Source organism: Camarhynchus parvulus, chromosome 1 (genome assembly GCF_901933205.1).
Source record: "Camarhynchus parvulus chromosome 1, STF_HiC, whole genome shotgun sequence".
Classification (NCBI taxonomy): domain Eukaryota; kingdom Metazoa; phylum Chordata; class Aves; order Passeriformes; family Thraupidae; genus Camarhynchus; species Camarhynchus parvulus.
Window position 1 is genome coordinate 104,795,317 of NC_044571.1, and position 144,179 is coordinate 104,939,495.

Sequence of the window (144,179 nt, forward strand, 5' to 3'; positions counted from 1 at the left end):
AACTACTTCTTAGGATGCACCTGTATAATGAATTTCCATGGGAATAGGCTGGTATGAATTTTTCCTTGCTATGTTTAGGGGGTCTTCCAGAGATCAGGTTAAGATTAAAACAAATCTTGTCTTGAACACCAGGAGCGAAGTGAAATTTTAACCAAGAATCAGGAGTTTAGGGGTCAGGCCTCTCCTTTTGTTGGTATATCTGTCACCCTCCTGCTTGTACCTGTACATGGGGGCTGCAGCAGCATACAGCCTTTGTGATAGCCTTAAGAGTGGGCCAAATATTGCCTGCAGCTCTTGATCCATCAGTAAAACACATGCCAACCACAGCATATCACACCTAAAATCTCCTACCTGACCGGTCTCTGCTGAGTTTGTGAAGTTGTAGGAGAAAACAAGGTAAATTTATTTCAAATATATGAGCGGTGATGACGTTTTTGACTAACACAGGCTGTGGGTCTAATTGACCTTGGCAGCATGAAAGGGTCATTTCTTGACATGGCTGAACTGTTCTAGAACAATTTATCCAGCATGCTGGGTACAAACAGTCTTTTCTTCAGTATCAGGCATGCATGTCTTATCTTTCTACCTATTCTTTTTTTAAAGAATCTTAGCTATTGTGAAACAGGCAAGGAAAAATGTGTTCTCTATTTATATTGTTTGTTCTCCTCAGCCTCTACTATTCTATCTTGGACAATAACATTTCATGAATACCTATTTTTGCACTTTTTTTTTGCTTGGATTTTAAAGGAGACTTTTTTTCTTCTCCAGCACTGCAGAACAGGGTCTCAGGGCATTTTTTTTGTGATGCTGACATTGATGGGCCCTTTCCAGTGGATTGAACTGATTTTAATCAACATCTAATATTGTCTTGTGAATGTAAGGAAAGAAAGAAAAAAAAATTTGGTTGTCTTAAAACAGCAATTCTTGAAATAAAGTGCAAACAAGTAATAATACCTAGTAAGAACACTCCCTTCTGCTTTGTTTTTCAAGGAAAATTTTGCCTTAATACTGGGAAGAGAAGAGGTGTTTTTGGGAGTCCAGAATGAAGAATCTAGTTCAGCTCTGCTTTCTCTCTGTGTGGGAGTCTGCAGTTTGATTTGGGGTTTGGGGAGTGTTGTGGTGGGGTTTCTTGCAATAGAAGGGACAAAAGGTCATGTCAGGTCTTGGTTCAAGATGAAAATCAGTGTTTTCTTCTCTGTGGATTACCAGTGATAGCCTCTAGAACAGCTTTACTGAATTAGCCATGTCCCAGTGTAGACAGTGACAAATTCAAGTGTGTTTATATGCAAGGTTTTCTTTTTCCAAAGGAAATGTTGTGAAGGCACTGCAGATGAAAAATATCTCAGGGGAAGAAAAACATAGTTATGAATTTGAAGGGAGAGAATTAAATTCTTATCCTCTCCAAGCCGTTCTCCATTGCCCTGGCAATTCTGTTGTTGGTTTGGCTTGGGCTTTTTCCCTTCCATTTCACTGTTTCACAGATGGTTCAGGGTAATTCAGAAGCATATTTTTATTTATTTTATTTCATGTAGCGACCATCAAACATTACAGTACAAGAGCTTTTACATCTCTATTGCTTCTTGTTTTCCTGAGAAATATTTTTGTCCTTGTCATTAATTTAAAATTTTGCATTATTCTGTGTTTCCCTCAGAGAAGTAGAAGATATAAATGTTGTAGACAACATCTTAACCATGACATTTTAGGCCCTAATCTAAGGATGTGTAGTGCTAATTTTAATAACAATTTTGGTGGAAGACATCTAATTCCAGTGTAGAGCATGAATTTTAGAAGAAATATACCTGTACAGTCCTATTAGGATGTCCTTGTTTGAAAATCTGGAAAGTAAAGCATAATGCAATTGAAATCAGTGATGTTATGAATAATGTAGGCCATCCATTGTCCTTTGTAAAAAGCTGCACTTGCTTCTCCAGCCTACCTGGATGCATCCCTGTTATGTGACCCCCATGCCAATGAGAACTGTGGAATACCAAGGAGACCACAGGGGATTATGATTTCTTGGAGTGTTCAGCCAAAATCACACCAGCATGCCGCTGTGTCCTCTCAGTGAGGAGCTGCTTCTTCATGGGCTGTAACTCTCCTCTCTGCAGGTGGAGGGGCACAGGGCTCATGCCTGCCTCTGCCTCGCTTCCCATGGCTGGGTGTTGGAACCCCACACCCCCAAAGAGAAATCTGCGTGTTTCTGAGCACAGGGTTTGGCTCACAGATTTGCCACAAGGCTGCATCCCTTTATTGTTTCCCAATTAAAAAGCCTCTTTGGCTGAGCTCCTGAAAAGATTTATGCACATGCTTGATTCTCTACCCTGAGCCTAATCTCACTGGTTTCAGTGGGACCACAGGCAGTGTATGTGTGTAGATCATTGTGGCACTCATTTCTGAAAATCAGTGTAAATAGAAAATAGATTTTAATGTGTGTCTGGTTATTCAGCCTTCTCATTTAAGGGGAGAAGGGACAATAAGAATTTTCTCTTGATAACGGAGTGTCGCAGATATCTTTTATGAAAAATCCTTTCCTTAGGATTTTTCCTCCTGAGAAGCTGAGAGGCCTCAGGAACAAAATGTAAACAATGGTTATCTGCTGCTGTGGAATGCAACAGGGGGAGCTTTGATTGGCCCATGTTGGTTGTTTCTAATTAATGGCCAATCACAGCCCAGCTGGCTTGGACAGAGAGTCTGAGCCACAAACCTTTGTTATCATTCCTTCTTATTCTGTTCTTAGCTAGCCTTCTGAAGAAATCCTTTCTTCTATTCTTTTAGTATAGTTTTAATGTAATATATATCATAAAATAATAAATCAAGCCTTCTGAAACATGGAGTCAGATCCTGGTCTCAACCTGAGACCCCTGTGACCACCGTCACAATGGAGCTTGAAAATCCTGCAGTCAGGCATTATTGCAAAACTGGTATTGGAAGCTGGTTTTAAATTCTGCTGCAAAATAAAGTTGATAATAAAAGTTTGTAGATCTTCTCAGTGACTAGCAGTAGACACTCAACAAAAAGAGTTTATTTTGGTGAGAACTACTGGCTTTCTCACTGAGCCTATTCTAATTTTACTGTGCCCTTGTATCTGGTCACGTAAGATCAGATCTTTAGATTCTTTAGAGAAAGTAATCTTTCCAGTAATCAAAGATCCAAGAGGGTAATGTGGGATTAGAGCAAATATGGCACGGCACTTCTTTCTGCAGGATGTGCTTCCCTGACTAGGATACTTTCTCATGATGTTCTTTGCAGCTTGGGATGCTGTCTGAACACTTCAGCCATTTAATAAGAGACATTAATTTTTTTTTGTGTTAATATTTTCATCTCTTGGATAATAATTTTTTCCCCTCCCTTAACTAAGGTTCTGTATCTTGCAAAGAGCCAGAGGCTGGATTTTAGCAAAGAGCAGACTCATCAGGCTTGAGCAGGTCAGCCAACCTTGGTGAGAGCCTCCTTGGAGGGAAAGAGAAAGATCTCAGAAGGGGAAACACAAACTGATCCAAGCTGCATGTGAGTGGGAGGTTACACAGGGGTTTGAAGTATACCTGAGGATGATGGGGTTAGGCTTCAGTGGGGACATAAATGTTGTTGTTTTCTAATTATTTAGGGAGAAGAAGAGAACAGCTATCTCCATGGTGCAAGTGGGCTGGGTAGTAAAACTGAGACAGAGAACTGAAAACCAAATGCCCCATGTTCCTCTGGACTACATCCCTGCTTTTCTCAGCATCACTTCACAGTTGGTCTTTCAATCCTCTTATTCAGGACTAGTAGAGAATAAGATCAAGGCAGGGAGTTATCCAGTCGAGGAGAGGGGTGTTGATCTCAGTCTTGGTTACTGAAGGCTTCTGCTGTTGTGGTGTAATCCTTTGCTGGAATGAGACAAACTCTGTTACTTAATTGGGCAAAGCTCCCGCTGACTTGTGCTTGATTACCAGCCCTGGGACCTGGCTCTGTGCAGCTCTGATGAGAGATGCCTCAGCATTTCAGCTCAGCCTGCCAGTGCTGATCCCCCCAGCTGCTGCTTCCCAGAGCTCCCCAGCTCCTGGTGCTGTGCACTGTTTGAGGGGGGAAGTTTCTCTTTGAGCAGCTGCAAAATGTTGGTATTGTGCATGCTGAAAGGCAAAGCTATCAGCTGCAGGAGGGAATGAGGGTTAGGCAAATGGCAGAGCAGAATTCTCTCACCTTTTCTCCTTTCCAGCCCATCTGTGATGCCCTTGCCAAAAAAAGTTTTAGGGTTGACTTCTTTCTCTCTCTTTCTCTCTCTCTTTTGTTTTTGTTTTGTTTGGTTGTTTTCTTTTGTGTTTTGTTTTTTGTTTCAGTGTGATTGGGTTGCTTTTGTGGTTGCCCTTGGGGATCTGTGCAGTGCAAAGGCCAATGGTATTTGGCATTAGTTAAGATCTTCTATAGGTCTGTCTTGATGGTACCGGAAGATATGGACTTCTTAAGGGCTTGCTTGCTTGTTTGTTTGTTTGAATGGAGCCAGCAGACCTGCTTGCAAGCTGCTTTCAGCATCTTGGGAATTTAGAGACCACCCATAGCGCCTCTTGCAGGTCTGTGGCAAAGCACTCTCTCCTCTAAGCAACAGCAGGATTAGAAAAGCACTGGGCAGGGCACACGCACGTGGGGCTGCCTAAAATTTTCTTCTTCAGACAGATTGTGAGGTTTCACCTGATGCTCGTTGTATGTGGCTTTCTAATGGATGCACCCAGTTTGAAAATCTGCATGTCAGGCATGTGCAGCCATTCTGTACTTGCTGCAGTGCTGCTGCTGTGTGCTCCTACCATGTGCAGGAAGTCACTTCATGTAGAAAATAGTCTGGTCAGTACAGTTTTTTGGTCTTTTAAAACCAAATATGTGGCTGTACTTGTCTCATGGGCACTGGCCATGTTTTATTGCGCATAAACTCAAAGAACACCATTCATCCCTTCAAAAAATAAACAGTCAAACTGTAAAGACTGTGCACAGGGCTGTTCTTAAACCACCTCCGATGCCCTATCAGTCTCTGAATTAAGAACAAACAAACAAACAGAAGGCCTGCAGGTGTTTAACAAAACAGGGACAATTAATGAATTGGGTGTGAAGCTGCATTGTGATTTTTATGAAAGATTTTGGGAAGGGCGTTAAACTAATGGAATCCATAACATTTGGCACAGGGTTTACTGGTTTTAATTTCACATTCTTCATACATTCTTAACTGTCTCATGGACATCTAATAAACAGAAGAAACTTTCTGTGTAGCATTTTCACAGTATCTTCACTTTGTTGTGGAAATATGAAATGGTTAAGCACGGAAATGTTAACTATATATAATTTTGTTTCTATTACAGAATTATTAATGATATGGCAGATGTAGTGTTTGCATATTCTACTTTGTCATTAAAGCCTTGCTGTGTATCTCCTTGATGGTAACTCCTTTTAAGCTGAGCAGTAACGTGGCTTGAATGAAGACTTTAGAGTTTAGCAAGTGAGGAATACACAGGCTTGGGATTCAGAGGAGCTGATGCTCTGTCAGCTCTTCTGTGTTGGTGGTGATGTGCTCCTGTCATGTTCACTCTCTGTGCTTGAGAATTGCCTTTTGAGAAGCAACAGCATCATGCTGGCTGAAATTGCTCTGGGGTCAATATCTTTATCCTTCTTCGGGGAAGGAACGTGGATCCTGCCATCTTCTCTATGGATCACAAAGTATTTCCATTCCTTTTGTTTTAAACTGTAATTCCTATTGTTTGTTCAGGTTCTCTCCAGTCCAGAAAGTGGTAATGAATAGGGAATTAGATGAGCTGTATAAAAGGCTGGGCACTAATTCATGGGGCAGAAGTAGATATAAACAATTGGATTTCTAAGTGCACCTATCTAGTTGGTTTTCTAGGCAGAGGGGGAATATCACTAGGGAAATAATGCTGAAAAAAACACTGATATTGTGGCCTAATTATCTGAATTTCTGGAGTCTGAAGAGTGATTTATGAGAAAAGTAAGGAATACTTCTCCTTTGTTTTAAATTGGTGTCCCCAAATATGCAGCTGTTGTACACACAGAGCCAAGAAAAACAGATGTGGGAAGAAGAAACTGGAGAACATAAGAGCATACAATAAAATAGATTATCCCATGCCCAGAAACCCACATTTCTCCCATATATGATGGATATATAGCTTACACCAATACATAAAGACAGTGTAAAGAGAAAGGGAGGGACAGGTGAATTACAGCAGTGCAGTCCCTGGTACTCTGTAGCTTTTATGGGGCTGCTATGCCTGGCTGCAGAGGGATTCTCTTTTACTGCATCCACTTCATGTTCCACTTTCCTGCTACTTTGTTATTGATGTTTTTGGTTAATTGTGGTTTTAATTGATGGAGGCCATACGTGGGGAAAGGAGCTTCTGGAGCATCTTGGTGTCATTGTCACAGCTCCTTGTCAGTACCTTGCTGCAGTAAATCTGCCCCTACTCTTCTGGCAGTGCAGCTCTAGCAGCTGAGCTGATTGATCACATGTAGGCTCACACCAGTCTTTGAGAAAGCAAATCAATTTACATTTCTCAGGGAGTGCACTCTTTTATTATTCTGCTTAACTTTTACCAGTAGCTGAAATGACTCTGAGCTCTAATGATATTAATCCTATTTTACATATTGTATCTAGTCTTTGATACACAGGACATCCCTAACAACTAATGGATTCAAGGGCTGTCCCTATGTAATTAATTCCTCTCTCTATGTTTTTAGGCTGGTGGAATAATGGAAAAGTATTTAATTAAGGATATTTGTGAACCTTCCCTGAGGCTGATTCATGCATAAAACTTAGAAATGACATGCTGCCCAGCTAGTAACTTTTCAACAGGATCCCTTCATTTCAGCAAAGAGACCTCGTTTTGAGGTAGTAATTGTCTTTTTCAGATATTTGGCCAAATCAAATACTGGTGCAGATCAGCATTGCCTGTAACAGATTAATGCCATTCCCACAGCCTAAGGCTTTAACTGACTGTACACATAAAGGCAACCTTGTCACAAATGAATAGGAAAGTTACACTTGATTCCATGTGACTGGTTGGTTGTTTGGTTGGTTGTTTTCTAGAATTTAAACCACTTGATGAAATCTTAAAATGTGTGTGTGGCATTGGTTTTTTGTTGTGTGGGGATTTTTTTATATTAAATTCTATTAAATCTTCATGTTATCTGTGTTGAGAGACTTATTGCAGTGACATGCTGGAAGAGAGGTAGAAACAAAACTCTGTCATTTCCAAAACTTAAAATAAAATAATGTTTTTACCTGATTTACCTTGTTCATACACAAGGTTTTGCTTAAGAGAAAAAAACCAAACCCAAACAAGAAAAAACATACAAACAAACACCAACCCCCCAAAGCAGAGTACAGGGAAAATATTACAGCTCAGTGGGAGGCATAATACAGATTTGCTTCATGTAGTAATGCCTTTGATTTTTTTTTTCTCTTTCATGTGTGCTGCTATCATTTATAATGCTAGTATTTGTTTGCATGTCTCTAACTATGGTGTTTACTCCCAGGAATTGTTTTGTGATGGCTGATTGCCCCAAATAAAGGATGGTTAGATAACCTCATGTTTAGCTAAAAGAGCTTGGGTTTTTTTTTCAACAGACAAAATACAATTATTGTTAGAAAACAAAAATCAAATACAGTTGTTCACCCAGTAACCTGCAGAGGGAATAAAAAGAAATGTGACTTTCTGTAATAATTTGTAGCCCAATATTCACAATTTTGTTGAGAAATGTGATTCATTTATTGAACTGCAAACTAAAATTTTAGAAGCATACACTTCTGCTTGTTTTTTCCTACTTACAATGTATTCAGAGACCCAGTAAAAATATTAATTAGAGGGTAAACACCTAATAATGGTTTCCATTTTACACACCAAAAATCTTGACTCAGAATAAAAATTTGGGCAGGTTTAGGGAAACATGTTGGCAAATGAAAAGTGACACCTGCCAGAGATGTGACTACCGTCATGATTTTGATGCATATTCCACAATCATTCCCTCTGATGTCCTATATGTACAGCAAAGATTGTTCTAAGCCAAATCCCTGATAAAAACACACATAGAGACAGTTGGAGGCATAAAATCCAAGTAGAGATTTTGTTGTTGGACCCTTCTCTAATTTCATCAGGTATATGTGCTTTCATTGCCAATTTGTTAAATTACTGTGTCACCCCAGTTACTTTTATATTCCAAAGTTGGTATTTTATATAAAAAAAGCAGGGCTGATACAGTGCAAAATGCATCTTTCTGTTTGCCTGAGATTCTGCAATTTTTGGGATCTCACAACTGTAGGAAAAAAAGAGTAGTGCCATAATGAGCAGAAGTTATGAAATCTGATTTCCTGTAGCTTTGTGCTAAATGTCTGAATCTTCTTGTGTCCAATAAATTAACATAGAAAATTTCCCTCTGCAGGAAAGGGAGGGGCATTATCTTTCCCCTGCCCTACCATCTATACATGAACAGAACTTGATCAGACAGTATTTTTATAACTGCACAATGAGGTTGTGTCAAAACCTCATTGAAACTGCCCTGGAAAACTGGAAGTTATTTGGAAGGTAGACAAATGGATAGGAGCACCTGTGCAGGCAGTTGTATGAAGTGACTTCCTTGGGAATGTGGACTGATAATAAAACCTGACTTGCTTAATTCCAGCTGCTCTGCCTATGCTGGAGCAGATAACCTGTGCCTCTGTTTGTCACGGAGGGAGGAAGAGAGAGCAGCCCCTTTATCACCACACTTGATTTGCTGCAGCTCAGAAGTGTTGTTCAGCTTCCAGGAGATCTCTGAATGGATTTCATTCTGCAGTGGTATCAGCTGGAGGGTGATGGATTTGGTTGTGCTCTTTTTCTTCCCTATTGTGTAAGAGTTGTGGAGATTTCAGAAAAAAAAAGTTTCTTTTACAGCATTAGCTGAAAGGGCAGGGGAGAAAAATAAAAATCAACAGCATGTCCCCTCTCAATGCTTTTCATCCACCCACCAGTAAAATCCAGGGAAGCTGATTTGCTGTGTTTCGATTTTGGCAATGTATTTTTTTCCCCAAGTTGTTAAGCTTTCATTGTTGTTTATATTGCTTTAGAAATGGGAAATTACATTTTGAAACGTCAATGTATGCACAGAGTGGAAAATTTGTGAATTTAAAAATATTCCACAGCTTCAAGGGTAGTCAAAATGCTGCCTTCCTAGGGTGGATGTGTTGTTCCTTTGAATCCATATTTTCTGATGCCTGCTGGGGTTCTATAGCTCATCTGGTCAGAGCCTGGTGCTAATAATGCCAGGGTGATGGGTTTGATCCCTGTGTGGGCCATTCACTTAAGAGTTGGGTTTGATGATCTTTTTGGGTCCCTTCCAGTCAGAATATTCTGTAATCCTAATTATAAATAAATGCATATCTGTAAATATTTGCCTGTTCCAGTATTCAGGCTTGGCCAGCCCCTCTCTGAGGAGCACCTGTTGGGAAGCCTAGAGAGAAGGGTGTATCAGGATGGTTTTCCCTTCCTCTCCTTTTCCCCCTTTGTTTTCATTCTTTTTCCTCTAAAGGAACATCTGAGGCTCACAGGACTGGGGATATTTGAATAAATGAGCAAGGCTGACATCACTAAATTTTATATTGACTACCTACATAAACCTAAACTTCTAGAGTACTTAACAATCAGCTAAGCTAAACAGATTGCCCAGAGTAGCTGTAGGTTGTTTGAAATAGCTTTTTGTCCATCATTTATACACTCAGACAAATTTTTTATGTGGAGTTGGCACTGCAAAAATCAGTTTAAATTAAAAACAAACAGCAAAACAACACCAGTCTCACAGTAAATAATTTCATCCCCCCATGTACTTATCTGTACAATGTATATTTCTTCTCCCTACATATCACACTGGCTACAAATACAAATGCTAGGAGGGTAAAGTTTCATGTCAAACCTTTACACTTGATGACATGGCCCAAGTGAGATCTTCTGAGATGAAAAGCATTTGTGTGTGAGGCCTGATCCATTTGCTCTGGCTGGTTATTCAGCAGTTAGACTTGAGGAAGGAAGAAGCTGTTTATGGACAAAAGAAAAGAGAGATTTATACTTAGTCTTTCCTCTGGGGCCAGAGCTCTGTGTGTGCCCTGACAGGACTGATAAAGCTGGAATTTCTTTGGCAGTACATGGGAGCTGATGAGGCCCTTCAGAGGCATCCTGGGTTCTCCCTCTGCCACCACCCCTCTTGCCCCTCCACTGCTGTGGAGGAGGGAGATGCCCACCCAGCTGAGTTTCTTCATCTCTCTTTAATGCTATCCTGCTGGTTTGGTCAGCTGACTTGTCCCCCTGCTTGGATTAATTTCTGCTATATGACTGAAAAGCTGGCTATGAAATCTTTCAGGGTCTAGCTTTTGTTTTTCCTGTTTAGAGCAGCCTCTCAGGTAGCTCTTTGTCCTGGTGGTTCTGACTCATGGCACCTCTGGATCCTGCTCCTGTCTCTGCTCCACAGGGCTGGGGATCAGCCAACAACCCTTCAGAGACAGACAGGGACTCTCTGAGAGTTCTCATGATGAATAATCTGTGTCTGATGCCTCTGATGGCCTCAGGCAACTCTGGTTGCTTCTGGGTCTTAGAGCTGCTTAAAGATCTTTGCTGCAGCCTCTGGGCCCTGCGTTAGACAGCATTTCATCCCCTACAAAGCTGCCATTTATTCAGATCTGTGGAGCTATGACAGACTGAGGCAGGCCTGTCTTGCTCTAGGCTAGGGGGATTGGTGGTGTCTGACCAGCAGACACCTTGCTTGGTTGCAGCTGAACGTTTTTACTGCAGCAGCTTTTTGGGAATTGTCCATGGGCAGCGGCAGCTGCTTCTGTCTTGTTGTTCCAGAGAGTGAAAACTGCTGGTGTGGCAGGACAGCATTCCTGTGTCAGTGAGGAGCTCCTCTGGAGCTGTTTCAGACTCTGTAGATGGCTTGCTGGAAGGAGCTGGCTCAGGAGCAGTTGTCCCAAGCTGGCTGTGGCACCCAGAGGCGTCCTGATGGATGCTTTGTGCAGCACTGCGTCCGTGGGGCTGAGCTGGTCACCCCCACCACCTGCCATGGGCGGGGCCAGGAGGACACCACCCCACCACCAGTGATCTTAGAGGTTTAAGCAGCAGCAGTTAGCTCTGGAGGATGAGGTACCACCAAGGTTCTCATCTGGTTGGTTTTGTTTACTTCTAATGCTCAAGTACTAGAGATGGGAATCACCAGGATCTGGTCACCTCTACCCATTTTTTTTCAGCAGATGTGTCAGTATCAGTCTTCCAACAGGACTTTTGGTATATAGCCCATTAAGATTCAGTAGCAGAATTACAATTATTACCTGTTTCTGTATAAGCAAGTCAGGCTCCAGAGCAATTAAAATTGTAACATTCCATATAAAAAAACATAGCACACTCTTCAAGATAAAAGATTATATACACTGTTCATAAAAATAGCATGTTCTTGGTAGACTTCACTCTGAAATTCAACCAAGGAAATCCAATCTTATTTCCTCAGAAAAAGACAGCTCACTTCAGATGGATTTGTGGGAGTGGGAGGTGCCTAAGCATCCCCTGTAATAACTTCCTTACTGGATCTAAGCCTTGCAAATGTTTTCCACTCCATTCCTGTCTTGTCTTCAGTCCTGTAAGACCTTTATGCTTCACCCAGTTAAAACCTTTCCAGGCCTCATGTGTGGCAGGAGTTCTTAACCAAAACCATGCTTTAGGCTCACAGGCTATATAGTATCTGTGCGTCAACTTCAGCTACATGAGTGTCTTTCCCTTTAGGTTATCCTAGGCAGCAGGGAAAGGTTCCCTAAAACGGGATCTTGATGATAAAAATATTTAAAACAAAAACAAGAAAGAAATGCAGAAAATTTGCATGAAGAGTACAGCACTCGAGCTGTCCTAGTTAATGACCTCTGTGAGAAGCTTATCAAGCAAACACTGAAGAGTCTTTGAACTTGCCCTTAACACAGGCATTGATATTGGGCTCATCAGTGCTGCAGAATTACAGTATACTCCAGGGAATTGTTTATCACTGCAATCCTCAAAAACAGGATGACTGGCATGGTTAGAGGCAAACACCAGACATTTTGTCCTGGCAAGGGCTCGGCTTTCAAACACTTGAGATGATGAAAGCTGGATTCTGTCTTCCTTTATGGATGTTATCCTGCCTGCTATCATCTTTAAGCATCTGGGAAATAGCATTGCATTTAGATGGACTAACTCAGGATTTCTAAATAAAATAAAAATAATTTCCTGCATTTATCGGAATTTTTAAATTTTTTATTTCCTCTCAGAATTTGTGGTTGCACATGTGAGGTACATCCAAACGGGTGTACCTTGTGTCTTGGTTTCTACCACCTTGGGGCCTCTTTGGCTCTAGGCTTTTGTGATTCCTTTATTGAAGTGGTCATTTCAATAGACAAAGCACTGAACTTTGAGTTGGGTTTGTTAGAACTTAACAACATCACTGTATTTTTCTCTGTAACTGTAGGAAGAATACTTGTAAACTGCTCTTATAAATTGCTTTTGTTTTCAGAACTTTCTGAAATTAATTCACTGACCACTGATCCTTCTACATCTGGAGTGCAGCCATGTTGACAAACAAATTTTTCAAGGCAAAACACTGTCACACTTGCTGTTCACACTTAGGTGCATGAGATGTTGTTGCTGTAAATGTTGTGGCTGGGCTATTATAACATGGACCTGGAAGGACAAGGAGAAGCTCATTACAAGAGGTGACATCAGGAGGAGCAGTGCCCTCCTCTCTGAAAATTGAGAATTTTATGATCTCCCTCCTCCTGTGTGATTAGTCACTGGGAGAGCAGCTGTTCACCATGTACTGGGCAGCCTTCCAGCAGTGTGACATTATTGACATGCCCCAGTCATCACCCATTTCTGCCTACACTTCTGGCTTACAAGCTTGAAGTGCTCCTTTCATCAGCTTTTGGGTCCACAGGAGGCTGGGGCCTGTGTGAAAGTGAGATGAGGGTACCTCTAGAACAAACAGGACTCCTCGTTTCACACGTCCTTACTGCGGTTCTCTTCTTTCACTGGGATTACACTTGAGTTAGTAAAGCCAACAAGGGGCTCTGTCACAGAAATCTTTTATGAAAAATCCTTTCCTTAAGATTTTTTCTCCTGAGAAGCTGAGAGGCCTCAGGAACAAAATGTAAACAATGATTATCTGCTGCTGTGGAATGCAACAGGTGGAGCTGTGATTGGTCTCATGCGGTTGTTTCTAATTAATGGCCAATCACAGTGAGCTGGCTCGGACTCTCTGTCTGAGCCACAAGCGTTTGTTATCATTCTTTCTTTTTCTATTCTTAGCTAGCTTTCTGATGAAATCCTTTCTTCTATTCTTTTAGTATAGTTTTAATATAATATATATCATAAAATAATAAATCAAGCCTTCTGAAACATGGAGTCAGATCCTCGTCTCTTCCCTCCTCCTTGGATCCCCGTGAACACCATCACAGGGCTCCCTCAACCTGGGGATCAAGTTGCCCTGTAAAAGTTTGGGGTTTTTTTAATTCAGCAATTCTGGGTTAAATAATCTTCAGCAACTAAAATAAAACTCATGTCTTTTTTTCCAAGGAGGTGGGTTTCTAAGGGCTTGGATGCTGCTGAGCAACTGAAGGAGGGATTCCACAGATAATCTTAATTTTTTTTGTATGGTGTCCTGAAATTTTATCTGTCATCCCTTCCCCCTCCGAGGGGGACATCATTTCATCTTAGTGGAAGGGCTTTTGGAAGGGTTACAAAAATATCTCTTACACTCACTGCAATGTGACTGATTCACTTGGAAATAAAACCTATGCTAGGAAAGCATAAGAAACAGATGAGCTATGGCTGTCCCAGATTTTGGATATGCTCTTTGGTCTCTCTTTGCACTTCAAAAGCATTATGTAATTTTCAGAATTAATCAATGAGTTACGCTTATATGGAGAAAACTAAAACAGAAAGGTTAGTTGCTTGAGAGCAAAACCAAAAAAAGAGCAAAAATCCTTTTCTTCTTAGTCCCACAGAGGAGACATATTTGATAGTGTTGTGACTTTTTCTTCTCCTTCAGACATGAGTGGAGCTGGCTCCCTTTGGGCAGGGTGGCAGTGCTCAGAGCCTGAATGACCCCCAGGGCCATGAACCACTGGCAGGGGAGGAGCAACTTCATGGCCTTGTGGGGAAAATGGAAATAAACATTGTACCCCAACTGCAGGTTGTTCTTTAGTGGCTCCCTTGAAAAATAAGGATGAATAAAACAGCATCCAGCGGCATATTTAGGGTTTGGGTTATCTTGTTTTTCAGCATCAGTAGCTGCTCCTGAGAGCTCCAGTATCAACTGGACAATCAGTGCTGAGAGAAAGGAGCTTTATGTTTCCTTCAGTATTAAAGGACAAGAGCTACCTGCCTTGCTGGCAAATGTGATTAATTGTCACTTGTCTGGAGGAGAGGAGTTATGGCCTGCTGGCTTTTCAGACTGCCTTGTCTGCCTTGCCTCTCCTACAAGGCTGTGGAAAGGAGTGGAGGGGAGGATACTGGAGAATTTGTCAGCATGATGCTGATATACAGTGAAGTGCATGAGCATAAATATACTTCTCCTTTTTGAACTGATCTGCATCCTCAAATAAGCAGATTACAATAAAGCATGGGGTAAATAGCTTAATTTTTTTCACAGAGAAGAGCAGTCATGAAAAGCAGATCAGCTTCCAAAACTGCTCCTTTGCCAAATGCAACATTTCTATATATACACAAGTGTGGTCCAGCACTGACATCCTAACAGCAGTAGAATAAAATTGTGTTTTAATGCCCATGCTTATTCCTTGTTCCCTCAATAACTGCTTAAGCCATGACTCTGCTGATAAGCATTCATAAGGTTTTGTTTAGAAAAATTATTTTCTATGTTGTCCCTGCAAGAGAGTCTGGGCAAAGTGATTCTTGAAACAGTAGGACTTCCATTTTGCTGAAAATCTCAACTTTTTTTTTTTTTCATTTAAAACTCCTGTAAAAGTATTGTGTTGAGGAAAAAAAAGGAAGAAAAAGAAAAAAGAAAGTAGTGAGTTTTTGTTACTTATTTGAGAAGTGGAAGGAAGACCCATTGAAAGATTCTCATCTTCGTCATCATTTGAAATTCTTATTTTTGCTGCCTATTTAAGCACAGAAAAGTCACAATTTTTATAACTAGAAGGTATCTGGATTATGCCCCAAGAGGTCAAAAATATAGTCCTAGCTGTGTTATGGGTTTATGTCCAGATAAGGGTGATGATCATTCTCATGGTTTTATTTGGGGGGTTGTGGAAGACAGGACTGTAGTGAAGCATTGAAAAAACAGAGCTGGGCTTCCCATCGGGTCTTCCCCTCTCCAAACTTTTCTCCTGCTCTTCATTTTTACGTTATGATTGTTTTCTTTTTCTGTGTGTCCTTCTTAGCCTGCTCTCCTGACAGCCCAGCTGGTACTGTTCATAATTGGCAGGCCATTCAGGGCTTAGACAAAAATAGCTGTAAATTAAAACACGACTGACTGACCACTCTCTCCCCTGCCTTGCACCTTCTGTAGATACTTCTATGTGTGGAAAATGAGTGGGAAATTATATCACTTTGTTCTGGTGAGATTTTATGCATGCTTTGCTGGGATGTAAAGGAGCACAGACTGGTACTGTACAGACACAGAGCCACTAATTTACATTAAGGCTTGTGTGCTAGTTCTTCCTTTGGTTCACACTTTCCACTTTTCATGCATTTCATTAATTTTAATTATTTATAATATTAATAATAAATCAGTCTTCCTTCAACTCTATCTCAAGGGATCCCTATCATGAAAGTTAAAAATTAGGTATATTATTACTGTATCTGCTAAGCATTAGGAGCCAGATTATTCTAGATAGTGATATCTGGAGAGTATGCTGATAATTTTAGATAGTCATTCACCTAGATAGTGAATTGGAATTAAAAGAGGGGTGGAGGGTGTCAAGCTATTACAAGCTCTGTAATAGCACCTCTGGAAACCTCAATGGTGATTTAATAATGAAAAAAAAGACTCTAAAAGCATTTAAAAAAAATAAAAATCCAAAGCTTACAATGGTCCGTACCTGTAACAAGACTGATTAATAAAACAGTTTTGAAATGCTAATTCTTAAGATGAAAGGCTAATAATTAGTCTGTGTAATTATTAACCAACTTTCAGGACTGACCTGACAGCTGTTTCCTGTGTTTTGGAAAGGATGATGGGCAGAGGGAGAAGGCTGCCACAGTGATCCACCCATCCTCACTGACAGACACACACTGGGAGGTGCAAAGCCCTCAACTGGCGCTGCAGCTCAGGCAGAAGGAAGGCAGGCAGGTAAGCAGGTTCATATAGAGTGAATGGGAGACATGCTTAGGTTTGACTTCATCTAATTCACCTTCTCCACTGAAAAACAAGGACCTCTGGGAAGTTTTTGGCATGGTTTTGGCATCTGTTTTGTTGTCTGTGAGAGGCTTAGAGCCTGTACCTTGCTAAAGGGGCAATTCTTCTTGTAGCAGGAGTCTGTGTCCAATGTTCTGGTCTAGCACCAAATGGGGTCACAGCTCTCCTAAGTCTACAGGCTGGTAGAGCTTTTGGAGTAATGGCTTTCCTTAGAGCAGGCATCCAATTTCTTCTAAATCCTTTTAGGTCCAGTTGACCCAGGAGAAGAAATTTTTAGCAGGAGTTTTCTGTTCCTTCCCCATCCAGTCATTGTACAAACAAGACCTCAGCCTCTATGAGTAAATTACTGTGTTTGGTTTAAATGTCTTTGGGTTTCTTCAAGTTCAAGATGTGCAGCCAGACTTGTTTTAATTGTCCCTTCTCCTCTCCCATGAACTTTTGCTCAGAAAAGACTTTCTGGGATGAGTTTTGACTAGCTTCTGACTTTGCATATACTTTTTTTCCTACGTGCTTTCTGGCATATTTGTTATGTTCACGGGGTAATTGCTGCTCTGTACCACATGGAGACCTTGATCTGCCACTGAAGCAAATACAGTTCCTGTGTTGAAGGCAGAAGCTTCCTTTTGAAAGTTGTCACAAAGCTCCTGCTCTTGTAGAAGATCATAAATTTCAAAGCCATCAGGAAAGCTGTCAGAGGGATCAGGCTGAGTATTGCCCTAAGGCACATGGATATCTGTTTAATTTTTTCCCTTTTTTAATTAGTTAATACAGACTAAAGCTTCTCAGGACTTGGAACGTTAGGAGTATCTTCGAAGTGGATTTGTTGGCAGGGGCTGGAATGCAGGATCAAAAATGCATAATGGGTTCTTTACTGCATGGCCCAGCCTTAGAGAACTGGGTCTCATCTCACAGTGCAGAAGTCAATGGTGATTTTTTGATTTTTTTTGTGTAATCTATTGTGAACACCTGTCAGAGCTCTGCTGTGACTGGTTTCATTGAGCAGTGCTTAATGCCTTGGTGACTGACCTATCCTAACCTTGAAAGCATACATGCTATGTTTGGGTTATTTTGAACCAAAAGCCCATTTTAGGATGTAGTTAGCTTCACCCACTTTCCTTGTTGCAGAAGAGGACAGAATTTGAAAATGTGTTGATTTTAAATGGAAAAAGAGAGGTTTTATGTGTTGTAATTTTTTTCACGTAGAGGAGTGCGTGCAAGTGGAGAATATGAGTGTTGTGGGACTGAAAGAAAGGGTGGAGGAGGAATTAGTGTTTTGAAGGGTGCTGTTGTAAAGCTGATGACTGACTTTTCAGCTTTTTTTCCTCTCTGATCCTGGGGGAACTGACCTAGGTTCTCCATAGGGTAAACTAGAAAAGAACCTGAAGAGCTGTCCCAGAGGAATGGGGGGAGGGATGTGTGAAAATGGATGGGCAGAGGAGTTGGAGGGAAATGAGTTCCTCATTACCACTCTTCTGACTTTTATACCTATTTTAATGGGTTGCTCTTGGTCCTGGTGAGCCTGCTGTGTTGATGCTTTTGCCTTTGCCTTCATGGTAGGATGCTTGCTGAAACAAGGATGAGAGATGGGAAAAATATGTTCATGTTGTTTGGTAGCGGGTGAATGCCTGAAGTGATTCCAGGTGAACCACCTTCTAGACTGCTGCCACACCTGAACTAATTATCTTCACAGAGATATTTTTATTTACTGTGAGGAAGTCCCCAGAAGTTGTGCTGTCTGTGTAGGAAGAAGAGTTTAAATCATTCTTGTAACCCCTTTCTCACATTCATTTTCTGTTGGAATTGTTGTTGTCTGTATTTCCCAGGTAGTATTGAGAGCAAACTGATAATTGTAGCTTTGGTAAGCTGTTGGTATGATCACTTTTTTCCTAGGTTAAATGATTTATGATGTTTTACCACAGTCTTATAAACAGGAAAAGCCAGCCTAAAGACTGAAGAGAGATACTAATTAGAGAATGATAGAAATACAAATTTAAAGCAGCCACAGTAAGGCAGAGAATTTAAACAAAAGAGCGAGCGTCCCTTTTATTACAACCTAAGCCTTAATTACACATCCTAAGTCCTCTATTACATCCTAAGTTTAATTGCAGAAAACAGGGGATGGGAAAACTAGCCCTTCACAGCCATATTTGGCAGGAGCTCCTGAATAAGATTTACCATTAGAGGAGAAAGTAGGAAGTGAGCCTTCATGAGGAGTACCTGAGAGACATCAGGATGCTCCAACTTGGCCAAGAGGAGATGAGGAGAGCCTGGAGCTTCTGCCACCATGGAATGGGACAGAATTAAGTTGGTGAGTGCAGGCTGGATGCCCCCTGAAGTAGTTAAGGGAGAAGGTGATGGTCAAATATGACCTGGACATGTACTTTATTGTTTTGTCATTTACAAAAAATGTTTAGCTCCACATTGGTGGTGTGAATTTCTCACAGGATGGCTTAACAAGACTCCCAAATTGTTTATCAGCCACCATGAATGGTGTTTTTGTGAGCAAATGTTCAAAGAGTTGTTATTTTGTGGGATTGGCAGCATCAGTTGTAGATCTTGCAGAAGGAACATATTTAGTAAATTGTGGAAGTATACAGCATGCAGCTCCTTGGCCTCTCAGTATTTAATGAAAATCAAACCTCTCAGCAAGGTTTCTCTATTAGGTGTGTGGACCCTCTTCTGCAGCCTTGCTTCGTTTCATTTCTCCCCACCCTCCCCAGAGTGGTCCCTGAGGAGGGACGTGCCCTGCTTCAGTGTCTGTACAGGGCTATGGGCAGCCCTGCAAGCTGGCTTCTCTTCCAGGGAATCCTGTACTTCATATGTTTTCCTAGTTTAGTTTTCTTTGTTTCCAAATACACTGGATGGTCTAGCTGGTCTAAATTGAGTGTGTTCATTAAGTCTGAATAATGAAAGCATCTCTTTTTCTTCTTGGCTTGGTACGGACAATGCAAAAAAGCCATAACCTAGATAATCATGGAGGCTTGAACTCCCCCAATTCATTTACTAAAAGTAGATTCCTAAAAGAATCAAGAGTTAGAAAGGGGTTTTTTTGGTTTGGGTTCTTGTGTGCGTGTGTGGCTTCTGAGACAGAGTTGCCTTTAAATTAAAAATAGGTGGAATTTTTTTTCTAACAAAGAAAAATGCGCTTATTTATCCACCTTTGGTTTATATTTTGAATTCTTGCTTCAAATAATGGGAGTCCTGCAGAATTTCTGAATAAAATATTAAGTATTTTGCATAAGAGTATTTTCTAATTGCATTCTGTAACCTGAAGTTAAACACTCAGAAAGCTGATAGATGGGCAGTCTGTATTAAAGACTTAATATGTGTCCAGAATATCTTAATATTTCCATGCTTAATGTTATCTACCTATATTATCTCTGTAGGCATAAAATTGTCATCTGTTTTCCCTTTCCCACAGAAGAAGTGACACACAGAGACAATTAATATATCTCTTCCCACTTGTTTTTAAAAGTTCATGCAAAAATAATATGGCAGTGTCATATTAGGAGCTAAACTTCACTGTTAGTCTTAGATCACATTCCTCTTCCCTCAGCTGAAGTGACTCCAAAGGGGACTTTGAAAGCTTCATTCCATGAGCAAACTCTTCCTGTGGATGTTTTCCCTCTGTTGTTCCAATGTAATTCTGGTAGGTGTTGTTTATGGGCTCCTTTAGTAGCAGCTTATGTGAAGCATGGAATTCCTCAGGGAGAGAGCAGTTAGTGAGAGACTCACAAAAACAGTGTGTGTGTCTATCTCCATTTTAAGTTCTGTGGGTTGTTGTTAGCTCCATTCCTAGCTGACAGAGGCACTAGGTAATTCTCCATGCTACTCCATTACCAACTCTGTTTGTGGTCTTTCTTCCCAGCATCTGACCAGGAAAACAGTTTGTCTCCATTGCTGCTGTTTATTCATGGACATTCAGAGGGTACAGTTGGATCTTTTACCCATACAGAACTAGTTAGGACTTGGGGTTATTGTAGATAAAGAAAACGATAAATTCTTCTGCGCTTATATTATACAGTTTTCACATCTGTAATGTAAAATACATCAGCAGCTGTGGCACTGCAAAACCTGGGCTGTTTTCTTCTTCTGCCTTTTTTCTGTTTAATGCATAGGTTTGCCCTCAGTATGGGATTTCTTTGTCAAAAACACTGGGGTGAAGAGCCACGCAGCCCTCACCTTGTGGAAGAGCTTTAGAGCAAGCTGCTGCCCTGTTCTCCTGGACTGGGGACACAAAGCTGTGTGCCTGACACCTTTGAGAAACGAGAGTATGTCTCCGCATCTCTACCTCCTTTGCATAATCTGTGATATCTGAATTAAGTTTCATGACATATTAACACTTTGAAGCTGAGTTAATATACTGTGTTGTATATAATACATTATGTATGACTTGGGCATCAATTGTGCTGGAGCATCAGCAGCCACAGACTTGGAAATGTCTCTTTCTGTGACAGAAATCCTAAATAATACTGAAACCAAGTTCTGTTGGCATGATTCTATTTTGTATTCCTTGTCCCATTACAGCATCTCTTGCTTGCAAAACCACTCCTGTTCAAGGCATCTAGATTCCTCTCCTCCATGTACTTGTCACAGAGTCCCCGTTCCACGTCTTTGGTATTACAGATATTCCCATGGTGTTGCACAGTTAATTTTAATTTGTAACATCAGAAGTGCTAGGATTATGTTAGCTTTGCTGAGCCTGGGCACTATGATGTGAAGAGGAACAATGATGAGCATTAACATTTATAATAACGATGTGCTGCGAAGAGTAAGAAACAGAAAGAAGACAAACCCCACTGTGTTTTTCTCTGCTTGCATAATCACATATCGTGCTCCCAAACTGAGCTAAGAGTTTATTTTGTAGAAGTTGTCTTGTGAGCTATTTGTCAGACTACCCTGGTCTGACATTGGATACAGTATATACATATATATATAGGCAAATATGCAGTCACAGATCTATTGCTCTTAATATAACTCATCTTAAGCCTGATTACTTTTGTTTCAAAATTAGACTCTCAGAACATATTAATTATGGACATATCCCCAGACAACATGGCTGTCCATGGGGGATTCCTGCCCTTAACTCTGATTAGTGTTAAAAGGAGCTACCCATGTAAACTCCTAGAGGACCAAAAGAGAAATAATGTTCTGCTAGCTGTGGCTTTTTTGTTTAGGGTATAGAACAATGCTAAAATGTTCCAGGAGGGGATTGGTAGAGTGACTGATAGTGCCAGTCTGAAACCTTTCCTCTCTTTACATAAATACTGTAAATATTCCTATATACAGGAGCATGTAGGGACAGAACAAGGGGGAACAGGTTCAAATTGAAAGAGCAGGTTTAGAATAGGTTAGATATTAGGGGAAAAATCTTTACTGTGAGGGTGCTGAGGCCCTGGAACAGATTTCCAGAGAAGGTTGGGATTCCCCATCCTCGGAATTGTCCAAGGCCAGGTTGGATGGGGCTCTGAGCAACCTGGGATAGTGGAAGGTGCCCCTGCCCATGGCATGGGGGCTGGAATGAGATGATCTTTAAGGTCCCTTCCAACTTAGGTCATTCTGTGGTGAATTCTGGAACTGATAAAAGCACATGACAGTACTATAGACAATACTGCATATTTTAAAGTTTATATATAATGTGATAGTCCTTTTTTGTTTGGTTGGGGTTTTGTTGTTGTCGTTTTGGTTTTCTAATGTGAATCAGACATTAGGGAATGCCTTTTATTTTTTTTCTCTGGAAGCACTGGACTGAGGAATGCTCCTATTATATAAATAATGTCTACGTGACCTGATGTTGTATGCCCTAATTATCCACTTGTCATAATTGTACCACCTTGAATTTCTTGGGAAAAGAGTAATCTCATTGGAATTAGCAACAGGAACAATTTTCAGACGGAGGGGGTGGCTTGTGCTAGATGCTAGATAAAGTTAGAGATTACTGGGTTTGTGTTGTCTGAGACTTCTGGGCTCTAGTGGAAACTAGGCATACAATAATTAAAATAGCTTCTTAGTGATGGAGAATTTACTGCATCTTTTGACAATTCATCTCAGTAGCTAATTATACTTAAAACGTGCTTTTTATCTTCAGATTGAATTTGCAAATATTGGATTCTGTTGTGTGTCTGCCCACTAATTTAGAGTCTTATGAAATATCTTCTTCTTGTCTAGTCCCTTAAAGATTATAATCTTCTCTTTGAAGCAAAATACATTCAGTTCAGTGTCTCACTGGAAGGAGTCTCTTTTTTTTTTCTTTCCCGGAACAAAATCATTCTTGTCGCTCTTCTCAGCTCTCTTTCCGAGCTTATTTATTTTTATTTATTTATTTAAATTAAAGGTATCGTAGTTTCCCAGAGGCTTTCCTGCTGTGTTCCCAGAGACATTATGGTTTCCTGTGCACGTCTGCAGCTGTCCCTAGCTAAGCAAATGGCACAGACCTTCGTGCCTGCCCTCGTGGGGAGGGGCCTGACACCCCTGGGCTGATGGAAAGAGCAGGCAGGTGCCATCCAGAATCCAGCCTAAAGGGTTTTATTGTCTAACACCATTCAGAAGCTGCACCCAGGAATAAAGCAGGATCTCTTCCAAAGATTGTGTCTATTCTTAGCAGCAGCTAAATCTTATGATCATGATGGTAGGCCCGTGTGACTGGAGGGCCGTGTTCCAGGGCGGAGGTGAGGAGGAATGCATCATGCCTGCCTCATCTTGGGGGGGCTCCTCAAGGAGGAGAAAGCCACAGCTTGCTGGCTATACAGAGGGACATAATAAGGTGTAACACAGTTGTAGTTGTGCCAGCTGCTCTGCAGGTCGTAGCAGGGCAAAAGCACTCGTACCCAAAATGTAGTAACAGAATAAAAGTAATTGTGTCAATTTCTGTCAGTCCGCTCTCTGCAAAGTATGCAAGTCAAACTCTGGGACTGGATGAATGATGATGCTGACAAAGCAGTGCCCTGAAGGTGTGTGTGTGTGGTGTAAAAAATACATCCAAATGAGAAAAGTCATGGAATTCTCTTAGGGAACAGCAGGAGCTGACCATCCTCACCCGATCCCTTCCAAGTCCAGCTAGCCCAGCTCATGCAAGTGAATGCTTTTGTATCACTTCACATCGTTTATTCTTTACCCACCTGACTTGCTAGACTAGTTGGAAATTTCCTTTTTTGTATCATACTGTTAATGAAAATGAAGGAAAACTGGGTCAGGTGTGTGTGAGGGTGTCTCCCCCATCACGTGGAAGAGAAACAAAAAAGAAAGAGAAAAAAGCTCACCAGAGAGGCATGGAAGGAAATTCATGTTGAAAAGATGGTAGTGATGAAAAATAGGAAAAGTGTGACTGGGACCTCTCTGTCTGTGGATAATTTATTTCTAACAAGATGTAACAAATATTATACTTCCAAGTATTTGTTTTATTCCAGTTGCAGATGAAGAATTGTTCAGTGCACCTTTACTTGCTTAATCTTCTTCTGCTGCTCCATATTTTTATGACAACACAGATATAATGGAGCATTACCAGGATCTTCCAGTACTTTTCTGTCACTTAGTTTTGTTACAGTAAATGCATACAGGCATCTTGATCTTTTACTGTTGGTACAGAAATGATAAAAGCATCTTAGGTGGCCTCTTTCTTGAGCTTTTCATTTGATGTTTAGGTAGGTTTCTGTTCCTGATCAAAGATTTATTTTAGTGAAGGACAGGACACAAATGTCTTCTCTTCAAATTTGCTGGGCTGTGTGAGTTAGCATATTTTATGATGAAATACACAGAAACCAAGCACTGACACTGCTCCAAAGTAAAACTGGTAGCAAAAAGCTGTGCAACTATAAAACTCATGACACTGTCATAAAGTATGGCTTTTTAGTGTGGATAGGCTGACACTTTTCTACTATTTCATCTTTTTAGCTGATTTATTAAGTAAGGTTGAATGTCGCTGTGGGCTGAATTACTGTAGGAATAATCTCAAAAAGTGATCTCTGCAAAGACAGGTCTCAGAACATTGCCTGATTTCTGTATTTAGCTCTGGTTATTAGAACTGATCACTCAGAACAGAGCACACAGCAAATATCCGCAGTATTCAGAAGGTGCATAAAGTCTGAAATTGTGTTTTTTTTTTTTTAGCTCTTTAACATTTAATGTAATCCTATCAAGGTGGGTGGTGGGTTTTATTTTCTGGGCATAGGAAAGTGGGGAAAAAACCCTCACACCACGCTCTAAAGCCTCATTAACAAAGAACTTTACTCAAGGAGGAGATGTTAATAAGTAATGAAACAAAGGCTCTTTTATGGAGATTAAATGTCCATGTGTCGAAGTACAAAGTTCGTGTTGCAAAGTGCAGCTGTTCCCCTGCTCACAGCCCCAGAGCCTGGGCTCAAAGTCTGCCAGTTCTCCTGCCATGGAGCTGACCGGGGCAAGGTCCAGCAGAGGTTCAGAGGTCAGTGGCTGGGGCCTTGCTGGCCCCGTGGCCCTGCTGTCTGTCACGCTCAGGATAAGCAATTTAAGATTATAACTACAACCAACAAAAACTTCCCCTTCCCTTTTCTGTCATGTCAGATTTCATTAAAGAGGGAACTTTTTGGAAGGAGTCGCTGGAGTGTTTAAAAATAATGTGCTGCATAATGGGGTGACCTCACCAAACCCCTGCGAAGGAGCAGGGTTGGAAAATGATGCTTGTGGGAAGTGGTGCCCGTGTGCGTTCTCCTTCCTCCTGAGATGTATTTAAATGAGGAAAAATGAACAGCTAATTCTATATATCCAAAGAGATGAAACAGCTCTTTTAAAAAAAGAAACGAGAAAGAAAAAAAGCCAGTCCCTGTGTTCCCTTTGTGCCACGGTAACGGTGTTCCACACCACGGGGGTGAAGAGAACTTAATGCGTCTGGATATCCTGCTTTCAAATCCTCCTTTTTCGCCTCCTTCAGAGGCTTTTTCGAAGCTAACCCCAACTTTCTTATTCATAAGGGCTGAAAACCCACCTGTGCAGCTTTTTTGATTAGCTGTGGTCATATCAAAGGCTGCTGTACCCAAGCACAGACCCTAAGTGGGAACGGAGACTGACAGCTGAGAGCAAAGGCTGGTACAAACACCCTTGGAGGAATTTATATTCCAGGCAGTGCTGTAGCTGTATTACAGATAGAGAAAAGTTTTCTATCTGTTGCCACATCCTTTATCATGGAAAGGATGATAAACCATGGGTGGTAAACCAAGTCATCAGTGCTCAGTGCCCACAGCATGCTGCAGGTCTGAGCAGGCTGCTGTCATCTCACCTCACTGAAAGGAACATGCATGTTCAGAAAGCTTTCTCAGACATCAGAAGTCTGCCCCCGTTGTATCATGGCTGCTTATGTCTGGGTTCAATAAATTTAATTATAGAAAGCCACAATTAAAACCAGGATTCATGGAAGGATTGAAGTAGCCAAAAACGTGAGCTCTGGACCAAAAGGTTTGTGTGCTTAGAAACAATGAATTTTTCTTTCCTGCAAACATTCATGAGTCCACCAAACACCAGAGGAGCCTTCCTTCCTCTGGTGGGTTAGTTCTGTGCTTTTCTTATTACTTCAAGTCTGACCTTCTCCTTCTAAGCAATATATTTAAGAAACTAACAAGGACCCGGCAGTGAACACTCCAGACCACAGCTGTGAGGACTTGGAAGAGAGCATGAGGTACTCAGTGCTTAAAAAGAAGTGGCGGGGAAAAAAGGTCAGCTGAGCTCCACAGATCCAAAATAATGTGTTATAATGGCTGAGCTCTTCCTGGGAGAATGCTGAGAAATAGAAATAACAGGAACTGCACCTGTGATGTTTCATTTCTGTCCTGGGCAATGGAAACTCAGGAATATTGGGGAATTTTTTTTCTGCTACTCTTTGTTGTCTGCATGCAACCACTGAAGCGAGCAGACCAAGTCATTGAGCCATTGTTGGAAGTAGTGACTGTGGCAGAGCACATCCAAAATCCGTTCATTTGGTCTGCACTGATGCAAATCCCTGACACAGCAGCAATGGTGAGTAACATTTTATGTGGCTCCCACTGCTGAAGTTCCACCTGAGTCTCTGGCCTCTCTTTGCTAGGCTGATTATCCCTGACCTTGGAATCTCTGTTTCCTATGAAACTCTGACTGTCATTACCCTCCCCAGCACTTCTGACAACTGAAAATACACAAAAGGTGGGGAGAAGATGATAAAGTTAACAGCTATAAAATGTGTGCATTGCTTGTTGCACTGATAAAAGTCCTACAGGTGATAGAGCTCTTCTGGGTGGTGGCTACAGATTTGAGCCTTGGTTTACCTCATCTGAAAAGATGAACTCTGTCAGGCCATTACTACTGTATGGAGTGGGATTCCTTCATTCTTTTCTCTTGTCATTGACCACATATTATTAATAATATATTTGCAGGGGAAGGTGTAATGGGAGGAAGGAGGAGAGTGCCTGTAGCCCCATGGTTAGTGAGGTTTCATGGGCCAGGGCGGTAGGCTGAAGTTCAGGTGCATAGTCCAAATCAAGCAAAACAGGAGCTGGGACTGGGTTTGCCAGGTAGCAGCTGTGCTGGTTGTTGGCTCCACTGAAGTAGATAGGTGAGTGTCTGCATCTCCCTCTTGCCTTCCCCTCACCCCATTTTCATCATAGTCTTGCGTGCCTCTGTCACCTGGCTTCAGTTAGAAAGAGAAGAATAAACAGGAAAATTACTTGCAGGTCAATTCTTGTTTTCAGTTTTCTGCTTCTTTACTTTGTCTCTCTTTTTTCCCCCCTTTTTTGTTTTATTTTAAATTTTTGCCTGGGTGTACCTGCTTTTCTTTGAAGATGCCTGTTTTCTTTCTCAGCAGGTAGTTTGAGAATCATCCCACCTGTTGCCTGCCTGAACCAAGAACCAGATCCCAGAGAAGGACTGTGCCATACAAGTTGGTTGCAGATGTACTAGGATCCTAATATTGAGAGAGATCTAATAGGTAAGTAAAAGTTGGAATTTATTCAATGTACCAAGACTCTTAAAAGAGAAGACTGTTATTGTCCCTTCTGAAAAAAAAAAATGGCCAGAAAATGGTGTATGCGTGCAAATGTGATCTGCAGGGTATTTTTTAATATGGGAATTAATATCTTTCCACTAAGAATCTGTGCCCTGTGAAAAGTTTTATTCTCAGTTTACGCTCCCCAGTCCCTGTTTTAAACCCCTCCAGGTAAGGTTATCAGAAAAGCCCTCCCATCTAGCTTCCTCCTTCTCATGCAAATACAGGTGTCTTAAGAAAATGCAGGGGGATTTCATTTGGCAGGAATACTGAAAAAAGCCAAACCGGAATAGTCCGAAAGTTATTTTTATTTGTTTCTCATTATTGCTTTGGTTTTTGCTCTCCTCTTCAGAACTTTCTTTTTCAAGTGCCTTCTTCATTCAGTCTTGACCACACTGGCTGGGTAGAGTAAGAGGTTTGTCTGCAGCTACACCTTTACTGCTTTATTCTCCTGGAGTAGTTAAGGCAAACTTTCCACCACCCATTGCTTCTTCCTAATGTAGATTTTGTTATATCAGCAAGAAGGTGCTTGTAGAGATACTTAGAGTGCTCTCTAAAGCAAATTGACATTGATCATTTGGTGTCATATTCAGTAAAACTGCACACTAGGACTTTGCCATTTTTAAAAAAAAATCAAATTTGAAATAAAATACGAAATACCCTGGGTAAATGTTAAAATTAGAAGAGGATTCTGAGTAGCTCACTACTTTATATGTTGGTAATAAGGAAACAAGTGCACATTAGATGAGTTATACACATTATTACAAAATTAGAAGGAAAGAGTGGACTAAAATGAAGTTATTTTTATAAGTCTACATGTATTTACTATGTAAGGACTTTGACAAACTTCTTCAAAAGAGTTGTTCACAAAGTAATGTTTGTTTCCTCATAGTCAGGTTTAAGTCTTTCCCTGGCAAGAAGCTCAGGTTTTTGCACTTCAGTTGTAGAGCATGACCTGTGCTGTGTAAAATATTGATTGAAAATAAGCTTTTCTAAGAAAAGAAAAAAGAGTAAAATAACCAAATTTGTTTTCAACTTGTGAATTATGATAGACGTCATATAAGACATATGATATGAGAAAGGTTTGAGTCTATATTATGAAAGGACCTTGTTGTTTTTGGTCTTCCTGTCTGACATGAGATTTTATATGAAAAAGATTTGTATTGCTTCTGTATTAAGTGGAGGGTTCTGCATGATCCCCATTGTGTGTCTGGCTGCTGGTTTGCCACCGTTATGGGTGGAGATCAGTGGTTTATTGTGAAGATGCTGGTTTTAAATTCAGAGTTGAGATTGTGGTAGAAGCTTTTGGTTTGCTGAACTCTCAGTTCTCAAAAACAAATCTCAATAAACTCACACCTATGGTGGGGGTGATTTAAATATTTAATGATGTTTTGACTGGAAAATGAATGAATGTAGAAGGACTTCTAGAGTTAACATTGAATTAATTTCTCAGCAGTGTTACTTTTAGCTTGTTCTTCCCTTCTCTAAGTGACTGTCACACTCTCGGAGTGATCCTTTGTTCCTGCTCTTGTTCCCCAAGGTGCTCCCTGCCTGATTCTCAGCACAGATACGTAGTTTTCATCTGTGGAGAATTTTCTAACTTTCTAGTCATAACTGAAAATTTATGTGCTCAGTTCAACTCGATGAATCGCATGACAAATCTGCAGCAGGGCAGACGCCATCGGGGAGACAGAGAGGCTGCCTGTCTGTCTTGCCAAGTATCTCAGCAATCCTGGGACAGCAGCAGCTCCCTAATGCGACAATGAGCCGTGTTGACTTTTAGATATACATGGGTGCAAAGTTCCTGCTGAAGATTTCGCTTCCCCAGCCGTGGCTTGACGCAGCCGGGTATCTCCACCGTGCTGCCGTATCTGCTGGGGAGGGAGAGGGAGGGGAACACTGCAGGGCATTTCAGTGCCTTATCAGCCCTGCTGCTGGCTGGTGTGCTCCTCCAAAGAGGAGCAAGTGTGCTCCTCACAGACCCCAAGGTGTGTGTGCCTGCACGTGCTGCCCATTTTCCATAATGCTGCTGGAATGCTCACTAATTAGCTTTTGCTTATTTACATTAATTGAACTTATACACATAGGCTGTTTGGATATATTTAGTTTTATTTCAAAACTCTGTGCTGTTTTTTTATGCTGGATATATAGAATCACCATGCATTTGTTTTCTGTGCTGACAAGCAGACTTGTTTCCTTGTGAGGAGATGAATTGTTTACTTCTCAGACAAAATACGAACATACTCTTTGGAATTATATTATAGCATGAACTGGTCTATTTGAGAGACTGGTAGGTACACAAACAACAGGTGCTCAAATTCATTGCTACAGCTAAAAAGCATTTGCTGAAATATACATTAAGAACTCAGAGAATGCAAGAAGGACTTGAAAATGTGTCCACTTTTTTTATTCACATCCCATTTCCACAGCTCATTTTTAAGTAACAGTGAAATTGTTTGGGCTTATTTGGTTTCAGAAGAAGTGGAGACAAGATAAAACAATTGGTTATCTTCAGTTAGGTGTTAAGATGTACTTTTTTCTTTGTCCAGGAAAGATCCTTAAGTTAAAAATAAGCCGGTTGATTTCCTATAGATTTCATCTGAGCCATGAACTTTAGGTCAATTGATTTGATTTCTTTTTCAAAATACCAAATCAATTTATGTGAGGGACAGAACTTAAGTTTTTATTTCAGTCTCAAGTTTTCTATTTTTCTGAATGTGTTTTCTGGATGGGCCCCTGTAGTCTGGAATATTGGTGATGCAGGGCTTGCTTACTTTGACTAGGACCAGTAGTCAGTCACTGCTTGTGCACGAAGTGAAATGAAGCCGTGGAAGAGAGGAAAAAAAAGCCTGGAACAACAGCTTATGAAATTGGCCACCCAGCTTCCTTTTAATATAATGGTGATGTCAACAAGGCTCTTGACTCTTACAATGCTTCACATCTCTGTGGAATTCAGGAGGTGCCTCTGGATGCAGCCATTACACCCAGCTTCTCTAAAGTGGTGTTGCTGTTTTCACAAAACTAAGCAAATATCAACCCCTGAAACACTAACTGCTTGGAAAGGCACAGATGGATTTAGTTGCATTCCTTCCCTTTGAATGTCATAAATGTAGATTTCACTCAAGGAGGATAAAACAGTGTTGCAATTTAAGCAGCTTGTCTCTAATGTTTGGATTTTCCTTTTCTGTGTTTATGCCCCCTTTTTTCCCCTTCTTTGCCATTGACTTTTTCAGCAAGGAGCTAATGTAAAGATGGTTTTGATAAACAAATCCTGTATATCTTAAGCAGCAGGTCAGTGAATCTTCCTTTGAGCAGCAAATCCATTCCAATACTCAGGATTTTAGCCAGGACCACAGGGCAAAACTCTTACGTTGCACAAAAGAAAAAAAAAAAAAAAAAGCCAAGGGACTTTTAATGATCCAGCAGAGATGATAGGACCTTGCTTGGCATATGAAAAACCCTGATGTAGTAAATCAAAGCAGGCTGTCTTGAGTGTAGTAATATTTCTATGCTAATAAATTAGTGTCATAAGTGATTTGTCAATAAGATGTAGAATATGCTATGAAGGAAGTCAGACAATATTTTTCTTTCCCACAGAAAAATAGGGTGAGGTCATAGCAAAATCCTCAACATGATTTTTTTCTAAGAAATGTGTGGGTGCTTTGACCCCCTGCACAATATTTGCATATTTAAATTCTTAATGTGCCTAAGATATCCTTGCATGCCTAAGCAAGGTAGATGAAGATGGGCTGAGAGAATTGGGGCCTCTGGAGAAGAGAGGAATCTGGGGAGACCTTTTAGGGGCCTTTTAACATGAAAAGGTGACTTATAAGGAAGATGGGGACAGACTTTTTAGCAGGGCTTGCTGCAATAGGACAAGATGTAATGGTTTTAAACTGAAAGAGGGTAAATTGAAACTACAGATAAGAGAGAAATTCTGTATGATGAGGGTGGTGAAACACTGATACAGATTGCCCAGAGAGGTGGTAGATGCCCCAGTCCTGGAAGTTGATCAAGGTCAGATTGGATGGAGCTCTGAGCAACCTGGTCTAGTTGAAGATGTCGCTGCTGACTGCAAGGGATTGGGCCAGATGACCTCCAACCCAAACCATTCTACTTTTCTTTTGATTTGATTTGATTTGTCACCAGACCCTGCTGCACACAACCTTCCTCCACTGCTGCTTCACGCATCCACAACTACAGGTAGAAATCTAGTCTGACCATTTGGCACCCCTCTCTCCAGTGATAGTACAAAACCCCTTAGGAATATAACAGGATTATCAAAACTCTAAGGAGCCATACTCTGTATCTTTGTTTTAATTCATTCCTGCTTTTAATGGATTTGGAAGTTGCATCTTAGAAAAAAAATATAGAAATATTAAGTGGATTTAATTCCTCTGGAACTTGCTGGATTGGCTGCAGCAGAGCTGCAAGGTTTCTATGGATCTACCTAAACAAGTGTGATACTGAGAAAAGAATTTCCATATTTCCATACCAACATCCAGAGAGTTTTGGAGGGTAGAAGGCTGGTTTATTTGCCATGTTTTTCAGGTAAAATTTGCTAATCTGAGATAAGATCTTCTGGAGTAGTAAATCAGGGTCTCTGCAGTTTGGAACAGCAGCCGTGGCTCAGGGGCAGGTCCGAGGTGGAAACCTGGTGCATCCTCTTGCACAGCATAGTGTATATTTCAGAACCACCTCTGCACTGTGCCCTGTGGTTGCAGCTTCTCCTTGTGGGTTTCTGATTTCAGGTCGTGATTCCTGGGCAGATGCTTATTCCTATCTCTGGCTGCTGACCCTTGGTTTGACTTTCTGGTTCCTGGTTTTTGGCCATGAACATTTGCCTCGTTTCCAGTTCTGGACATAGGCCCTAACCTTTGGGCTGGATAGCCCCTGCTCCAGTCTGTAATCCTAGACGGCCACCAGGTCATCTGTAGTAGAGAGTACCCTAATTTACTCAATAACAAATGAAATCCAGCAGATAAATTTGGGGGGTTTGTTGTTTCTTTTTTTTTAAATTTATGACAACTGCAGCTATTTATTTGTAAACTTCTGCTAGTCTTTTGCTAGTCCTCTACTAGTATTTTGCTAGATTGTCACATGTGATCTTCTACTTTCCATGAGTTATTGTATTGTGCCTAATGGCCATCCTTTCTTAGGGAGAATAGTGCCATGTCTGAGCCAGTGGAGGGGGTGAACAGAACTGTTAGCATATATAAACATTTCAAACTGGTGGCCACAAGTTCAATAAATTCAACTAGAAAAGGCAATAGTGTCAGAGCTTCCATTTCATTTCCATGGGACATGTTATAAACATTATTGATGTACTGAATGCATGTTCTGCTTTTTTTTGGTGGGAGTTCATAATGTCATTCTAGCACACATGACATAAGAGTGTAAACACACTCAAAATGTGGTCACTCAGACCCATAAGAGTGTCATGACTGAAACTTGATGAAAATATGAGTTACAAAGTTCACAAAGTATGAAGATAAATTTCCAGAAAGAGGAAGAATTGAAACTTATAATGTGTGTTAATGTTCGGGTGGAAGAAGGGTCAGGTTGCTTTGGCAGGAGAATAAATGGATAAGGAGTACAAAGCTGAGTGGTAAAATGAACTGAAGTTGATACTTAAACCAGTTACAAGTCATATGGTATAGACAATAATGTGAATCTGAGTGAAAAGAAAACTGCTTTTATATATGCTAGACATGTTACATTGTTTATACACAAAATAGTGTAGCATAGGAATTTACTTATATATATATGTGTGTGTGTGTTTGTGTGTATGTGTTCATCAGAAAATAGAAGTCACAATATCTGGGCAAATTTTATTTTATTTTGCCCATCAAAAATTCAGGGATAAAACATTCCATGCCGAGGCAATGGTTTTGCTTTGTAATATTTTGATGGAATTAGGTATCTGAATTCAAAGTAATGAGTAATCCATCTGTCCTGTTTCTATGTAAAAATGTGTGACCACTGCCAATCTAGAAAAAATGGGCTATTTTTCTCCAGCTTAAAGGTAAGTTATGTTATATTGTGCTGTTCATGGTTGTTTCGTAGAAATTTGAACCTTCCTTAATTTTAGAGCTTAAATCAAGACACATCAATATGGAAACACTTGGATTAACTTTTTTATTAAATCATAAAAACTGCCTTGCTAAACCCATCCCCTTTGACAAGTAAAGGACCCCTTTGGTCCTTTACTAAAGCAGTTTTCCTCTAGATGGATTTTTTACCCTGAAGCAGGCTAGCTCAAATAAGGGATAGCAAGATGTTCATGGGATTTAGCTAACAGTGAATTGAGACTTTTGTGCTTAGTAGAAGTGGATGGTGGAAGCAGCAAGTTTAGTGCATTGTTTTAGTGTGTTTCTTCCAAACTGGCCCCGTGCATTAATATGATTTTACATATTTTTGTTAAAGTATCAGCTCAGAAAATGAAATAAAACAAATACCTCCTTCAATTTGTTTTTCAGTTAAAATCTGTTAATATAAAAAGCTACAGCAGAGCAGCAGGGCATAGGTTTTATCTACACTAACTAAGCTTTTGACTTGGTTTAAAGCTCTTTAATGGAACTGCTTGTGAACTCATATGATATTCACCATGTATAATGATATTTTTTTTTTCCTTCCAAATGAATTAAAAATGGAAAGTACTTCCAGTACTTCTTGGTAAGTACCAAGAAGTCACATCCCTTGGTACCACAGAAGTCCTTTCTTCATTAGAGGCAGGTAGTTTCCATTATTCATATTTGGTACCATTTAATTTAAAGTCCCACCATTACTTTGAAAGCAAGATATTAATGAGAGATGTTACTGGAGTGCTGTCTTTTAATTTGATATTGTTCGATCCAGCTGTTTTAAAATTTCTAAGAATAAAGTTTCCATTACATATTAGATAAGATTTTTATAGGCAAGAACAACTAATTCTTGTCTGGTTTCCCTTGATAGCCAATTGCCTTTCTTAAATCTTCACCATTTACTTCTAGGGTAATCCTTTTGCTTTGCTTGAAACAATTTCTTTGATTCCTTGATATCCATGTGTTGCAATTAGTTATACATAGATATTTTTCATACTACCCCAATCTACTTAGCTGTTGAGTAGACAAGTAATAAATACTTAGCACTTTTAATTTTACCTCATAAATCAATCATTGTAGCTCCAAAATCAGTTACATTTTTTCTTAAACCATCATTCAATACAAAGAGTCCATTATGTGGGTCTGTGAATAATACATTCATTGTGTGGTTTAAATTCATAAACAATGTTACACAATTAACTTCATAAAATTGTTCACTTCACTTTTAAAATTGTGTAGCTACAATTTCTATAATAGTAGCTAAAAGACAACAGCACTCAGCCAGGCATAGTCACTTTGAATTGCCACTGGTAAAGCAGAGGCCTCTTAAATGTGCAATTATGACAGAGAGAAAGTGTATTCCTTGTTACAAATTCATTCCTTTAAGTTCTTTCTCAAAGGTTTTCACCTTGTTTTGTGCTGCTGTGCACTAATGGCGCATGATTACTTCAGGCAATGGCTTTACTAATATAAAGAAATATTACTCAAGGATTTTTTTAACTGGATTTTTTAAAAAAGTATCTTTTTCAGTGTGTTTTATTCTCTATCAGGTTGTTAAAAAAAATATTTTGCTCTTTTTCCTTTGGCAAACACTTTTTTCTTGGGATGGCATGAATAGCAAGATCTACAAGAAAAAGAGAACACAATCCAAAACCATAAGAAAGCATATTTATATGTTGATAATTGTTTGTTCCAAGTTTGAAGATTAAACTGAGATCCAGATTCCATAGGCTAGACAGCAGTGAATGTATTTCTGTTGTATTACAGCATTTAGATAAGGTAGAGAAAGAGCTGAAATAGGCCTTTCACATCTGGGAAGGATAGTGGTGAAGGAATCTGCCCAGCATTACAGAATTCGGCAGGAGAATCAGGAGTGTGAGCTCCTGCCTTCCCATTGAACCAATCCATAAGACTGTATTTATTCTATAATCTCTTTTTATGCTCTTATCTATTTAATCTTTCCCTCACACCAAATTTTACAAGTATGTCTCTACAGAGAGCTCTGGCGTAAGTGATGTTTCTGCCGATGAGCCCTGATGTTTTATAGTAACGCTGTACAAATATTACAGGGAGGTACCCGGAGTTAAAATGGTGCAAATCTCCATTGGAAGTGACTCATTCCAGCGCGGGGAAGAGGCTTTGCCTTCCCTTCTCGCCACCCTGCCACAGCTCCCGGTCGGCAGCAGCCGCTCCTTACATAATGTCACATATGTCACATATGTCCCGCCAGATTGCCCGGTCTGCCGGGGGCAGGGGAGGCTCTGCTGCTCTCACGGGGAGGAAAATCCTGCGGATCCCGCTTGGGATTTTCCCGTGGGGTCCCGTTTGGGATTTTCCCATTGGGCTGCTGGGGATGGCAGCCTGGGGACCAGGCTCTGCGGCTCCGTGCTGCCAAGCGCAGGGATGGGGATGCTGGAAGCATCGCCCGGCTCCCTCCCTATGCCTGGCTCCTGGGCACTGCTGGGGGCTGCTGGCTCTGCTCCCCTTCTCCACAACCCTGTTCACCTCCCCCAGCTTGCCCCGTTCCTCTTCTGTCCATTTTTCCCTGTGCCTCTCCTGTCCATTTTCCCCTGTCGTTCCTCTCCGACTAACAGGAGAGTTACTGGGATATTCACACACAAGGGCTGCGTGGTCAAAATCAGTGTCTCACAGCAGTTCTTCCCCTCTGCTGCATAAAAAATAAACAGGGGGAAAGTTATCCCATGGCCTAGAGCTGTGGTGTACAAATACACTCAAATGAAAGGCATGGAATGAAAGGATTTGGTACCCTACTACTCAAAGTAAAACACAGCCAGCAGCTCTTTGGCATGGGGTACCAGTTACTGCACATGGTATTTGTTTAAATTGAAGATTCCACCACTGCTGGATTGCACTGTGTGTGAAACTGCAAATCTGCTACAGTTCCAGATTTATAAAACAGCATTATAGGGAATATGGCCCTATTAATTTTACAGTCTAATTTCTGATTAGATTTTACAGCACCTCTGACAAACTGCATAGATTTTACCCATTAAAAATGATGACAATCCAGTTCTGTCATTTTAAGTAGAATTAAAGCCAGTATTGCCAAGTATGATAATATCTTATGAAAAAAAACCAAATGAACCAACACACACACACACATATAAAAATTAAAATAACCCAGCACCGTGTTATTTCTCTATAGGAAAAGGGCCCTTGCCAAGAGAATGGGACTGTTACCTGTTAGTGCAGTCAAGAGCCTGTGGGTCTGACAGCTGACATCAACAGAAATTCCCCATTCAGGCTGAGCAGGTTAAGTAATGTTTCCTAGCACAGCTGTGTAATGTGTGTGTTGGTAATTAAAAGAGTCTGCTAGAGCTGGTTAAGGAAAAGCATAAAGTGAAGCATTTTCTATCAGAAAATAGTTTTCTAAATAATTAAAATCTGTACAATGCATGTGCCGTGTATTAGAGGAAACGAATTGGTTTTTTAAAGAGGAAAAAGAAATCCGACACTGAAACAGTCTGTTCTTGGCTTATTTTAGACCCAAGCTTAAACAAACACCTCTAAAACCAAAAATGGAAGTGTTGCAATATGAAAATAAAACTTCCCTTTTCTATAAAGTCAATTTTAAATTTGGGGAACGGACTTATTCTGATTTGACACATCGCCAGATTCTGAAACCAGACATAAAATTGCATTCTCACTGGGGACCTGACTCTCCATTTGCATTTGTAGATGCAAGGTACATTTTTTTAGCCCAGATTTGCTACACTAATCCTGTTGACTTTGCTTGAAAAGAATGGCACGTTTCCCACTAACTTTATTAGTGGCAGGATTGGGCCTTGATGCAATACCTCATGTCACAGCAGCAAAACTTGTTGCCAATAGTCTGTCTCAAGGGTGGAGATTTCCAGTAACTGCTCCCTGAGAACTATTCTAAAAATGCAGCTTTTTTTTTTGTCCAGCCATCGGGATAATGATATACTCCATCCCTGAAGAGAGGGGCATTGATGGCACCACAGGTCCCTGCTGGCTTCTTCACTAAACAGAACTGGCAACTGACTCTGAAGATAAAAGTTCTTGACGTTTTTCCAAGCTGGTGGAATGGAGCTGAGTGACACTTAGAAATAAATAGAGGAGGGAATAGTATGATCTTGAATGACAGAGGAGCTTTCATGAAGGGTTTTCATGGGGGAAACGTGGGATGTGCTGTTCCAGGCTTGAGTCTAGGGGATTTGTTGACAGTTGGATAATGTGCATGTTTGCTACTGCTTGTATGAAATGTAGAGGGAAACAAGGGGAAAAGCTCCAAATGAATCTTTTATTCCCACTTAAACAGTTAAACCCAAATACAGTATATATCTTTTCCTTCCCAATAACTGACTCTACAAATTTCCAATCTCTTTGGAAATCTCTTAGAAGAACATCCTCTCTCCTGACAAGGAAAAGTACTTCATGCAAAACATTTGTCACTTGTCTGTTATCATAATTCATGATCTTATCCTTCATTCTCTTGCTTGTTTAAGCACACAGAAATAGTACTTTTAACCTGAGACTTCAAAGGTAAAAATATTGTGAAGAGGTCTCCATTCTTTTTCTTCTCATCTCTGATCTCAGCCTTTGAACATCAAAGTGGCTCAAAGTTTGGGGTAAGTTCTTAAGGATCCAGTTACTAGAAAGAAATCAATTGATTTCCCATGTTCCCGTTCACGATAGACCAGAACAAATATTAATATTCAGGAATAGTTTAATTTAATAGTTTACAGCAATTAAAACAAGTTGCTGCTTAATCTTTTGCCCAGTACAGTGAAGCTCACTCATTCCATTGTATTGATATGAAAAATCCTTGACTTCTGTCAGTCAGAAGTTGCCAGAAAAAAAATCACAACATAGGAACTACAAAACAATTAAGAACATAAAATAAATTCCCCAAACATAGAATGCTGCCATTTTAATTACAGAATCACACTGTCATGTAAAAGGTTAACACTTAAAAAATGAGTCTTGTATCCTCAATCTATTACCCCTAAGCAATTCTCATTTTCACATTAATTTTTGTAGGCTGCCATCTAAATTAAGTACTTTTCAACTCTGTCAGTTTATACATATTCTCATTAGAGCAGACACTGGAGCCAAAATATTTTAATCTTCAGTGCAATCTGTGTAGGCCCATATTCTTAGCTACAACTTTAGGGGTTTTACAACTGCTCTTTTCCTTTTAAATGGTGGCAGAAATTTTTTGTGCAAAAATTCTTGCTCTTGTAAGGACTTCCTATAAGCAATTAAGTTCTGCAGTCTGTTGTGAAATTACCTTTATTGTCAGTGCTGGAGAGTTATAAATCCTCTTACTCCCCACCACTGACTCTTGAAGTTCTGTATTCTCAAGAAAGGTTATAATGACAGTATCCTGGTAAATTTAACTTCTGTCATTTAAAAGCCAAGTCCTGGGAACAAAACTCTTAGCATTTTCTTTTTCACAGGAGAGATCAAAATAAAATTAAACAGCTTAGACATTAAACACTTATTAAGCATTTCATGGCAACTGTCAGACATCTTATTATTTTTTTTTCAGTCTGAAGTCAGTGATAAAGCTTCTGTTACTTTACCTGGTAGAATCAACCCCCTGACAAATATCTCTTATAATAAGCCAAAGTTCATGAAAACACTTGGTAGTATAAGAGCAGTAATAGCTTAAATAGATTTTGTGGTGTATCAGTGACCACTGTGAGGGAACAGCAGGTATGAAACCTGCATTAGTCTGTACAATACTTGCTCTGGAAACAGCACTTGCTACACAAGATGAAATTTGATAATCGGCCTCCTCGGCGGATCAACAAGCTGGGCATTAAAATAATCTAGCCCAGGGAACACAAAAGCATGAGTGAGCAATAAGCAAAGCACATTTAGTTCAACTAATAACAAGAAGCCTTAATCTTTTGACTGCAACACTGAAAGAAGAGCTTGCAATCATAAAACATACAGGGTTTTTAACCAATGAACCTACATTGAATTTTAAAGCTGGGTTAGAAGTTCAAGTGGGTGTGGGTTGATGGCAAGAGCCAGCCATGAACGGCTCAGGGTTTTTCTCTGATTTTAACTGAAGAAAATTGATGCTTGTAGAGGCTTTTATGCTTACCAGCTCGTCAATATGGTAATAGCATCATCTGAAATTGCTGGTTTGGTTGACAATATCTGTGTCTTGTCAGCATAGAAATGAAATCCAGAACGATGCCAATGACCAACACTGCTCAGAGGCAGCTTCAGATTGCTGAGTAAGAACAGGGCCAGAGTGCAACCCTACAGAGCACAATTAAAAAAAATGCTCTGGGAGAAGGACACAAATTACCCTTGAAAATATAATGTAGGTAAATGTTGGATAAATATGATTTAAGCCAATTTAGAACTGTGCCAAATAGGAAGATAAAGCTCCTCAGGCATTCAAGAAGAACATTAAGATCTAGCAAAATGAGAGTAGCTGGTGTATGAGAGCCTGCCTTTAGGAGAAGGTTACATCTCTGCTGTCCTGCTGAAAATTTTAAGTAGTGGAAACCCCACCCAAAATATAGAATCTGTTTCCATACTCACTGAAGTCAAAACCAAATCCTTTATGTCTTTTGGTGATCCTGGTTTCTGGGGATGTAAAATAACACAGAAATTATTAGAGGGATTTTGTTTCATGTTGTGTATCAGCTTATAACAAACAGAATTATTGCATGGTGTGGCGCTTCTTGTTTTCTTCTGGATTTGAGCAACTGAATAATGCTATTGCTGCTCTTTTTTCATTTAGCCCAAAAGGGACAATAAAAAGACAATTAAACCTAATTTAAGGATGACAGGTTCTGCAAATTATGATTTTTTAAACCAATTTTTGAGAATTTAGGAAAAAATTCAGTAGGTTACTTTTTATTTTCTGGCATAGATTTTCTTTCTACCAGAAGCATTCTAGCAGGATCAGAAAATATTAGTGAAGATGTTCAGTGATATTTCAGCTCTCAGAGAAGAGGTAAGGGAAAGAAAGAATGAAAACTCAGAAGAGAACAGCTGTGCAACCAGAGGAAAAGTATTCTTCTTTGGAGTGTCTAGGCCATACAATTTATCCCAATTTTTAATTTTTTTTTTTTTAAAGGTGGAGTTTTTGGATATCAAGGTGGGAACTGGAAAAGAAGCTGATGAGTCATAGAAAACAAAATTACATGTCTTCATGTCATGATTTACACTGTGTTTTGCTCATAAATCCAAGTACAGCTTATTACTGGAATTGCAGTATATCTCTGATACTGGGAAAGAGAATTTCAGCAGACAATAGTGAGAATCATAAACAGTAAATTGTTTATACCTTTTCTTTTTCTTTATAGAAAGGACATGAACAAAATCTATTTGCCATTGAGGTAATAACTCTGGAAAGAACATGAAACTATTTGTTTCAAAAATCCAAGAATTTATCTGATTTGTTGTGTCATTTATTAGCTTTCTTTAAGCATCCATATGAGCGACATTAATCAGACAGCGTGAGTGGAAAATTACAAATAACTGGTACATAAAGTGGCTTGGGAGAGGTGAAAAAATGTTTATGAACTTAACCTGGCCAATTTAACTGCTTAATAATTATTTGTTAAATAATTGGGACTAGTGATCACCTTTTCAAGAGTTTAAATCTGCTTTAGGCAAGCCACACAGACAATTCTTTTTTTTTTATTTCAAACACATCTTTTCAAGCAACTGTTTTTGTATGTTTCTGCTGGTGGACAATGGGCCAGGCCATTGAAATATTTAAGAGTTACTAGGGATGTGGAATATAACATATTTTAGGAGCTTCCTGTAAGAAGCAATATGAGTCCTTACCCTTATATTAAGGAAGTTAACAATTGTATGATGTACTAAGAGTTTCAGTATGGTTTACATTAAAGAAGGGATTTTAGGGGATGGAATAATTTTGAAAGGCGTTTTTAAGAAAAACATAGATTCATTTGCATTTTGTATAAGTTGACCGCATTCTGCTTAAATAAAATAACAAAACAAAGCAAAAAGTGGGCACAGCAGGTTAGACAAAATTCAGCAGGTTATACTTAGAGGTTTTTTTTTTCCCAAACCAAATAAATATGAAACAAAATTTTCAAATTATTAACAAAATGCAATTTTCTCTACTCAGGCTTTTATTTTTAAGTGGTTGTTTTGGCCACTGTAACACAGCAAAATGGATGCTGTTCAAATAAGAATGGAACCCAGATATTCTCTGTGCTAAGTCATCAAAACCCACAATGAATTTTCTTCTCCACAGAAAATACTTCCACCTTCTTTTTTTTTTCTTTAATCATATATCAAACAAGAAAAAAGAGATGCAATTATTCCAAAATTAGAATTACATATATAGAAACAGGGCATAGTATCTACTGTTTATATATGGCAGTATCCTCATGTTCCTATTCCTTTTAAAGCAAAGGCAGTCTTGGCTAGGCAGCTCTCTAAAATATATGCAAAAAGTGGCAAGGGAAATTCCCCAGCTCTGCAAGGGGATGTAACTTCTGTGAACAGAGCTGTTGCTTTGTGGTTTATGGTGACTTGAGTCACTCCTGTGCCTCTGACAGTTTTATGTCAGATGTAAACAGCATCAAAGCTGGATTTGTTATATACCTAACATTTCGTGGAGCTAATGTCTCCTAATAAAACCCAGATATTTGTATGCTAATAAAAATATACAAAGATATATAGTTGGATTAGTTATAAAAGCACAGCTAATATGATTGTGATAAACTCTTCACGTAAAATACAATCAAGCAGAAACTTATCTAACTTTACATGGCCCAGTGATTTGAGTTCTTTAAGTTTTTTGATACACAATTTAAATGGATTTTCTCATTATGCATCTGTATGTAAACAGAAATACTAATTAATCACTTGTGACTAAATTTGTGATGTTAGGTATGTAAGCAACAATTTATTTGAGAATATTTCATCCTTAGAACTGGAACCATGTTTTCAAAACAGTCTCCTTTAGGTCCCTTGACAAAGAAGCCAGATTTTCTTCCAAATTTCTTAGTTGTACATAAACTAATATGTGAGGAGGGAAAAAGATTTAATAAAAATACATGAGATGCACAGTTTAGCTTAACACAGCAGTTTCCTGTACTTGAGTCAGAGCACCTAGTATCATTTGCACTGAAGAATATTATTGCAATTTTAATACGTAATTAAAGTGTTCATTTATCTTAAAATGTTTGTCCAGCACCTGTGTTATTTTGAAGGGCAAACACAGGACACTTAAGCTTTGCTTTTTTAGGTGCTTCCTAATGGTCCTTTCTGGAACTTTATTCATTTGCAGTGCGGTATTGGCTGCCAGACCGTGTGTGTATAATCCGTACGCACTGTTCATTTAGTTTTAGAACATACTGTTTCAACAACATGCCTTGTGTCACCATGAGATCCTGACAAAGGGTTACCCAGAGCTCATCTCAGCCAGCCATAAAAATGGGGCTGTGAAACAAAATTGTTACTGAGAGTGACTCCTGAAAGCAGAGTGTGAGAGAGGGCATGATTCTTCAGTCCTCTCTCAATCTGTTACTGCTGACATGGGGAACTCCTTTGTCAGAGAAAAGAGGCAAATACAAATTCTGGAGGGCAAATGAACGTTCTGAACAGTTCCAGCTACATGCCCATAACCTTCTCCTTTGCATGGGCATCGACCCACAGGTAGGAGCAGTGTTTATGCTCTCTTATACCTGCTCTAGTGGTACTTTCTCATGCCAGTTTAGGTACAGGGACTCCAGCCTGGTTATTTTCTGGACTTGCTTTCACACTACCAGCAACGTGACTCATCAGAACAATGTTCTCAGAAATATAATCTTCATGTTTGTGCAAGTGGGATGAAATTGAAGGAAATTCAAGAGTACAGGATGCTGTCTTCTGGATAAAAAAATCCTGGTATTTTATTCTGGCAAAATAATTAATGTCAGGTAGTCATATCAATTTAGCACCAGCCCCTTTGACTCTTCTATAAAAGGTGTAAAGTACTGTTTATTTCCTGCCACTAAATGCAAGACCTGAAGTGTTAGTCCTTGTTTAGGGTCAAAAATCAGCACACCCCTACCCCAAAAACACACATGGCAAAGGAAGCCTCACCCTAGCTCGTGCCTCAGAACAGATACAGCGTGCTGGGGGCATGGCCAAAACTCACCAGATGCTGCAAGCATATGATTCCTCCATGAGAGTTTATATGGTACAGCTGTCTTTAAATGTTTCTGTAATTGAAAAGACTCCAGCATCTGGTCCTTTGCTTATTACTCTTAGAATAAATAGTCACGGTCTGAAGTCTACTTTTAAATAATGCAGGAAAAAAAAAATAATTTGAGCTGCTAAGGGTACATTCCTCTCAGATGACCTGCTTGGAAGTACTTGTAAAAATGGAAGTAGACTCTGTAATTAAAGAAAAAAAAAAAAAGAAAAAGGAAGTGGAAAACAGCTCCAGTAGGGAATGATAGACGTATGCATACAAATCCTTTTATAATTTTAAATGCAGGTGTGTAGTTTTTATAACTTTCAGCTGTAGAGCGTATTACTCTTCCTTTTACACATTATTGTGTAATTCAACTCCAGCACCGAGAGTTGAAGACTTGCTGCTGTCATGAGGAAAACAGGAGATGCCCTGTGGTACCCCCTGCAGGAGCCCTTCCCTGGACCAGTTCCTCCTCCGATAACGCTTGTGAGGTTCCCACTGATTTCAGGCACTCCCAGACAGTACTCCTGAAGAACAGCAGACTTTTGCACCTTGCTACTTCAGATTTATGGATGAGCACTATTACATGATGATCATTAATTAAAGCAAACCTCCTTTGAAGTCTTTTATTGAATAACCAGGATTCATAATGATTCCTTTTTTCTTTTTATTTTCTATTTTTTGGTTTATGTGTGCTTGTGTGTGTGTGTCTCCCTAAATTCCATAACAACTAGGTGATTTAATCCTCTGTGAAGGCACCTTTGAAATGGTGGCTAATCTGACATATTATGTGAATTGAACTAGGCTGAGTCAAGGACAGAATTTCATTATTTGTCTGTGTAAGGCTGACAAACTATTTTAAAGGAAGATTTAGTCTGGAAATGCATTTCTGCAAAGCTCGCTAGCTTCTCGACCACATCCTAAGCCTCTCATATCATGATTGGATGCCATAAAGCAAGGCCTTAATTATTGTGATTGAAAAAGGTAGCTTCAGAGTGGTTAGCTTTTTGAGAGGCTGAGATAACCTAAAATAAAAATCAAAATAAAAGCAACTGTAGTTCTCCCAAGCTCTTGAAAGCACCTTATGCGATTTAAAAATAAGCTAGCATTAGCTTAAAAATGTTTGGGAATAATAAAATAGCATTTGCATTTACTTTTTGTTAATAATATGTCTTTTTACCATATGGCACAGACCAATGTGTTTTGCTTCAGCAAGTTAAAGACAAAGTTTGTTACTGAAGATGCATCTTTGCTTGCTTATCTTTTCTAAATGCAGTATTGTAATCACCAAAATTATCAAAGAGAAGTTGTAGGTACATCAACTATTTATTTAACCATTTTTTAAATGGTCAGACAGACTAATTTTGTTCTTCAAGAATGTCAGAATCACAGTTGGTGAATCACAATTTTGGTTTTGATAGAAGTTTTCCTAGGTCAAAAATATACCTCTCTGTCTTGTAAAGGAGGGGGTGCATTATGATATACTTTTATAAATATAAAAAAAGAAGAGTTTGCTGATATCACCAAAGTATGACACCAATAGCTCTCCAGTAAGTGCTTGCAGTTCTGGGAGTGAGTTCTAATGTAAACTCTATAAATACTTGGAAGCTTTTCCCTTCCAAGACTGATGCAAAGGTAGTTTATGCTTCCCTGTCACAATTGGCCTTCCATTTAACAGCATCTTATAGTGATGAATTCCCTCAAAAAAAAAGAAAAAAACCAAACAAAGTGTCCTGTTTTGTGATGCCTATAGGAAAGTGAAGGTAGAGACACCACCCACAGATGGTAGATGGGTACAGCCAGGGATGCTCACATTTTATGCTTGTGTTTAGGTTTGGTTGATGAAAGTTCAGAAAGGACCAACAAATACACATCAGAACTTTCATACTTCTTGAGACGTGGATTTTACTGTGTGATGGATTTTTTCCTTTACTTGCACAGGATATTTACTTGGTAGATTGTTTGAATTCTTATAGTTAAGTAAACATGGACTAGTGGCACCATTCACTGTGATACAACTATTAAGAAGTGGAAATAACCTACTAAATCTCTATGTTTTATTATTTAATACAGTCTCAGTTGATTGTATCTTCCTGAAAGTTGTGTCCTCAAGCAACTATATGTTACCTGACAACAATAATTTTAACAAATACTCCACACACATGGTTTTTTTCTGTTGCTTGTCCAAGATTCCTCATTTTGTAGGTCTCTCATCTACGCAATACATTCCCTAAGGTTAAGAATGAAAGACGTCTCTACTACAGACACTCTTGATTGAAATAGCAGATAAATTGCTGCAGTAATGAGGAAATTTCCTTTTCCCTAGATAACTCAGCTGCTTAGCGTTGAAAAAAAATTGAGATGAAGATTCTTTGTGAAATAAAAAAATTAAGGATAATTTCTTTACGATCAAAATTTGCTAATGAGCTTATAATGGAAATGAAGAGCAAACCCATTCTTTTAATGGAAGTAGGATCAGGCTATATTATGAGACTTATGCTCTCAAAAAGAGACTTGTATAAACACTGTGACATGCTTTAGAAAATGCTGCTGCATGTCTGGAAGAAAGTGGTTAAAAACACATGATGAAGTTAACCTAAATCTTTCATTGGCTTAAAAAAATAGGTCAAGTAATACATTACTAGCTCCATTCTAAGCCTGTACACAATCCGTACATTCCAAAGTGAAAGAGGTTTTGCTTAACATTCCTACATCTACTTTCATTCATGTTATCTCTCAGTTAAAATATTTAGCTTTTCATAAATGTACCCTTTTGCTTTCTTTAAAGTGGAAATTCCTGTGCTCTTCAATATTAGTCTCTTACTAAAAAGACGCTTGAACAGATCATTTCTTTTACCTGAGCTTTAAAACTAAAAGGTTGGCATGTGTTAATGCAGTAATTACCATGCAGTTTATATGTGACTTGCAAACAAATTTGTTTCTCTTTCGTCAGTCTTTGAGTCGTAGAAGTGAAGTATCATGGAGCAATCTGTAAAGGTTTGGCAGACAGTGTGCGACACGTCGAGACGTTTGTTAAACACGGGCACACAGGAGGTGCGAGGAAGGTCGCATGCACTTTGTAGCTTCGTTTATACAGCCAAGTTCAGCCTGTATGTCTGCGTACTCTCTTTGGTGGCAGCAAAGTCTAAAGAACAACTTGACATTCAGTGCAATTTCTGACAGCAGAGGTTTGGGGACGTCGCCTACCAAAACGTAGGGCTGACTCTTCTTGGGAAGCACTGCCCAGCTCCGGGTTGTTTTATTTTTTATTTTCCCCCTCCCAAACTGTATTTATTTGCCACGTGGGCAGACAGCATGGCTTTGATCAGTCTGCCCCCGATCCTGGAAGCGCTTCCCCCGCCTGTCCTCCTTCCCCCGCGGCACGGGGAGCGCGGGCGCCCTGGCAGAGCCGGCAGGGATGCTCCCCGCTCCCGGTGCCCCGGGAGGCTGGGGCCGGGGATGAGGAGCCGTGCCGGGAGCCGGCAGGGCCGCGGCCGGGGCAGCGCCGCCCGGGAGCGGCCGCAGGTGCCGGGGCCGCTGCCCTCCCGTGCCGGGAGCATCCCGGCTTTTCCTTCAAAATGGTGGTATAACAATAATAATAACAATAACAACAACGATAATAATTACAACAATAATAATAACACTGAAGTTTCTAGCGCGTGTTTTTTCGGAGGAAAGGCTGAAAACATAAGCTCTAAACCGACAAGTACTAGTAACTCTAGCAGCGCCCACCCCCCTATTATTCCAAATCAGCCAAAGGGGGGAAGGAAAAGGAGAAAAAAACCAACCAAAAAAAAAGTGTTATTTTTAAGCCGCTGCCGCTTTCATTAGATTCGGGTCCTCCGGTGCTGTCGCTCGTAAGTTTGTTTCCCGGGGGCTCTGCGACTTCAGTGAGATTAATTAGAGAGGGCAGGAGGGGATGGGATGCGCGTACGTGCGGCGCGGCCGCCCGGCCCTGCCCTGCCCTCGCCGCGCCGGGCGGAGCGGGGGGCGCATCCCTGCTTCCCGCATCCCGCCCTGCCTCCTGCCGGGAGGGTACCAAAGGGTTAAGAAACTTGGCTGGAGAGATGAATGGCGCGGCGCGGGGAGGGGCCGGGCTGCGCCGCGGCGGGCGAGGTGGAAGGCGGAGAGGGAGGATCGCGGCTGCGGGTTAGGCTTTGAAAGTCAGCCTCGCAGGCATTGCAGCAGAGCCCCGAGCCGCGGAGAGCAGCGCAGCGCAGCGGAGCTCGGCTCGCCCTGTATGTGCGCGGGGATGCGCGGGGCGGGGGGGACGCGCGGGCTCGGGGGTGGCGGGAGGGAGGCGGCGCGTCCTGCCCTGTCCAGCCCTGTCCTGTCCTCCAGCCGCGGGGACCCGTCCGCCCGCCTCGGCTCCGCCAGCCGCCGCTCCCCCGGAGCTCAGCGCCGGGACCGGCCGCGGCAGCGGGGCGGCGTGCGCGGCGGCTGCGGCCGGAGCGGCTCCGGGGGCTCGGGCAGCCGGCCCGGGAGGAGCCGCGGCGGCTGCGGGGTGAGTGCGGCGCTCTTCCGCCGGGGAAATGGCCGAGCGGGGCGGGCCGGGCCGGGGCCGCGCTGCCGGGCGGCGGCACCGGGGAACAATGCCGGGGTGAGCCCGGCAGCCGCCCCACGGCACCCCCGGCGCGGGCGGAAAGTTTGCCCGGCCGCGGTGGGTTTGGGGAGCCGCCGGAACGGAAAAGTTACTACTCCGTCCCCCCGGGACCCGCCAGGGTTTCGCCGAGCGCACGGCCGGGCCCCCCTTTGGCGGGGACCCCGCGCCGCCCCTCCCGGTGCGAGCGATGCCCGGGGCCGGGCGCTCCCCCGGGTGCGCAGCGGCTGCGGCGGCGCGGGCGCACGGCCTCGCTCCCGGGGCTGCGGGCAAGGCCACGCCGCCCCCGCCGCCTCCTGCCGGCCCTGGCGCTGCCCGCCCGCCGCCACCTGCGGGCCCGCAGCCAGCCCGGGGCTGCCGCCGCCGGCCCCGCTCGGCCGCGGCTCAGGCTCGGCTCCCTGCGCCCCCCAAAGATGCCTTCTCATCGCTCCGGGCTCCTTAGGGACGTCGCTGTTTCCCTTCTAGACTAAAGGTTACTTTTCCAGACGTGGTGTGGTTTTTTTTTTTGGTTTTTTTTTTTTGTGCGTCCCCGAAGCCCTCTAAAGGTGAATTTTAAATTTTTTTCTTCCTCTCACTTCCACCCTTCGTTTTTCCCCTACAGAACGTGTTGTTTGCGGCTCTTCTTTCGAAGTGTCAGTGGGTGATTAAGTTGGAAGGTAGTGAAACATAAGGAAACATAGTATACGCAAAACGGGGGCAGCGTTGTAGCGAGCAGACAGCCTTGTGTCTGTGCTGCACCTTTCTTCTTCTGTCTTGTGTATCCTGGTGATTTACTGGGCTTTTAATTTAAAGAAGGATTCGGATAAAATGCTTGACACATGTTGAAGGTGTTGGAAAAAAACAGTGGGATTCCTGGCTTCGGGATTATGTTGTTGTTAAGAAGGCTGAAGTGGAAGTTGTCCTCTTTTGCCTCATCTCTCTGGAATCTGGAGACTATATTATTCCTCGTTTTATTTTGAGGGGACCTGCTGCAGTGTCAGACAGCTCACAGGCTGATTAGAATTTAACTGAGTCATGGCACTATAAATGTTCGGAGATACCGTAAAGCTTTATTTAACAAAGAGTGCGAATCCAATCTGCGAAGAGCTGTGGGGAGGAAGCAGTCACTTGTGGAAAGGGGGATGTGTATTCCTGAGCGAGCAGGGAACATTTTCTTTAATACACAAATGCGATTTACTGCTTCCAGGGCTGACTGAACACATGAGAGAGTGACACATTAAGATGCCAGATGACAAAAGCTCTCTGAGCTGAGGATATCTTGTGGTTGGGATCAGATTTAATGGCATCTGAGTAATTCTGCTCTATGGGCATGAGTAGCTAACATCTTGGAAGGCAGAAGTTCTCATCGAGAAGTGTTCAGGCAGCTTTGGGGTTTTTGCTGTCTGAAGCAGCTGTGTTCCCAAACTTGTGGTCGAGGAGTTTGACTTGTTGTTCTGTCAGTGGTCTCCTGAGATAGAGTTGACATGGACTCCAGAGCAAGACAGCGAGTTAGTCATGAGCGAAATGTGTATGTAAGGGTGTTTGTGTTCTGAGTGTGCCATGGAGGAGGTAGGGAGTAGCGACTGCTTGTTTTGGGCAGGGGTGAAATCTGACCCGCTGCTAGACTGGCCTGTGCTTCTGGGTTATCTAATGAGCAGGAGCTATCAATGGCTTTCAGGTTTTGTAGGCCATGCATGCACAGAACACAGCATGCAGTCAAATGCCAAACCATGCTGGATTGAGGTTTTTGGGGTTTTTTCCCCTTATAGTCTTTTGGCAGAAAATTGCAGATGAAAACATGCTCTTCTTCTCTGCTTCCCATGCTTGTTTCTTTTTCTAAAGGGAAGGATGTGCTAACCAAAATTTATTATAGTCATAAAAATTATGTTGATAAAGAAGCAAAAGTAAATAATGTTTTTATATTGTAAACTTAAAAGAGTGATCTAATCACTGGCTGTATCACCTGCAGTGTTTGGGGTAAATTTGTCCTGTAAAAGGCATCAAGAAAAACTTCAAGTGATTCAGTTATTCAAACATAAATTAACTTTATGGTGCTCGTATTTGCCTGTGGTTTTCCTTATTGCAGGATTTGCTTAAAAGAATTGACAAAGTCTTGCTTGCTTAAAGCTTGTTTTGTCTCTTCAGAGCTAACTTTATTTTTCAGGCTTTGAACATTGGCAGGAAGTTTCTCTAGTGCCAGCTTTATTATCATGAGCAGTGAGAGCACTGTTAACTTTACCAGGGACAGTGCGGGCCATGGCTACAATAAAAGATAAACCCTGTTTTGCACTGTGCCAAGCGCATGTATAAACTTGCCCAAGGCAAAGCCAGGGAGTTGCATTTCCCCCAGTCAGCTGTCCTGTTCCAGGGCTGTGCTTGACACCTCCTTGCAGAGCTGTCAGAGAAGACATGAAGACCATTAGATCTTTGAATTATTCTTTTAGAATAGCTCTTCAGAGCTTGCCTGTACCTCAAACCCCAAAAGTCTTGTTGGTTGTGTTTCTTTTTCCTGTGCGTAAATGTACAGGGAGTGGAGGGGATCCAGAAGAGAGCCTGGGGAAGTGTGGGGTTCCCAGCTGGGTGCCTGGTTTAGGGGCACAAGCCCCTTTTCCATGGGGGGCTTTGGTGGCCACCCTCCCATGCATGGGGCCTGCAGGCAGGGCAGGGCTCATCTCCCACCTGCTGAGTGATGGGCTGGGTGATGAGCAGGAGGCAGGGTTAATAGGGATAGCTATCCTATGGATTAAAAAGCTTAAATACCCTTTTGGGACAAGAAGTGCAAAGTTTGAAATATAAATCATTGCTGCTCAGGAGGGCAGGCAATGACAAACAAGCAGAAAGGTAGGTAGGTCAGGAGTGAAGCCTGAGCAAGAGGAGAAGGTGTGAAAGAATACGCATAAAGCACAAAAAAGATAGAAAGCATAAATTTGACAGTCTGTCTAAACAGCCTTGAACTAAAGACAAAAAGGTTAATGGTAACAGCGTTTGTGGTTTGCTCTTTCTTCCTGCCAACAGGCCAAGACGATAAGAACAGTAACTCTGAGCTGTGCTGGCCTGCCTGCAGCAAACAGGGGGAGAGCTGGGGGGAAATGTTTAGCAGGGTTGTGGCATTGCTTTCCCACATTTTGCTGTTAGGGATTCGCTAGTTGCATTGGAAAACACTGAATTAGAGAGCAACATACAAGGCTTGGCACCCAGTACTTCTGGGTGAACATCTGGGATCACGTGAAAACTCATGTGTTTCCCAGTGGGAAGATATTCCTTGGGAAAAGTGGGCAGAGAGACTCTTTTGGTAAAGAGAAATGCCTGCTCTTTAGGGTTTCTGGATTATTTATTTCAAATACTTGGAAATGCTCACAGACCTATTTAGCACTTGAAAGAATTAATTTGGTAATTTATTTGGCTGTCTGTTGCAGGTCACTTGGCTTGATGGTTGAAGAAGGAGAATAGAAACTAAAACTCATGTAAATAAATATTCATGTGTAGAAAGGGGAAGAAGCAGTTGCTAGACATCTTAGCTTGGGTCAAACCCCTCCTGGCATAGTCTTCTAATACTTAAATTGTTATTGGAGCTCATTGCTCTTGTTTAATTGCCTGTCTTGAGTGAAATTTTGTTTTCATACCACTTATTTCCAAATTGCCTTCAGCAGAGGAAAACCAATGTTGCTTGTAGACAAAATCAGATTAAAAGCAGAAGCTACAGATCTTCTGGTTTAGTCCCTGGTTTCTAAGACTGTGAGTTTAATGTAGGAGAGAAACTGGGTGTTGGGAAAGACTTCTGAGGGGATGATCTTCCTCCTCTCAAGAAAGGAAGTTGTGAGGGAGCAGAGAGATCAGGTGCTAGATGTAAAATGTATTTCAATCTTGGATGAAACTATTATTTGAAAACAAACAAGACAGTATTTAATTTGCCCCAAAAAATAGTCCATGAAGTTCTGTGTTGAAATGTATCCAAGCAAGTAAGTCTTGCTTACAGATCTTAAATCTTGCTCACAGATGAACCATATTTTTGTTCTCATTGGTCCTAGAGTTGGTATTGTTGTTCTGAATCTTTTTCCATAGCCGACTTTTAAGATTAATTTCTACCTGCTTTCTGCTTCTTCTCTGTGCCCCATCCCACTGTGAAAAGAGAGAGGGAAGGTGAACTGAAAAGGCTTTTCAGTGATGTCAAAAGCAGGGCTTGCCTCAGATGTAAAAAGAAATGATGGCTCTTGCCCCAGGAGATGGCCTTGGTGGTGGTGTTTGTGTTATCAGCTGTCCTGCATTTGGTAGTCCATGAAACAACACAAATCAACATTACAAAAACTATAAGGTGTGTAAAGTGGGTGGTTCAGATGCAGAGAGTTTGGGAATAAAATATTCTAGAAAAGTTACTTCTTTTTCTCCTCAATTTTTAAAACATACTGAAGGAATATGGAATTTTTCCCAGAAATAACAAATTCTGTTGTTGTCTTTTCACTGAACTCTCATAAACCTTTTGTAGTCATTTGGAATAATACAAAAAAGACTGTTGAATGCTGACCTCAAGGAAATCCCATCTGTACATTGAACCTTGATGGCAATACTGCGTGGAGTGTGTTTTTTGTGTCTTGTTCTGTGTTTTTCCCTGCTACGCAGCAATCTCTTTTCCCTGGAAATAAGAATGACTAAGTTCAAAACATTTTGTCTACATCTATAGTATAGAGCAGTAATACTGGAATTTTCTTTTAACTATTTTTAACTATTTTTCTCAAATTCAGGTGGCTTGTTTTTTTCATAGCGCGGCTTTCTTCTGCTCTTTGGGACCTCTTGTCCTGTTTTTCATTGTCTATAAAAGATTCCACATCCAGCTTATTTACCCTTTCAGTAAAATGGAGTTGAGAAGGCTTTGAACTGTGTTTGTTAGCACCTTTGTCACTGTACCTGCCATTTCCCTGTTAATTTTTACTGTGATGGTAGATCTTTTTTCCGCTGCCTTACTAAATACAAATTTTGAGGACTGCACCCCTTCTGTGGTGCAACTTACCTTTTCATTTTGTTATATATATGGAAGAAGGATTTAAAAATAGCATGTAGTATTCCAGGGTATTTAATTATTTTTCAGCTTAATTTGCTCTATTGTTGGGCATCTTTTGTTGGGTCTTGGTGCTGGCAGTGGTCCAGCAAGCTGCTGTTATTTCATGTCCCTGAAAGCTTTGAATAGGTGTTTTTTTGGATGATGACCCATTGATCAACACCTGTATCTCTTCCTAGTTAGCAAGCACATTGCAGTGGTCAGAGTTAGATGTTTTCTCTAATCTGGCTTGGACCCAAGTGGTTTTGTGGAGGGAGAAATGCTCAGATGTGCCCCAGCACACACACTTCCCACTTTTCCCCTCTATCCTACTCACCTGGACCCACCTGTGGGGTCCTCAGCGCTAGAGAAATTCTGTGTTTAAAAAGTTTTTGTATGCATTTTTTTGGGGGTGGGAACAGAGGCTAAAGGTGTTGAAATAAGGAGAGGAACTCTCCTATTGCCAAGCAGAAAAAGTATCTTCTTCTAAAATTTTTAAGTGTATTTTATTGTATCTAAAGTTGACTCTATGCATAATAAGCTTGCTGCTTTGGTGATAACTAAAAAGAAAGACCTTTAATAGTGAAGCTTGTCATAACAACAAGGCTGAAATAGTAGAAATAGGAATGATCTGGGCTAGCTCTAAGTTTGCAACCTTTAGGAAAATTTCACTTAAGAGTAATGGAAAAGTGCTGAGAAGAACTTTTAAGGTTGGGATTGTAATTCATAACATTCTCTAAATAAAACAAAATAGTGTTATATACTATTCTTAAAACTCTCAAAAGCAAATATTACAATTTCTGGTGGTTTATTTTTTTAACTAATTTTGTTGCATTTAGCTCACCTGTTATACTATGCTCTTGTCTTTTCCTTATGTATATGTAAATTAATAGAGGCTCTTTAAAAATTGATTTTGATGTTCATGGGTGCAAGTTTGAAGTGTTAAGCAGTAACCACTACATAGGAAGGAGGGCTTTCATGTCACAGCTGTTTTTTGAATGAAAGGAAGGAAAAGAGGATTCTGGCTTAGAGTTGAATGTGGATTTTGTTCTTGCAGAATAATGTCCCTTAGCACAAGTCTAGACACCATGAGTTGTTTCTACTAGTTTTACTCATGGTTCTGTCTGGAAGATTTTGATTTCTGAAGTTTGAAACTACATTTTTCTTATGAAAATGTTATTTGCTGTTTGTACTAAACAAAATAAAGCACTGCTCTCTGTGACACCAACAGTAAGAAAGTAGTTAAAGGCATATTAGGTAGGAAAGAATGATTTGCAGAATTTCATTGGGGTATTTCTTCTGTTCTTTTCAGATCAAGCATGAAATTTTTGAGGAAGACAATTACTGCATCCTTGGACTCCTGAAGGAAGAGCTTTCCTAATGGAACCACATTCAAGGTAAATAATTTGTTTGGGTTGTTTACCTTGTCTCTTTGGTTTGGGGTTTGTTCTTTGTCTTGCCAAAGCTGTCAGACAGCTGTGTGCCATGTATAAGCCTTTTAGGATTATAATGTGTTTTGAAGTGACAAATGTTCAAGTTAATCCCTATCTTTTACTGTAAGAGTTGGGTTTCTTTTTAATATGTGTGCTGATTAAAGAAAAATAAGTATTTTTGTAATGTCTGAACTTTTTGTGTGTAATTTGCTGTTAAGTTTTGAAGATTTAGCCTACCTGTTTGGGAGGCAGCTAAATAGTGAAGAACTTGATTTACATGTAATTTCAGAGTGAAAGAGAAGATTAAATAACACTTACTGTGTTACCATCTCTCTTATTTTTTAAATAAAACAGATCCAAATTGAGCTTGTGTGGCAAGGGACTGTCACAGTAAAATCATTATTAGATATTACATTACAATGGCTTGTAGACATTTTAGCATCGCTGTCATTTTGTTCGGATCTGCTCCCTTGGTTCCCATTTCCTAAATCCTATTTTTCTTTGATACCAGGGAATAATTCCCCAAGTGTTGTCCAGTGATTGCTTATGTATATGCACTTTGGTTTGTGAGTCATTTTATTCACTTGAGTAGCCCCACTGTCCTCGGTGGGCCTACATGCGTGCCTAAGAACTTGAGAATGCTGATGAGCATAAAGAATACAATTTGGGCATGTAATGGTTGACAAGCAGTTGTTGTTTTGTTTCTTGTCTCTCTTAGGACTCATTTGCATTGCCTCCAGTGGCAACTTTTGTGAGCATTAGTAGGGAAAGTCTAGAAGCTGGAGGCAGTCATACCAAATCCCAGCCTGCAGAGCTTTCTCATATCCATTGTAATGACACAGATTGCAGATGCAAGGATATATTTTTCTCTTGTTTTAAATAAATCCATGCATTGTTTGACTTTACTCAAATACAACATTGGTCTGTGTAGTGCTGTTTGAGCATCTCCAACACAACAGAATATAGCCAAGTGAAATCACTAGAAAATGTATGCACTTTTTAAATTGTAGGGATTTGGATTTAACCAGAATCAGTGCTTTGGAAATAACCAGAAATTGAGATTAGAAATCAATTTTTTTCCCCACAATGCTTTTTCTATATGACTTTTCAAAAAAAGAAGTTGAATGTTGCTGTAGTGCAACATTCAACTTCTTATAATTGTCTGAGCAATTGTATTTACAGAAAAGTTAATGGTATTAATTGCTGGTCTCAGAATCAGTAAGACAGGCACTTTGGAATTAAAACATAATTAATTAATTAGCAATTTAAAACTGGAGAATTGTTGTGATCAGCAGCAGATGGTCTCTTATACAGCTTTAATAGAACTTAGTAGACAGTGGCTTTAGTGGCAACAAGCCTTTTGAAATCTTTCACATCTTCAAAGTAATTCAGATCTTTGGTTCAGGATTGTTTCCTGTTTGTAAAAGGAGTTCTATTTAGTCAGAGTTGCAGAAGCATAAACTCTGAAGAAGGATGTTGCACCAAGTGTTCAACTTCTCAGCAAGGTGGTTAAGCTAAAGATTTGAGAACATGTGTGTCAGTGTACACATGGCTGGTAATCTCCACACAGTTTGCATTCTGTTTTCTGTTTCTAACCTATATTATAAAGCAGTTATGGGCAGTTGTTGTTTTTTTTGGAGTGGGGAATAGGTTTGTTTACTAGTTATGAGCATTAATTGTGGAATACCTCTGTTGGTATACCAAGCTTGCTTCCATACATAAATAGCTTTGTTGTGGAGTCCAGTAGTGTCTTGATCAGAGGTTTGTTATTGTCACTGGGATTAGAGTTCTTGTTTAAGTCAGAGTTCTGGGCCCTTAGGGTAGACTTTCTCCAAAAGAGTACTGCTTTAAAAACATATCTGCTGGTCTTGTTGATGCTGTAACGTTTGTGAATTAAAAGATAGTGGAGTAGAAGGTGCTCCATGCTTTAGTTGAGCTTGCGTAAAAGGAAAAGTGTGTAGCTAGAATGAATAAATTATGTCTTTGTTTAAGTCTGTGCAAGTCTGAGAAACTTCAAAGGATGCAACTCACCTGGAGATGCATATGAGAATTACATACTAATAGTAAGGGTGAGTATCTTGTCAAAAGAACAAGATGGTGACTCAGTGTGAGGAGGGTTGGCAGAGGCAGCCTTTAATTGAGGAGAAATTGGTCACTGTAAACCAATTATGTTTTATTTTTAATGATGGGTTTCAGAGAACAGCAAATGAGTGCAGTATGATCTTGGCTGATAGCATGTGCTTTTCTTATTGGATAAAAACCCAAAAGCCTGAGGATATGAAGTTGCTTGCATAAGTTTCATTTTTTTTTTGTTTCCCCTCGCCCTCTTTTGAAGAGGAGAAAGTAGGCTATGCCAGTGCAAGAAACTCCACTTTGTTTGTTGTGAAACTGATCAGTGTTTGAGCATATTTTGTTTTTGAGGACTAACACAGGGGTTGGTAACTTGCAAGGTAGAGAAGCATCCCTCACTCTATCTGCAGCCTGGCATTTAATATTAAAAGCAAACTTTTAGGTTTAACATATTTGAACTTGTACTAGATAGGGTTAATAGGCTAGAACAAAAGGTCAAAGCATAAGGCATTAGGCTTAATTAAGGGAGAGCAAGAGTGGCGGGAGTATGTGACAGTTAAATGGGTTTCCCACAGACTAATGTCTGGTACAGTGCAACCATGCCTCAACTTAAGTGGGTTATTTTGTGCAAAGGGCAGCCTCGATTAGCAGTTTGACATGCCAGACGTTTCTGGCCAATCCCATCTGTTTTGGAGGTTAAAAAGCATACCTTTATGAGCTGATAGATTGATTTGTGTGCCCGTCTGGTAAAGATTAGGAGTCCAAGGCCGATGCTGTAAATGCCAGTTATAGAATATTGTACTTTCTTAGCCGCTCTTTGTTTGAACTGTGGTGCAATGGGGCCAGCAGCTCCAGAAGTGACCGCACACACGGCAGGGTGAGAGCTGGGAACCAGAAACACTCAGTGAGGAACGTTTCCTCCTTGCTCAGCGTTGTTTTGAATGTGAGCCTGTAGGCTTTGGGCGTTCTGCAGCGCTTTCCTTGGAAGGGGAATCTGGTTTAGCGCAGTCCCACGTCGGGCTCACACCTTTTCCTCGCTGCTGTCCAGAGCTCACCTGTCTCAGCACGAGCACTCCTGCAGTTCCAAGCACAGCTGGCTGCAGGACAGTTTTGGTACTTGAAAGGTTCCAGCATTTGTCTGAGCTCATTATGCTGCCTGTATCCTTCCTGCTCTGCTGTTGAACTGGGACGATACACGCGTATTCTGTTGTTTTTCCTTTGTAGCTCTTACTTTCAGGATAGTTTTTCTGATTGTGTCATGAGGTTGCCTTAGAAGCCTAAAATAAAATAGGTGGCACAATAAGTCTTGACTGTGTTTCCCGTCATCTTTATGACTTTGTAAAGTCAAAGCTACATTACTATTAATATAAGACTATTAATAAATCGTTGATGCAATAAAACTGTTTTTGATAATGTTCAAGGTTCATACACAGTTGAAGGTGATTATCCTATTTTAAAATCAAGTAGAGGTCAGACTGTATTGTAAGATAACTGACTGTGGCCCAAATGGTATGTGATGGCTTCAAGTCAAATGACAGTGCTCCTCACTTTAAATATATACACAATTTAGAAATAAATTGTTAACTTATATTGCATTTTACGGAAGATGCTGATTAACTTCAGTTGCATTTTGTGAAAAGCAGGGAGATATATGCATTGACCTAAAAGTCATGCTTAAAGCTCTCATTTTTAAGGCACTGTTTAAGGATTCCCTGTTCTGTCTCTTTTCCATTCAAGCAGTGACACTTGTAGCTAAATATAACTGAGACGTATTAGAGACAAATTAGCATTTGGCACCCTGCATTTAGCATTTCTATGTTAATTTTTAGAAGTAGTCACCTGTCTAAAGTTTCTTGGTTTTCTCCTTGCAAATGTGATTATCTTTCCCTTCTTCATTTAAAAGAAAATGAAGTTGGATGATAGCAATGATACGCTATTCATACTGTAAAGATTCCATGTACCTGAGCTATATTTTTTCTGTGGCAGCTGTGACCTGTTCCTAAAGAGATTTCCTAATTTCCTAGTAACTTGTCTTCACTTTAAGAAGCTCTGTAAGAGCCACCCTAGTTTTTCTTTTTTTCTTGTGAATGTCTCTTCTTTTTACTTCTGTTTGAAATGCCTAGAAATATTTACAGTGTCCTTTAGGATGAGCAAGGCAACATCATTATCTTGCAGTTTATTTAGTAGCATGGAGCTGAAATGGGCATATGCAGCATCATGTTCTCTATGGAATAATATCTATTTAAATGATTTGGATCTAATACATATTTACATGAAAAAACGTCTTGCCCTTCTCTGTGGGGAGAGAAGGTGAACAAGCATAAATTTTATAATACTCATTGCTTCTCTTGCACTAAATCATACTTAAATTGCAGAAGGTTGCTGGCTTGAGAGTTGTATAAAAAGTGCTTGGCTAGTAAAGTAGGGTGCAGGGAGATTTATCTAATTTAATACTAAGAAAACGTTGTCAGCTGCAGTGTATCAATATTGGACTGCCTAAATCCAAAAGCTGTACTTTAGATTTTTGTATATGTATATTTGTAATAATTTCATGGTTATAATACACAAAATGTAATCCTGAAATGATCCATCAGTGCAGCGTGCATGTGTGCTCCATTCTGGCTAATTTGATTGTTATTGATCATATCTGAGCCATTATCTAATATCTTAGGAATGGATGGACTGTGTCTGTACTTTCCTGCTGTTTCAGGGCATGTCATACTTGATGAAGTTTCTTGCAACAGTCATTGTTAAAAAAGTTTTTTCTAATTGCTGTTTGAGCATTATTGGCATTTCCCACTCTAAGTGTACCGTGGATGAAGCAATGAAGGTGTTCATGTAGCATTCTAAAAGTTGCAAACTTGTCAGTTTAGCATTCCCAGGTATAAAGGCACTATACCAAATATTCAGAAGTTCTCAGTGATATAGATGTGTTTTTTAAAAGTATATTTTATGTTGTGGCTTTCATTTAGAATATTATAAAACATTTGCATAAAGTGTTCCTGCAGCTGGATTGGCCATTAGGCATTAAAAACAATTCTGAAGTGTCCATTGCTTTCAACTTTGAATAGGCTTCAAAAAAAAAAAAAAAGAAGGGATGGACTTTGGTGTTTTAGAGGATTTGCTTTTTTGATCTAATTGATGGAAGGCAAGTACTTGGTTGGTATCTCTGACCCTTTGCAAAGTGGGTTAGAAAGATGCTGCACAATCCTTGTGAACGGGCAGACTATGGATTTCTCCTTATTTTAGATTTCCATACTCTTTGACCTTGTAGTTGTTGACTTTGGTCTGGAACAATTTCAAAGTCATGTAAATGAATGTAATTAAGGTATTGCTTATCATCCCGGAGAGTTCACAATGATGCTTATTGGCTAGAAAGGTTTGTTTACTTAATATGGAAGGTTAATAGAAGGTTAAATTTTACCGTGTAAAATGGCTTCATAATGTTTTTATTTAGCAGCTGAAGAAAATAGTGTTTGAAAAGGCAAATAATAGTTTTATTTGACCTCCATGTGTTTCCTGGAGCTTGCATTATTGGGAAGATTTATCTTCATTGCATAGTCTTATTACAGTTTTCCTTTCTCCTTGTTTTACAAAGGGAACCTCTCAGAACTATTTGGAGGCCTTTGTGTACAAAAGGAGCTACATTAAGGAAGGAAGTGCAAAAATGTTTGACAATAATTGCTATAAGTAGTCCATCCACTTCCACTCTGTCTTTTGTTCCCCCTCCCTGTTTTTGCCAGAATGAGACTCAGGCTTTGTTCTTTGATGGTTCTTTTGTCTTTATTCCCACTGCTGCAGAAATACAGTGAGAAAGCAGCATGAAACAGCAGGGAAGAACATCAAGATACTGGTTTCTTCCTTCATTTCTCAGGCAATAGAAAGAGCTGGGCCTAGGCCTCTATTTTGTTGCCAGTAGCCTTCAACTTTGTTTGGCTGTAGTTGTTTTGCTTATCATTTATGGAAAAAATTGCTTGCCTGAGTGGGTTGTTTTGTTTTTTTTTCCCTCCACTCAGGAGTATTTGTAGTTGGCAAAGAGATGAGTACGTGATAAGTGTCATACTAAACAGAACAAAAAGAGCCCCAAAAAACTTTTTCCCACACCTTTTTCGTCTCATGGTGTTTTCCTAGGATTGCAACTTCCAGATGGAGAATCAGACATTCTTGCTGGGTTGGGGGCTCCAAGCAGGGGTGTTCTGCCAGTCCTACTCTGGACTGAGTTTGGTGGGGGAGGACAAAGCTATGTGAAATGCGGACACAACTGCCTGCCTGCTCAGATTTCTGGATCCATTTGGGCAACAAGGACCACTGGCTGTGTTTACCTTATTTTGCAGAGTACTTGGTTTTTGTAATTCCTCTCATCTAACAAGAGATGCATGGGGGGTCCTCACTGTTGAGGTAGTTAACTTTTTTCTGGTTAATGGAATTTTATGTGCTAAAGTAATTATGCAACAGTGAGAATATCCTTCAAATGCTCATTAATTCAATAGGTAGTCTTATTTGACTATTTCTAGATTGTGGAGATACTCTGTAACTCAAACCCAAGAGCACCCCTTGCCCCCTCCCATTTTTGCGAGAGCTGAAGGTTTCAGGTTCTATTCTCTTCTTCCTAAGTGTGAAGATAGGACAATCACTTCTTTTCTCTTGAATTTATATTAACAACCATAAATTGAAATGATCTAAAGGTGCTTTCAGAAGGTGGATATATCTCTTTGGGTGAGATGTGAGAAAGATAAGAAGCTAAAGTTCAAAACAAGAATATAATGATCCAAAAGGACTGGGGGCCTTGGGGAGGTGGAACACCAGAGATAAGTGTGAAATCCTTCAGTTTCGAAATCAGGAGTGATGCTGTTGAGTTTTCCAAGTCCATCTCCGTATGATCTTGAAATTTCACCAAATTTCAAGATCATATGTTAAAGTCCTAGAGCTCCCAGAATAATGGATCTCTAGAGGTGCATGGCTATGGGGAGGAAAGGCAAAACCAGCAGAAAAATTCCCGTAATCCGTTACTTTGGTTCCTGTTTATGAAAAAGAAGGGAAGAATCTATGTATCTTTGCTATTCACTTTAGCTTAGCTAACATACTAAAAGCAAAACTGCTCCAGTCTGGTAAACAGTGGCCACATAAGAGTGCAGAATTTCTTGAAGAAATATTTCCTCTTGCCTTTGGAACTCCAAAGGATTTTTCAAGAGTCCGCCCTGGTCCCCTGACTTACCGATGTTTGAGTCTCTGCTGCCTTAAATTTTATCCTGCTGCAAAATAAATGCAAAAAGACCATTTAATAAACTGTGCTGATAGCATTTTGTAACCTCTTTGCACTCCCTCACATAGGTTTAACTGTTGAGATGAAAAGATAACAAGGTTGTGCAGAATCACATTTGCTGTTTACTGAACTCTGGCTCATCTGTAGATTACAATATCAAACATGAAAGTTTGAGCTTGTCTCGTGGATACAGCTCTTGAGCACAGCTGTCTGGAGTGCTTGCTCACAAACCTTTTTTTTAAAGCTTGTTTGTCATATGCCCAAGGCTATCTGAGCATGCATATGACCCAACTGGTTTTTGATCTGAAATGCATAAAAGGTCACTTTGCTGAACTTTATCTTCTGGACCTCAAGTTTTACCATTAGTGATACTCTACTGTGAATTTCCTACATGGAAAAAAGGATCTGTTCAGTGTGCCCTTCAGGCTTTCCAGGCAATTTCACTTTCGCCTTACCCTGCTCTGCTTTTGTTTTCAGAATATTCTAACACTCGATAGAGGAAGTGAACAGTATTTGGACACTATTTTTGGGGTAATGCTGAGTATTTTGGGTTGCAATGCTGTATTCCTCTAGCTCTGATGTCTTGTCCAGGCAAATGTCAGCTGTATTCTGTCTCTGCAAAACTGAACTTGAGCATTAAGGCAGGTCTTAAAATATCCTTTGTGCTGATGATCACACTACTTCTGTGTCTTCTACCCTATGACTTTGTTGTTACTTTTTGAGGAAAAATTGTGCATGCTTTACAAGATACCAGGAGCTCAAAAACAATCAAATTTCCTCTGTTCTGGCCTTCTGGGGATATCACAGGCCTCTGCTGCTCTGCTTCTTAAGTAGATTTGGAGCCTCTGATACCAGTTACTCTTTTGGATCATGGATTGTGTGAATTTAACATATAAGCATGCTCGCCTCCTTTTCCTGTCCTCTCTAAAGGTCAGTGTACAGGAGGGAAAGTTGAGTCATGGGCTATAAACACTTGGAGGTCTGCTATCTGATCTAATTTTTGTTAGCTTATTGCTTGGTGCTGTGGCAGGTGGACTTTGTCAGGTTTATCCTTGGTGGTGCTGCTGACCCTGGTGACCTGCTCCATTCCTGTGCAGAAGGTCCCTTCCCTGCAGGAGGATAGCACAAGTCAGGGTGTGTCATCTCCTCACTCACTTCTGGACCTTGCTGAGCAGAGAGAGTTGCTTGGAGGTACAGCTGTCCCATGTGTGGTTTTTCTTAATTTTTTTTTTCTTTAATCTAAAAACTTGCCCACGTCATCAAACTTGCCTATCATCTTCAGGATTCAGAAAACTCTGGCAGGATGTCCTGCATTGTAGGAATAGCAGTGGTTGTTTAAATAATTCAGGAAAGTAATGTAAGATACTGCAATATTTCTGAATATTGCAGATATCACGTAGATAGGAGAAAGACTGTGAAACGGCACGTAAAACAGGTACAGTAGAGCTGGTGATACTGGGAACAGCAAATACTTCTAAAAGTTAGTGAGAGGGAAGTAATGCATGGGAACCAGTTTTAGAGTTCCTGAACCTCTTCCATCTGTCTGGGATGAAGCACCTACAGTGATCAGCTTTTTAGGTGCTGTCAGTTTTAGGGTTGCGTTTTGTTGGCTGGTTTTTAATCCCAATTTAGATTCTGAAGTTAAGATATCAATCAAATGACCTTATACATTCTTGTTTGGAAGAATTAGGGCAAAACGCCACTTTATGGCATAATTGAACTTGTAGTAATGCAATTTACTTGTAGAAATTTTAGGGGAAGAACATATTGATAGAAGTTTGGGAAGGGAATTGTGTTTATTTTGCATGCTTTTAAGTTTTTCTGGTAAGTGAGAGACATTTTTTCTGGGTAAAATAGGTCTTGCTTGGATGGATCAAATGTGAAATTTTTAAGTATCATTTGTGGAAAAATTGTTTGGAAGCTACTTACGATTTCGAGAGTTCAAATAATGCAGTGCTCTTCAGTTGTAATACATAGAAATGAGATGGAGAAACAAACACATGCTTACCTTTCAGCCTGCATAAACAGCCTTGCTAATTAAGATAAGGGCAAATACCCTTCCTAGTTTCCTTTTTGATTTAATCATTAGACTATATTAAAAATGTGTAAACATAATTCGTAAACTCACTTTCCTGAGTTCTGACTCCCTGTACATGTGCTGGTGTGTTCCTATATTTGTTATTTACAAGCGAGTCTCTTAAGATACCTAGAAATAGCTGGTAATTACCAAAGTGAGATCACAGTAGAGAAGAAGGTGTAATATCTGTGCTTTTATTAGCTCTCCTTGGCTGCCTCGTGTGTGCTCCTCGGTCTTTGCAGATTGCTCGTGTGTAATGTGGAGAACACGTTTTTATCTGGAAATGCAGAAGTTTATTTGAGGTGTTCAGAGGCCATGGTATGGCCGGGAGACTTGTCTGGATTTGACCTGCGCTGGGTATTTTGATATGCTGTGGTCTGTGGGCACAGCTTCCTCTCAGTTTACAAGTGCTGTTTACCACTCCTTGGGACTACACACGTAAATAACAGAAGTCTGAACTAATGTCAGATTAAATTTTAGTCCACAGAAATTGCTCATTGAGCATCTTATGAAAAGTAGCTGGTTAAATCCCTCTCCCCCTACCTACTCCTTTTAATCACCATTACAGTTTTGCTGTTGTTTTTTTTTCTCCAGCTGTTTTTAAGTGGAATGGGAAGAGCTGGCTTAGTCTAAAGCAACTTACTACTCCTTAAATAGTTCACACTGACATCAGTGGTTGTCTGAAATCTGTTTCCTTTCAAAAGATCTGTGATGTATACAGACTTGCAGGTACAAGACCCTTCTAAACAAAAGCGTATAAACAGGCTTGGGTTAAAATTGTCACACATGTGAGCTAACATAGCTAAAGCTGTAGAATTATATCTGGTGAAGAGACCTGCCAGAAGGTTTAGTTATGTATTTATCCTGTGAAGTCTGTGGTGGGTTTATTTTCTTAGAGAGATACTGTCAAGCCTAGGTCTGGGCTGGTTACTTTATGGATGGAGGCAGGTATGCTTATTTATACTCTTTTCCTTGAAAGCTGGGGAACAGCTGGGTTTTTTTCCTTCTTTTTAAGCCTTGCAGCGTTTAAGGAGATGGCTTTAAGTCATCATCTACTGTGACAGAAAGTGCATGTAATAGCATGCCTGCTGTAGGAAGTTATGGCTCTTGCCCTGTAAGTGCTGGGCCCTGTTCCTCTCCACAGGCTCTCTATCCTTGTGTTGTTTCCTTCTGCTTTTACTGGGAAAGGGTGGGATGCAAACCTGTGGCAGGCTGACTTCCATGTCCTTGCAGCCTTCAGTAGTGGAACAGACTCAACAGGGATATCTGGGCAGAGAGAGGGTGAGAAGTGTCCAGACTCAAGTTTAAAAATTAATCTAGGAAGGACATTCTAAAAATAGGTTAGAGCATGTGAACATATAGCTGTGAGAAAGGGAACGTAAAATATTTTGGTCCTAAAAGAGGCTTTTTAAAGGGATAGCTGTTTGCATCTCTTTCAAAATGCCAAATTTCATGTTTCTGGTGCTTAAAAATATTTATTTTGTTTTTAAGGGAAACCTGTCCTGGTTTGATTTCAGTGCTTCCTGCTCTCTCTCTTTGACACTGAGTGTGAGAGAACATCAGGCTGAAATGGAACACACCTAAATTTAGGGGAAATAGCCCTACTGCCTGCACAAAGTGAGCTCTTTTTTAGACGTAAAGGTTGAGCTTGTGACCAGTTCACACTATTTCTAATATGCTAACATTTGTTTTAATTGTTCCATTTAATACCTACATTGCAGTAAATGTGCCTTTTCCAAGGAGGAGTCACTCCCTTAACCCCATACTGATTTCGGGGGAAGTTTAGCATGAAAATTGGTGAAACTGTAGGGTCTTCTGTGAGTTGGTGGTTTGGGTATTGTTCTTTCCTTTTGCTAAAAGGACCTAGAGAGCAAGTGATTCCACCCCCAAGTCTGGCTGTGGTTTTCATTTCCTATGCTAACGAGTGTTTTGTAACACAGGAGCACAGAAATGGTGGCTGGAAATAGCACTCAGTTGTGTTTTGGAGCAGAAAACCACATGCACACACTAAAATAGGGTAAGAATGGGACTGTTAAAATTGGACAGGCTGAAATGTGTGGGGTATTAAGTTGGCCAGTGCATCCAGAAGGGAAGTCTGTAGCAAGAAAGCCATCTCAGGGTCCCACAGGTTTATGCCAGCATTACTTGAGTTTAGCACTGACAAACACCTGGTTTTAGTTGCATGGAGATAGTAGAACACTTAACATTACTTAACATAACTTAATATTGTAACTTAATTAAACTTAGTATTTTATTTAACAATAGAATATTTAACAATTCATAAAAATAAAACTGGAAAAAGATGCTTGCATAGGACTAGCAGGAAGAGCAACATCTTTGTGGCAGTGCATTGCATGAGATTAGCCTGTGGAGGAGACAGGGACAGAACATGTTTGACAACAGGTAACCCTCTCACCAGACAGTCTTATTTAGAAAAAAATAGAGCAAATAGCCTTTATTTTGGTTTTTATGTTTATGTCTGTTCTTGCTAGACTTGGAGATTAGAAGGCACCTGTGCTTTAGTCTGAGAAAATAAAGTACCTCTCTTACTTGAGCTCATCATGTGGAGGCACAACCTCTGCTACCTGTGTGAATGAATGGTGCAGTCAGAATTCAGTGTTACCAGTGGCACTGGTCTAGCACTTAGTAAAGAATTTTCATTTTAAACCACTGTCAAATAATGAGAGAATTTGCTTACACAAAGGCTGGCATTGCACATGTGAGGGAAAGCTTGGGCATATTCACTTAATTAGATATGGAAATACAAGAGAATAGTAAGAGTGACTCCTTACAGATAAAGACAAAGTACACAGATTGATGCTACAGCTCAGTTTCAGTCCTAGCACTTCACTGGTGTACAGGCAGGGCTGTGGTATTGCCCTCATGGGAGCAGCTTTAGAGACATGCAGTTATTTGTCATATTAAAAGCATAAATGTTTGTGCCATCTTCATTTCCTGAGCCCACTGCAGGATGAGAAAATAGAGTGGTGCTACTGATCAGAGTTGGAGAGCTGGAGGATGTCTAGGGAAAGCTTTGCATGAGAGCACAAGTGGAAGTGAAGAGACTGAAGATGCTGATTTTTTTACACATTTTATTGCTGCCTCCCTCCTCAGCAGGCTCACCTGAGCTTCCTTGCAGGTAATCAAGAACAGCAGCAAGAGTTGGGTTAAGTAAAAGTTAATAAATTAAATGAGTAACATATGTTAGGTGATTCTCTGAACAAAAAGGTGACTGTTGCTTCTGAGAGACTGTGTCAGTGTTTGAAGCTTTCTGAGCCCTCTTTATTTTGTCTTCATTTTCCAGTTTGATTTATTTTTAGCACTTCTCCAAAGTACAGAAAACACAAGTAGAGAATGTTTCTGAATCAGGTTTATGAGATACTCTGCTCCAGTTTTGCTAAAGGAAATTTTATTAAAACACAAGCCCTGACTCATCAGTTTTACATTCTTTCATTGTAAAACAGAACTCTGCCATGGTTAATAAATGACTGTTCTAGCCTAGTATTGGATAAAAAGGCAGATATTGCTACAGTAACTTCTGAATGCATCTGGTAATCAAAACTAATTCAAACAAACAAAACCAACGCACAAAAACAAAAAAGAATTTATGAAGACCACTGATTTCCATCTTTAATCTGTGCAGCTGATGAGCTGTCTGCATTAGGAATTTCTGTAGGTAACCCCTGGTGTTCAAGAGCTTTGCTCTGAAGACTGCAGGGGACCTATTGCAAAGTATTGATGCCCTTCTGTGAATGATGGAGTAGAAAAACCATGATTGGATATTTCCAAATCTGAAAAACCTTTTGAAAAGTCTTAATAAGTTACGAAAATTTTGATGAGTAAAAATGTGTATAAAGTTATGGAATGTCCTGATTTGGAAGGGATCCATAGAGCTCCTTGAGTGTGAGTCCCTGCTCATCACAGGACTACCTAACACTAAACCACATGATGAGAGTGTCATCCAGAGGCTCCTTGAACTCTGGCAGCCTTGGTGCTGTGACCCCTTCCTTCCCTGGAGAGCCTGTTCCAGTGACTGACTGTCCTCTCAGTGAACAGCCTTTTCCTAATGTCCAAATGGGCATGGGAAAGATCTTCTCCAGTCCATAATTGCTGGGAGGGTCATCAGACTTTCTTCCAGTAACACAAGCAGACTGTGGTGCTTCCTGTTGGCATACATGGAGGAATGCTATGCACTTCTTCCTACAAGTGCTTTTAGGGTTAATTTTGATGGTCATAATATTTGAACATTTTATGCCCTACCTGCATCTGTTCTGTAAAGTAGAAAAACCACCCCAACTTCTTAAGTAAATATGTTTTAGATTGTATGTTTTATGTTTGGGTTGTGTTGTTGTTATTGATTTGATTTTGATTATTTATTTTTAAACAGCACTGGCTTGGTTTTTAGAAAATTATCCTTGACATAGCTTTGTACTTGGCCCCAGACCGCTATTTGTAAAATTTTGGACAAAGTGCTAGTTATTTTTACTGGCTAAAGAGCTTGTATGTGGGGGAAAGAAAGCCTTTTTATGTTGGCACTGGACTAAATAAGCCGTCAGTGGTCCGTGGTACTGCACCTGCTGTAATTGTTGAATAGTTCCATTGACTGATAAGTTCCTTTTCTCAAATATTGTCCCTGCTTTGAGGAGCTATTTTGACACCTGTATTTTTAAACTTTTGAATAAAATAATACAAATACTGTTGAACTTGCTGTAGACTTTAGGTTTTCCAGCTGTGTTTGGGTCTATATGAGGTTATCAGGTCATGTGCTAAATATTAGCTCAGAGTCTGCTGCCTGAGTATTGTATTACAGTACTGTAAAGAAGTTTTATAACAATACAAATGGGCACTTAACCCATATTGGCTTTGCAGAGAACTCCAAAAACTACAGTCAGACTCTAATCACATACAGTTATCTATAATAAAATTATTATTTCTGGCACTTGGACATCTAAAAAGCATTAAGATTCAGCAGTTCTTAAATGCAAAAGAAAATATTGATTACAATTTGGAAACCTGCTATGAGTTATGGAGCACAGCTATATATTTTCATCTTTTGCTCTTTAAAAATTAATTTGTTCCTTTTATGCCTGTTGTATAAAAGGCTGCGTGTTAAAGGTGTGTGGATAAGTAAGATGAGCCCATAGTTGTTTTCTGTTTCAGCTGTATGGATTGTGAGGGCTCATGGAGTTGTTCCTTTTGTCATGAACTCATTATGTACCTGAAAATGGTCTTCATCTGCTGCAAGACATTTTCAGAAATACTTGGAAGAATATGTGGAAGGACATACCCTTCACATGGTAGAAGTTGTTCCAGGATCTGACCTCCTTGGCATTGGATTTTCTCGGTAACTGAGAGTCCTGTGCTCTGGTCAATCTAAAGATGACTTGCTTTTCCAGGTAATCTTTCCTTTCCAGCTGGACATGGCACATGCTTTACCTTCAGAGTGTGCAGAGATAAAAGAAGCAGCAAACAGAGATAAAGCAGTAAAAGCAGGTGCTACAATAGTTTACCAGCCTCTGGAGCATTTCACCTGTCCTTTTACCTAAGTGTTTTGTAACTTGCTGGTTTTCTGAGGTAGGGGCAGCCAGCAGGCCCCCAACCTTGTGCATGAGGACACAGAGGAATGCACTCAGAGGTGGCGTGTACTGGGGCTGTCTGTGACTCTGTGACCTCTGTGTGAGGCCGGGAATCGCCGCTCCTTGGTCAATGCTCCCCTGCTCCAGCCGGGGAGGAGCAGCAAGAACACGCTCGGGCAGTTCTTCAACAGCTGCCTGCCTTCCTTTTGGCTTCTGGGTACAATTCAAGGTTTTGGCCTCGGCTACTTTATGCCTAAAGTGACTTGAGCTCCGGCTGAGAGGCTGCCTGCTTTTTTTTTTTTGATCCAACATAGCAATTAATGTCAACTGGGATACTTGACCTAGATCATCCTGGTTTTTAATGTCAAGTAGCCATTGGCAGGAAGTTCTTCGAGAAGCACTTCTGCCTGTGGAATGTGCTCCCAACCTGGGCTGGTGGGGTCGGCTCGCTGGGCGGGCTCTGTGCCAGGCCTATCTTGTTTCTTTGCCTATGGAGATGAGGAATGGCTCAGTGCTTCTCCTATCTCCTTTGCCCCTGAAGAAAAGCAGGTTAATGTGAGTTTATAATCACTGCACCAAGGTTTTTCCATTTGGAGCCATGTGGGAAGATAAGTGAAGTATATGTGAAAGAAAAAATAGCATACATGCCTTAGTATGGAAGGGTTTTTTTTCCTGAGAGAATTTAATTGAATGTTTTGCATGAAATGAAAGCAAAAGACGTTTCCTCACACAGACCAGTTTAAAAGTATGGCAAGTTAAATTTAGATAAGTGCTATTTTCTTTCAGCTTTGTGAAAGACTCTACAGCCAGGCATGGAAAGTTTCCTTCCTGCTGGGAGAGATTTGTCAAACCACTAAAGCCATCACCGAGTACTTTAAGCTTAAAGCACCATCTCCAGGTTTCACAGCTGAGCAGGCTGTAATAGGGCCCACTTTGCCCCAGGGGAAGGTGTTTGGTGAGTTTTTCTTAGCTGTGCCATTCGTTGATCAGTTGTTGAAGCAAAATGTTCAGGATCAAAAGCAGTTTTGAGGAGGAGGGATTTTGTCTGGAGTGCTACATGGCAGCTGCATGGCAAAGCTGGAGCTTTGGAATAACTGTTGGAATATAAATACAGTCACAACTTTGGCCTGGAAAAGCTCTGTTCTACAACTGCTGTGAGATGTCTCAGGGTATGTTGGCAAATGCCCAACAGCCAACAGAGATGACTCTGGTTATAGAAGGATATGAGGAAGGAAGAGGGGAGATAAATTTCATCTTAAGCAACTAAGACTTGTTAGTTCAGTGTGGAACCAATTTCTAGCAGTACATCAATACCACGTCTCCTTTTGCTCAGGTGAGACAATGCCTGGCCCTACAGGATGAGGGAGTTCAGCTTGCCATGTCTGCTTTGGACAGGATAGAAAAATAATTGCCTACCTCCCTTTCCTGAACAAATTTTAACCCTTTTCCTGTCTGTCTGGATTCTGGAGAGCTTTGGAAATATAGTTTAGGAGGAGAAAGAAGTAAGGAAAAAAAAAGTTAGATGTTTCTGGGAAAGGTGACGCAATAAAACAGAAGTAGAATTAGGGAACTTGAGAATATTCATTGCTTTAATTCTTGTCTGTCTAGTAAAAATGAGGACTCTACAAGCAAAGGTAAGAGATGATGGAGGTGATAAACCTGACCAGGTGGCTTGTTTCGAAGTCAAATGAAGGTTCACAGGTTTCAGCAGATACTGGGTAATATTTTTAAATGTAGAAAATTGAGAAATTGAGAATTTAAGGAAATAAGGTAGAAGAAAATATATAGGTCACACCAAAAGAGAGATCTTTTGGTAAGTCTTTTTTGAAGACTGGCAACAAAATGAGTAAGTTTCTGTGCTAATGAGAAGGACTGCTACCCAGAGTCAGGCAGTTCTTGTGACATCTGAGAGGAAAAGTACTGAAGGAATAAGTGCAAGCTGACAAATAATGTTGAAATAAACACACTAATAGGAGTCATGTAACTGAAAGCAGTTACATGAAGGACTGGTGTTACCTGGGATCAGGCACCCACTTTATTGAGTGGGAAATGCTGGGAATTTACACAAACAGTTCTTTGTTATTCGTTTTTAAACTAGGAGGAATAAGCTGATGTTAGGACAGTGTGGGTTTTGTCTCTCCTGTGTCTAACTCTTGAGTAGAAGTGGAAGGAAAACCCTGAATGTACCCAGCAAAGAGAAACAGGAGTCCTGGAGAACTCCTGTCAGGCAGGGAGCAGGAGCAGGCACTTGTAGGATGTGATTCATCTGACCTCCTTTTGACATGTTCTGTAGGAGGAGTTCAGTCCAAGAGCTGGGTTCTTCCCATGGGCTGTAGAGGGAGGCCAACATGACCTGTTCAGATACAGACACCTACCCTGTAAACATCTTCATTTGGTCAAGTGAATCCTGGCTTGGCATCCACATCTAAGAATGGGGAGAGAAGGTTGCTCTGTTATTATGGTTTGTGGTTAAGTGTCAGATGCCCTCCATCGTACTTGAGTAAAGACTCAACACCTCTCCACAATGGAAGTTGGCATTCCAGGGCCTCCAGAGGTCTGCCCAGGCAGGGCCAGCAATTCACGGTGAGGCATTACGAGGGCATGGCCCTTGTGCCACCTCTGCACGGGCAGCAGGAGCCAGCCCGTGGTGACTCCTTGCTCCTGTGGGGTTGGTGCCCATAGACACCAGGGGTGGATCCCAGCTCTGGAGGCACAGTCCTGGTGAGATGGGAGTGAACCTGGGCAGTTCCTCCAGCTCTGGAGCAGGGGGAAACTTCCAAGAGCTGGGAGCAGTGGCTGACGAGGTGTCCCCCGTAGCAGTGAGTGATTTACAGGTGAGCGTGTGCGGGTGTGACAGGTGAGCTCCATGGGGACGCTGTCACTGAGAGCAGGGTCTGTGCTGGTGACAGCCCTGGTGCCTGCCTGTAAATCACCCTGGGCGTGCTTGGTGGGCCATGGGCAGCACATGATTTATTGAACCTGGATCCTGGATGAAATCAGTGTTGCCCTGTGTTGTTCAATAGGGTGCCATAAAGCACAAAACCTCAGGTTTTGTTGTTACTAAGTCAGTAGTTTTGGACTATAAGTAATATGCAGATGTTACCATTGTGTTGTTTTTATTATGTCCATACAAATGTGTTTTTATTGCTTCATGGCTTTCAGATTTTTTGTTTATGCTGCAGAACTCACAAATAAATATACACATGTATCTGTATTTAATTTGAAAACTCTGGGTTTTTTTTCCTCTTGAATTTTTGGTGGTTTATATGGAATATCACCATTTTATATGGTGGCTGCAGTATTCTTTCCTTGGGTATGCAGTATGCTTTATGTCTCTGGAAGAGATTTTATTTTTAATTTTTTAAATTTTTTAAAGAACAAAACAGAAAAGCTTTACTATTCCATCATTGTGAAATGTATTTAAGTTAAATTTTTGTGGAAGGTTTTGGTAGAGGAGTTAATAAAACCCCTATTTTAATTTGATTTTAAGTTGTATTAAAATTTAAGACACAGGACTAATCCTTTTCTCAAGAAAAGGAGGAGTGCCACATTTAGTGTTATGACTATTATGAATTCTTTTATTCAAGTATATCTTAAAAAGTAGCCTAGTTGAGAATGTCTTTATTTTTATTGCAGAAAAATGTAAACATTTCATTCTCATTATTGCACCTATTTTCATAAAGTGCTCATTGTCTCTGTGGAGGCTCATTTTATAATGTATGCATCTGGTAATGAAAATAATAATTAAATTCTTTCACAATGAAACAGTGATTGGGGGGAGGGTGGGGGGCGGAGAAAGCTCAGGCAATAGTAGCAGCTGAATTCATACCCAGCAAAGCTATAGCTAATTGACTAGTAAGGCTGATTCTTCACCTTTACTGTATTTTAAAGCCTGAAGTTATATTTTAAAAGAGATGGTTCTCACTTTTTCCCCCCTAATTGGCACTTCATATTTGGAAATACCACTTTCTTTTTTTCCCCTCTTTTTATTCTTCCAGTATTTTTTTTCCTGTTTTGTGCTCCCAAGCCTTCCACAAGTCTTCCCCCTGTCCTCATGTGTGTGTTCTGACCTTCAGCCATTGAGGAACTGCTCTTGTGCTGGGGCTGTGAGCAACCCAGGCACTGACTTTGAAGGGCTTGAAGAAGATGCTGCTGGGGAGGTTGGAGAGGTCTGAGAGAAGGTGTCTCTGTTGATCTAAAAAGTGCACAGGGTGATGAGGCAGGCTGTATAACCAAACCCTAGCAAAGCCTCTCAGTTCTGGGAAGGACAAGGATGTCATCTGGAGCTGAGCAGCAAAACCAAGCTGATGTGGATTAAGATACAGATATTTGGGTGAGTGCGTGCATGCTGATGGAAATGTAGGAAATAATGTAACATGGCTGACCAAAAGTATCTGGCTTAAATCTGATACTCTCTTTTTGTTCTTAATCTCTTTGCTTTTCATTGTATTATTGCTTATTTTGTTTGTTTGGGATTACGTGATCTCTTAATGTTTTTTGTCTGGGTTGGTTTTTTGGGTTTTTTTTTCTGGATCCTTGCCTTTTTTCCTTTTAAATCTGGGTTGGGTACTTTTTGATGTGTTTCTTGTTTCTTTTTAATTTTTTTTTTCTTTATTTATGCCTTATCCCTAAGCAGTGTTTACTTTGCTGTATATCTTCCGTGTCTCTTTCATGACATATTCAAAGAGATTTACTCTTCAGTCAGGTCTTGAAAATGATAGAAGCAACATCAAATGTTTTGAGAGTTTAGGACAAACTTCTGACAGTGCCCAGGCTCAGCATAGCCCTGGATGTCTGTGCTCATGTTGTCTTGCAGGCACAGATTAATGCTGAAATAGTTGCACAGCCTTGGACTGTGTAATGATTCCTCTTGTGTAACACAGGGAGGGAAAATGAGGTGGGAAGGACATCAGCCTTGGCTGGTATGTGGGATTCAGCTTGGGGGAGCTGTAGTACCAGGGCTCATCCTTTTCAGAATGCCTTTCACTCATATCTGAGTTCTGGGGTGGCCTGAATCCATGTAAAATACGATTTTTGGGAATGCCAGTCTGATCCATGTATGAGTGCTGCTGCACATTTGGTATGGTGTCAGTGTTTCCTACTTGAGATTAATCACTGTTACATCTTAATGAAATGGATGTACAACCTACTTTATTAAAAAAGGCAAATGGTGTACAATATTAAAGACTTAGAAGGTGCACTAAAATGATGGCATGTAATAATAAGATTTACCTTGTGTGAACAAAAAGCAAAGTGACTGTATTTGAAGCTGCTGCTCCATCATTAACTTAGAAACTAATTTTGGTTTTCCTTGAACTCGTGTAAGTGTTCTGTTTCAGCCACCTCCTGCAGTAATTCATTCTGACACCCTTAGCATTTGGTACTTCTGCAGAACTGATCTATTTAATGTGTTTTCAATCAGTGCTTTGAAAATCTGTTATTTCAGAATGTCTTCTTTTTCGATGAGAAATCAGTCTGGATCCTTTACCCCCTTCATTACAAACAGTTGTGGTCACTATCACCTTTTTTTGAGTTTTGTTGACGTTTCATCCTTCTTTAGACCTTAAGGGAGAACCAGTAATTTTTCCTGTTTGCCCTCAGTAGCTGTATCCATCCCCTTTTTTTTAAATTTAGTGTGGATTATTTAAGATATACTCCCCCTATTACCTTTTCCCAGAGTAAGTTTTTTTCCCATAAACTTGTGGAAGAAAAAAAGTAGTAAAAATTTGGTGATGAAAAGCCAAGTTTGGCATGACAAAGTTTCTCTAGGGGTTTTGCAACTATGTGTGCCCATTGCAAAAGTTTTGTTATGTGAGACAAAACTTGGTGGAGAGCTGAATAACTCTGCAGTTTGGGTTCTGCTGTTCTCTTTGGCTGTTATGAGAGAAAGGAGTAGCCCAGGTGCCCAGCTGCACTAGTGGCTGCTCTGGAAAGGGGACCAGCAGATCCCAGGGCTCACCTCTTACCTGGCAGCCTCCATGGGAAGCAGCTTCACCATCTGGCATAGCTTCCCTCTCAAGGGAACAACTGCCAAGAACACTTTCTTTCTTAAATGAATCCCGTTTTCAGGGTAGAAGACTGTCTACTCAGTGTTTTTGTTTACGTCCACAGAACTAGAGTTAAGATGTTTTACATCTGACTAAAGGGATAAAATCTTTTACAGGGACATTATTGAGTTCAGCAAGTTGTAATCACTGCCTGTTAAACCTCTAATTTTTTTTAAAAGGGATTGTGATGATGTTTTGTGCTATACATTTTTTGGCAACAAACTGGGCATGGAGTGAGCAGGAACAGAGAAGGTTCTTTATCATCATGAAAAACTACCAAATCCTGTTTTTATGTGAGTTGGTAAATTTTTATGAATAATTGGTCAAGGTAATTGAACTATGCCTTTCAACTCTGGTGGTTTTACTTATTTTCTTCTTTATCCATACCACTAATTCTCAGGTTTCTAGGACACGTTGTGTATTTGCAGGACATTTCATACAATTTATCTTTGAAATAAAACCATATTGATAAAAGGTTTCACTACTTTAAAATACTACATTCTAGTCCAGTAACTTTGTTCCGATGAGCACATATCAATGGGCTTGCATTTTGAAATGATGCTGTTTCTCAGCTGCATTCCTTGATCTTACTGTGTACCTAAGGAATGGGAAGAGATTCATATTTCTGAGGATGGTTGGTTGGTTGATATCTCTGAGATCTACTTATTCTTCTGTCAGTCATGGTCATTGATCTGCCTTTGAATTTGTGGACTCAAATTTGCAAGTTTTGTGTTTGTTCCATCACCCATCTATTGTTCCCGCTGCCCATGACTGACTGGTGTTGAGGCTGGTTGGTTGATTCATGTGATTAACCTGCTCTTTCTGTATTTTTAGTGTTTAAACTTTCTGCTGATAAATGCAAAAACTGTGGCTAGAGGCTTACCTGATCATTGTTTAATAATTCTAGCCCTTATAATCCAGAAGAGTTTTTTAATATGGCAGAAATAACTTGGTGCTTGTACTTGTACGTGATGACAAAGAAACAGCTGCTTGAAGAGCTTGCAGTGACCCAGTTTAAATGGTCTGAACAGCACTAAAACCAGTTCTACAGTATCAGGATTTTTTTTTCTTTCTCATTTTGAAAGAATCAAAGATAAATGTCTTGCACGTTAAGGAGATGAGCTGTAATAAAGCATATATGGATGATATGGCAGCAGTCCAAGAGCATTAGTATGCATGCCCTGATGGAGTTGTGGCAGCTAGCAGTCACTCTCAGCTTAGAGCTAAATGTTACTCAGGGAGCATGGAGAGCCTTCCTCTGGGAGCTGGGCCTGTTTTGGACGAAACTCACCCCAGATGAAGACATTGGTGTAAAACCTGTTGGTTTGGAGAGCTGGCATCCAGCTTTCCCAGGGAGCTGCATTGGTGGCAGAGGGTCAGGACTGCAGGTGGTGGTGTGTGTAGAGGTGTGGATAACTGGGGTAGGGTGTGTGCATGCTGTGTTGTAACAGAAACATGTGGGCAACACACAACTGTGCTGACACAGGGCTGGTAGTGCTAGCAGACATGGAGCAAAATTCATATTTATTAGCAGGCATGTGGAGTTCCACGAGCACCATCACCACACGTGGTAATTTCCGCTCTGTTTTTTGATAGAGCAGGGGCTGCAGGCCCTTATGAAACATAGCAGTGGGAAATCAGATGTGAGGGTAATTCCCTGAGCCCTTGCCTGCTTCCTCCCTATATCTAATTAGCCATTGGGGAGGACAGTAAAGAGTGGGCAGCTGGCCAGATGAGTTGTTGCAGTGGACTGGATCTGGCCAGCAGGCTGCAGCTTGGGCATTTCGGTTTGGATTGCAAAAAAAAAAGGTTTATATGAATTTATATGACTCTAGGTTGCCTTCAAAGACATGCATTAGATCTTGATGGTTGTTATGTTGAAAAACCAGTCTCTTCCTGTGTTCTTAAGTAGCAGGCTTTTGAAAGATCTTAGTAGTTTCTTTTCCGTGATTATCTATTTATTCCCTTTGCTTAGGCCAGGAGTAATCTTTACTGCTTCTCTGCATTATTACATGCTTCTTGCAAGTGTTCAGGCTTTTACTTTATTATCCTTTGGAGACTCTTTCACAGAGAAATGAACCTTGATGTCAGGTGGTAGTGAGCATGAATATTCCATAGCCAAAATGTTCCTGCTGTGGACGTCATACATAAGAGAATTAAGGGAAGGACATTTTCCATGAGGTTCTTTCCATATGCATTTCTTTTTCTGTTCTTTGGATGCCAATTGCCAGTGTGACAGATGAAGGGAGAAGGCTGCCTCATGAGCATGGGAGATTGTTTGGGTGATGTGGGAGTACACAACATAGAGCCATGTGTGTAGGTGAACTGTATGTACCGTTGTTTTTGTTGGTCATCTTATGCTTTTGGAGAGTACTATAATGTTTGTTTTGCTTTTGTGAGCAAATGAACTGGGTCCTTTTATTTTTCTGTGGGCAGTAATTTGTTGTTGATGCTTTGTTTGATGTTTGTTAGTACAAACACATAAACATAGCAAGGAGGAAAGGTTTAGAGTTTTGTCAATTCTCTCCCTATTATGGCTGATCCATTAACCACAGAAAGTTAAGACAGCCTTTAGGAGGATATTTGATATTTATCTATACAACTATTTTATAAACTATGTGAGTTATATTTAGAGTAGTAACATTCCATCTTCATCTTTTTCAAATTAGTACTCAGTTTGCCTTCTCCCAGTGCTGCATTTCTGCTTATCCGTGGTTTCTCAACAGTGGATCACTTGTACATCAGGAAAGATGAAACAATGGAATAATGCTGTTTTTTATGATTATATACATTATATACATTGCTAATAACTCAAACCATTTTTGTGATGTTCATGAAAGTTTGGAAAGCTGACAAATTAATTTTAAGTTGCTTTTTGGTTTTGTTTGAGGTAAATAGTTGTTCTTCCAGTATTTTAATTGGCAAATCTGTGTTTTTATGTAGATTCATGTCTCTTGAAGAATGGTTTTTATGTCTGTATTTGGCACAGACATACTGTTAGTCATCCGTAAATGAAAATAATTGAAAAGTGACAGGGGTTTTGTAAATGTTTTGAAATCTTTGGGTGCATTTTAAAAAGTTGTGAAAGCTTCATATTTCTGATTCTTTAAATCAGCCAGCCTGGGGATGGTGGTGGTAACAACTGTACTATTGGCAAAATACTAAGAATTGGACAAACTTGAATGAACCATTGCACACCTTGAGAAACTGGACTTAATTTTTGTGGTATGCACTAAATAGAAACCTAATGTGTCTTCTGAAAAAGCAGAACAATTTTAGTGTGCTCTCTGCTTTCCTAAGCCAGTAGTTTGGCAAGACCTGCTGTAGCTGGAAAAATTGCTGAGAGTATGGAGCTGTTGCGTATTCACTTTATAGAGGCATCGTGTTTGGGCCGAGGGGTTGTGTTTGCTGCAAGACAGATCAGAGGCTTTGTTTCTAAAAGGATCCATCTAGTGTTTCTGAGAAACATTCAGGATAATTGCCTTGTTATTTCTATTGTAAAGTATTTTAAAACTATTGGTTCTTAAGTAAATGAAGAAGTGGTCCTTATTTAAGCTTATGGCTTGACTAGGAACAGGATAAATCTCACTTTCCTCTACTTAAGTTTCTATTAAGTTTAATGTGAGATTTGATACCACTTTTGTGTCCTATGTTAAGAAGTACTCAAGAGGTCTGAATCTTACAAAGGTATGAGAGATTCATAACCATTTGGATTTCTAAGGCTAAAAAAAAGAGAGCCTAATATGTTGCAAATTTAGATGCATGCAGTAGAGTGGAAATCTCTGGCTTGAGTATAATACAAAACACCTGTAATTCTAAATTGAGACTGTTGTAAAGTGAAATAACAAAACAGGAAGAGAACATTTGTGGTGGGTGGGTTTCTGACACCCTGGCTGGCTGGAGGGGCAGGCAGTCTGAGCCGCTGCGCGACCTAGGAATTAATGCAGCCTGTTTTGGAGAAGGAAGTGCTGTTGGCAGCTGAGTACATAAATACACTTAACCAGGAATCGCTGCTGACTGCTGTTGGCTTCAGCTATTTTGCTGGACACATGGAAACAGTATTGCAGTTTGGTCATTGCTGGAACCCTACAAGTGTAATTCACTCTTCTGTTGGGCTTCTCTGGTTGTCAGCTTCTCTTCTCAGTGGCCTGGAGTACCAGCATGAAGTGTGCATGCCTAACCTAGATGCACACATGTGGAAGGACAGTGTATACAAAACATGCCTGCCTGCCAGACACTTGCATCTTTTCAATTTTCATGGCTAGCTGTATTTTCTGTAATCAGTATGCTGCTTCTTGCTTTGTACTGAGATTTGCACAGACAAAACAACGAATATTTAAACAAGAGTATTTGAAGGTGAACTTTGGCAATGTAGTGTTTCAATGATGATGCAGAGACTGATATATATGTTAAAAACACAAAAACCCCCAAAACATACTGTTGTCTTTGTTTCCTAGGCTTGTGATGTTTCTTTATCAGTCAGGTGCTGATAAAATACTAATAATATTTAATACAGCACAATCACAAGTGTAAATAAAATAAGTGCTTCCTTATATTACCCCTTCAATCCCGCATCCTTAATTATAAGCAGGAGGAAGTGATACAGAAGCTTAAGGAGGTTAGTTGGGGTGATGAAAGAAGATGACTGAGGAATAAGGAATTATGTTTAACTTTATAAAACATAATATAAACAAACGTCTGGATTTTTTAAAAATATTGCAAATTATTGTTGAATGTAGGTAGCTCCCCACCCTTGCCCCCCTTTTAAGTGCAAATTTAGAAAATGTTATGTCTGGCAGATCAGGGGAAGGAGCTCAAGGACCTGACTGTGTACTGGATGCCTTCAAAGGCTAAGAGTGGGAGGTGCAGCTTAGACGTTGAGATTGCAGGAGTTGAAACTGATTTTATATCATGTTTATACCTTCCAGATATGGGTGGGTACAGAGATGGAGACGAAATTAGAGCCTATGGTATTAAAGGTAGCCAAGTAGAATTATTAGCAGGCAACTGATTAAGGCAACTTTAAAGGGTGTTTTTTCACTATTTAAAGATGTTTCCAGACATCACTTTGCTCTGAAATCCACTTTAAAAAAAATTCTGTTCTCTGCAGACAGCCAAAAAGCTGTGCTTGTGAATGTTAAAAATGACCTTGAGCAGAAGAACTCAAAGGTTGTTGGTGGCTTTGTACTGAATAAAATAAACTGGCACAGCAATGAGAAAAACCTGCATTAAAGTTCAGGGTCCTGATTCAGCAAAATACAGTATTAAACACTGATACAGTCCTTATTCTTCTGCAAATGCTCATGTAATTCACAATCAGGACAGAAGTTAAATATTAGAATAAAATGTATTTGTGAGTGTATGTAGTATGTAGTGTTGATAATGTCCCTAAGTTAGTATCTGAGATGACTGAAGCAGGAAATGAACACCCCAAAAGTGAATGGCATTATCTGGGTGGGTCATCAGCCTTATTTTTTTGAAATCCACTTTTTGAGAAGGTGTGCCAGGTTTGGGAGTTACTGGTTTTGACAAAACATCTGCAGAAGGTTGCTGCGGTGAGAATTTGAGACCCAGTGGGAGACCTAAATTAAACACTAGGCTTTACTAGCAAGTTATGGAAGATGCCTGGGTGTTACTTGACATCTCAGCAGAATAAGGTTATTTTGTTTTTACCATAGGATCATGGAATGGCCTGGGCTGGAAGGGACCCCAAAGATCATCTCATTCCAGCCCCTTGCCATGAGCCAGGGGTGCCTTCCACTAGACCAGGCTGCCCAGAGCCCCATCCAACCTGGCCTTGAACAGTCTAGGGATGTGGTATCCAGAACTTCTCAGGGAAATCTGTTCCAACTTCTCAGGGAAATCTGCCTCACCATCCTCAACAGTAAAGAATTTCTTCCTAATATTTTGTCTAAATTTGTTTTCTGTCAGTTTGAAGCCATTCCCCCTTGTCCTGTCACTCCAGACCCTTGTCAATAGTCTCTCTCCGTCTTTCCTGTGTGCTCCCTTCAGGTTCTGGAAGGCCACAATTAGGTCACCCCAAAGCCTTCTCTGTTCCAGGCTGAACGCCAGTTCTCTCAGCCTTTCCTCCCAGCAGAGCTGCTCCATCCCTCTGATCCCCTTGGTGCCTCCTCTGACCTGGCTCCAGCAGGTCCCTGTCCTTGCTGTGCTGGGAGCCCAGAGCTGGATGCAGCTCTATATGTTCCTGAGAGCATTGTCCAAAAGCTTCTTGAGCTCTGTCAGGTTTGATGCTGTGACCACTGCCTCAGAGAGCCTGTTCAGTGCCCAGCCACCCTCTGGGTGAAAAACCTTTTCCTAACATCCAACCTAAACCTCCCCTGACACAGTCACAATTTCAGGCCATTCCCTCAGGTCCCATCACTGGTCACCAGAGGGACAAGATCAATGTCTGCCTCTCCACTTCCCCTTGTGAGGATGTTGAGGAACAAAGTGAGGTCTCCCCTCAGTCTCTTCTTCTCCAGGCTGAACAGACCAAGTGCACTCAGCCAGTCCACATGTGTCTTCCCCTCAAGGCCCTTCACCATCCTTGTGGCCCTCCTGTAGATGCTCTCCATATGGAGAACATGGAAAGGATCACAGTCTTTGATCACTTTAATATATATTATTCAGTACTTCTTGGCCTTACCTGTTACTGTCAGGTAGTAATTACAATATTAATTTATTTTATACTAGTACAAGTGAGTTATTGCATGCTAGTATAAGAAGGCCAGCTATATTGAGCATACTTAAAACTAATACACTACTGATAAAGCTTCTTACAAAGTAGATATACCTAATGTTTTATAGAAGTATTAATTTTCATTTTTCTGGACGACCAAGGGCTTCTTTGGGTGCTGGTTGGAAGTTAGGCCAGAAATGTTGCGAGATGTGGTCAGTCACAAAATGATTTTTCAACTGTTTCTGCAAATGCTTGTGGGATGTATGGTTCCAAGGGAATGGTTTTGTCAGTAGCATCCTTAGGGGATATTTTTTATTTAGTAATGGTGTCCAACTGGAAAGAGAATACGTTATATTAACTTCTGCCATCTTTATCCCTTCTTTTTTTCTGCTGCACTGAGGTGTACAAAAGAAGTCTTGGGTTTAAAGGGTATTAATGTTGTGTACTCAGAATCAACAGCTAGAAAATGGCAGAATTAAGATGGAGTGGGCAACCTGTATTTGGGTGGTCTGTAAAATGCTCATCCTGTCCTGTATAGACAGAGCTTGTGTGCACTCCTGTGAGTATCCCTGTGGTAGGAGTAGGCAGGAACAGCCTTACTCTCTGCAGCTTGCCATGCATGAGAAATTGTAGCCACAAAGACCACTTTGATGGGAAGGGTAGAAGTGAGTGACTGTCCAGCTCCACAGCTGTGACATTGTCATGGTTTGGGTGGGTGGGCGTGCTGTGTAACTGCACTCACTGCTTCTGTCTGAACCTCCTAGGGACAGCCTGATTTGGAAGTTTTTACTGAACTGTTGTGGCCCTGGAAGAAAGCTGCTAATTTGTATTTTTGGCTTTTGGCTTCTAGTTTTGGCAGGGCCACACAACGTGTCCCATACTTGGCAGCAGCGACTGTGTGGCTTGAAAGCTTTTGTTGCATCTTTGAGTCACCCTGCTCAGCTGGAACATTGCAATAGGAGTTCTTTGTTTTTGTTTTGGGGATTTTCACAACACTTGGTGCTTGGAAAAACCATAATATATTTTTGTCTTGTTACACCTTGGAGAAGCTTAAGAAATCACGGATGTTGCATAGCCATACCATGAAAATTCATTTTAGTGTTTTCTACTAGGCTAACATGTAACATGGGAGCTACTTCAATCTCTCTTCCTGATAACTGGGGTGAACTGGGAAGTTTTCTAGGAAGCACAGCACAGAATGCAGTACTGCAGTAATTGTGTTGTAGACTAAGTGGCTAAACCTTCTTTTCTTTTTTTTTTAAAGTATTTTTAAACCCACCACAGTTGGCTGCCTGTATGGCATCCCATCACTGAAAGGCTGCAAAAAGAACACCTTAGTGCAGGAAGATCAGTGAATCCCCATGTGTGGATCTGGTCAGCCTCCATTTCCAGGGTCTGTGATGGGTTGGAGAAGGCACATGAGGTGTGTGCCACCCCCAGGCTCCTGCTTCCCTGGGGCTGCAGAACAGAGATGGGAGGGTCTCTGAGTAATCCAGGTGCTGTGGGAGCACCATGGTCTTCTGTCCAGGTGTAACAAATGCCTTGGAAACCTTAGGCCTGTGGAAAAGCATCTGTATGGTGCAAGTTCCTCCTCTGCTGATGCAGAAGGCACCGTCACTGATGCTACTGAAAACTAATGCTTAAAATGGTTAAAGCCTTCTAACGAGGAGGGTGTTTGTGAGGAGAGCTGTGGTTCTTGGGAGCGAGGGAGTGAATCTATTTCAGTGGTAGGTGAAGGGTGGTGTTATAGCAGTTGTGACATAACTGCCAAAGCTGTGTCCTTCTTCAGTAAACTCAGATGCGTTTTGTTACCGTGTAACAGACTGTAGTGCCTGGAAAATGACTTTACAAAACCAGACTAAAGGAAGCCTTCCGTGCTCAAGCAGAGAAGAATCACAACACCCTCTGCTGGTGCGAGTGACTCCTTCCTTTTCTCCTCAAGGACTTGCCTGGTGGATATCCTAGAAACAGTAAGAGATAGTTCTGAAGTGTGATGCGAACTCACGCTGAGGTTATTTTATCCCATTTGTATTTATTTTGTTTTCCCTTTGCAGAAATTGACAGTGTAATCTGACCATTAACATATCACCACTCAGACATATGGGGGAACATGGTGATGCCTTTCTCTCCTCATTCAGATTTGGGGATCCATGTTGCTTTCCAACTAAGCATTCTCCTACTTAACAGAATTTTACTGGAGGTGGAATTGGCAATTCTGTGTGCAAATACACTTCTGAAGGAAGCCCCCATCCCTTCACTGTGCCCATAGCTGTATTTGAATAAAGCTGCGAAATCCATTGGGTGAACTTGTGGTTTCATGGAGTAACCATGTGTTCCTAGGGCCTTTCCTAGAGGTTATCTCTGCCTCTGTGTCACTCTGTGGGACGATGAGCAGCCACAGGCAGGCTGGGCAGTTGGTTTATTTGTGTTCGTTCCCCCTGTGTGTACAGTCATGCTCTCCAGCTCCTGGTAGGCCCATGGCATGTTAATGCCCCCTGCTCCGCTTCCTGCTTGGCTCGGGATGACTGAGAAGGAAATCACAGGTTAGCACGAGAAGTGGTCACTTTTTAATTCCTTCTCATAAAACATGTCTGATGCCTGCCACAGCATGTTCCTAACCCTCCTCTTTTACCTGGCATGCACAGCATGCCGTGATGGGTGCTACCATTGGGAAAAGCATCTTTTACCCGCGATATTTGTGGAGGGAGCAGAGGCACCGAGCTCCCCTGTGCATCTGGAGAGCTGTGTCTGTCTGTCCCCGCAGAGCCGGGGAAATGGCATTCCCAGCGGCGGGGGAGGGCTGGCGGTGAGGGGGAGCCCTCTGGGGGCTGGGGGGAGCAGGAGCCCCGCTCCCAGTAAATGGTGCCTTATATAATTTGGTTATGAAAGAATTGCTGCGGGTTGAGCCTCCCTCGGTGCCTTGCAGAGCGTCCCTCAGCGCGGCCGCGGTGCTGCCGCCTGCGCGGGAAGGGTTAAGAGGAGACAACATCCTGTCAAAGACCTTGTTTTTAATTTTGCCTCTCACACTGGCACAGATCCGGCTAAGAGCAGCCCAGATTAGTTCGGGAAAACCTTTGAAGAGATTTAAGATGTCCTTCAGCCAGTTTGAAGGTTTTTGTCTTGCAAATCCAGTACAAGGGCGCCTGCAGGCATCTCGACCCTTGCTGTGCTGCTGATGCAGCTCAAGGTCACGCTAACCCGCCCTGTGACATTCAACAACACACACACACACAGAAATTATGCGGTGAAACTGCTTCAGCATTCAGCCAACCAACAACTTCCTCACTTCCTCACTAAAGGAAGAAGTATATATTTTTTTTCTCTTTTTTTTTTTTTTTTTGGCTTCGTAGATTTTTGCTGCAGGAAATAATCCAGGATTTCTGGTGTGTGTGATGACAAGGTCATTTCTTAATTAGAACACATGTAAAGAACAAAGCTAAATGGCTTCAAAACAGCTTTGTAGTTGATGGAGAGGATTTAAATTATTTAAAGAGATAGTCACCCAAGTATGATGGAAACTGAATTCTAAACACATTAACTCTTTCAGTACTCTACGGTTTCCATATGCTACTCAAAAGGAAATGTCAAACTTGATGAGCATTATTGCAACTGCTGTTAAATGAGCATTTTTTACATTATTTATAGTTAGTGTTTTATTATCCTGTCTTTTATCAGTTATGACAGCAAGATTTTTTTTTCTTATTAAACAGTGGAATACTCACTGGCTAGAGATCAGGAGATAGCTGTAGGAAATGGCTTGTTGGAGATCAGTAGCTTAATTTCTGCTCTGTCCCATATTTTGATGAATGTATTAGCATTAATATATGTATGCATGTGTGAGTACATGTATGAAATATAGTGTAAGTATACAGGTATTATTCAGAGCTGCCTCTGGGAGGAATCTGGAATCCTGTCCTCAGAGCTCAGCGTGGTTGCAAGGCATAAGAACATATTAAAGGTGGATTTTGGGATTAGGGAATGAGAAATGAAAAGACAGAATTGACAAGAAATGGCAATTTCACTTAGTTTGAACAGACTGTGAGCTGGCTGGGAAGAGGAGATGCATTTGAATTTTGTTCTTTGAATTTGCTTGTCACTTCAAGTCGAAAGCACCTAAATACAAAGGTGTTAGTACCACTGTCTCAACCATGGCTTCATGTGGCTGTATGTTAATTATTCATACATTTAATCCTAGCCTCCTATTTTTCTTTTCCTTATTATGTTTTCTAAGCTTCTTAGTCTGTAAATGCCAGGGGCTGGTAAGGTGACCACCCTTCTGTGGTTGCCTTGGGCATGCAGAGCCCCAGGCATCCACGGGTAGCACTCTCCTGTTAAAAGGATTGACCTGATGCACCAGAGGAGAAGCTGGATTTACTGTGGACTGTAGGACCTGCCTTTTGGTGCCAGCACACAGTAACTTTCCAGCTTGTATGCTTAACAAAACAGTGAGGGCAAAAAAACACTTGTGAGTTGTTCACTAAGGGGGAAAAGGCAAAAAAAAATAATTATGGAGTAGGAACTTTGCTTGCAGAGTTTGGGCTCTGTATATGCTCAGAGATGTCACTGCATGATTTGTCTGAGAACTGAAATGGGCAGAAATTAGTCTTCTCCTGTCATCAAAAGTCTAGCACTTAACTCAGATTTAAGTGTTTCAGGAGTAACTGACATAAAATTTACTGGGGGATTTATTTTTTCTGGTTGTTTTTATTCCTGTTTTGTTGTTGTTGTTTTTGGTTTTCTTTTTTCCGGGGTAAACCTTGTTCAGCTGGAACTTGCAGTGCAGTAAATGTCAGATGGAGTGTGCTTACTAGAAGGAGATTGTGCTGGCTCTGAGGACCTCCTGAGAAAGGAGGAAACTGCATTTGCCAGGATAAAGAGGGAAGATAGGGTGCTACAACTTCTTTTTTCCTTTCCCTGCACCATCTGGCTCAGGCGAGGCTTGTGAGAAGAAAAGGACAGAGGGAAACAGGCTCCACACAAGGAAGGCAGGGATAAGACAAAACTGATGTGCTCTGTGAAATCTGTATATTCCTGCCCTTGCCTGGGGTGTGCTGTGCCCTTAATATTACGGGAGACCTAAGCTCACCTGCTAGTAATTTCTAATTTACTGTCCTAATTCATCGATTTGTTATCACTAATTGTACTTCATTTACTTCTGTGTAGTTTCCAGTACCTAAAGGGTTGAAAGGTTGCTGTAATTGGCACCCGCAGCTGCTCTTTCTTTTGACAGGGGATAATTTTGCAGCCTATGCTTTGTGTGACAGCTGCCTAATTGGGCATTCTCCCCTTGTAGCGAGCCTGCCTCCTCCAGCCTCCCTGCTGACAAATGGTGGTGGATTATAGATGAGGACACGCTGACCCGTTCGACCTTGCTGAGGCAGCGGGGAGGGGCCTCCTGCTACTTGAGGGAAGCTTTGGGTCATTTAAAGGACAAGGTCATGAGCCAGGTGGGGAAATGACATGATATCACATGACAATAGCCCGATGACACGGTCACTGTGTCAAGGACAAACTCATCAGTATTGATTAACGCCGCTTTTTTTTGCCGGTGTCTCTGCAAAGCCACTGATATTTCAAAAATATTTTGCTAATTTGTCCTAGGTAAAGTGCCAGGCATTATTTTTGGGGGAGCATTTGTGCAGTGTTTTCTTCTCAATTCAGAACGTGTGCAAAAGCAGGGTTGTTAAAACCCCGCCGATGATGATTTGTAGGGTTCATCTTGATGTTTTTGGTAAAATGTACATCTGGTTGTACTGGGAGGAAAATGCCAGGAAGGATGCATGACAGAGCAGAACTTGAGGGAGAAAAAAATCCCCTGCTTTGAAATTTCAGTGTTTCACTTTTTACTCCTTGAAAGGCACATATATGAACCTCTATGAAAGCACATGTATCCACATATGTACAGCTGACTGCAAAGTGGGAAAAGTCTTTAAATAAAGAGAACCAAAGAAAAAAGTTAAATATAAATTGGATGTTTAAAGAAAAAGTCTTATTTGTATCAGCTCAATGGCGATACAGTTAAGATAATGCCCTTCCTATTTTAAGAACTAGAACAGTATCCAACTATGCCAGGAAATAAAAACCTGCTAAGTGGGTTTTCGAAAATGTTGTGAATACAAGTGACAATGTTTTGAGAGCGCCTTCATGTTGCATTTCTATGCTAATAAACTTCAAGGTAAATGAACAGCTTGTTTGACATTTGCTATGTTAGGCAATAATAAAATGCTTTCTTCTGGAGTAATTAGACTTGATAGATTGATTATGTTAAGAGGTAAAGATAAATATAATCGGAAAGAGAACTCTCTCGAAGGGAGTTTAGTGCCTGTTTTTGAACTTTGCCGCTGTGGTTGTGGTTTAGCCAATGCCTGGTGGTGTGTGTCACACCCGTGTGTGCGCTCACATACACACACACAGGGACACACGGACACATGCACAAACACACAGCGTGGAGTTTGTGAGAAGCTGGGAGAGGAGCGTTCACCTCTGAGCCCCGTTCCCTTCTCCGAGAGATCTGATTTGTTGTGGGAAACTGTTGTGTCTGAGCCTCGTCAGTTCACCAGGATGTAATTTTACTCCCCTGAGGTAAAAAGCCGTCAGTGGTAAAGTGTGATAAATTAGTTCACTCAAGTAGACGCGCGTGCGTGCGTGTATGTGTGTGTGTGTGTGTGTGTTTAATTCTGACCTTGCTGTGCATGTGCTGAGCTGCTCTCGGTGCCCGAGTCAAGCCCGGTGGAGGTTTAATCCTGTGCCCTTGTACACGTATACTTGATTAGTAGTTGTGGTTATCTCAGCAGAAGACATTCTGCCCTCCTCCTTGTATTGGTCGGGACCCAGGCATTGGGGAGTCAAGTCGAAGGAGAAAGAAAAGAGATTTTGCATTAGTATTCTATGAAAGCCTTACTGTCTGCAGAACAAATTGATTGCTACAGTGTACCTGTGCTTGGCACCACTGCTGTGAGAGAAAGGTATGGTTGTAATCTGTTTTATTGTATTACATATTGTGACACTCCAGGAATGTTTAACATTCGGCTCTTCTATGGCACATGCTAGAAGTCTGAGGAAAGAAAAATATGTGAATGAATGAAAAGTGTGCGAGGCTGTCGCATCGGCAGCTTTGTTTACTACAGCGAACTAAGTAGCCCCTGCTAATGAGACAAATTTATGTGCCAATGGCAACGTAAGGAGATGATTAACTGAATTCTCTGTCTTCTGTTCAGTTCCTCACATCAGTGTCAGTAGTTGCTACGTACCTACACAGATAAAATTCTAATTAATGTTTTAAGGGGGTTTGGGTTTAGCTTTTTGCAAGATGATTAATGTGAAATATACTTGAACGTGGATGTGTTTGCCGCTTTAAATGAAAATGTGTTGGTTTTTCCTAGTTACTAATCTGCTGTGATGCTCCTATATGGGGGGGAAGTCTGTGAGGGGGTTAGGGGAGGTACAAAAACCTTCAAATCTTAGATATGCTGCTATGATAAACAGCACAAGAACAAAGCTGAGGAAAAGTCTGAGAGGATTTGAGTCTTCGTATCTCACACACACACCACCCCCCCTTTATTAATGTGTAAATATACACCCCTGTTTTAATGTCTAGGGCTCTTTGTTTCCTTAACCCAGCTGTAGACTTTGCATAGTTGATTCTCTGGTTTTACAGATGCTCAGCTGATGTCAGTTGTGTGGGAAGTATGAAGCACTCCATTAATAAAATTCAGGCTGTTTCACAGAGGGCTGTGCTTAGTGGCTCGTTCTTGGCATCTCTGAAATTTTGTTGCTGATTATTTGGATGTTTGCTTGTGGTCACTCCAAAACATCTGAAGTATCTGCTCTTGTCATGCAGACATTCCTGACTAATTAAGTTTAGGACAGGTGGCAGACTCCTCCTGGGCATTTAAATCTGCGTGTAAACCTAATCTAATAACTTGATGAGAAAATGAAAATCTATCTTTCCTGGTGTGTTATCACCACGCACAAGCCACAGAGGTATTTGTGAAATCCTCTCTCTACTCTTTGTCCTGGCAGGTGACAAGTAAATGAGTTGCTTTAAGGAAATGAGGGACTTGGAAAACGCTCTATGTCCCAAGCAGCAGTCATGCTCTGTAATAGCTACTTCTGTCATACAGCACTGCTGGTTTAAGATTAACACTTTATGGATGTGGGGTATATTTATATGAGTGTACTCTTGAGCTTCCATTTTACACCTTGCAGAGAGTGTCAGTACAGCCTTATACATGCAAGTTTTTGGTCTTTGAGATCTCTTGACAACTGAGAAAAATTTTGAAGACCTCCAATTTCGGAGGGTCTGTGATGTCACTGTTTGGACTCAAATATGATGACTTTAGTTGCAACTAATTACTCAAAACTTAGTTATTCAAACCAAATATTTTGTGAATAAGCTATTCTTCCCCTGAATTACTTTTTTTTAACACAAACACATGTTGTAAGAAAAAAAAAAGTTGGTAAGAACAGTTGCACAATTTACACAGCGATGGGAGGATCCAGGGACTTCATCATATTTAACCGTATTGAAGAGAATTGCAGTAATGCTATAGAAATGGTCAATTCTTATCTCAAATTGTGTATTCATTTTTTGTAGATTTTAACCAATTGGTGACAGGAGGTTGAGTTGTGAAAAAGGTGTTAGATAAATACTGGGCAATACTGCATTTCAATGCTATTAACTTTTGTTCATAAATAATTCAACCTATGACTTTAAATAAATGATCAGAGGAAAAGAAAATGACGTGATTAAATCCAAGTCCTTGAAAACATTTTACCAGTCAAGATTGCTGTGACTGCTTTGGGACTTCTGATAATTCCTCTGTTGAGAAGAGCCAGTTCTTAGAGTTGTGGGGATTTTGTTTTGTTTTTTGTCAATTCTCAGTGTATCATTAGAAATATGAGCTAGACTCTACAGATCATAGTTAAAAGAGGACTGATGATGTGTTATTTTTTATTTTGTCTTGATTTTCTTAGTGACATGGCATATATCAGCGTGAGTAGCCTGTGATTTTCATAGGTTTTTGGTGTGGTTTTTTTTTTATTTGTTTGTTTGGGTTTTTGTTAATGGAAAGTAGAAGGATGTTTGAATTGAAACTTTTGTTGCCAACTTAACTGATTGAGCATGACTGATGACATTAGAATCTTGATGAGACTTTTGGAATACTATTTGCCTTGGGGTAGACTCCTCTATTGTGGGTGGGGCAATGGAGAAGACGCCGAATGAGGAAGAAAACCCAAAACGAAACACAACCCCAACCAAATAAATCAGATTTTAAAACCAGTTCTTGCTTATAATGGAAGTATGCAATTGATTCCAGCATTGGTTACCTGTATTACGCAGCTTTTCCTCTGGAAATACTTAATCTAAGTTTTAAATAAGAGTTGGTGCTTGAGTGTTATTACCAGTTTAGGCAGATTTTAGAGGTGAATTCCAGATTAGATCTGTTTTTGAAAGGTGGCTGTGCCCTGCTTGAGATTACGAAATGCTTGTTCCCCATCTCCACCCCTTTTCTCTCTGTTACCATGGTCTACCATAATAAAGAAGAGAGGAAGTGGAGGTGTTGCATAACTTCAAGTAAATAGATTTTTGGTGCAGATACTGAAGGCAGCGTTAACTTCACCAGCGCTGTCACTACCAGAATCCTGCTAATGCTAAAGGCAGTTGAGTAATTAATGGCCTTGTGTGCTGAACTGAGACTGCTGCGAAACCTCTGGAGGGAATTGTTGTGTCTATTGTGTTGGTTAACTTTCCCAGAAAATATAGTCTGTTGCTGGTAGCTTGTTGGGGTGATGAGGGAGGATTTTGTAAGGTGTGATGAAATATTCCCTGGCATCTTTTTCCTGACCACTGGACAGAGCATCTGCAGCAACAGAGCCCAGTTGAAATGGAGCTGTTAATAAAAACGAGATGAGTTTTACTTGAGGAGGCAAGTGTGGTAAGATAAGAAAATAGAAAGCTGCACTTTAAACTTTCAGTGTGTTTTTAAGATATTTTTGTTGTAAAATCATATAAAAAATTTGGACCTGGTTTTGATACTAGCACCTTACCTGGTTTTGATACTAGCACCTTACCTAGTGCAACAGTGGTAAATGATCTAGAATAGATGAGAATTATTTGTAGGTTTTTTTTGTGTAATCTGTTCTTCTGAAGCCATTTATAAAACCTTGTTAAAAGTTCCAAAAACCTTTTTTTTCCCTTCTTTGGATCTTTATTTCTGCAACCTCAACCATAGGTGGCACTGACTATTAGTCAGATAATTAGAAGGTTGGGGATGCCTCCTCTCCTCCCAGACTTAGATGTTTGAGCCACTGGCAACTGCTTGATCCATTTTCTCTCACTCAGGCAAAGAGAACAGTGTGGCAGGTATCTGTGAGTTCTACAAATGAGTAGGTATAGGAGCCAAGATACTGACTGACCTTGGTCAATTTGGAAACTTCCAGCTTTTGAAGCTGGAATTTGAGTTTGTACAAACTCATTGGGAAAAATGCTAGTATTGATTACTGAGGGGGAGCACACTCGTTTGTGCAGGCTTAGTTCTAGTTATTCAGGAGACTTGCAGAGGAGGCTCAGTAAGGCTTAGAGTAATTCAGCATTCCAGAGGCTGGGCACCACTGAGCAGTTAAGCACATGCAAAAAAATCTGTCTGTCTGGATTCACTTGCTGCTGCAGCATCAGTTCCTGGCACAGGCTGCTGCAGTTCTGCCTCTTCACTGGTGGAACCAGGGATGAATGCACACCCTGTGTTCTGGTCCATCTGAGCTGTGGGTGTATTGCAGCTGAATTAGACTGGTAAAAGCCAGGTTGTAACAGCTTTCTAAAGTAAGGAAGTAAAAATGGACCTCTTTGGGCAGGAAGTGCTTAGATATGTGTACAGACATACTTGGCTATGAGAGACCCTTGCTTCAGGATAGAAAGGACTTGATTGTACTTGGTTAGGAAAGAGACTGAAAGTGGTCAGTGGATCAGAAGAGCTGCTGTGCAGTAGTTTTTGCAGCTCCAGTCCATGTAATAGTTCTTGCCCAGTTTATTAGGACTGCTTCCTCGTGTTAGATCCCTGAGAAATAGGGGAAGTTGGTGGAATTATATTTTTCATCATAATGCCATCATTCATGTTTGCTTCGGTACTGACGTGGTGTTTTGTTGGAGAGAACGTTGTTTCAGCACATATACTGGGACACCCATACTACAGTATTTGGCTGACATACATCTCCACCTGAGAGTGATGGGAATGCCAGCAATTTGTCTTATTTTGGAAGAGAAAGGCATTCACTGTAGTGTGCAATTCCTACTCCTTTAGTAGTAAGCACTGTTGTTTCCTCAAGTTTATGGTACCCAACTGTTGTTTGGTTTCACCAGTTGAGGAAAAACCCCCAAAAACCAAAACACCCATAAACTGTGGAGAGAGTATCTTGTAATTCATCCAAAATCCATAAAATGTTTCTTTATTTGTTGTGGATATGGAGTTAATGTGCTACTGTGCAAGCTGCTTAATCTTCTCCTATTCTCGCTGTTCCTCTTGTGTAGAGAAGCAATATTCCAAAGCACTGCTGTGATATGTTCATGGATGTTCCCAAAATGTTCTGGTTTGTTCCAAGATGGAATCTCTCTTTTCTTGCAATTTTGACAGTTCCCAATAGCCTCCAACATGGTTTAGACCCACACGGTGCATGTAATGAGAGGTCCTGGTGAACAACGGAGGAGTGAAATTACTATGATCAGTCTGTAAATAGCAGCAGCCATCCAACATCAGATATTTAGATGTCAGATTGAAACAGGTCTTTGGTAGCTGAAATGCCTCTTAGTTTGCTTGCTAGTTTGCTTGTGAGTGGGGTTTTTTAATGACCTCAGTTTATGTATAAGCAATATGTAATGTAATTGTGTCGTTCACACAAATCCAAAATAGTTTGGGATTTTAATTCCAGATTCATGTAGTGAATGGATAGGTCTGTGGAATTCCTTTCTGTACTTAGGATGTTGCTTATACTCTGCAGCTTGGTGGTGGAGTACATTAAGATTATTTTTTTATTGGTATTGTTATTAAGTTTTTAAATTGTGGTTGTATATTTCATCAAAAAAGCCCCTGATGCTTGGTCAACTTCAAACATTTTCTTCTTCTCAGCTTTTCTACCTGTGACTGTCATTTTACCAGAGAAAATAATTTCATGGAAGGGTAGTTCAGATGCATGTTTTTGTAATTTGCAAGTGTGGACACTTGCACATAGTTACAGCTGACTGAGTACAGTCTGCGGTGGAAGGAGTATCTTACCAACAGTTTCCCACTCCTACAAAAATTCCTTCTGTTCTCCAAGATTTATGAGGTTGTGATGTCAAAGGTTTTTGTAGCATTCAGCTAGTCATGATGGAGTGCAAGCCAGTTTGAAATTAAAACTGGCTGGATGAACTTTACTATGCAAAAATTAGGCTCATAATCAAGTTTGCCAATTATACAAAAAGAAATGTTAAACAAGGGAGCTTTTAGGACCTGAAGTGGCAAAGATTGTGCATACAAATCCCTATCAAGTAATCTGGATTTTCTGGAAAGACTTCATAAATACTGTTATCTGTCTTTTGGTTATTATTTGTGAGGAACATGGATCATGCTTGCTCTTGAAAAATATACACTTGCTTCAAGTAAAGTAACTGAAATGAAATACAAGAATTCGTGGGAAACACAAGAAAGATGTTTTCAGATATATTAGTAAAAAGGAGCTGCTTGTTATTCCATGCTCTTGAATCATTCATGTCTTACTGAGCAGCTGGCAAAAATAAGTTGCATTCAGTGCATGCTTTATCTCTTACGTGTGGAAGTGAATTGCAAGAATGGTTTGAAGTCTGTTAATCTTTCTTTTAGAATCTTACCCCCCATCCTCCATATAAGTGGAGCTTTTTGGTCTTGAGTGGTGATGGATACGCAGTAATTTACTGGTTTTTCTCCTTTTTTCCCTCCCACCTGTTTTTCAGCAACAGGTTAGAGTCAAGATGTTTTAGAGCCTCCAGTCCTTCCTCTTGTTCCTTTGGTCAAAATCACTGTAAAAATAGTGTAAACCCCTGAAAATTTTGGACTTTCCATTCATATGCATTGTGACAAAGTTTACTGCAGTTCAGTGGAAATGCTTCCTGTAACGTGATAGAGAAATACAGCTGGTGTTGTAGGCTACCTAGAATTTCATCTCTGGCTTTATATTTTAGTGAGGCAAATTGATTGTAATGTTTTACAGTGTGCAGTATCCTACCTTAATATGTTTCTGCTTGTCATTTTTTATAGTTTAGGACTCCGTGCTGGTCAGGCAGGTTGAACAGCCTCACAATCTTTCCTGCCATTGATCCTTTCTTCCTCTTTGTACCTACTTTTCCCCTACATCTTTCCTTTCTGTTTCATTATCTCTGCATCTCATCTCAGTTTGTAAGCACTTTGGGGTCGTAGTCTGAATTTACAGGAATGTAAAACGTTTTACATTAGTAATTATGCCAAATGTCAAGCCCAGACAGACTTGCTCTCATAAACCTGGCAGCATATAAAGAAGGCAAGTGGATTTTGCATCCTGGTAGGTTATTCTTGGTCAGTCAAACTGTTCACCTTCCAAAGTGCTATGAGCAAGCTCTGGTGTATGTGATTTACTAGAGAGATACTGAGGTGACTTTGGAAGCAAGGGTTACATTTTATTTGCAGTAAAACAGAATTCAGACGTAGACCCAGTAAATCAAACCACTCTGGTTTGAGGTGGAGAAATTATGTTTAAAAAAAAATGGAAACTTGCAGTATTAAGTCTGCTGTTTGGGCTGGGGAGTGTATTTGATGAAGGCAGCTGGGACACAGAAAACTTCCTTGGTTTCATTGGAGGAGGTCTGGGTTTATGCTTAGGTGCTCCCCCAGCCTTCACCTTGCTCCTCAAAAGTTTCCTCATCCATGCCATTGTTTGTTGTCATGATTAAAAGTAAGTAAGTAGTTTTGGTCTCTCTGAAAAGAAGTATCTCCTTTCTTTCCTAGGAGCAGTATTTTTTCACTCTCTTCTCTTTCTTGCCTCTGTGCCCTCTGAAGTGAGAGCAGATTGCATCAGGGTAGGGATATTGTCATTGTACCCGCTGGAGAAGTGAAAGAGCTTTCACTAGACTTTTTAAAAGTAGCAGCTCAAGAGAAGGGGAGCCCTTTGATGCTATATTTTAGCCTTTCTACATTATATTTTAGGCTTTTGTACCCTTTTCTTCCTATCATTAGTCTTTGTGTTCTGTTGATCTTTTAGGGTATATCATTCTTTACTTCCCTTCCAATCATACGTAGTAAAAGAAAGGTATTGGGTGAAAACTGTTATTACAGCAGCACATATTGTTGTACTGCAAAACCAATAAATGCATTTTTTTCTTCTGTAAGAGGAAGAGAAAACACTTATTTTGGAGGCCAGTGTTGCTCTAGGGCTTCATTTAATTGCTGTCCAGCTGAACTTGTCAGCATCTCACAGGTGCAGATGTATTTATTTTAAACTTCATATAGGCTATGATGAGGAAAAGGGAACAAACAAGTCTGTGAGGAAGGGCAAGCAACATTTATCATTTGTGTTTTGGCTTGTGGTCTTGCAGGGGGTTATTTTGGTGGATTTGGATTAATTTTTGCTCTGGTAATTTACTGCTGGAGGAGAGGAAGAAAGAGCCTCCAGAGTGTAGATGATCTTTGCCTGGGGAGCAGTGCAGAAGTGTAATGGAATTTCCTGTGTGAGAGGTGCCTGAGTATTACAGTACAAAAGAGTGTTTGTAGAAACAAAAGGGTAAGGAAAAGGGACACAATAAGTGGTTAGGTTATGTGGATAGAAATGAAAGTTATGAATGTTTGTAGAATTCAGATGAGAAATTCTAAACTTAATCTAGAGCAAGAGGAAAACAATTGAAAAGTTAAAATAGAGGGTTATATGAGCAGGGTGTCTTCAGGGGAAAGATTACAATAACAGCTGTGTTTTGTGTGGTGTGGAATGGTCTTTGGATGTCATTAATGCTACACAAGTGTGGATTGTGGAAGTGGGGAGCTGAGGGAAGATTGAATGAGGGTAATGATGAGAGCAGGAGACAATGAGTAAGATTCTAGAGAAGCAGAATGCAGTACCATGGGTGTGTTGTGTGTTCCTGGTTTCATTTTGGTTGTTTGTTTGGGCCTTTTTTTTTGTCATGGTGGGTAAATGGATAGTGGGAATAAATGGATAGTGTTAGAATAAAGATAATCTCCTGACGACAGCTTTTTTTTACAAAGTGGGTAGTATTAACCAGACAAAGAGAGCTGTCCCCTCTCTCCTGGCAGGTTACCTTTACCAGCTTGCTCAGCTCAGCTTCATTTGTCAAGTTCTGATACTCTCACAAATCAACCACAAGAATAACCAGCTTTTGGGGAAAACTTTATATTAATCTGTTTATATCCTGTTAAGAAGTAAGACAGGCTCCCTTTTGTGAGCTGATACTGAATTAACAAAATTACTTTCCTGTTACTGTAGAAATAGAATTATTTTTCACCGTAAGTTTCTACATCCTGATTATAATGTATTTATTTTTGGCAGGGAGGAGTGAAAACCAGAGTCACAAAGATCCTGCATTGACATTTGAAAGGTATGAGTTTCTTCCCTGAACTTGAAAAGTTTATTAACCTGTATTTTTTCTCACCCTAGACATGGAGTGTTAACTTTATGTCATTCACACTCACTTTGGTCTTTATCCCTCTCAGGAATTCCCAGTCAGAAGATGGCTCATTTCACATCCCTGTATAGTCCTGATCTCATTCTCCTGACATTGCTAACTAGGGTGCTGAGGTAACAATCTGCTAAGTTTCCTGAGCGGCTGAAGACATGCTCACCTGCCCACCAGAACTTCTGGCTTTTTCTCAACAAATGGATTTTTAATTGTATGCTTTTAAGAGCATTAAGTCCCTTTGAGAAAATGTTTCGGGTTGTGGGTTTTTTATGGGTTTTTTCACTCTGGTATTCCTTTGTTGCCCTCTTTGGCTTTTATCTCCCTTTCCAATATGATTTGCTTCAGCATTTATTTGGTATTTGGGAGTTGTTTGTGGTTCTGTAAGATTCTGCAGGTACTCACAAGTCTTAACTGCTCCTGAATGAAATCACATTAATGTGTTCATTTGAGTTCTTTTGGTCTCACTCACTGATGAAATTGAGCAAAAGAATTTGAACAAAGCTATCCTTCTTTAGCAAGATTATGTATAGACTGAAAAAGAAAAGAAACAAAAAAAAATGTGCTTTAGTAATAATGCAGGCAGTCAGTTAAAATTACCTTCAGGTTATTGACAGGCCTTCCTATATATTGATTTAGAAAACACTGGAGTTATTGATGTTACATTGAGCAGGGAAATGACTCTTCCAGTTACATCAAGGAAAGATGGCTTTATATAACACAGAGAGCATGGGTTGTGACCTGTCAGCCATGTCCAAGTCTCTGTTATGGCAAGGTAAACTGGAAATAATACATAGCTGATCAGCTGAATCCATAGAGTTGGGTTATAGATAATAACTCTCAGATAATGACTTTATACTACATCATACATGGCTTCAGCTACTTTGGTGCAGTTTCACCTGTTTTTTGCTAGATTCTTGACTTTTAGAGCTTTTGTTATGACAACTTCCCCCACTCTCACCGCATTCCTTCAGTACTCATCAAGTGAATAAATTAAAACTGTAATTTTGAGCTATTTCCCCCAAGGCTGAGACAAGATTTGCAGAGAGAAATTCCCCACCTACCTCCCACTGCCTTTCATTGCTACAAATTTTATTTGATGATAAATCGATACCAGACTTCCAGCATGTGGGAAACCGAATCACCTGCAATGGTTGCTGTGTGTTGAACAACTTGAGGAATGGGAACTCTGGGATAACTGATGTTGCACATCTTGGAAATCCTGTGCTGTGTCCTGAACGATAAAAGAACACTGAAATGTGTTTAAATGTTAACTAATTTGCTTTTAGTAGTCACAATGCTTAAACTGGTGATGTGTTACTGGGTTTTAGCATGGTAGATACCCCTCAGTCCTGTGCATATGTCTGTAACTTTAATATTTCTTGAATCATTTAGAGGCCTCTCTCATGCACAGATCTGCATGTGTGCATAACTTTGCCATTATTTTATTGTCCAATTAAAATTCATAGGTGTACTTACGTCAGGGAAAATAAGTAAGTAAAGAGGAAGTACGAAGTTCAACAATTTATTACTACACTGTTCATCAATAGGGTGTTTTAAGATTTTTAGAAATTTATTTGACGTTTCACACATGTAAATGTAACTGTGGACAATAATTTTTCTAAAAAATAAGTAAAAAATTGTACCTTTACAGAATTGGGGCTTGATAGCCATCCAGTCTTTCAACAGAATCCATTGTTGTGGACTCTTGTTGACTACTAAATTGACCAGAAATACTTTTTGCCAGCTGTGATATTTATTGTTGTTGCTGTATTGGCTGGTTGTTTGCTCCTGTTTGTCATTACCCCTTTTAAAAGACAGCACCCTTGAAGTGCTTTCCATTTGGATCACTGTGTGGAAAGATGCCTGTTCCAGCTCTCCAAAGAGGATGGATAAGAACTGGCTTGCAGATATTTTCTACATGGTGTCACAGCCAAAAGTGCCACTGGCTACTGACAGCAGCCTGCACATCCCTGCTGCTCGATAAATGGGGGATTTGATCCAAAGTTCAGAACAAGCAGAAACCTCTTGCTTCTGCAGGTTTTGTGTGTAAAGAGTGTGAGCTTGTGTTTAAAAGGAAAAAACCCCAAACCCACAATGGCTGCTGACTTGTTTTATCAAAGGTTTGGTTGTGAAGATTAAAGAGGGTTTTTATAGTGTAAGCTTGAGAGAAGACTTGCCATAACACTGAATGAACAGGTACTCACTGTAATGCAGCTCAGTTAAAGCAAAGGCTTTTTCATGTGTTTGTAAACTTTAAAAGGCTATGTGACTCCAAATAAACTTGCTGTAGGGTTTCACATTTTGGGCAGCTGTACTGCTAATAATGATGTGTTTCCTAAAATGTTTTTAGTTGTGAAATGTCCTATATACACATTTTCATGTGCTTGGTTCTCAGAGTAAGCTGCTGATTTGTGGATGTGGAAGGATCTTTTGCTGGTTTGTTGTAATCATTGTCTGATTTACTTTCATTTATTTTTCCCTTTCTAACTCTTCAATGCAGTGAGAAGCTTTATCAGCTTTTCACAAAGTAGGCAGGATAAAAATTCTGCTTGGAAAAAAAAATAACTAACCTCCCCTTTTCTCCCATTTTGCTGAAAGCGCTTACAAAAGGGGGACTAAGGAAGACCAGAATTGTACTGCCCTGAGGTCTGCAACTTAAATCAATTTGATCTTAAACCAGTGACTGTTTTAAGGTCTGATGAATCACTGTGAGAGTTAAAAGCACCTATACCACAGTGCTGAGAAGCTGGTATCCCAGGCTCCAGGAGTGATTTGTATCTGGCCCTAGTAGCTCAGGCAGTGCTATACCTTAAAAGGGTGACAACCTAATTCTTGTGAAGGATATTTTCAAAAAGGAGACAAGTTTTTAAACCTTTTTTTTCCACCTTTTTTTTTCATTTGAGGCCTTTTCATTAGTAGCTGAGACAACCCAGTCATAGAGGTAGAGAGCTGCAAATGTACTACCTCTGCAAAAATGGAAGAAAATGAGTAAACAAAAGTTAAATAGCTGAAACAAGGTGCAGGAGGGTATGTGATGGCATGAAGGTTTTACTGGCAATGTGCAAGATGCCCACATACTAGTGAGCTATGCAGGTCACCCCAAATGGATTCCAGTAAAACCTTTAATATTAACACAGGCAGTCCTAGTTATAGACATATCTCTCTGTCTAAATATAAATTGCTCCCGCTTGTGTCTAGACTAACATCAGAGCAGTGCTGGTGTTGAAAGTGGTGGTACAAGCCACACTGTTCTTTAAATTACTGCCTATTGCAATGAGCATCTAAACTTTGTGGCAGCAATGCAGCTTTGAATGCCATGGTGTCACCCAAGACACCTCTTCCTCGGGTTCAGGCGTCAGGAGGGTGCGTGTGGTAGACGTGACCTGTAAGCTGAATACTCTCCTGCATGTGTTTAAAGCTTGGAGAATGTATCAGTGCGTGGATGGATGGATGGATGGATAGATCAGTAAATGACTTTCATTGCTGACTATTTTCAGCAGTGAGTTTTAATGAGTCTTTCAACTGTTGCTACTGTGTTTAATCTGCTCACTTACTCAGCCTTCAGCATTAGAGAGGCTTTCTAGGAGGTAAATGTTGTCCTGATTACAGAAGAGGTTAGTTTGATTGTGTTCTGCACAGACCTTGAGGGTTGGTTTTTTTTTGTTAATTGAGAAATATATGCTGTGCACGCAGATAATTAGGATAAATAATCAAGTGTTGTGCTTGGAAGTGCACATCCAAATATACAATTGTTATATATGATAAGTGTCTTGAATTGCTTCAAGTTAAAACCTGAGGTCCTGATTCTTTAGCACTGGTCTTGCTACATGTTTGAGTGGGTTTTCCTTTTAGATTTGTAATTTTATGTGTATTAGCAATGGCTGAATAGAGTGAAAAGGATGGCAAAAAGTGTCTTTCACTTCCTTTTCATTTAACATAAGAGCTTTTCCTTAGTTTATTTGCTGTGCTGCCTAATAGCTCTTATCAAAATAAATAAGGACAAAGCAGCTGCTCTTAAATGCAGGGAATGCTTAAAGCATGCAATGTACCAATGTGAAGAAAACGAAGTGTAGTGGTATTTCTGGTAAGTCTGCTAAAAAAAAAAGATACATCCAGGAGCTTTGATCAAATGCCAGCTCTTACATCAGTCCTCTTTGTAATCTTTCGTGCTGATCTATGACCTTGACCTTGTGTTTGTGTTTGTATGTCAAATCTATTTTAGGGATGGACAAACTAAGTTCAGTTTAATAGGATTTATACTCCAGCTTCACAGGATACCTTAGTAAAATACAAAAATTAAAATATTTGGGTCAGTTAAATTTTCAGTCATCTTTTAAAATTTCAGTGGGTTTGAAGACATTGACTTTGTTGTTCTTGGGAGATGGTTTTTACAAAGACATCTTTAGCTCACCAATAAACTCTTCTAAATTCAGCACGGGCCTTCTGCCTGGAGGTGGGGTTTTCTCTCCAACCATCTCACCAGTGGCTGTGCTTAGGTTTGGCATTGAGTGAGGTTCAGCACTGAAAGTAGTCCCTGCTCTTTGTCCTGCCTCATGCCGCTTGTAATCCTGTGTTCCCACAGGGAGAACTGCAAAAACAGACCCTTGGCAGGAGCTTTGGGGGTTCTTTGGACTGTGACAATGTCCTCAGTCTGGCTTGCCTTGCAGGAGCTTTGTGCCACGTGCACTCTGCAGAGTCTTGAGCACAGCCCTTATTTTGAACACGAGCAAACAGGGCAGCGGAGTTGGTTGGTGTAACGCTGGCACTTTGGGCACATGGGTTCATAGAGCCTTAGTGAGGTTGTTGGTTTCAGGGGCATTGTGAAATAGGGTCCCAAATTAGCTAATACTCGTGTGCAAGTATGGAGTAATAGATTTATTTTTAACAAGTCTTTTATTTCTGGGGTAATGTTATTTTATGTAGAAAATCACATGCTTTCTTCAAAATCAGTCACACATCTATGTTACTTTGTTTTATACTTTTTTATTTGACATAAGCATCTGCTTTAATTCTCCTGACAGTAATGGAACAAGCAATAATAATAAGTAACTATTTTTTTTGCTATTGCAATTGTTTTCTCCATGAAGAACTCATTAAAAACAGACATAAAATGTTTCCTTTCCACAGATTTGTGATGGCATATTATCTTCTTGAAATGCATGGCACCATTATTAGCATAAACTTTGGGAAATTATTTCAAAGTATATGTCCTTACAGTGAGGGATAGTTAAACACTTCCCCTTACCAGCTATCCATTGTTTTTGCTGTGCCTTTGTGGCAGTAAATGTTATTTTCACGGGTTTTGAGTTAAGTTGGTATTTTAATTGTTCTCATTTGACTCATGGCTAGAGGTGAGGTCCTGTTCTTTATGTGTGAGGGTCAGATGATCGTCTGTATACATCTATGTGACCAAGTCCTTTTAACATTTTATTTAGGGATTTATGCTGTGAATGTTTTTAGATTAACTCTGGCATCGTGATAAGGACTCTGTCCTTTTGTCTTTACAGGATGTTGTAAGCCTCTTCTCCCAAGGTTTCACTAAAGCTGGTTCTTAATTTTATTTTGAATTTTGCTTGCCTTTATTGCTGTTTTGGAGAGGAAAAAAATTATTTGAACTGAGCTAGTATACACCATCTTGCTAATGCAGATTTTTCCTTTCACACTTAAATGTAGGTATATGAACCTTTTCTATGCCCACAACAACCTTTGTAAACATCATCCACAATTAGCTGAAATCTCCTATTACAACAGAAGCTGTAGTGTCCCCTACACTCAGTTAAAAAAAAAAAATCCAAACCACAAATCATCTGGGTCTCTAACATGGATTTGTGGGGGTTTTACATATAGTTGAATGCTATGTGACTGTGATCCTGTATTTCACCTTGCCTGGAATTCCTGTGTATTTGTGTTCAGTTAGCTGAAACCAATTCTGTTGAGAAGTCTACGAAGTGGCTTTCATTCATAACCATGAAATGGTTGGTCCCAAGTGAAACACAGCTATTACTGTCAATAAAATACTGTGCATTACTTTTTAGTCCTTTGTTGCACTCTGACATCTGAAACCCATTCTTGGTTAAAATAACATAAAGTGACTTAACATATGCCAAACCACCTAACACAGTTATTCCAAGAAATACACCGTTTCAGTGCACTGCTGTCAGTAAATGCCTGTATCTTTAGATCCCTCCAACAAACAGGAGGTCAGAGTTGTGTGGAAATGCATTATCTGCATGCATTGATCATAACTCAAAAGCATTACCCAGGAGAGGACATTGATTTCTTCAGTGTATATTAATCACACTTCATTCCTGGGGAGTTGATGTAGAGTTAAATGCATAATCAGTGATTTGGTTTTGTAGGTGTCAGAGGGAATGGCAATGTGTTTGAGTTTCCTTTTAATTGCTTATTTATAGGCAAGTGGTTTACCAAACACTGGAAAGGTGCATCCTCTGTCCATTCTGTTGTGTATTGTCCTCCTCTGTTCTGAAAACAAGTCTTTGTATAGATTTTTGTGTGTTTTTTGCTCTTGGCCTCTTGAACAAGAAGACTCAATTAACCAAAAGCCTTTCTGCTCACTATTTCTGAGCTTGGAACAACACCCTTTCCCACGTTAGTTGAGATTCAGTGATACATGCTATTTCTGGATCCCTGTCCTTAATGGATGTGTGATGGGGGTGTAACTTCTCTGCATTACCTTTTAGTTTCTGCCCTTCTGGTTTTCAGCAGCAGAAGACCATTGAGCAGTGAATAATGGGACAGGTTTAGGTGTCAAATACTTGCTTCCTTCACAGGTGGTGTCCCTAGGTTGAATGTCTGATCTTCCTCATTCCTTACGATTAGCAAAGACTTGGCAGAGAGTGTGTTTCTAAGTTCATGCCTAGAGTGTTAGCAGGCCATAATCAACAAGTGAGCTCCAAGATGTCCTTTACACTGCCATGAGAGAACAAAATATAAATATTCCTCCAGTAGTATTTGTAAGAACAAATATATGTATGTTAGTCTGGGTAAGGAATTGACTGAAATGTCTGTGAAACACCTGGTGAATAATAAGTTATATGAACAGTGTGGAGTGTTCTGTATCTAACAATGATTATTTCTGTGGTGCTCTGTTCTTGTACTTGTTAGAATAAGAAATACGCAAGGTAGGCTGAGCTATTGTTTGAAGAGTGTCACAGCATGAAAAATGGCCACACGTGTTTCATCTCTGAACTTTGCAGCAGGAGGTTTTGACAAGCAGGCCACATTTGGATTAAGCTGTATGTGGTGCTTAAGTGTACTTGTAAACCTTGGAGAGCTGCTACTAAAGCTTTCACAAACTCAGCTTTCATGGCAATTGTCTGCTCCCCATTTCCTTCCTCACGTGTACTTCATCTCTTTTGGGAGTTTCATTGGGTTTGGGATTATGTTGGATGAGAGTTGTTTTTTTTTATTTCTATGATAGAGTTTTGCTTGGTTGGTTTGGCTTTTTGTTAGGGCTTTTTATTTTCATTTTCAGTTTCTTTTCCATTCCTTACTGGTAGGTTTATGGAATAAGAGACAAAACCCACATGTAATTTAGGGAGAAATGTCTGACTGTGGCTTTCTGCAAGCTGTGCACCACGATCTAGAAGATGGGTTGAGAGCCAGCAATTGGATGAGTCTCAGTGTAGCCAGCAGTGCTCAGAGTTTGTGTTTTCCACAGGGCAAAGCTTTTTCACAGAGTTTGAGGCGTTCCTCCTTGCGTGTCTGTCCTGGCAGGGTGTGCAGCCTCGCCTCACCACCTGCCCAGGCAGCCCCCTCTGCATGGGTATGGAAATCTCCCTGACATTTCCACACCTCCTTCCAGCACACGCTGGAAATGTCGTGTTCCCCCTTGATATATATTACATACTACGCCAAAGCTGCTCCTGGTTGTCATGGGGTGGTGTTCCATGGTCTGAGTGAGTCACAGATTCCCGCACTGGAGAATCCCATGTGAAATCTGAGGAGTGGAGGGACACTTGAGATGAAGTGACTGAATCCCCCTTTCCACACCCCAAATGGAATGTGTAGGAACAGCCTCCCTTTCCTTATATGCCTCTGGCACCACGATTAACAACGAGAGTAATCAGCATTTACGTTTTAGTGGTCTCTTAAAAGCTGGAGTAAATCTAGGCTCTACCACGAGAACTGTTGGGGTCTTTTCTTCCCGACTCAGTTGCTGGTTTACTAACATTTCAGTCCAGTGGTCTGTCAGGTCTTGTTCTCAGAGGAAAAACTGTGTCTTGTGCCTGCTGTGCTCTTGATTCTGTGTTTCTGTCTATTTTGTGTGACTTAAGTATTCAATTACTTAGGATTTGTAGGTAAACTGCAATTCAGTTACTTAGGATTTTCGTAAAACAGTAGATATTGCATCCTTTTGAACTGTTTCATCATCTGTTACGGAATTTGTTTGCTCTAGTATTTTTCCAAATGCTGTTACTGAAACTGCTAAAATAATCAGAAGGTTTTGATCAGGCTGGTTTGGGTCTGATCCCTTCTACACACCCTGTCCCACTGCTGCCCCATCCCCATCGTGAAGAAAACACCTCTTTCTGTTGTCTAAAACTTAGTCAGGCTGGGGCTGGGTTTGGCAGCACTCAGCTTAACAAAACACAGGGGAAAGGCTTTTCCATTGCCGTGCTCGTGCAGAATTTGGCCGGGAAGCCGTGGCTGCTGCTAATCCTGCATTATCCAAGGGGTGTTTCACAGAGGGAGCGGTGCTGCCGTGTGCTCCGTGCCAGCCTGGAGGGAACAGCCCCAGCTCGGGATGGGGAATGCCAGCCCTGGTGGGGTCACAGTCTCGGGAGCCTCTTCAGAATTCCTGGCAGCAGCAGGAGCTCCTGCCAGCAACACGATTCCTCATGTGCCCTCTCCTGCCTGAGCTGTCTGAAAGGGATAGGCTATCCTTCCCATGTTTAAAATGTCTTTTGGAGTCAGTCAGAAGGCCTAGGAGCAGTGAATAATGTGCCAAGCTCCTGGGAAGAAGCTTATTTTTGCTTTCTCAAACTGATACCCTGCAGTTGTAGGAGAGGAGCCTGATTCATTTCATTTAAATGAATTAGTTGTGGAAAAAAATGCTTCTGGATTCCCAAGTTCTTTAGAGTGCAGCTGTGGGAGAATTCACCCACTTATTGCTGAGTTTTGCTCCCCCATCTGATCATTTCTCCCTTTCTTTCTTTCTTTCTTTCTTTTTTTTTTCTTTTGTCGTTTTCCAAATTACATATGCAAAGGGAACCTTCAAAATGTCTTGGCTGCCTGAATCAAAACTGTGAAGAGGTCTCAGCTGCTCCATTCATCTGAACAAATTTCTGACACAAATAAAGCGTGGATTTTGGAAAGCAAAGCACTTAAACACTTGATTCTCTTAAAGCACGTGCTCAAGTGCCATTGAAGTACCTGCTCTTGTGCAGCTCTGTGCATTTGGTGCCGGGGTTGTTGATCAGGGCTGTTTCCCTGCTCAGAACCTTTGCAAAAAGAGCCAACTGACGACTGAAGTGATTTTTTACCAGCTCTCTGAAAGCATCCTTCCCACTGGAATCAAAGGTGTGCAAATTGAGCTTAATAACAAAATAATTCTGGGACAGCAAGTCTCATTACCCCCACTCATTCTTAGTTGACTGCAAGATTCTGCTGCAATTCCCAGTGCATCTAGGAATTTTTTTTGAGATCCTAATTTCATTGTGCTCTTCAGCATTTCACCACAGGCAGCCATAAGGATGAGGACTCACTTAAAATCCTGTGTTTTAGATACTTACTCAGTGCTGGTACTGGAGCTGCTGAGTAACACACAGCCTTTAATATATTTATCCTCAATTGTCTTTCTGAAGTTCTAATCTATTATTACTCCATCTGGGAAAACAGAAGTAAAACCAGAAGTCAGACAGCCTGTCTGCAGCACAGTGAGTAATTGGACCCCTGGATCCCAAGCTGCCACTGTAATCACTGTACTGCATTCCTCAAATCTGTAATAATTAAAATGACAGTCTGGGCCATTGGCTGATGTGGTGGGCTGGAGCCTTTACACTTGGGAATATGAGAATAGGAACTCAGTGAAGCTGGTAAGAGGCTTTTTCTGGCTCTTCCAGTAGTAGCTAAGCATTAGAACACCAATTTATTAAATAACTGAAGATTTTTATTTCTCAGACCAGTCTGATTTTAGCTTTACAAATGCATGTTTTTATTCATCCCAACTTAAAAATGGAACATAAAATTGCTACAGGAGTTTAATCGTCATGAAAGAACTCTGAAATGTAGTTAATAAAAATGTTTTATCTGTGTGAACATATAGTAATCTCCACCTCTATTAATCATTCTAACAATGTGCATGAGTTTGGGTAATGTGTCTTCTAATAAATGTTCATGTGGGCAATCTGCTAGCCATTGCCAGTTTCCTAAATGAATACCTTAATGGTTTCTATAAGATTTTTTCCTATGATCTTGAACTGAAACTGCAGAAGTAGACACCTTGATAATACCAAGTTTTTGAATTACCTAATAGATTATGTAACCCTCGTACTCAAATAATGTTAGTCTAGTGTTGTTAATTTACTGTGGCTCTCTGTTCCATTTAGCAAAAGGATTTAACTGCAAATGCGAGTTTGAGATATTGGGAAAATGTCTTACAAATGTGGTTTTGCTAGTTCAATTCTAAACTGTCTAGAATTTCTAAAATGGCAGGAAATATCTAGTGCTGAACTAAAAGTCTGCTGTTTATTTAGAGTATCAGTTAGGTTTGCAGTTGAGGTTTTCATTCATTCAAAGAATTCATTAAAAATCAAAATCAAATATTCAGGAGCAAAAAGCAATTGGTTCTGTTGTGCTTTAGCATATTAGAAGCTGTGTTCTCAGATTTCATTATCTTTTGCAGCAGTAATATATAGTAAGCAAAGGATCTGAAAGTTTGTTGTTATTACTCCTTTAAAATCTTTGCGCTGAATAAATATATTTGTATTTTGCAAATAAACAAAGAAAAACTTCAACAACTGCAAAAGTGGAATTAATTTTATGGGCGTATGCAGTTCAGTGAACATTTTAATATTCCCTTATTTTCCCTGTACTGCCTACAGTTTCTCCTTAGGCACACTTTAAAAGGCTGAAGAGCTGATTTCTCATGGTGTGCCTCACTTGGGGAGGGTCTGACCAGGGTACAGCATTTGTGCTCTGGATTCTGCTGCTGCTTTAGTTTTGTCTGGGTAAACAGGAGGCTTCATGAGCTGGGTTGGTGCTCCTGGAGGTTCTGCACAACAATCAGGTGGTTTATTTCTCATGGTACAGAAGTCTGGGAGAAAATAGTAGAAGTGACAAAAAAAAAAAGAGTGCATTTAGAGTAGTCATGGTCAGGAAAGCACATGAACTTACCATTTTATTTTGTCATAGTAATTAAATAGCATATTTGGGTCTAGAGAGTCATAGATCTTAGCAGTTGCTTCAGCCCTTGCTGGGAAATAAGAAATTTGCTCGTATATGACTTCTCCTTTCTCTCTCTTCTGCCTTTTAACTTTCTTTTCTTTTTCCTTAGCACTGCTCTGGTAATTTCCTAAATATTTAATTTAAAGAAAAAATACTAACATTTCAGTGGGTCCTGGGAAGTTCTTTTGTGCAGTTTGAATGTATTTAGAAGGTAGCTGAATGGTTGCCTTAGTGTCCTGCTGAGCATTAATTTCCAAAGCTGGCTTGGATTTGTCATGACTACACCTCAGATGGACATTGTCATGTGAGATTTTAACACTGTAATATCTGTTACAGCACTAAATCAGAAGAGGCTTTTTAAAAGGATTTCTGACGTCCTGTTCTAATGTGTTAAGTGCTTTCCAGATTTCATTATCTTTAAAGAAGCTTCTTTGCAGTAACCCAATTTCATTAAATTTATCAGTATTTCCCTAGCACTGGGTAATTAAAATAAAATAAAAAATTAATAAGGTGGCAGAACACTTCTTAGAAGAGTTATTGTATATATACTGTACTGGCTACAAGTGTCATCTCCCGAAGGAGACTTTTGGAGTACCTGAGGGATTTCCATAAATGTGTTGTCTTTTTTGAATTACCCAAAGGTGTAGTGAGTAAAGTTGTACTGAACATTGCCTTAATGGTGCATTTGTTTGGGACTGTATCTTAAAGGTGTCCTGTAAGCCTTGCTTTTACCAGGTAGTCAGAAATCCTGACAGAATTTCAATTTTATTGTCTTCAATGCAATACTTTTGGAAGCTGGAAAAATATATTCTCCAGTTAAAGTGTGTCCCCAAAAGTTTGAGGAAATTAGTCTAATTGTATTGCTGTTACTGTTGCTGAATATTTAATAATTTCATTGGAAGTCTTATTTTGTTGGTTTTTTGGGGTTTTTTTAGGGATCTGTTATTCGTGATTTTTATTCTGTTTTTGAGTTGAAACTCTGTAAAAGACCACTCAGAGGTACAGAGGTTTTTGAAGGAACAGAGCAGATCAGTCCTTTTCAGTTAGCTGGATCCACATTTAAGTTGTTTCATGTTTGAAGGAACACTCTGTCTTCCACAGGTAATTCTGTAAATGCTGGTTAATGTATTTCTGAGAGAAGTACTGAGACCTCAATAATAGCTAACAGCTTTGCATTTGATATTTAAATGTGTGGATATACACGTTTACACTACAATGCATTGCTGGTTAGATTTTTTGTTTGGATTTGGTTTTGGCTTTTTGGTTTTTTTTAGGATAGCTCCACTTTTAGAGTTTTTCTAGATGACTTAAAACCAAGTAAGGGAATATTTGCCCAGGGAGATTAAGGACAGTCAATATTACAGCTCTTTAGTAGTTCTTATTCTTTACATTTTTAAGATCTGATTATTTTCTGACTTCTAGTTGCCTGTAGGTTTTGAATTAAAAACTTGCCTCTGGGAAATCAATCATAAAATATTCATTCACTTTAAGGAGGCAGGATTTCATCTGTGTACATCCCTTTTAAACTTGTAAATACAAATTTTCGATGGAGTTTTAGCCCATGAAAGCAAATTACAGAGTTCAGTATGCAGAAGGACACTTACCTTTGCTCATGTTGAATATTTATTTAGCCAGCTTAGTACTGAGTGAAGGAGGATGTGTGTGTGGTGTAATGGTCTCATTATTGAGGTGTGGTGACTGAAATGTTCCTGCTGCCATTGAGCAGCCCTGTAAGTGAAACTGCAGAGATATATCCAGAACAAGTGGCATTGCTGTTCATTTTAAAACTGCTTTTTATTCCACACTGCCCCATCCAAGGAGGTGTTTAGTAGAGATATCATACACTCTGGAAGAATAACAAGACTTCAGGGAAGAACTGGTTTGGTTTGGTTTTGCCATCGTATGTTTCATGTACAGAAAGAACGCAAAGGTGAAAATCCTCCAGGCAAGGGAGGATTTTGATGCCAGGATGTATGTTGCATCAGGGGCATAAGCAACCTCTTCCCCACTCTTATCACATGATTGTTCTAATACCTTGTGGTGTTTGAGTGTTGTAAGAAGATCAGATTTCACCCCTGTTGTGTTACCATACTGGATTCTACATTGGTGCATAGTCTTGGGCAGCACTAACAACTTTGTTTCTACTTTCAGCAATGCCATCTGCCTGCAAAACAGAAATGTACTCATATATATGATGCTGTCCATTCTGTTATTTCAGAGCATATGCAACCTGAAACTAAACATTGACTTTAGGCCTGCCTTTTCTTATTAGTTCAGTTTAAGAGTGATAAGGCTGCATGTCCTGTGTATTTACATTTACAGAAGAAAATTTCATGCAACTGTGAAGTAAAATTCAATGAATTTTTTTTTTCAAACTGTGTTTAGAGTGATTTCAGATTTTCCTGTCAGGTTTGCTATTGCTTATTTTTAGCTGCAGAATAGTGAAGTTCAGTGGAAGCTTGTAGTGGCTGTACTTATGATAAGTAAGCTTAATTTTTGTGTAACACTTCATCTCATTGAAGTTTTCATAATGTTCTTTGAATTGGATACCATGTATTTTGTCCTTTGTTTGATTTTTAGTTTCTTCTGGAATGTGCATTATTTATCTATCCTGAATCTCTGCCTAAGACAATGCATGGGGGGTTGAGTTTGGATTTTTTTTTTTAAGAAAAAGTGTTTTATACAATTATATCTTAATCCTAAATATTTTCTTTCTGTTTTGTGTTTCTGACTTAGGAATTTTATGTGCTTGGTGGAGATGGAAAGAGAAGAAAAGCAAGCTGACCTCCAGAAGAAAGAAGGCAGCAAATATTTGATGGAACTTTTTTTCTGTGAAACCATGTTTTGAGTGTTCTCCTAGACATCGTCCATAAATATCCTAGATATCAGCTGAGGATTGCTATGATTGGAAACCTGGCTCATCAAACAGTGTACACTGGGAGAAGCCTGCCTAGGATAATACATTTTCTATTGTTTCTGAAAGTCTCTAAGAAAACACTGTAGACATCTACCTGTTATTAACTCTGCATCTTGATTGAGCAAAACTAGCCTTTGAAGTGAATAGAAACAGAGCCTTTTTGGAAACTTTTATTGAACATGACTCATGGAGAAGAGCTTGGCTCTGAGATGCACCAGGATTCTGTTGTTCTAACTTACCTAGAGGGATTACTAATGCATCAAGCAGCAGGAGGCTCAGGTACTGCAGTTGACAAAAAGTCCACTGGGCATAGTGGGGAGGATCAAAACTTTAAGATTTCAGGAAATATATTTCCCAGCTGTCAGAGTAATGGTCCAGTTCTCAACACGAGTACGTATCGGGGATCTGGCATGCTGCACCTCAAAAAAGCAAGACTCTTGCAGTCTTCAGAAGACTGGAATGCAGCAAAGAGAAGGCGGTTGTCTGATTCCATTGTGGATTTAGATGGAAAAAAGGAAGCTTTGTTGGCTGGCATGGTTGAAAATGTGCCTAAAGGCAAACAGGATAGCACATTACTTGCCTCTTTGCTTCAGTCATTCAGCTCTAGGCTGCAGAGTGTTGCTCTGTCACAGCAGATCAGACAGAGTCTTAAGGAGCAGGGCTATTCTCTTAGCCATGATTCTTTACAAGTAGAGAAAGATTTAAGGTGCTATGGTGTTGCGTCCAGCCACCTGAAGACCCTGTTGAAGAAGAGCAAAGCAAAAGATCAGAAGCTGGACAGCAGCCTGCCTGACATCACCAAGAACCTGCCCAAAGAGAGGTTTATAGAATCTCCTCATGCGGTGCAGAGCAGCCCCAAGGTGATGAACGAGCCCCTGTCGTGTGCTGCAAGGTTACAAGCTGTTGCAAGCATGGTAGAGAAACGATCCAGCCCTGCTGCCTCGCCCAAGCCCAGCGTGGCGTGCAGCCAGCTGGCCCTGCTCCTCTCTAGTGAAGCCCACTTGCAGCAGTACTCCAGGGAACACGCTTTAAAAGCACAAAATGCCAATCAGATTGCAAGCGAGAGGCTTGCAGCCATGGCCAGGCTGCAGGAAAGCGCTCAGAAGGACATGGGCCAGTTTGGTTTGGCCAAAGGAATGACGAGCCATCTCAATGGTCAGGCAGGATCGTCCCCCAAAACAGTCGCTAGCAAAGGCGGTGTGGCGCCGTTTCAGAGTTCGGTGGGAATCATGCACTCGCCTCCCAAAACTGTGGGATACAAAAGTACTGTGGAAAGGAATAACCTGAAAACCTCTCCCAGCAACAGCTTGCTCTTACATCTGCTGAAAAGCCAGAATACCACCAAGCACGTGAAAGGGCGTGAGCAGAGTGAGAGAGCCAGCATTTTTGAAGACAGCAGCACACCAACAACTGTTGATGAGTATTCAGACAACAATCCCAGTTTTACAGAAGACAGCAGTGATGATGAAAGCTCCCATTCTAACTGTCTTCCTATAGACCTATCCTTTAAACAGAGGACAGATAAGCCAGATGCAGGTCCACCTGCATCACTGGATAACCTGACTCAGTCCTTGCTTCGTAACTGGGATCCAAAAGTTTCCTGTCCAGAGAACAAGGAAGAGAAAGACACTCCGAAAGCTTCTAAGCTGAATCCCCACCAGAAAGTAACACTGCTTCAGCTGTTACTTGGGCATAAGAGTGAAGAACAGGTAGACAAGAGTAATGATCCTCAGGGACCACACAGTACAGCTGATGTGGCAAAATTCACTGTACAGACTGGGAAAAGGACTCCTGTGGCTGACAGTCCCAGTGCCAACCGAATGACTCCATTAAGCACTCCACCCTTGCTGGCTTCCACAAAAGCAGACTCTCCTATAAACCTCTCACACCAGTCGCTGGCTGTCAAGCGGAGCTCGCCACCCTACGCCTGCAGCATCCAGCCAGACAGACTGATGAATTCTGCATCTAAGCACTTGATAGACCTGTCCAAAAGCAAGGAAATTCAAGGAGCTAAGCTGAGCAGGACTGATAGTCCCCAGAACTCCTCGGCATTCAGTGCCAGCAAGCTGCTGCAGAACCTGGCTCAGTGCGGCATGCAGAGTTCCATGTCGAGTGAGGAACAAAGAGCTAGCAAACAGCTGCTGGCAGGGAACATGGATAAACCTGTGGGCTTGATTGATAGATTGAACAGCCCTCTGCTTACGAATAAATTGAGTATGCATGAAGAAAATAACAAAATATTCAGTTGTCAGCCCGCACCCGCTGAACAAGGACTTCCAGGTTCGGAAATAGAAAATCTCCTTGAAAGGCGCACTGTCCTTCAGCTGCTTCTGGGAACTCCCAATAAAGGTAAAAGTGAAAAGAAAGAGAGGATGCTTTTAAGAGATGAAAGTTCTCAAGAACAGACAGACAAGGCTTTGAATGAGCAAATATTGACGGTGAAAATAAAAACTGAACCATCTGACGAATCAAATGTTCCTTATAATTCAAATGCACAACAAGTAAGAGAATGCAAGGGTAACAAATTCCAAGGGTTTGTTCATTCACTGCAGAGAAACATAGCTGCTTCTCCAGCATCTGAGGAGGTGAAATCTGAGCCTCTTTCACCTCAAGATTTCTCTTTTTCCAAAAATGGCCTGCTAAGTAGGTTGCTGAGACAGAATCAAGACAATTACCCTGCAGATGAGCCTGACAGGAGTCACCGAAACAACGAGCTGACACACCTTGAATCCAGGAGTCTTTGCACAGTACCGAAGAAGAGGAAGCTTCATGCTGAGCCTTTGGAAAGCCCATTAAAAAAGATGAAAAGTAATGTGTCTGATGCTGGAAACAATCACGCTTCTCCTACCGAGGCGCTGTACGGGCCTTTGCTTAACCAGCAAGAACTGAAATTCAGCAGAAGTGATGCTGAATTTAAATATGCTGTAAGTCATGGTTCAAATAGTGAAACTGAAAATAGGAGTTGGTCTAGAGACAGTAAAGGCTTTAATGTGTTGAAACAGCTGCTTCTCTCAGAAAACTGTGAGAGAGATCTGTCACAACATAGGAATAACATACTAACAGAGGGCAAGAAAAAAGGAAGCAAAACCAGTGCAACAGTCAATAAACCTGAATTCACCATTTCTTCAGTAAGATCGTTGGTGGGAAGCCCTGTGCAGCAGAACAATTGTGTAGATCACAGAACATTTCAGTATCCCATAGCAGTCAAAAGTCCGGCCAGCTCCCCCTTCCCTGAACATCTGGGGAGCGCGGTGTCCAGACTGGAGTCCGACCAGCTGAGCATGTGCTCCATGCCCAGTGAGAAGGGCCCCATCAGATGGGTGATCACGGGCATGGACAAGAATGATTATGAGAAAGACTCTCCGAGACTGACCAAAACCAACCCAATATTGTACTACATGTTACAGAAAGGTGGCAGCTCTGTCAGCAGCCAAGAAGCACATGACAAAGAAATTTGGAATGAGCCTTCATTTACCGAGAGCTCGACTCGCGTTACAATCAAAGAGGAGTTGACATCTGAGCCAGAGCTCAAAACTCCTTTTAGTAACTTAAGAAGCCCTTACAACAGCCATATGGGGAGTAACACCTCTCATCAGCACGGTGGTGTGAATGGAGAAGTGCATGGACTTCTGGAAAAAGTGCGAACAATCAAAAAAGAGCCAGAATAAACTGCAGCCTCCTCAGTGAGTTTACAATCAACGGTTTTGAATCTTTGTTTAAAAAAAAAAAAAGAAAAAAGAAAAATGAGTATGAACTTCACTACTGTATAAATTGAGCATGATTTTAACAAAAAAAGCATGGTCTAATTGAAATGTTTTCATTTGATAAACTTTTTATTTTTCTGGTGATGTTATTTAAAATACATGTAGATAAAATTTGCTTTACAGTAGATTGTCACAAGGAAACTAGAAGGGTTGTAATTTGTACAAGACGTTTCTGTATGTATCAGATTAAGTTATGAGTACTCTTTGATCAGAGTCTTATTTGGATCTGCAAGCTTTTGGTATAACATAAAGTGTAACCGTACAGCCTAGGTGGTGGTAATGCTGCGTTTCCTCCCTCCCTGTAAAATAATCCTTATTTTTTTGAAGCTTGAGCATAGAGACAGTGTACTTTTTTTTTTTTTCAATGTTTTAATATGTTTTGTGAAATTTTAAGAATAACTTTTAAGAAGTGGGGCAGTCCGTCCAAGGTATTAGCTCGTCATATTGGAAAACCTGCATCAGTGTTAATAATTGAAGTGCACTGAAATGTATTTTTTAGTGCTTCCAAAATTTGTATTGTTATTTTTAAATCTTGTTTGTGGTCCTGCCAGAATAGTGGTGTAAAATCTATTTTTCTTCCTTGCCCTGCTCTCAACAAATGCCTTCCTCAGAATTCTTAGCCATAGTTATGAGTTACTAGAGTTAGAATTAAGGGTTTTTTCTAGGTTTTTATAAAAAAAGGCAGATTTTCGTAGGCCGTGCAAGTACTGCATGAGTCCTTTTGTCGGCACATTCCTGTCACTTTCCTGCCTAAAAGGGGAAAGCCAAAATGCCTCTTGGAGCAGTGTGATTGAGAAGGCTTAGTACATGTATTCAGTGAGGAAAATGCTGGAAAGCTTGTGAAGGGGATGAACAGAATTGTGTGTTCAGCACCATCCTGCTTCCCTGTGGAAGAATACCAACTGCACCAAAGCAGCACATCAGACTTCCACTCTAAGATGGAATAGGATTTTAATGAAAAATGTGTTGGCCTCTTCCTACAACCAGGGAAAAGAATCTATAATCTGCCAATATTTATTACTCTCTGAACAGCTGATACATGGTTTAATGCACTACCCTTTCACTGCAGAAAATCTGGCTTTAGAATAATTTCCCAGGTAGCACTGAGGATAAAACTGTGGTTTTGTCATGTTCTGTAATGGATAGTGGGTTATATCTGAGAAATCCTTCCCTGCCCTTTTCCTCAATCCCCACCTGTGCTGTGATTTGTAACATCTGGCAGTATCAGCCTGAGATGGGAGGAACTGAAAATTGCAGTCAGGGCTGAGACATCTTGAAAGAATTGCTGGCTGGGGAAGAGTCGTGTGGCTCTGCTTTCCCGTTAGCGCTGTCAGTGTTAACTCCATTTGCAGCCCTTATTTCTCTGGGGGCAGGAAGAGGACAAAATCCACTTCCTCTGAATTATATGAATTATTGGCAAGCAGAAGTTTTGCTGAACTTTTTACTCCCCTTAAAAAAATAAGTTCTCTGTGGCTTCCTGATTTCACAGATAATCCTCTCTGCCATCAGCAAGCAGCTAAGCAGTTGGCTTGCGCAAATAATGAGAGCTGCACTCTGGTTTAATATTGTCTGTTTTCACCCTTGCAAGCCAGCGACATGACAAAACTGCTGTTTCTGTGCATCCCATGTCTGCACAGCAGACATGAGTGAGGGGGCATTTTGCTCTTTTCCATCTGGTTTGGTTTCTGAGATCCTTTTCCCAGACTCTTGGCTTGCTGAGGCAGAGCAAGCTGTTGTCCCCCTCTTGTCCCTGTCCCCAGCCTGAGATCAGTTCCTCCTCTTTCCAGTGCAGTTCCTACTGAAAGGGACTTCTTCTGTCTGACAGCTGGAAAATGCACCACTATTCTGTTTTGCCTCCCTCCGGGGGATACCTTTTAGGGAACACAAATATTTGGCAGTATCTGGTATAAAACATTCCCCCTGGTTTTTATGAGAAATAACAGAGCAATTTAAAGATATATTTTTATGTTACTTCGGTGAAGCATAATATATTAATGGGCTGTACAAAGAAGATTTATATTTTAAAACCTTCACGCAAATCTAATATCATTTTAAATGTCATTGTTTGAAGTATAATATAAAAATAAAATTTTGTTTGTCTTTAATATTGCATTTATAAGTAGCCCAATGACAATTCAGATGTCTCATAGAATAATCATTAATGAGATAAAGTATATTTTGGATTGACAGTGGAACTGAATTCTTTTTATATGAGTCAACCCAGCAGAAATATTAAAAAGATGGTATTTGTTCCATCCATTAAATGTCTTTTAAAGTCTTAATTGATTATTTTTCTTGAAACAATGTGTATATAGGTAGGAAATATATACAATATAGAATAATAGATGGTCCCCAGACTAAATACAGGGCTATAATTTGCTTGAAGAGCCCCACAGAAAAATGCAGCGTGAGAGGATGTGGAATTACCTGGTTGAAAAAACTTCTCCAAAGCTGAGATGAAGAGTGGGGAAGAGATTCTGACCCTAACAAAAATTAATACTGGAATCGAGCAATGTGCTGACCTTTGTATTTATTCTAGGGTAGTCTATTGTTATAATATATACTTTTGAACATTTAGTTTTGAAAGTTTTGTAAAACAGTTAAGTTAAAATGTTAACAGTTTGACCAGTTAAGGATTTAGCTTTCTTTTTAGTTGATGTTAACAAAAAGGGTATTGCCATTCTCACAGACGTTGGTAAACTCTAAAATACAAGAATTTAAGTTTGGGACATGTTCATGGAAGAATCTTATCTCCTGTAGGCATTGCACTCTCAAACAGCAGGTAACAAGAATGAGGCCCTTGAGAGAGGGCAGGACATGCCAAGGGAATGCTCAGTCAGCTGCTAAGAGGGCAACTCTCTCCTCCTGTACGGAATTCTCCAGTGTCACTGGTGTTACCCCCTCCCTAGGGAAGAGAGGTCTTCTTTGGATCTACCCCATCCACATTTACAGCATTGACACCTTAGGACCAAAGGCTCTTTAATTGTTTTTTGTCTTGTAGCGTGGGTCAGTAAAAAGGAGTTGCTATTTTTTATTCCTTGGGGACTTTTCCATCAGAGAAGAGGGGTGTGGAAGCTGGGTTTGTTGTCCCAGGAGGGACTGGTAGGGCTGGCCACGTTTTCCCAAGCAGCTCTAAGATCCCTGATTTCCACCAGTCCCTGCAGATGAATTGCAAACCAAGGTCATCTCCTGTGTAGCCCTCGGTACTCTCAGCATCTCCTGTGTCCTCTAGGCATTTAGGCTATGGATTTGGAGCAAAATGGGGTTTTGGCAGGTGTTGGCAGCAGCATCTGTGCAGGCAGAGCAGTGCAGGATCAGTGGGTGCTGGTGTGGGATCTCCCCATCAAAGGAGCAGGGAGGAGGGAAGGGAGGGCACATCCCAGTTACAGCCAACAGAGACTGCTGGGGAAAGCTGCCTCCAGCTCTCAGACCAGTCAGGAAGTAAGTTAGGAAGCTGTCTCTGCACCATGCTAAGAGTGCAATTGCAGCCCCTTGGAGCTTTAACCTGCATTAACTCTGTCCCCACTTAGCTGGGGAGGGCTGGGGCTGCAGCTGGAGTTGTGGAGACCCCGGTGCCTTGCTGGAGGGGTGTCAGCAGCGCCTGGATTTGGGGATTGACTTGGAATTGCCACGCAGATTTGCCTTTTCTTTCCAGAGGGAAGTGTCTGGGACTCAGATATCCAGGTTTCTAGTGTCTCCTCTGCCAAAGCTTGAGGAAAAGGTGGTGGGTAAGGCTTGACCACAGAATCAAAAGTGGAGAGCTGGAGGGCTTCTCTGCTGATACCACAGAGCTGGGCAGCTCAGTTTGAGAAGTTTATATGAGATCAAAAGGGAATTCAGCCATAACTTTTACTTTTCGTAGCCATTTACTCTTAGTGAAGTTTTTAAATTTTTAATTTACAAATGTTTTTAAAAGAAAGAAATGAGTGGTTTAAATTTTCCCTGTTAAATGTTGGTGAAAGTATTACAGCTCTCATTGACGTCAGTGACATGATATTACCAGTTTGTTCTCTGCCACATCTTACAGAGGAGTAAACTGGTAAGTATATATTATATATATATTTATATATAATGTAAATATGTTGACTTGTTACGCCTATAATATGTTGAAATTGGTTTTTAAAAGGTGATGTAAATAGTGGTTTCCTTAATGAAAAATACATATTTTGTATTGTTCTAATGCAAAGGAAAAAAAAACCTTTTAATCTTTTTTGTTATGTATATTCCATGTATAAGTGTAAATACGATCACATAGGTTTAAAAACTTTTGCATGTATGTATACAGTTGCAAGTCTGGAAGAATGTATAGAAAAATTCTTTTATTTAAAGTTGTGATTAACTGCTGCATGAAAAGTGCATGGGGGACCCTGTGCATCTGTGCGTTGGCAAAAAAAAAAAGTCTTAACAAGTCAGGTCAGTTCAAAACACAACAGTATTCCACTTCTGGACATGACTTCTGCTGTGGTATTTTAGCTTTGTGAAAGAATGTGCTTCAATTCAAAAGGGTCTGGAAAAAAAAATGCAAACCTACTTTTAAAACATGAAGTGCTCATACAATTATAATAAGTCATGTAAGTTCAGGACTCCATTTTGCATAACTGAAATATTGTACCTGGACTATTCCATCCCTGTAAAACAAAGGAGTATTGATTTTCATTGCCATACATAAGAATTTGGGATTTTACCACAACCAGTTTTATTGTGATGTGTCTTCAGTAATTTAACTGGTCTCATTTTTTTTATTAGAAATTAATTTCCTCATGTGATGTCACAAAACTGTACATACTGCAGTGTGAAGTTTTTTTAAATCTTTCAGTGTTTACTTCCTGCAGAAGATTTGAATAAATGAGAAAAATGCATTGTCTTGATGGTTTTTAAATCTGCTTTATTTCATGTGTACTTTGCCTTTTGGGAGTGTTAGTGGGCTCTTTGCATCAGTGCTGTTGATGCAGATTTCTGACAACAAAAGTACCTCAAGGAACTTAAGCACACACAGCCTTCAGCAGGGCTACTGGCTGGAAGCTGAGTGTTGTGGAGCTGGAAATGAAGCAATCTAAATCAGATTAGCAGCTTTACTTCACAAAGCTCTGTATTATGTTTTATTTAAATACCCTTCTGCTTATTAACTTGAAATCAGTGACCATAAACTGAAAACCTCTAAGTGGGAATTCTCATGTGAAAATAATTTTGAATGCTAAAACATTGTTCAGGTCCCTTGTGCAGGGTGGAAAGATGTGTTTTCCCACTAAAATCTACTTTGGTTCATATCACAAAGCAGACTTCTCAGTTTCTGTATGTTTGCTTAAGAAAATAAATAGAATAATAAGTGAACGCAGTTTGCCCACACAAAGGTTTAGCAGTGCACTTCATTGTATTTTGGAGTTAAGTCAGCTTGTGGCATTAGTGCAAATGATGGATTGCAGCATTAGTGCAAGTGCTGTTTCTCCAGAAATTTTTTGTTCCAGGATGTCCAGACGGTGTCTGGAGCTGTACAGTTGCAAGCAAGCACATAGGATAGGTCATGACTGTCTTGGGTAACAGTAACACCTATTTTCATGAATCATCCTCTGCTTCCTGGTCTCAGCAATAAATTGTGTGCCTGAGGTTCTTTGGAAGCATTCTGGAAGGCAGAAAATATAATACACGAAGGTAATTTTAAAACAGTAATTCCAAGTCCATAGATCTCAGCTAGGGCTTCCTGAACTGTGTATAACTGAGCATTTAAATTGTTCAGTATCCAAAATGGAGCAGCATGGGGATGCTATCTCACTTTGGATGCATCACCTTGCAGTATGGATGTAGTGCCAGCAGTGATGCCCAGCTGTGCTTCAGAGGGAAAGGACCCTGACCCAGCTTCTACAGACTCTTCTCTCTGTAAGTAGGCTTGATGTGAGGGATCAAGGGCTGAGCCAAAAGGCAGCCACCTGGAAAAGCAATATCACCAAGGAGCCATCTCATCCTTTAATGGCAGTGCAGATTGGAAATAATTTCTTGAACTATGTGGTTTCATCACTGCTGTGTTTCTTTCAGTTTTGAGTCTGCCCACCAGGCAAAGCCAGCACTCTACCTCTGTTTCTTCAGTGGTGATGCTCTGGGACGGTTCCATGGAGCACCTGAGTATCTCTGACTTTTCTGTTATTACTTGGTGGGGGTTCCAGGCACTTGTAAACTCACTGCATTTATTCAGTTGTGCTGTAACACCAAGTAAAACTTGCACAGTGCCTACCAGAACAAGCAGGGCAGTGGAGCTGAGCGTATGGTGTGCTGGACAGCCTGTGGGGTGATGAGGATGTGGAATGGCTGTGATATCCCAAGAACCACTCCCCTCTGAGGGAATGTGAGCAGCATTTGCTTGGTGATTCAGGATGAACTCACTCAGAAGTGCTTCACACTGCCAGTGAACTCCTCACAGACAGACCTGTGGTCACATGGAACCTTCTTGGTCCCCAGCTTGTTCCTCACAGAATGAAAATTGCATGTGGTGGTGATGGGTTTTTTTCACAAAACAGCTGCTGGATGAAGGAATTTTCATTTCTGCTTCAGAGATTTCCAAACTGGAGAGGGGTAGGGGACAGCAGTAGTGTTCATGGCCCTTTGTCACAGACATCTTTTATGAAAAATCCTTTCCTTAGGGTTTTTCCTCCTGAGAAGCTGAGAGGCCTCAGGAACAAAATGTAAGCAATGGTTATCTGCTGCTGTGGAATGCAACAGGTAGATCTTTGATGGGCCCATGTTGGTTGTTTCTAATTAATGGCCAATCACAGTCAGCTGGCTCGGACAGAGAGTCCAAGCCACAAGCCCTTGTTATCATTCTATTCTATTCTATTCTTAGCTAGCCTTCTGATGAAATCCTTTCTTCTATTCTTTTAGTATAGTTTTAATATAATATATATAATAAAATAATAAATCAAGCCTTCTGAAATATGGAGTCAGGTCCTCATCTCTTCTCTCATCCTAAGCCCCCTGTGAACACGGTCACAAGGACAGCTGTGGACTCTGATAGATCATTTGCAGGAATGTGCATTGTGGAAGCCTTCGTAAGTGTAGAGAAACTTAGTGCAGTAGTACAGACATGTCTTTAAATAAGAAAAATAAAGCAAATTCTTCTTCACTGACTGTAAACTTGCCAAGAAAAAATGTGGGTTTGAAACTAAAGAATACAATGACAATGTTTTGCTGTGTGGCACAGCTTGGCACATTAGGGCTCTGGAATTCACCCATGGGAATGTCTGTAGGGACTTGATATGAGCCTAGAGCAGAGGCTAGGATGTGCAGCCAGTAATTGCTGATAATATTTTTATTTCCTTTTGATTGTCAGAGTGACTCAAAGGGAGCATGGCACAAACTTGAGGCATAAAAATCCTCTCTGCTGGTAGCTATCAATGCTGCTAATGAAGGAGCATATGCTGATCCAAGCTCACAGCAGCCCACTTTGATTTGGCTTTCTAAGGAATGCTTGCTCTTAATGAATAAAGAGATTTGTCACTATTTCCAGATTACTTTTCTGGTTAAATTACTCAGAACTTAGCTGAGTGCAAAACAAACATAATTGACTTGTGAATATGCCAGTTAGATAAACCTGATGCCTGCTTCCACAATTAAAGTCAGCATGTGCCTTCAGTGCATTGTGATGTGTTGGGGAGAGATGAAGAGACAGCTGTCCTCATCCTCAGTACAGATGATCTGGATTCTCTTCATCCAGTCAAGTTTGGGAAGGTGGTGAAAATTTCTCACTAAACAGGAGGTAAAATGGGCTACTCCCTATTTTAGTGGGGGCTCTCTGGCCCCAGTCTTCCCTGAAGCTGCTGCTGACTTTGAGAGTCATACCCTTTTGTGTGCTCAAAGTCCTTCAAAAACTTCAGGTCCGAGGTTACTTCTGCAGATGAGTTGTGGGTAGGCATTGAGATGGATACAGGGAGTCTGTGCTTACCTCTCTACATTTGCCTATCTGCACCTCTGGAACTCCAGCAAAGTGTTGCAGCTTTTCAAGTTCTGCCTGACTAGACTCCATGCCCAAATCTCAGGTACTGAGAGAGAATAAGTGATGAAATTCAAGGATGATTTGGAGTTGGATGCCCTGGTGCTCAGTCTCTTGTATGCTGTGCCTTGGGAAATGCTTTGCTAGAGTTTCTGTGGAAGTCCCTCCAGTAGCTGATATAGTTGCACATTTCTTTTTTCCCCTGAATTCACATTTTACTCTGAAAGAATCCTTTGGTTTGGTGTTGGATTTTTTTCAAGAAGCCTCATTGACTCTCACACACCTCACAAATGGCTCAGTGATTCACCTTTGGACAGCCAAGGGATCCTGTGTTCCTTCAAGGGATGTGTGCTGTCCTTACAAAGTGCCTCTGTGTCCTGTCCTCTGTGTGTGCAGTAGGGGACCAGTGGCTTGAGGCTCTTTTTGGCTTTTGTGCCACAGTTATTTAAAGGGGAGAGAGAAGAAAAAGAGTTAATTTTCTGCTATTTAACATGGCCATAGTGAAAAAATCCTCATTAGCATTTGCAGCAAGAATTTGATAGATCCAGGAAACAAAAATGTTGTGTAACTCTTCATGTCATAGGCTGTAGACTTGTAGAATGGCTTGGCTTGGGAAGGAGCTTAAAGATGATAATTTCATTCCAGCCCCCCTGCCATGGGCAGGGACACCTTCCACTGGACCAGGTTGTTCAGGGCACCATCCAACCTGGCCTTGGACACTTCCAAGGATGGGCAGCCACAAGTCCCTGGGCAACCTGTTCCAGTACCTCAGCACCTTCACAGCAAAAAATTTCTTCCAAATTTCAAATCTAAATCTACCTTCCTTCAGCTTAAAGCCATTCCCTCTGTCCTATCACTACATGTCCATGTGAAAAGTCCCTCTCCAGTTCTCTTGAAGTCCATTTAGGCACTGGAAGGTGCTCTAAGGTCTTCCCACAGCCTTCTCTGGGGTGAACAACCCCAGCTTCTTCATGTTCCATCCCTCTGATCCCCTTGGTGCCTCCTCTGGCCTGGCTGCAGCAGGTCCCTGTCCTTGCTGTGCTGGGAGCCCAGAGCTGGATGCAGCCCTGCAGGTGGGCTCTCAGCAGAGGGGGCAGAGGGGCAGAATCCCCTCCCTGCCCTGCTGCCCACGGGGCTCTGGATGAGCCCAGGACATCCAAAGTTTGGCTGAGTGTACAGAGCTCAGTACCACCACTTAAATCATGCAGTATCACTGATGCAGGTTTGCCCATTTCCTGGTCCAAAATCTAAAGTTTTAAATTTCATAATGAACAAGTACCAGGAGCTGGTTGGTCAGCATGAAAATATGTTTAAAATCAGAAAAGAATGGTTTAGGTAATCCTTGCATACAGTGATGTCTGTTTCCTGTGTAAGGAACTGTTAACTCTCATGCTATTTCCCCCCTTCCTCTTACCTATTATTTTGAGTCCTTTCATCTCATCTTTAAGCTACACAGGAGCCCAGTCCTCACCCATGAAGGGCAGAGGAGACAAAAGAAGCCTATATTTTTAGACAACTCCTTTGAAATAAGTGTTTGCCTAAGGTACTGTGTGTTATGCATTTTCTGCATTGAATGCTGTGTCTTGGTCTCTCCTCTGAAAGTGTTCACCCAAGGCACTGCACAGTGCCTGCACACTGAGCAGAGAGGTGATGGCATCCAACAGCAGCTACCCCCAGCACCCCCTTTATTTTACAGTGCTGCTTACTGTGGCAGAAAGAAGCAAAGTGTATGACACAAAGCTTTTTCCCCCACCCCAAAAAAATTGCGCTTTTGAAAATGGCGCAGAATGAAAACTGCAGCTTCAAGGTCAGAAAAGGAAAATGGGAGGGGAATTTTATTTATTTATTTTTTTAAAGTGTCCTCCTCAGCATGGTCTAGCTGGCAGCCTGTTGCCTGCTCCCACCACCTGTTTCCTAGAGGGAAGGCACTATGGTGGTGCAGGTGTACTGGTTGTTTCCCAGGGGAGGCAGATTTTCTCATTTCCATGAGATCTGACTCAGAGAGCTGGTGGAAGCTGCTCCCACCACGGATAAACCTGTGGCAGCTCCTGATAGAAGAAGAAAAGGCACTGAAATCCCCTGCTGAAAATGTTCCCAGCCCAAAGAATCATCCTGTGTTTTTGCATGGCGTAGATTTGCAGTTGTTAATTTAGAAGTGGAAGGAATAATTGTCTAGAAACTGACAGTAGCTATCCTATTGAATACACCTCAGTCTTTAAAACTTAAAAGGTATGGGGATAAAGCTAGTTGCATAAGAAAAAACCCAAATTTTATGTATTCAGTATTTTCAACAGATTTTTTCATGGTCTTACAACATCTGCCTAGCACTTGAAAGCTTCTCTTTAGTCAGAAAGCTTCTCTTTAGTCAGAAAGGTACTATTCCAGTTTTCCTTGCATCTTTATCTCTTTATTTTTTACCATTTTTGTTGTGCTTCTAGTAGAACAATATGGCCTGCTGTCACTTGTTTGATTTCAAATTATGCCTGTAACACTGTACAATGCTGCTGCAAAATGTCTCCTGACAGTCCCAGGGAGCTCCTGCATGGAACAGAAGTCTCCTCTGACCCAGGCTAACTGCTGTGCCTTGCTCCTAGGGTGCCTGGAGCAGTCAATGGTAATGTTGGTCATGTGTGATTCTGAGCACTGTATTAATTTCTGCCACGTTCAGTTTTTCTCTCTCCCAGTTTGGATCAAGGGGATATGGAGATTTTTGGCAGTACATTATGGGCTGCAGGAGCAGCAGCTGGTTTCCAGTCATCTTCTGTGTTCCTGTTAGCCTGCATTAATGGTGCAGCTGTGCCAGTGTCACCCTTTGAGCCTGTGCCCAGTTGGCCTGAAGCAAACTCAATTCCACAGGAGCCGGGACGGTGCTGTCCCCTTTGATGTGGAACGTGGCTGCCTGTGGCACGGAATGCTGTGCCTTGCAGAGGGAGTAGAGAGTTCAGCACAGGAGATCAAGTTCTTGACAACTGTGGAAACATCTGTAGCACAGGTCACAGCTTCTTGTTTTTTGCAGTTTCACTCTGGATGCTCAGGGTTCACTCTCCTCCTCTGCTCAATCCAAGTGTTATTCTGGAGGGGGAACCAGGAGGGGAAGGGGCAGATGGATGAGAGCAGCATTTGTGGGGCAAAATTCTGTGCTTCATCGCCCTCAGGATCAAATCTTAGGATGATGAAGCACAGAAACCTCTGTTCAGAAATGCCTTGAGGCCAGGGCACAGCTGCAGCACTATATTGGTGAAAGGAGTGCTTAGAGAGATACTCTTTTGATCTGATATTCAAATTCCTGAGACCTGACAGGGATTAAAAGAGGTGCTGCTATAAAAGGGGCAATGTCAGGGAGCCCTGCTGGCCACAGGGGCTCCTGCTGCTGCTCAGTGGGGCTGGGGGATGCACAGTGGCCAGCTGGGCAGATGGTCCATCCCCATTCTGGAGGGAAGGATGGCTGGGTGGAGTTCACTGAGATGCAGAAAAGCACCTCAAGAGGAGTGCTGTGGTACCAGGATGCCTTGCTTCAGCATCTGAGCAAACAAGGTCAGGTCATAAAGCCAAAATGGTAAGACTCCTGTGACAGCAGGAATTCTGTTTGTTGTAGTTTCTTTTTCCACAGCAGAAGTCCCAGCTGTATCTCATCTCTGCTTACTTGGGCTCTGCAGCAATTGCTGCAGTTTTCCTGCCACAAGCAAGGGTGGCTCTTTCCACAGCATTTATGTGAAACAGATCTGTGTTGTTTTCAGGAGTTGTCTGTGACCTGTTGTGACTGGTTGTATTATATTATACCACAATCCTCACAGAGAGGAGAATAGGGATGGTCTACAAATTATTACTGAGGAACCCCAGATTGCATTGCAGTCGACTCTGGAGTTTGATGAAATTTCAGGTGGGGCTTATGGTTCATATAATATGTCAGGATTTCTCTGCTAAATAGCTGAAAAGAGTTCTTGTTTTAGAGATACTTCATTGCTAGTGAAATATCAGCTGCACATGTATGTGACACAGACAAGAGAATGTAATTTGCAGTATTTCAAGTTTGTGTGTGTTAAAATGCATAGAATGTGGGTTGGCCTTTGAGTTTAAAGCACCTGAATGTGAGGATTCCTATCAGATGGCAACATCCCTGGCACTGATGTGACTGCTATGGTGTGGTCAGAAACACCTGGGCAAGTGACAGATCACAGAGCAGACAGTGAACCCCACAACTCAGCTTCCAGTCTGCATTGGTTATTTAAATCACACTCTCTAACCCTGCCCCTGCTTGGGCTATCTCACCTGAGACCTTTGAGTAAAACTAGGTGAAAATATACTTGCAAGAGAAACATTTTGGGAATGTAACTCACTTGCAGCACGTTAAATGAGCAAATTTAAAAGCCAGTGTGAGTGAAGAAAATGAGAGAAAGGTTTCTGAAGCCAGTGAGTAACCAAAGCAGAAACAGGACACTGGCTGTAATTTGTACCTGAAACCTGTGAAAGCTGACCCCAGGCTTGCAATTGTAGAGCAGGTCTAACCCCTAATAGGCTTGGACAAGTAAATAAGACCTTGCAGCAGTGAAAGTGCCTTATTGTGACTGGGCTTGTGGGAGCCAGTGTTTTTCTCAGCCAGGCTGCACTCCACTGTGTGCTCCTCAAGATAAAGCTCTTTCACTTAGGCTTAGTTCCAGTAGTCAAGATTTCTGTGTATTTTTAGCATGTTGTTTGTTTATCATCTGCCATATATTTCTTATAGCAACAGCAGGGCAAGTTAAACATGGGGTCTCGTGTCTAAAATAGCTTTTCTTGGAGAACACAGTGCTTTTATACACTCTGGTTAGGCTTTTTTTTTTTTTGGGGAGGGAAGGGGAAATTTTATAAAAAATAAGTGTAGAATAAAATAAAATTTTTAAAAAGTGGAAAATCTTTGAAGCTGACACTGCAGCTAAATCAAACTGTTTAGATTTATGTGCAAAGTAAGGAAATTTTGGTGCAGAGGGTTACTTTAGCATTTCTTTCTGTGGAGAGAAATGTCAATGAGCATGAATGTGTACGCACACACACACACAGAAGATGGGTACAATGACTCATGCAGACAAAAGAAAAATTAAGAAAGCTGACAATGCAAGGGCTGGTATTTAAAGCAGGAGGGGTGTGTAGTGAGCATTCTTGTAGAGTAGCCATTATTTATTAAGTAGAGGCAGAGTGAGTTGAGCTATACAAAAATATAATGAGACATGCTTCAAGGAATTTGCAGCCTATTACAAACTCAGAGAAAACCACTGCGGGCACATAAAGTACATTAAGTGCTGGTACAAGTTAGCAGTAGTGAAGGAATCTGGCTGAGGTCATTGTTGAAAAGCATTGTGAAAGGAATGAGTCTGGAGGAGGAGGAGGAGGAGAGGGGAGAGTCATCTGAGGTGAAATTCTTTGGAAGACTTAAGTGGACCTGACACCAGCTCCTCTGCATGGGGTGGATTTTATCCTTGATGCTGGGGGAAGATGACTTCCCACTTGGAGAGGCAGTTGGGGGAAGGAGGAGAAAAGTGAGGCAGGTTGGACTGGAGGGAAAGGTTTTATGGTGGGAATTGAAGGAGCTTTTGAAGATCAAGAGGAGATGATAGGAAGGGAAGGGAAAATAATTTGGATGTATGGAACTACAAAATGACAACTGAGCTTTATTTGGAGCTAGTCAAGAAACACTGGTTACAGGTGCTACTGAGATGGTTTTTGGGAGCTGAGTCAATCCAGAGCATTCAATACCATAGGAAATGAAGAAAAATTGGAAATAAAACAAGAGTAGAAGAGGGGAAAGCTTCATTTAATTAATTCCTTGCCTGGGCACCGGCTATCCTTATTTCAGGTGTGTGTTGTTTCTTAATTTAAAACAAAAATTATTATCTATGCCCATGTCATGGAGGTGATCAGAAAACAGAAGGGGACCTATTGCTGTGGGGTTGTCCAGTAATACATTAAAAAAAAATCTATGAACCCAATAAGTATGAAGGAAGAAAAAGGAAGATCAAAGGTGGGATGAAAAAGAAGTTGCTTATTAAATTGCCTAGAGAAAAAAAAAAAAGTGTCATCTGGATTTGAAAAATGAGCAGTAGTGAGGTAAAAGCAGGAAAAGCCATGAGGAGGGAGCTGACTCTGAGTGGCCAGGTGCCTCCCTTGGTTTATACTTAGTTGGTTTTAACTAAGAGAGAAGTATATCCTGGTGTGGGGGTGGTCCCCACACAGAACCCAAGGCTAGGCTTTGCTTGGTTAAAGGTTAGTGCTGACAATACCATCTTATCACAGCAAGCTGAAAAGGAATGCAATGGGACTTCCTAGCAGTGAATTTTAGGGAATCTTCCTGGTTTCTGGTTGCAAGGGACAAGAAAATAACAAATTGTGGCTGGTATAGCATGGCTCTTGGGCAGGTTTCAAACCAGCCATGGTTTTAAACAGTGTGATGAAGTAGAAGATCTTGCACACTCTATAAATTGTAAAAGAACCTCCTTGCACCTTCTCGTTTCCCATATGATTCCTGTGCACTCACTGGGGCTGCACACGCGCAGAGGAGCCAAGCTCCAGGTAGCAGATGATCCTGGCTGCTCTCTAAACAAACTGGGGAGAGAACGGGCAGACAGTATTTCTTCCAAGATCATAAATTTCAGGGAGGAATTCTTTATCCTTCTCAAGAATTATGCAAGAATATCTTCTACCCCTGGACCTGTTAAGCTGTGGGTGCCCAGCCCTACCTTTGGCACTGTGAAAACAGAGCAGCCCTGTTGCTTTTGGGTGTGACCTTTGGCTCTCCTGTGGCGTAAATTGATGAGTGTGGAAACACCTCACCTCTGCAGCCTGACCCTGCTCACCTCCTGTGTGGGGGACACCGAGGCTTGGACTGAAGAGCAGGGCATTTAGTTACAAATCTAGGTAAGCTACATGCTGTTTCCCAGGTATCTGAATGTGCACATGGGAGCAGGGAGGGAAGAGTTTGCCATTGTCTTCAGTTTCTGCATTCCCCAACTCCTCAGTTCAGAGCAAGGGTTCTGGAATTTATAGCCTCCTACATTTATTTCATAACAGTGCAGATGCTTCTAAGCCAGTGAATTCAACCATCCTGACAACATATTTGCTTTTTCCAGCTGTTTCTTCCAGGGATGCTCAGAGACCCTGTGGCCCTACTCAAAAAAATATCTGTTGTTGAGAAAGAGTCTCAAAAGATTATTTTTGTACCCTGAGCAAATACTTGTTGAAAGAAATATTTTTTGAAATATTTACTTGTATACCAGATGACCTTTCACCTGTTTAGCATGGTAGTTAGTGTGACTACACCTTCTGTGTGCCTCCTCAGCAAAATCTGGTTTAGAACATTCCACACAGATCTGGAAAGAGAAACCTGCAGTTTGGGGAAAAAGATGTATCTGTGGACTGCTGGCCCTGCCAGTTTTCAGGAGTTTATTACTCTTAGGGGAAAGCTTAATAGTCTGTTAATTGAGAAGACAGAAGATCTTTTACACTTGGCTGCACACTATTATTAGGAGCATGGCAATAAAGGGAACAAACCTTAGCCCACATATTCAAGCAAAAATTTGCAAAATAAGTTTAACAAGATAGTGATGAATTATCCACGCTACGATGTGTAGCAGAGCACAAAAGGGATAATAGCAATAAAAGCATTGATTACTGCCAGGGATTCTGCTCATTTTTATTTTTTCCTTGTTTCTGGTGCTTCTGACTTAATCCACAGGTTGATTGCAACTCCATAATGTCATGGCAAGGTGGAGTCCAGCCTAGCTTGGAAAAAATTTCTAATTTTTCCAAAATATCACCACTTTTTAAACTTTGATTCCAGACAACTAGATCAGAGTGAACACCGAGTTCCTGGGAGGTACAGAACAGTTTGTTCTGAGGTTTTGCTTGCTTTGTATGCAGCAGAAACTGCTGCTTTTCAGAGGGTGGTCTGATGGTTCTGTGATTCACACGTAGTAGCAGTGGTACCATGACAACTTCAAACTCAGCCGTGCCTGTGAATTTCATCTCCAGTGCCAGCCCCATCTTTTATAATTCCCATGGTGGCTTTCTTGGTGGTTTGTTTGGGCTTTTTTTATAATGGTACAGTGTCACTCTGAACTGTTCCTAAGATTTTAATGCCAGTTGTTATTGTCCCAGCTTAAACAAAGAAAAGAACACAACATTAAATTTGTGAACACTTCTGGGGCTTATGTTTTTATATCAAAGTAAATTATGGCTATGTAAACAAGAAATTATTTGATAAACTCTGTTGTGATTGATCCTTATCTACTTAAAAGAAGTCCAGCATGTGGCCACGCTGCTGGAATGGAGTCCATGAAATTTTGACCTCAGACATTCTTGTGATTAGCTCCTGGTTCTTGCATGTGGCTCTGCCAGGGCAGGGCCTGAGCCTGTGTCTCTGTTCCAGGGAAACCAGAGGTCTCTTGCAAAAACAACTGTGGGCTTTTGAATCTAAATCCAGTGTATTCCAAATGAATCTGCACCATTTACCACTTGAGAGAAGATATTTTTTAAAGCCAAGTTAGGAGCACCTGCGCTGGGCTACATAGAGAGCGTGGAATCTTTGAAAAGGAGGAGTAATATATCTTTCCATGCTCTGTTTTAATCAGGCCATCATCTGTTTTTGTGGACAAACAATTAGTTCCAGGACAGCAGACAATGATGCAGTGGAAGGCACAGCACCATGGTCTGTCTCCAGAGCCTGTAGCTGTCCTGCCCCGTGCCTCATGTAGCCCTTTTGGGAAACCAGGTGTCTGCAGGAGCAGTGGGCAAGCATTCATAGCATGGATATTTTCAAACCTTTGTGGTTTGCTGAAGAAGCTTCTGTTTATGCTCCTATTTAGAAAAAAAGGAGGACTTCTGTGCAGCAAGGGTTTGCACCTGGCATGGTGAACAGCTGCATTGTAGGGAGCAAGGATTTTAGCAGGAGGGGCATTTTAAGTAAACTCATTAAGTCCTACTGCAAGCACACAGGTGTAGCTTGAAGCAGAGGAGCAGGCTCTGTTGCTGGACCATTTTTGTGTTGATCATCAGGTTGTGGGTCAGGATGAGTCCTTGCTGGTGCTAAATTTCCAGTGTTTTCTTCTGTGAAGTTGTTTGTTTAGAAATACATATAACCAGGGCCGTTGGAGTGTGTGTCAGGGCCCGGGCACCACGACAGGCTGGCACTGTCCCTTGCCTCCCTGATGGCAGAGCTGGTGCTGCTCCTGAGCCTCCTCTGCTCCCTGAGGAGATGGTGGGGGGACAGGAGTGGCCATGAGGCCCTGCCATGCCCTGCTGTAGTGGCCCTGTGCCCTGATGGGAGTAGGAAAAATAATGTCTGCTGTGCACTCAGATGAGACAATTCTCCTTGTTCAGGAGGAGCACAGGGGCCCAGGCAGGGCATTTGATGGTGGCACCTGAGAGCCAGATATATATGCCAAACATCTGGAAAATATATGGAATTTGCATGCAAGATGTGCACTATCCACTGACATATCCTCTGTAAATCCAAAAATGGAGGGGGGTGGGGGGAACAACCCCAAGCTGAAGAAGAGGACCTTTCCAAACATTTTAAGTGCATTTTTTAACAGCAGATCTACTGTGTCTCCTGATGAGTCCTGACTAGCCTGAAGTCTCCTCACACAAATTGTGTCAGCTCTGCCAGGAGCTGAGGTTATTTTGGGCCTGCCTGGATCATGTCAAAGCCTTTAGCACCCTCTTACCCTGGTGCCACTGATGTGCTGCTCTGGCTGGGGCGTGCACTGCCCTGACCCGGTCAGGTATGATGCACCCTCTCAAACCAAAGAGCTGCTGGGTGTGGGCACCTCCTCCTGTCCTGGGAGAGCAGAAGGGCTGTGCCATGTCACAGGAGAGGGCTCTGGGAGCCAGGACTCTCAGGGGCACTTGAGCTTTGCTCAGAAAGGAGGAGATGGGGCGTGAGGAGAGCACTTGTGCTGGCAGCTCTCCTCCACCAATGACTCAATAAAATCTGGCAGCCAGCTGGATCACCACCAACACAGTGTCTTGAGGTGTTGTTAGGACAAAGTAAAAATACTGTGAGCTGGTGTGGCATCTACACTGTGCCACATCTACGAGCTACTAAGAGTCAAGGTAGTCTAAAGAAATGTGAACCTGCTGGAGCTGTCATGGAGAAATTTGGTGTAAGATGCTGGCACAATACAGGAGGCAGTGCATAAGCTGATGCTGGCTTCCAGCTAAGGGTTCCACAAGCCTTTCAGCAAGGTATGCCATGTGTGGATGTTGAGTTTGTTGTTGCTGAAATGGCTCCCAAGGTGTTAAAGAGTCTTTTTTCCCAGCCCCGTGCTTGAAGAAGAAGTCAAGATTCCTTGGCTCTGGTTCTCAAGGTTGTTTATTTTCTCTTATCTATCACATTCTTTCTCTGACCTGCTGAGATCTGTCCAGCAGGTCATGTTGTGGCACACTGACTGCCCTCAGGGTGGTGTTATCTTTTTACACTAAAAACTTCGTATATTTTATTTACAATAATTTTCCAATACCTATCACCTATGTTAGACAGTCTGTGTCTATCCTAAACCAATCCAGAAGTGCCAGCATCACAGCAGAAGATGGAGGACAAGAAGAAGAAGGAGAAAGACAGGACACACCCAGATTCCTCCATCTTGCTTCTTGAACCCCCATTCTAAAAACCCCAAAATTCTACATTTTCACCCTGTGATAAATTCACTAACATTCCACTCAAACCCTTGTGGCTTGTAACTCCTCGCCTTTCAGGACTCGCTGGTCAGAGTGACCCCGAGATACATTAGAAAGTCTCTTTTCCCAGCCCGGTGGTCGAAGAAGGAGTCAGAGCTCTTCATTTCTCATTGTCAAGGTTGTTTATTGTTCCTTATCTATAAAATTCTTTCTCCTGTCCAGCCGAGTTCTGCTCAGCAGGACAGTTCCAGGCACTCTGCCCGCCTCCGGGCAGTGTTTTGTCTTTATACTAAAAACTACATATACAATGTTTACAATTACTTCCCAATACCTATCACCTATGTTAGACAGTGAGCTTCTGCTCTAAACCAATCTAAAAGTGCCAACATCACAGCAGAAGATGGAGGCCAAGAAAAAGGAGAAAGGCCAGATTCCTCCATCTTGCCTCTTGAACACCCCATTCTAAAAACCCCAAAATTCTACTTTTTCACCCTGTGATAAACTCACTATCATTCTATTCATCCTTGTGGCTTGTAACTCCTCGCACAAAGTTGGTAATTGTTTCCAAGGGCTAAAATCAAGGTACATATGTCTTTGACTTCATGCCAAGGTCTCTGAGCCCCCTGCCAGGGTCTCGAGTCCTCCAGGGCAGTCAGAGGGATGTCCTGGGTTCCAACATGTGGAGAAATGGCAGCACAGCCATCCGCGTCACCCTCTGTGGGGGGGAATCTTGGCCGCTCCACAAACCAAGCACGCGACAGAGACCAAAACGCACCCAGCGAGGGCAGAGGAGCTTTCTGAACCTCTGAAACTGCTGCTCTTTTTTTCACACTGGTGAAACCTCAGTCTGCACCACTGTGTCTGCAGAGAAGCACGAACATTCGTTGCAAGGAAAACTCGCGGTAACAGTTGGCGTGTGCTGCGGAGCAGGGATGCTGACAGACGGCTCCCAGGAAGGGGACGGGAGCGCACACGGGAGCAGCAGCATCTGCCCACCAGGAACCAGGAGCTGGGGCCATGTTTTCCAACAAATGACACAGTCTGGGCAGCTGCCTCTGCGAATGGGGAGCCTTCAAAGATGCTAATGTCTCTCCTGCAGTTTGACAGCACAATCGCGTGTGACTCCTGGTGGCTGATCTTTCCTCAAACACTTGGGTTTTCCATCCCTGGAAATGGACCGGGTGCTCTGAGAGCCTGCCAGCTGTTTGGTTTTAAGGCAACAAGCACGTTGCAAGAATTATTTTTTTTACATGTGCTTGTTTCAATATGTTCAGATGTGAAAGTACTTAACTGCATAATGCCCCAGATGTCTGAAGGCCTCTTGGGGATGAGAGCACGCACGGGTGATGTTGTAGCCTGGAACAGTGTTTTTTGTGTGCATTAGGAATGACTACAATTAGCAATGGAAATTTAGGGCAGGAAACCACCTACCCAGAGAAGAGATCGACTGCAGACAGAGCCATGCACAATAATTCTGAAAACTGAGCAATATTTGACGTCCAGATAAACTGAAGATAAGTCTGAAACTCAGCCACCCAAAAACCAAGTGAAAGTAGGTCAGTGAGTTTAGACCCAGCACTGCAGTTTGAACTCACAGAAAGTATCTGCATATTTTTCAAAACAGAGGCACTGCCTAAAGCCATTGCTTTGCAGCAGATCCAGAAGTCGACTGAACATCCAAAAGCCTAATCCAAGACCTTCCAATGCTGCAATAACATTGAAAATGAGACTAAATCATCATCCTTTTTTAAGAAGTGTTCAGTCAGGGGAAAAAATTTAAAAGGGTTAAGCTTCAGCTGACACATGCCCTACTTCTCATGTGAGCTTACTAGAACAGCAGCAGGAATACATCTCTGCAAGAGCAAGCCGAGCATGAAGCTTGGTTTTGGCCATACTGTTATGGCCCACCTTGGGGTTTGTGTGGGGCCACAAGGGTTCTCCCAGCTCAGTCCTGCCCAGCAGCTGCTTCCTTCAAGAGCCTGCCCACAGCCAGGGCTACCACAAACCTGCCCTTTGACAGGGCTGATTCACTGCTGGAGTGTGGAGAAGAGAAGGCAGCAAGTGTTGAGCATCCCCTGGGCAGTGTAGCTTAGCTCCGGGGTGAAAATGGCTCTCTCAGCAGGGCACCCAGAAATGCAGCAGGCTGGGACAGTCCCATCAGATACAACTGTGTTGTCTCCTTTAGGAAAATGTGCAGCAGGATTCCTGCTTCCTCACCTGGGTCCAATGCTAGTAATTAAAATAGTTAATGTTAATTTGTTACTGGGGAAGAGCAGCAGCATCCGCCAGTTATTGGGGCTGGCACGTGACTTCTCACTTTTTGTGTTGGTATTTCCTCTCTCCTGAAAACACAGAAGCTTCTGGTTCTGGCATGCCATTGCTCTGCAGGTTTTCAACATGTAATATGAGAGTTCATTAAAAAAAAAAAACAAACAAAAAAAATACAAATAAATAAAAAAGACAGAAAAATCACCCAAGCCAGAACAAAGTGACACCAAGTAACTGGCTAGAATCCTTAATGTCTCTTGATAGCACAGGAAAGCTTGTACAGACTTTCACAGTGAATGACTCAGGTTGGTATTTAAATTTATTTGAGAAGAAATCACCCTAAAAATATAAGTGAAGACTGATGCAGTTTTCTAGGTTAGGTCTGCCTTATTTAGTGAGCCTCATTACATGTTCAATGACATAAAACCAGGTGGCAGTTGACACACTAAACCAGTCTAAACAGGTCACAGTCTGCTCCAATGTCAATCATTTGCCTGGGGTCAGGAAGTAAAAGTAGGCCATGACTTCATTTCTAAAAGCATCAGATTCGGTTTTGTTCCTTGTTAGTTGTGCTCAGCTCCTGTGCTGAAGTGCAGTGGTCACATCCATCCTGGGGAAGCGGCTGAACCTGAGGCTGTGTCTTCCCAGGAATCCACTGCACGGGTTTGCAGTGTCCACCCCTTCCTCTTCTGGCTGCTGAGGGGGTGGCTCTTTGTTATCCCTCTTGCCTTGAGCAAAAATCATTGGGAATTTCACAGGGCAGCTCTCTCAAACAGCTCGTTCTGTGCGTGCCAAAGGTACACAGAGGCACGAAACAGTCACTGGGATGGGAGTCTTGGCTAATGGGCTGGCACCAGCATCTTTCCTTTGGTTCACATCAGCTGATTGATACCTTTGGTGTCCCTCTTTTCAGTTAGCAGAGTAATTACAATAACACATCTTTTTGCTAAAATAGAGTTTCTGAAAAACATTGTGTGCAGCAGCAAGGAAAAGCTGATGCTGTGGAAAACAACAGCTTTTGTAAAGCTGCATTTTCTGTGGGAAAAAGGCACAGACTTATTTCAATGGGCAGTAGTTAATAGTATAATCCTACTAGGTCATTCCTTGCTTTCCTATCTCCAAGTAGTAGCTCCATAAGGAAAAAAAAATAATATTATTTGAAGTAGGTAAAACCAAAATGCAACATTTTACTTTCTTTTCACCTCCAATTCAGCTGTAAGGCCAGGAATTAGAGGGCAGGGTCTTCAGTGCCATGTTGAAGTGCAGAGAGCAGTGGCAGGTCAGCAGAGGTTTTGTCCCAGAGTTCTGCACTGGGAACATGCCCCAGTCTGAGTTTCCCTTAGTGTGCAGCACCACTCACACTGTGAGATATTTCATCTCATGGCAGTGCTGCTTTTGCCAGGTGTTTTGGAGTCTTCAGTAATAAAAACATAGGCAACTGCTGAATCAAGTGAAAATGCATCACAATCCTTTTAGATAAGATGCTGTAGGACCCTTGACACAAGTCTTTCAGTGATAAATTTCTATTGTGTGTTAAATAAAATTACTTAGAATCACATTCCAATTTTTAATTTCAGGCAGCTGTGTGGATCATCAACATTCCTAAAGGATCTGAGGTAAATTCAATTACTGAGAAATGTTTCACCTGATATAGAAAATTGAGTGGTGTGCATTACATTATTAGATGTTTGTTTATTGATTTCTGAGGGGCTATCCTATTATAGTTTTTTAATCCTTCTAAAGACTGCCTCAGGTTTTTGAGAAGCACTTTGGGTCTGAACAGCCACGCTGAAGGAGTGATTTATTTGGTCTTAGTGCAAGGAAAAAAAAAAAATCAGCATTTTAAAATTTGTCACCAGTTGGAAGCTGAGATTTAAATTTGAGAAGGGTCAAATCTGGATTAAGTATTTTAGATGTACTTCTCAACAGAAAAGTGTGAACAAGCAGAAAAATTCTGAGACAGGTCATGGATGGAAAAGAAAATATTGCTGTGCAAATATTAAGAGAGAAATGTGCTGGAAACTGAGATGGAAACTTTCTGACTCTGATACTTACTGAAGCATAAACTGGGCTACAGTGGTATCTTCCATTAATTGTTGCCTGTATGATAATTCTGTGTGGACCAGTAATTTTGGTATAATTTAATACCACTTGTCCTAGCCACTCATATGGTCTCTTTTCTTGTGGCTGGTTCAAAGTACAACTTTACATACCAGACAAAAATTAATTCTCCAATTCCATATGTCTGAATGCAAACTTGAGACTGAGTCAGAAGCAGTTAAAAAAGTAAAATTCAAGTCCTGAGATCTCAGAGAGAAACTTGTGCTTCACAGATTCATAAATGCATTCTAGTTTTGCCAAGTAATATAGTACTAGTGCTTGTCAGTAGGTGGCAAAAATAAATATGTGATCTGCTTGGTTTTGGTTTGGTTAGGTTTATTTATTTGTTTGGGTTTTTTAAGAGTACTTTTTAGACTTGTTTGTGAACCTCCAAAGCAGGCTAAAGTTGGTTGTGGGAATATTTGGCAGAGACCACAGACTAAAGTGAGATTGTTTTCCCAGTGGAAATGTTGATTACTCATTTTTCTTGTTTTCCTTCCTAGGAACTCTCTCCAAGGTTATATATATTTAGGATGAGAAGTGTAATTGTATCCTCAGAGCATATCAGTTCAGTTTATGTAGGGAGCATCATGGCATGTGTCATATGAATTCACTGGTCAAATGCTGTCTAATGCTGGTCTGCTTTAGCTGAGATTATCAGTGGTTTGCAAGCATAACACCATGATCTTTGTTGTCATTCAGTAGACATCTAAACCAGAGATCACCAAACCTTTTTCTTACTTATCCTGCTGTGGGCCACATGGGCTCCTTAAAAAAGTACTTAAATTTGTTGAGTTTGTTGTTTTGCAGAAATTAGTGGTGCTGTGTTTCAAGTTACAGAACAACTGGAAAATAACCACTCCTATTTACAGAAGCACATTTTCTGAGATTAAACTGAGAGCTCAGCCTTGTAACCACAGCTTAGCCTTTAACACTGAGAAATCAGGATAAGTTTTAATAAGGCCTTTAATAAAATTGAAGGTGTCACAGCTGGAAGTATCACAGCTGTACATATTTTCAATGTAAAATATTATTGGCTTAGAATAATATAATTTAAGTATAAAGTGGAAAGATGTTCTACTGAAAAAATCTATTTTTAGCTTCAAAGAAACTTGAATTGAAGAGGTAGAAAACATTAGGTCACTGATGGCATTCTCCAGAGCCCTTAGAATTCAATGGGAAGTTCTGGATTGAATGCAGTCAACCACAGCAAATGGGAAAGCTTGGTGTGAAAATGCCCCCATAAGCAAAGAGGTATGATGTCTGATGGTTGTGCATGCCAGAAAATTAATTTCTGTGGACATCTTGAAAAACACTACCTTTTCCAAAAATAGATGTAAAAAATATTGCATGCTATGTTTTATACCTGTTCTTCAGGGTCCAGGCTTTTAATTGCAGCCCAGTGATTCAGTGAAGAGTGAGGAGTTCTAACATGTGTTCACACATTTCTCTAAAATCTGTTAGTTCTTCACATAACTGAGAAACTACTTAAGTTGAAATTACCTTTATATATCCAGGCAGTCCCCTGAAATGCATTGCCTTTGTGGGCAAGTTCCTGTAACTGTTTTTGAACCAGGTTACTCTTTATTTCAGTTCCTGTTGTGTTAGCATTTCATTTCTAGAACTGGTTCAAACCTACATATTTTGATGTATCTAGTACTGAAATCTCCCATTAAGCAGAGGGGCTGAAATAACCAATATTTACATTGACAGAGGAATGCAGGAAAGTTTCCTTCTTGTAATACTGCCTGTAGTGAGATTTATTAACCTTTTATTTTCCTTTTGTAGCCAGGTGACCCTGCTTATTCACTGCACAATCTAAATTAAACAGCAGCTGGTTGGCTCCCACTTTCTTCTGTGAAAGGATTTCAAAACTCATCCTGGTGTATCACTTTCCATATGTTTCACACTGAATTTTAAGCAGAGGAATGTCTGTCTCAGCCTAGATGCTTCCAGTCACACCTTCCTGGCATAGAAAGTCCTGGTTAATAATAATTTAATCAGAAATATATTTCTTCTAGATCTCTACAAGCATTGGCATTTGCTGTGGTTCTTCCCAATTCATTAGACAAAAAAAAAAAAAAAACAAACAAAACAAAACAACAAAAAAAAATTGCCCTTATTTAAAAAAATTCTGTCAGAAGCAAGACCATAGCAGCAACATGAAATAGCTGGGTGTATACTAGGGGTAAATGCATTCTCTCTTATTTTTTCCTTAAAAAAAAGACATTTTTACTGTTTACAGGTTACTCTTGCTCTGATTAGCTACATATCTTAGTGAACTCATTGAACATACACAGTAAGATCTCATTTATCAAAATTACAGGTGAAAGCTTAGAAAATGGATTTTAATAGAGTCAGCAGCAAAAGGCCAGAAGTGTCTTGGTGCTCCCCAGGCAGTGGGATAGTGAGAGGGGCAAATACCCAAATCCCTCTTCCCTGCTTGCTGTGCACTGTGAACACACTCCAATCTGCTCCTAAACCCGCAGCTTCAGGTTTTTCTATTTCAGCAGAATGTGCAGTTTAGCTGTGGCTGATATTTTCTCATGCTGTCTCATGGTTTTTGTGGGCTTTCAAGGCTATTCAGCACGAGACAAAGTAAATTATGAAGCTTTTCCTAGAAGGGTGCTCCTTTGTTCCTAGGGTTACCTGTGTCAAGGAGCAGATTAATTTGAAGAGGCAGTGGAGCCATAGTGGGTAATTTGCACAATCATGAGTGAACACTTTGTTCATTGTTTCTTGTTCTTCTGATGAATCATTAAATTATTTAGGTTGGAAAGGGCTTGAAGGATCACCTGGTTGCCAAGGGCAGGGACACCTTGCACTATCCCAGGTTGCTCAGAGCCCCATCCAGCCTGGCCTTGGACACTCCCAGGGATGGGGAATCCACAGCTGCCCTGGGAAACCTGTGCCCCACCACCCTCACAGGGAAAAATTTCTTCATAATATCAAATCTAAATTCATCCTCCTTCAGTTTGAAGCCATTGCTCTAGATAGACTTACTGTTTACAGCCCTTTTATTGTTAAATTTTGGAGATTTGGGGTTGTTTTCCCAAATAAAATAAAATAAATATATCTTTTTCCCTTTTTTTTGCATTTCTAGAATGGACTTCTCTGATTTTAATTTTTCTCTGTTATTAAATTAAAAGTATTATAGTTGGTTTATCTCTCAGTCTATGAAATTTCAGAAATGAAGATCATTCAGCTGCAGGTCTGTTACATCAGCAGAGACAATGGCAGCACAATAGGATCTCCTCTCAGGTTGAAACATGATTCCTGAGCTTGATCTGTAGCTCACTGAAGATAAATGGAAAATGCCTACTGAGTTTACTCAGACCTGAATGGGAATCTGAATTGAATTCAATGCACAGAGAAAGATAACTTTTTTTTAATTTTTTTAATCTGCAGGACTTGAAATTCATCTAACAGCTTTGCCCGCTGGGTAAAAGTCACTTTTCATTCACCAGCTTTTAGATGCATAGCCTTAAAAAGAACATGATTTATTTTATCATCACTGGTTAAATTACTTAGCTTATGATGCTTCTGAATGTGAATGTAGAGAGTCTAGTTGTTAACTTTCTCACAGTATTAAACAAAAATTTAGCATGTATTCCATGTGCCAGAGACACCTAGACTGATTTTTAATTTTTTTTTACCTGAGTAACTTCTGAGTAATTTGTAAGATGTGATAAACGCTGAAGTTAAGATCTGTAAAATACCATCACATAAAACAGCCAAGCTCCTCATTACTGAAGAAGTTCAGCCTTATATTTTTGATACATGTCTAAGTTCTATAATGATTTCAGTCTACATTTGAAAATGCCTAGAAGACTTTATCAGCACCTTCTCTGTTTCAGTGCATCCTTGGTTTTGCTTGAATATGTCTGTCTCTGTTGATACTCTGCCTAGAGGCCAATAGAGTAGTTTTTCATTTGGAACAAGTTCTAAAATTTAAATCAGGAAAAGACCTCTTCTGCATTTTCTGTCAACTTTAGAAAAAGTCTACAGAAGAAATTATATAACCTAGATTCACAGTTACAAAAGGATTAATAGTAATATTTTGTATTCAAGGGGACAAGGGAGATTGGTGTTATATAATATTTCAAAGCTGCTGAACAAAGCAACTTGATAATGGAGGTAATATGAAGTGAAATATCCAAGATTTAAAGAAACTGAAGGAATGGTGCTGTTAAAGTCACCAGGAAGGCTGCATCTCTGGAGATACCCTTAGAAAGGAACTAGGCCATCAAACTGAAGCTCCCAGCTTCATCTTTAATAGATAAGAAGCTCCTTCTGCAAAAACCAGTGTAGCACAGTTAAATTTGGTCTCTGGTAATTACAGTGGCTGAAGTTCCCTCTGTTAGGGATCTCTTCTGTGCTTTCTCCTATTTGTGCTTGTGCTGCCCTGCTCTCCTGCCCTTCTGCCTTTATCTTTACACCCTCCAAAACAACACCTGAGTGGACTGGTTAGATATGGTGCCCAAGAAAGCCCAATAAGGGCCATTGTGGTCATATTTAATATCTAGAACAATAACAGCTGAGGTGTAGGGAGGAACTATCAAGAGCAGCCTCGGTTTTTGCAAAGGTTTTTTTTAAACTGTTTTTTCAAGCAGCTTTTGATAATAGATTTATTTACAAGTAGCTTATGGGGTCTGGGTTTTCAAGCCTAGTGTGGTCGGGAAGCACTGATGAGGTTTTGGGACCCAGCTGCAGTAGTAAAAAGTCTGCAGGTCCTTAAAAAAGAAGGACTGGGTGTCATAACAATTACTGAGCCCCAAAGAACATAAAGCAGAGAATGAAGAAGAATTACAAGGGAAGATCAGTGCAAAAATGAAATACTGAAAATCAAAGATAGAAAATATGTGGAAAAAAAATCCCCAGAGAAGGAACAGGCACACTGCTTCTGTTGCTGCCTTTTCCAATAAAAAAGAGTAATAACCATTTTTTACTTGATTTCCACCTGACAAGATGACAAAAGAGCACTTGGAATGACTGTGACAAGAGCCTATGTGCCCCAAACCCTTACTAATTCATGTA

The 144,179-nt window shown here is 40.9% G+C and overlaps 1 protein-coding gene across 3 annotated transcripts; it reads left to right on the top strand.

Moving 5' to 3' along the window:
• The first annotated feature begins 47,728 nt into the window (after nt 1-47,728).
• On the top strand, nt 47,729-121,013 carry NRIP1 (nuclear receptor interacting protein 1). Of its 3 annotated transcripts, XM_030944736.1 has the most exons (5): nt 47,729-47,871; nt 54,557-54,641; nt 97,930-97,978; nt 98,094-98,178; nt 112,205-121,013. In XM_030944736.1, the coding sequence occupies exon 5, from the start codon at nt 112,565-112,567 to the stop codon at nt 116,051-116,053; it is 3,489 nt and encodes a 1,162-aa protein (XP_030800596.1). In that variant the 5' UTR covers nt 47,729-47,871; nt 54,557-54,641; nt 97,930-97,978; nt 98,094-98,178; nt 112,205-112,564; the 3' UTR covers nt 116,054-121,013. The 3 variants fall into 3 exon arrangements, with proteins under 3 accessions (XP_030800596.1, XP_030800505.1, XP_030800660.1); XM_030944645.1 differs by lacking the exon at nt 98,094-98,178; XM_030944800.1 differs by lacking the exons at nt 97,930-97,978; nt 98,094-98,178.
• The last annotated feature ends 23,166 nt before the right edge of the window (nt 121,014-144,179 follow it).

What these genes read in the sequence shown, in the direction of transcription:
- NRIP1 (XM_030944736.1), top strand. Translation starts at nt 112,565, where the DNA reads ATGACTCATGGAGAAGAGCTTGGCTCTGAGATGCACCAGGATTCTGTT.